This window comes from Hemitrygon akajei, chromosome 29 (genome assembly GCF_048418815.1).
Source record: "Hemitrygon akajei chromosome 29, sHemAka1.3, whole genome shotgun sequence".
In the NCBI taxonomy this organism is placed as follows: domain Eukaryota; kingdom Metazoa; phylum Chordata; class Chondrichthyes; order Myliobatiformes; family Dasyatidae; genus Hemitrygon; species Hemitrygon akajei.
The window spans coordinates 9,814,894-9,959,072 of record NC_133152.1 but is presented as its reverse complement, the minus strand read 5'-3'; positions in this window follow the sequence as shown (position 1 = coordinate 9,959,072).

The window sequence follows — 144,179 nt, the reverse complement described above, 5'->3', positions numbered from 1 at the left end:
GAGTGCGGGTCAGTGGGACTAGGTGAGAGTAAGCGTTCGGCACGGACTAGAAGAGCCGAGATGGCCTGTTTCCGTGCTGTAATTGTTATACAGTTATATGGTTATCTGAAAACATTTTGTCAAGCTTGGCAATCAACCAAACCTCCATATATTTAGAATATTATTGAAATATTAGATACAGCAGAGTGTGCTTAGCTTCTGGGATATTGTGTATTTTAGTTAATTATACAAGTACATTTATTTGTTTAATCCATATAAAATCAATTATATAATTATATAAAATGTACTCTCATTGAGGCAGATCCAATGGGGATGCTCAAATTGGAGTTGAATACATTTCTGAAATGTGAGAACGTACAAGACTAGGAAAGAAAGCATTGGAGTCCGTATAAGCTGATGGCCCAAATGACCTTTTTCCATTACCCAGTGCTGTGATTCTTTTATTCTGTTCATTCACTTTCAGCAACAATTCTTGGATATTTTGGTTTCAGATCCCATATTTTCTGAATGCAATTTAATTTCAGTAATATTATGCACTTCTATAGGCCCCTTTGATATGTGACGGAGCTGTCTATGACAGAGTGATATTGCTCTTATGAAAGTGCAAAGAATGAAAGATGACATTTCAAGAGAAGCTTTTAATGTTGGCTGTTATCATAGAATGTGAAATGTTGATAATGAATTCAATTTCATTGCCTGAGTGCACAGTATAGATCCCTATTGAATTTTTAAACTTGACAACTAGCATTTTGAGAGTTGCAGAGGTGATTTTTTTGTATACTCATATATTCAAGATCAGCAGTGAATTGAATTCAGAATGGAAATGATCAGACAATTGTAACTATCCTTTTTTTACCTTTATCGGTGTGTCTTCTCCACCGAAGAAGCTGACAACTGCATCAGTCATTATTTCACATTATGTACTAGGAGAGTGAGCATCAGCATGTAGAGCAACACTTCAAAAGTACTTTGTTATCTGTAAAGTGCTTGGGGATGAGCAGTGGTCATGAAAGAACGACTAACATTTATGTAGCAATTTTAGAGGCCTCAGACCATCCCAAAGCTCGTGATATATATGAAGTGCTTCTGAGCTATACTCTTTGTTACAGTGCCAGGAAACGCAGCAACCAATTTGAACAAAACGAGAGTCCCAGAAAGGGCAAAGGCTTATCACTTATTTTAATATTGACACGAGGACATGGTGACGATCTCCTTAACTTTCCTTTGAAATTGTACTGTAACATCTTTTGCATTTACTCAAGTAAGAAAGCTAGATGGCTAAAGCTTATTGTACAAAAGTTGGCTTCTCAATCCATTTGAGATTCCCATTAGAGCTGCTCCGAATGTCAGTCTTGCTCTCCCATCTAACTCAGATGCAAGGGTGCTTAAAGGTTTTGTACAAATAAAAGTCTTCTAACCTTGGCTGATTTAAGTCTTATTCCCCCACCTACTAAAGGAAGCTTAGACCAAAGCTTGAAGAGGGCTTGGCTGACTGAAGAAAATCAGAGATTTTTTGTGGTTGTCATATGGAATGTGTAGAGAAAGAAGCACCCATTGTGCTGCTCCTGGGTTGAAAGTTGTTTCAAGCACCCAAGTTTGGTGAGTCGTTTGCAATTTTACAAAACGAGTGTGTTATCTATCTGTCAGCTTCTCAGTAGATAAGGTTTATGTTGTATTCTCCCATGAATAGACCTCAGAATCCCTCTGATAGGAGTTTCTTATCTTTTGTCTAGCTTTTGGCTCAGATACAAAATAGGTGTGAAGTTGGGTGATGCAGTATTAGATTTCTCTATCAACAATGCCATTGTTATCTAATCCTGGATGTGAAACACATCCATTTTAGTATTGTCACATGAATAGTAGCAAATACTATTTTTTTATGCCATCCATACAGATCATTTCATTGCAACAGTACATCAAGTTAGTACATGGGAAAGCGATAACTAAATGCAGGATAAAGAGTTACAGTCATAGAGAGATTGTGAGGTCAAAAGTCTACCGTACAATTATCTCAACAGTGGGATAGAAGCTGTCCTGGTGATATGTGATCTCAGGCTTTTGTGTCTTCTGTCTGATGGGAGGAGGTAGATGAAAGAATGTCTGGGGTGGGTGGGATTATGTTAACTGTTTTAAAAAGGCAGTGAGAAGTCTAGGCAGAATCTATGGTGACAGAGTCCAAAATGTGCTGAGATGTGTCCACAGCTCTCTGTAGTTTCTTGACATCGTAGTCTTTAGGAAGGTGGAGTGGGGTGAGTGAGCTTTGCAAATTGTATACCACCATAGTACATGCATCTCTCATACCAGTCAGAAGTTAGAAGCTTGGAATTGGTGCAGGCGACCTGGAAGGCTTTGCTTCCTTGGAGGTGACGCCTGAGAGAAGTTCCTGCGACAGACACTATCTGATATATTACATTGCTGCACTCCAAATCTTTCTGCATAGCTGGAGAAACAGCAGCATAACTCTTAAACAGCCCGACTGCTGCACAGAGTGGCAGAGTGAATTCATGAGGTCCCAGAGTATATCGTATGAACCACTTCTGTCTGTAGAAAATGCTGTGATGTAGGCTCAATCACAGCTGCCTTTCTTCCATCTCTCCTCTCGATTCAATTGAGCCAGATTCAGGCTCAGTCTTCAGTACCTGAACATTTTGACAGCAGCACGTCCCGTAGTGATGGACTGTGTCGATCTGTGACTCAGACAGAAACCTGAGGTCGATGCCTCATGACAAGACCTGAACTACTCTTGAGATGCAAGGGGGAGCAGATGCTGGAATCTGGAACAATAAATGAACAGATGTAGCTTGACCTGCTGAGTTCCTCCAGCAGATTGTTTATTGCTCCTGGTCTATTCCTCTTGGGTTGCCTCTTTACTGTCACCTTCACCATCTGTGATGATCCCTTCTCCGTTCAAGGCTGTATTAAGCAGATGAGATGCAATGTTTGAACTAATTTTGTTCAGAAAGTGTTCATATCATTGAAAGTTGCAGCCCATTACCCAGTACAATCTCCCTGGGTAGACCAAGCTCACTTACTCAAGAAGGAAGGCTGGACCATGGAAACTTTCTGCCCAAAGCTGGCACCTTTATCTACACCGAGTTCTCTCAGAAATGTGGCAAATGTCAGTCTTGATTGGCTTCTGATTCAGATGTGAGAGTCAGAAGAGTGTGCTCAGGAGAGGAATATAACATGAAAAGCTTCTCCTCAATTACTTTGTGTAGCTGACTAATAACACCTGGTAGATGTCCACATCTTCCTCGCAATCCTCACGGGCACCAGCTACACTTGTAGTGATGCTCTCAGTGAGTTGTGGTTATGGCAGAATGTGCACTTGACTCCTCAGTCTCTCAGATCCCAGTAGACACAGCAGCAAACTATTGCCGCTATATTAATGATGCTTAGGCTGATGTTCCTCCACTATTCTGCTTTATCGTCCTTTGGGGGTGTGGTGAACTACATATACCTGTCTGGACACGCCCCCTGCTGACTGCTCCTGTGGCTCCTCCCACAGAGGCCTGAGCCTGAGCCGGCCCTCAGTCTCCAGGATGTAGTATGGTGGTCAACTACTGCTTGTTCTTTCTTCCAGTCAATAAAAGCCGATATCTCGACTCCAAGTCTCAGAGAGAGTTCCTTGACTTCTCTAGTGCTTTTAACACCATCCAGCCCAAGATCTTAAGGCACAAACTAACGGAGATGGGAGTAGACTCTCACATGGTGGATTGGATAGTGGACTACTTGACAGATAGACCTCAGTATGTGCGGTTGGGAGACTGTAGGTCTGACACGGTGGTAAGCAAGTTCGCTGATGACACGGCCATAGTGGGGTGTGTCAGGAATGGACAGGAGGAGGAGTATAGGAAACTGATACAGGACTTTGTGATATGGTGCAACTCAAACTACCTGCTTCTCAATATCACCAAGACCAAGGACATGGTGGTGGACTTTAGGAGATCTAGGCCTCATATGGAGCCAGTGATCATTAATGGAGAATGTGTGGAGCAGGTTAAGACCTACAAGTATCTGGGAGTACAGTTAGATGAGAAGCTAGACTGGACTGCCAACACAGATGCCTTGTGCAGGAAGGCACAGAGTCGACTGTACTTCCTAAGAAGTTTGGCGTCATTCAATGTCTGTAGTGAGATGCTGAAGATGTTCTATAGGTCAGTTGTGGAGAGCGCCCTCTTCTTTGTGGTGGCGTGTTGGGGAGGAAGCATTAAGAAGAGGGACGCCTCACATCTTAATAAGCTGGTAAGGAAGGCGGGCTCTGTCGTGGGCAAAGTACTGGAGAGTTTAACATCGGTAGCTGAGCGAAGGGCGCTGAGTAGGCTACGGTCAATTATGGATAACTCTGAACATCCTCTACATAGCACCATCCAGAGACAGAGAAGCAGTTTCAGCGACAGGTTACTATCGATGCAATGCTCCTCAGACAGGATGAAGAGGTCAATACTCCCCAATGCCATTAGGCTTTACAATACCACCATAGTACATGCATCTCTCATACCAGTCAGAAGTTAGAAGCTTGGAATTGGTGCAGGCGACCTGGAAGGCTTTGCTTCCTTGGAGGTGACGCCTGAGAGAAGTCCCTGCGATAGACACTATCTGATATATTACATTGCTGCACTCCAAATCTTTCTGCATAGCTGGAGAAACAGCAGCGTGGATACCTTCCCTGTAAAACTGACGATAGTGAGAATGATGAAAATGAATCCACTATGAAGGGAAGTAGATAAATACACACTGTGGGACTGGACTAATTTGGATGAGCCTTCTCATCAGGCATTACAAAGATTAGGGTGCATCAAATGGGCCACCAAATAGCTGCACCCCCTGATGCACCATCAATAGATAGATAGATAGATAGATAGATAGATAGATAGATAGATAGATAGATAGATAGATAGATAGATAGATAGATACTTTATTCATCCCCATGGGGAAATTCAACTTTTTTCCAATGTCCCATACACTTGTTGTAGCAAAACTAATTACATACAATACTTAACTCAGTAAAAAATATGATATGCATCTAAATCACTATCTCAAAAAGCATTAATAATAGCTTTTAAAAAGTTCTTAAGTCCTGGCGGTTGAATTGTAAAGCCTAATGGCATTGGGGAGTATTGACCTCTTCATCCTGTCTGAGGAGCATTGCATCGACAGTAACCTGTCGCTGAAACTGCTTCTCTGTCTCTGGATGGTGCTATGTAGAGGATGTTCAGAGTTTTCCATAATTGACCGTAGCCTACTCAGCACCCTTCGCTCAGCTACCGATGTTAAACTCTCCAGTACTTTGCCCACGACAGAGCCCGCCTTCCTTACCAGCTTATTAAGACGTGAGGCGTCCCTCTTCTTAATGCTTCCTCCCCAACACGCCACCACAAAGAAGAGGGCGCTCTCCACAACTGACCTATAGAACATCTTCAGCATCTCACTACAGACATTGAATGACGCCAACCTTCTAAGGAAGCAAGGTACATATGCTATTAGTATATACACTTGTATCGTTACCTTCCTACTCTGTCATCATTATGTAGTTTGTGTGGTGTTTTTTGATGTCCATATACCCAGTCCAACTGTCTATTGGAACACGATCCTTGCTGTCTACCAGAATGTACACTCAGTCCTGACAGTTTATTAGAAGGCACAAGAGGTTCTGCAGATTATGCAGAGCAACACACCCAAAATGCAGGAGAAACTCAGAAGGTCAGACAGTATCTTTAAAGATTAATAAATAGTCAAGGTTTTGGGCTGAGACCCGAAAGTCCTGATGAAGGATTAGTGAAAATAGGCGGTTGACAATCAGAGTGAAGGGTCTTTTTCTGTGCTGCATAACTATGCGATAATAAGGCAGGAGAGTGATCCTTGTGAATGCCATAGAGGGTGCTGGAGGCTTGGATACAGGAAGGGCCAACAACGTTTTGTGGTTAGTGACCAACATGAATAGTTTGCCCTGTGATCCTGAATATGATAAGCAGTGCTACCTTTTGTACCTAAGTGTAGTTCCTTAGGCTATTTGTTACTTTCTTGAGCAAAGGTTTTATAGAAGGTAGTTTAAATTGAGATTAATGGAGCCAGCCCTTTGAGTGTGACCGGTTCCAGAGCGCAATGCGATTATCTTCTTATAGCCAACCTTTTCCTTATACCATCAGTCTGTTTATGTGGCCAGTACCTCACCAAGATATATATTTGAATTCATTAAGATTTCTTTGTTATATAAAAATCACCATTATATCAGAGGCAACAAATAATCTGCTAGAGGAATTCAATGAATCTAGCAGCATCTGTGAGAGTAAAGGAACTGTTTATGTTTTGGGTCGAAACTGCAGCAGGATAGAACATTACAGTTTTTGCTTTATCAGTGGCAGGACAAATATTGAGCAATCAGAATGCATTGCTATTTATCTCTTCTGTATTTCAAACTGGAATAAATTCTGATCTCTACTTCAGACCAGTTGTCAATCTTCAGGCACAGCATCGGCCAGCAGTATTTGGTGGTTCGAAATATTCAACAGCTTTGTACAGCATTTTGTTCCTATGATAAGTGAAGTGGTTTTCTTGTTCACTGGCACTCTTATGACCTCTCCTCTGGTTCAGCGTGGTCCATAGATAGTCACCTGGGACTTGAAATCAACTATATAGGATCAAGTTGAGATATCAATAGAGTAAATGCACTCTGCCCAGTGGTCTTAGCATTTTGCAGAAAACAATTTTAATGCAACATTAAAAGTCTCCTTGAAATGACAGCCTGCAAGCGCAGGAATGACAACGTCCACGCGTACAGCAGATGTTCACATCAATCCTACTTCAGTTGTCCCGGCAAAATATTCATGGACTCTACTGGTGAAGGCACTTTATCATGGGGAACTGTCACTCTTATCACTCCGTCTTTACCATCAGCTTCAGACGAGTGTGCAGATGGTCAGCACTGTCCCCCCACACACATTCTGTTGTTGATAAAACTGATGCTGTGGCCCCCGGTTTGCCTATGTTGACTGTTATCTGTCAGTGTGCTGTTTTCACCTGGCCAGCCCTATCCTGAAGGCCTGTTTGTCAATCCGTGTGCACGAATAGGACTAAGCATGCCACTCTTAATGGATCACTGCAAATCTGCATTTAATTTGCAAATGGCTGCAATAACCTTCTGTAATATTAAAGCTATTTATCAGATTCTGAACACAAGGTTTATTACGCTGCCACTGCAGTCAAATTACCACCTCATCAACTGATTCTCACTCATCAGCAAAGTGAGTGTTGTCAACTGTGCTATCAAGTGACACTCACTGCTAGAACAAATGGGATTTCGGTTATAGTGTCTGATGGTATTACAGCACAGCAACAGGCTGCTCAGCCACTATCCATCAAGCTTCCATTTACACTAAACCATTTTAAAACTTCGCTGCACAATCCTAACCAATTTAAAGTGCACAGGTTTGAAGTGAGAGGGGAGAAATTTAAAGGAGATCTGAGGGCTATGTTTTTCACATGAAGGGAGGGGACTGTCTGGAACAAGATGCCAGAGGAGGTGGGGAAGGCAGACACAATTACGCACAAAATGTTGTGAGAACTCAGCAGGTCAGGCAGCATCTATGGAGAGGAATAAACAGCTGACGTTTCAGGCCTTGACCCTTTATCAGAGTACCTGCATCGACAGTATCCCTTGTGTTGTAGACACATTTACAATACTTAAAACATGTTTGGACAGGTACTTATATAGAGTGCTAACAATACTCAAGAAACTCATCAGGATCTAAAACAAAGCACTATGCTTGATTGGCATCCCATCTGCCACCTTATGCATCCACACTCTCATTGGAATAGCACAGATGTAGAATGTACCATCGGTAAGATTCACTGGAGATACCAGCAAAGCTTTATTTAATATCATTTCCCAAACCAGCCATCTCTGCAAACTATGAGGATAAAGGCTTTAGGCACATGGGAGCATAACTATCTTTTGACCTGGAAATATACACTTAATTTTTTTTTTATATTGTCTGAGTCCTGGAATTTCTTACCAAACTGTGTAATGCCACTGTCTTCACAAGAAGAAATGGAATGGTTTAGGAGGTTGGCAAATCTTGACCAAGGATTGGCAATAAGTGCTGAAAAGTTTGACAATGATAAGATTGACAATGCTCCTGTGAATAGCGTTTAATAGAAATGCACGTGGAATTGTGCACATATTGTTTAAAATCAATTTAAATGATGCTTCATTGAAACTTACAGCAGATTAGAAAATCTAATTGTAACAGTGATGGCTCTTTGAAAGAGCAGGCTTGTTAGAACCATAGAACACTACAGCACAGAAAACAGGCCATTCGGCCTTTCTAGTCTGTGCTGAAACTTTATTCCTCTAGTCCCATTGGTCTCCACCCAGTCCATAACCTTCCAGACCTCTCCCATCCACGTATCTATCCAATTTATTCTTAAAACTTAAGAGTGAGCCCGCATTTACCACGTCAGATGGCAGCTCGTTCCACACTCCCACCACTCTCTGAGTGAAGAAGTTCCCCCAATGTTTCCCCTAAACCTTTCCCCTTTCACCGTAAAGCCATGTCCTCTCATATTTATCTCTCCTAATCTAAGTGGAAAGAGCCTACTTGCATTTACAATACTCGCCTTGCTGGGTCAATAACTAGCTGTAACTTGTATTTTGTCTGTATTTCAACAAGCTCCTCACCTTCAATCTAATTAATTCTCTTTTAAAAGTGCTTAATGAATCTGCTTTCACCACCCTTTCAAATAGAAAATAGTCCAAATTTGAATAGCTTATTCCTTTGTATCATTTAGAGACATCTATCTACTCTATTAAAATATTTTATCATTTTGAAATACTTTTCTTGATTACCCATTAATCTTCCTTGCATCAGGAAGAACAATACTCTTCTTCCAACCTCATCATCATTTATGTTCCTTGTTCTTGATGATACACATGAACTCATGGAGAGATAAAGCACAGAAGTAGGTTTGTCAACCCTCTAAGTCCACGTGCACTACCAACCAGCCATTTCAGCTAATCTGATATTAATCTTACATTTTTATTCTTTCCACATTCTCATCAATTTCTGAAGATTTTGCCACTCACCTACACACTGCTACAATCTACTGCAGCCAATTAACCTGCCAAGGTCTACTCTACTCTACCAGCCTTCTGTTTATGACTGTAAGGCAAAGCACAGCTCCAATGCCATATTTAACTTTGTTGATGACACCACTGTTGGCTGAATCGAAGGCGGTGATGAATTGTTATATAGGAAGAAGATTGAAAATTGGGTTGAATGATGCCACAGAGAGCTTATTATTGACTAGAGGAGGTGGAAGCCAGAGGTCCATGAGCCAGTCCTCATTAGGATATCAGAAGTAGAGAGGGACAGTAGGTATAAATTACTTGGCACTATCATTTCAGAGGATCTGTCTTGGGAAGAGTATGTGCAGTAACTGTCATTACAAAGAAGGCATGATAGTGCCTTCACTTCCTTAGAAGTTTTTGCAGTTTCGGCAGGTCATCTCCAACTCTGACAAACTTCTACAGGTGCACAGTGGAGAGTATCCTGACTGGTTGCATCACGGCCTAGTATGGAAAACTGACTGATTGTGTCACAGCTTTAGTGCGCCTAAGAAAGAAAAAGTCTACAAAAAGCAATAGATGCAACCCAGATCTTCACAGGAAACGTCCTCTCCACCAGTGGTCACATCTACAAGGAATGCTGCCCCAAGAGAGCAGCATCCATCATCAAGGACCCCACCATGCAGGCCATGCTCTCTTCTCGCAGATGTCATCGAGAAAGAGATCGCGAAGCCATCAGTCCTACACCACCAGGTTCAGGAACAGTTATAACCCTTCAATCATCAGGCTTCTGTCCTAGCCTTGATAACTTCACTCACCTCAACACTGACATTTTGAAGCAACGTTTTTGCTGACATCAAAACTGAGATAATCTTCCTCAGCAGCCAGCAATGGTTCACTTTGCTCTAGTGAAGGAATATCAGTGTATGTAGGAACTTCCACAATAATTGATTACTGCACTCTTAAGGAAGTGTAGGTGTAGTTGCTATTACTAAGGAGAAGGTTCCTGACAAGCTGAAAGATCTGAAGGTAGATATGTCACCTGGACCAAACTGGACTACGCCCCAGGATTCTGAAGAAGGTAGTGAATAGATAGTGAACGCAGTTGTAGTGATCTTTCAAGAATCACTATTTTCTGGAATGGTTGCGGATGACTGGAAAATCACAAATGTCACTTCACTCGTTAAGAAGAGAAGGAGGCAAAAGTTCAGTTAGCCTGACTTCAGTGTATGGGAAGATATTGGAGTCCAATATTAAAGATGAGGTATTGAGATGCTTGGAGGCACACAATAAAACTGGCCTGAAATCTGCCTGACAAATCTGTTGGAATTCTTTAAGGAAATGACAGGCAGGATAGACAAAAGAGAGTCAATGGCTGTTGTTTGCTTGGATTTTAGAAGGTCTTGAACAAAGTTCTACTTAAGAGACTGCTAAGTAAGATAAGAGTCAATGGTATTACAGGAAAGATACTAACGTGAGCAGAAGTTTCGCAGACTTGCAGCGTCAAAGAGAAGGTATACTGTAAAGTGGGCCTATTCCAGTTGGCTGCCAGTGACTAGTGGCTTTCCACAGGGGTCAGAGTTGGGTCTGCTGCTCTTCATGTAACTTGTTAATGACCTGGATGACAGAATTGATGTCTTTGTTGCCAGGTTTGTAGACAATAGAAAGATAGGTGGAAGAACATGTCATGTTGAGGAAGTAGGAAGTCTGCAGAAGGACTTAGGTAGAGAAAGTGTATGGGCAGAAAGGATGCAATGTAGTGTAGGGAAGTGTAGTGTCATGCACTTTTACAGAAAGAATAGAGGCATAGACTATCTTTTAAAGAGTGAACAAACTCAGGAACCAGGATTCCCTAAATGTTAGCTTGCAGTTTAAGTCAGTAGTAAGGAAGGCAATGTTAGCATTCATTTCAAGAGAGGAAGAGGGAAGATATAACCATATAACAATTACAGCACGGAAACAGGCCATCTCGGCCCTTCTAGTCCATGCCGAACGCTTACTCTCACCTAGTCTCACTGACCCACACTCAGCCCATAACCCCCCATTCCTTTCCTGTCCATATACCTATCCAAATTTTTTTTAAATGACAAAATTGAACCTGCCTCTACCACTTCTACTGAAAGTTCATTCCACACTGCTACCACTCTCTGAGTAAAGAAGTTCCCCTTCATGTTACCCCTAAACTTTTGCCCCTTAACTCTCAACTCATGTCCTGTTGTTTGAATCTCCCCTACTCTCAATAGAAAAAGCCTATCCACGTCAACTCTATCTATCCCCCTCATAATTTTAAATACCTCTATCAAGTCCCCCCTCAACCTTCTACACACCAAAGAATAAAGACCTAACTTGTTCAACCTTTCTCTGTTACTTAGGTTCTGAAACCCAGGTAACATTCTAGTAAATCTTCTCTGTACTCTCTTTATTTTGTTGACATCTTTCCTATAATTCGGTGACCAGAACTGCATACAATACTCCAAATTTGGCCTCACCAATGCCTTGTACAATTTTAACATTACATCACAACTCCTATACTCAATGCTCTGATTTATAAAGGCCAGCATACCAAAAGCTTTCTTCACCACCCTATCCACATGAGGTTCCACCTTCAGGGAACTATGCACCATTATTCCTAGATCACTCTGTTCTACTGCATTCTTCAATGCCCTACCATTTACCATGTATGTCCTATTTTGATTAGTCCTACCAAAATGTAGCACCTCACACTTACCAGCATTAAACTCCATCTGCCATCTTTCAGCCCACTTTCTAACTGGCCTAAATCTCTCTGCAAGCTTTGAAATCCTACTACATTATCCACAACGCCACCTATCTTAGTATCATCTGCATACTTACTAATCCAATTTACCACCCCATCATCCAGATCATTAATAAATATGACAAACAACATTGGACCCAGTACCAATCCCTGAAGCACACCACCAGTCACTGGCCTCCAACCTGACAAACAGTTATCCACCACTACTCTCTGGTATCTCCCATCCAGCCCCTGTTGAATCCATTTTACTACTTCAATATTAATGCCTAACGATTGAACCTTCCTAACTAACCTTCCATGTGGAACCTTGTCAAAGGCCTTACTGAAGTCCATATAGACAACATCCACTTCTTTACCCTTGTCAACTTTCCTAGTACCATCTTCAAAAAATTCAATAAGATTTGTCAAACATGACCTTCCACGCACAAGACATCCCCTACCCCCCAATTCAGTGAGTTGTCAGTGGATTCCAGGATCAGAATACCATTCGGGCAGGAGCATTGAGGGCTGAGGACCCCCTAATTATGTGAATTGGTGAGACTGGATTTTGAGGCTTAAAGTTCAGGGTCCTCAATTGTCATCAGCAACAATACCAAAAATCAAAACCTGAAGGTCGATCGGAAGTCCAGAAACCAAGACCCAATGGCCTGACCCCTGAATCTGCGAGCACAGTGGGGAAGTGGATGTTCAATGTCTGTGAATTTCTGAGTCCACTAGAGGCTGGAGATGGCCGATCCTAGTGTTTGCAGACTGTGTATGTGCCTGAGTGGCTGGATGCAAGGATGGAGCAGGGCTTTACTTGATGTTGTCGTTTTGTTGCTTGTTGTGTTTTGCCAAACATTGTGGACATGCTATGGTGCCACTGGAATCTGTGGTGAAAGATGTGGGCTGTCCCTAGTACATCCTCAGGTTGAGTTGGTTGTTAGTGCAAATGACACATCGCACCATGGTAGTGTAGCGGTTAGCATGTCGCTGTTACAGCTCAGGGCGTTTCGGAGTTTGGACTTCAATTCTGGCATCATTCTGTAAGGACTATCTGTGCAAATTTCCCATGAAATGTGTGTGTTTTTCCTGGGTGCTCCAGTTTGCTCCGTCAGTCCAAAGACATACCAGGCAGATGAATTGGTTATTGTAAATTGTCCCGTAATTAGGCTAGTGTTAATTGGGGTTGTATTGTTGCTGGGATGGCATGGCTTAAAAGGCTGGGAAAGTGTTCTTTGCACTGAATCACTAAATAAATAAACATCTCACCGTATGTTTCAATGTTGATGCAATACATATAAATGAATCTGAATCGTGAAAGAATATAAAAGCAAAAATGTAATGCTAAGGCTTTATAAGGCATTGCTCAGACCACATTTGGAGTATTATCAGTAGTTTTGGGCCCCATGTCTAAGAAAGGTTATGCCAGCTTTGGAGAGGGACCAGAGGAGGTCTATGCATATTATCCCATGAATGAAAGGGTTAGTGTATGAAAGTATTTAATGGCTCTGGGCTTTTACTTGCTGGAGTTTGGAAGAATGAGGGGTATCTCATTGAAGCCTACTGAATATTTTCAAAATGGAGGTTGATAGGGTACTTAGTTTTGGTTAGAAGGCTGGAGAATGGAGTCGAGAGGGAAATAAATCAGCAATGATCAAATGGCAGATTAGTCTTGATGGGCCTAACAGCCAAATGCTGTTCCTTGGTCTTATAGACTTACGGCCTTTTATCTTCTACCAGAAATGAACTTCCAAATGACTTGCAATTTACTCAGAGTGCCAAGGAGAGCATTGTCTGTGCAGCATGCTTAAGGGCGTACTTTTCAGTGATTGTGCCTGGGATGCAGTAGATTACTAAGGACAGCAACTGCAAGGAAATTAGGTTGGGGAAAATGTGCTTCAGTGATGGACCCTGCTTAGTGCTGTATCCATTAATTGTGGATAGAAAATCAGGAACTTTTCCTTATTATCCTCATCTTATTTTCTCTTCACATAACCAATTCAACAGGATAAGATTCTGTAGTACGAGAGTCTGCCCCTAGGACACGTAAGGCAATTCACATAACCATGGAGACACACATTTCACAGTCTAAAATGGGTTTCTTAATTCTTGCTGTGTGCACACTCTCCTAATTGACAGGTGTGATATCCACTCATTTCAAGATTGCTTCTTTCCCTTGCTGCTCATTCACATAGCCATCAGTGGCCAATTCTGTTGGTTGCCCCATGCTATACACAATTTTCTCATCCTATTTTAAAGATATAAAAGTTCAAGGTGGTCAGTTTGTCAGCTGTGGATTCTTATCACCTCCCTTTTTGGGAAGTGTGCATTATGCATGGTGCATAATTAAAAGCTCATTAAAGCCTTCATTTTTGTAGATCTCATCAGGGATGACATCTTCATTGTATTTTTCCTCGGCACTCAAGCAGCTACAGCGCCCAGTGCTCAGAGACTTTGTGGCCCGTTTGGACAATTCGGGCAGATAGTTTCCATGGATCCCTTAAATTATGCCTCAACATTCTGTCTATTAAATCTCAAAGGCTCAGGTAACAAAAACTCCATGGATGTATTGAGGAGAGCATTCTGACTGGTTGCATCTCTGCCTGGTATGCCCCCAGTGCTCGGATTATAGGAGGTTTCAGGGGGTGGCAGACTCAGTCAGCTCCATCAAGGCATGAACATCCTCATCTTCCAAAGGTGGTGTCTCCAGAAGGTGCCAGCTTTCATTGAGGACACCCACCGTCCAGGACATGTAACCTTCTCACTTTTACTATCAGAAAGGAGGTACAGGAGCTGAAGTTACAGCTTCTCTTCATTCACCATCAGAATCATGAATAGTCAATGAACCCACGAACAATACCTCACTATTCCTCCTTTGCACCATTTACTTATATTTTATATTGTAACTTATAGTAATTTGTTATGCCTGCACTGTATTGCTGCCACAAAACAACAAATATCATGAATTACATCAGTGACAATAAACCTGGTTCGGATTTTGATTCAACCATTTTGTTGACAAAACTCCTGTTAGTCTCCAGATCTGCAATAGAGGCCACTGAATTGTGCAGACTGTCACAATGTTTGACTCACACATCAAGTATGTAATAACTGGAATTACAGGCAGTGAAATCTTGTTGGATCACTCAGTGTGTTATAGTGAAATTGTACTCAGTTTGATTGGAAAATCTTTAACATTTTGTGTATCAGTTTTATGACTGAATAAAGATATAAGCCAAGGTAATTCAATATGCTACTGGAAAAATTGATATTTCTAGATGCACCTGTTAAATAAGACCAGAAGATGTAGGAACATAATTAAGCCATTTGACCCACTGAGTCATCTCCACCATCCAATCATGGCTGACTCATTTTCTCAATCCCATCCTCATGCCATTTTTCTGGGACATTTAACTCCCTTACCAGTCAAGAATATATCAATCTCTGTCTTAAATAAGCCCAATGACTTGGCCTCAACAGCCCTCCATGAGACTGAATTCACAGTATACCAGCCATTGGCTGAAGAAATTAATCTCCATCTCAGTTCTAAAGGAACATAAAATGCAAACATGAGGAAATCTGCAGATGCTGGAAATTCAAACAACACACACAAAATGCTGGTGGAACACAGCAGGCAAAGCAGCATCTATAGGAAGAAGTACAGTCAACGTATCAGGCCGAGACCCTTCTGACTGAGACTGTCCTGATGAAGGGTCTCAGCCCAAAACGTTGACTGTACTTCTTCCTATAGATGCTGCCTAGTTTGCTGTGTTCCACTAGCATTTTGTATGTGTTGTCTAAAGGAACATCCCTTAATTCTGAAGTTTTGTCCTCAGATCTTAGACTCAACTACAAATGGAAATTTCTGCTCCACATCCACTCCATCATGATATTTCAGTATTTGGTAGGTTTCAATGATATTCTCTTTCATTCTTCTCAACTACATGGAGTTCAGAACAATTAAATACTCTTCAGACATCAAGCCTTTCATTCCAGAGATCATTCTTGGGAACATCTCTAGACTTTCTCCAGCGCCAACACACCCTTCTTCAGATACGGAGCCCAAATGAGTCTGACTAATACTTTATGAAGCCTTGGCTTGTTTTTGTATTTTAGTCCTCTTGAAATGAGAGCTAACAATACATTTGGTTTCCTTACTATTGGCTCAATCTGCAAGCTAACGGAATCCTGATCTAGTACCTCCAAGTCTCTTTGCACCGCTGAGTTCAGAAGACTGAGCGAATAGCCAATGTTTTGTCTTTTTTTAAAAAGGGCAACAGTGACAATCAAAGAAATCATGGGACAGTGTGCCTTACATCAGTGGTAAGGAAATTACACTGGGCAGTGGTTTTTTTCGTGAAACCATTGCTTTCTCAGAATTTTTCTGTGGTTATAATAGACCTCTTGATGTTAAAATAAATATAATTTCAGACGACTCATACCAAATAGAAATTTGGAGGGTAGAGGTCTAATTGGGAATGTAGAAAATGAATCTTTAGTGACGTATTCATGGTTTTGAATGTTTGAATCATTTTGGCAACTAAGAGCATGTAGTTTGGTGCTCCGTGGTTGCCAAGAAAATTTTCAACAACGTCCTTAAGTGCCTTCAATGCAGTTTCCTCCACATCCACTAAAAGTTCCTGTTTGATGACCTGTTTGATTCATGGACCAACAAAAATGCCCCCTTAATCTTGACATCTGTTAATCTGGGAAACATCTGCCTTCCCCTTCCTTGTTCATCGCTTTCACAAAATTTTTCATAAGCCTCAGTTTTATATGAAAGGGAGGCAAAAATATCTTTGTTGGGTCTACAGGTGCTTTTCTGCCCTGGAACCAATTACCTATAGAGTGGCCAATCCTGGTGACAGCAGATTTCATCCTTGCAGTCTTGAACCCAGTAATTCCACTTCTTCTTTTGACAAACCAAGGTCTCTGACCAGGTCATTTAACACAGACTGAGTTATCAGATGTGGCTCACTTGACATGAAGGGTTCAAAATCTATATCAATATCAGTGTTGCTTTCCATTTGTGGCTCGTGCATCATGGCATCTCCGTCTGCCTCCTCTAGACTCTATGTCTCTGGTGGCTTTGGTACTAGAAGACTATCATCATGTGGCACAGGTCTCATGGCTGAAGGGGGCTCAATGGATTTCATGTTTTTAGCAAAAAAAAAGACACACTCGTCAGATAGGAGTAGTCTGTCACATGATCCTTCAGCCCTTGCCATATCATCTAGACAGTGAAAGTGTCATGGTCCGGTCCGTGAAATCCGCATTCCGGTTCACGGTCCGGTCCATGTTCCTTATTCCAGGTTTTCTGGTTTTCCCCAGTTTCTGTTGAGACAGCTGATTTTCATTTGGGCTGGCTTCATAATTAGCTTCAGGATTCAGCCTCTGGCTGCTGAATTGTTCCTGTCTAAACCCCCTGTCTGTATCCCTTCACTTTCCTCCTGGACCCTCGCCTTGCCTCGAGCCTCGCCTTGCCTGAAGCCTTGCCTTCACTGCAGTCTAGTTTAACCCACAGAGCAAGATAAGGAACTGTCTTTTGTTGTTCTGAACTGTCTCTGTGTCCTCGCCTTCGCTAGGTAGGTCTGGCCGTCTGACGCTACCTTGTGTTGGGAACCATCTCGGCATTTTCTGCATTCAGTGTAATGAGTCCCGGCCTTATGTCCTGTACCCAAGGATGGGTTCCAGCTCTGTGTTCTGTGTAATGAGTCCTGGCCTTACGTCCTGTACCCAGGGAGGGTTCCTGGCTCTGTGTTACATGTTTCTGTCTCTCCCTTAACCGAGGCTCTGTGTTTGTGTCTCTCCCTCGACTGAGGCTCTGCGTTCATATCTCTCCCTCAACCGAGGCTCTGCGTTCCTGTCTCATTCAGTCTTAGCCACATCCAAGAACCTTGTCCTGTCCAAGCCACGGTTTTGTGTTCTCGTCTTGTCCATGTGCCTCGCCCAGCCCAGGAGTACCTTAACCAGGCTGGTGCTGGGGTTCCCTTGTCCTGTCCAGAAGTCTCTCACGTCCAGTCTTGTTGCCCCTCCTCATCCTGTAGCCACGTCTTATCCTCGCTTAGTTCTGGAGTCTGAGCCCAAGTCAAGACCCAGGTTCTGGGCCCTTGCCCAGTCTCTGGCTTGGAGTCTAAGCCCAGGCTCCTAGTTTCCCGTTCCTTGTTTAGGTCCCACTATCCTAGTCAAGCCCTAGCCCAGGCCTGGTATTCTTGTCTCATCCGGGGTCTGTGCCATGTCCAGCGTCCTTTCTTCCCCACTTTCCTTGCTTCCTTCTCACACCTAGTCCTGTTTCTGGTAGTTCAGTGTCTGTGCCTTGCTTTTGGGTCCGCTCCCAATGCCCCCCTTATGACAGAAAGTCATTGACTTCCAAGTACTTCTGAGCCAAGCTCTAAGATCATTAGTGCATGTTGTGTAACAAATATGAGGAACTCATCTTTGGGCCTTGGTTGGTGATTTTATACCCAAAATAGAACTCATAGACTTTCTTAATGAGGTGTCCTGCTCCATCTTTGAGATTTAAGTGCAAACTTGCCACAAATATAACTGAAATTATCATGGCTGTTGCAACATTGGCAAGACATTTTGCTATGACAAACATTTCTTTCTTTCTTTTTACAATATTTTTATTCAGAAGAAAAAAAAACAAGATTTGCAGAGTGCAACACATAGATACATCTCAACATAACTTGTGTACATTCATATATTGTAATAAAATTGAGCAAAATGTTATAGCATAACACATAAAGGTATACCACTCTGTAATCAAAAATTTAAAGATAGGTCATACATCATAAAAGACATTTTTTATATAAATAAGTCAACCCCCTACCAACTACCTAAGAAAAAAGTTGATGGATGATAATGGATAATTAGGAAAAATAATCATATTCGCTTAAGAAGAGAAGATAAAAATATACCTAAAAGTCTGTGCACTGTTAAACTTTATAAATTGGAAAAATAATTTAGGAAAGGTCCCCAGATATCATAAAATGATTGTTTCGAATTTAAGACTGAGCAGCGGATCTTTCTAAATTTAAATAAGACATAATATCACGTAGCCATTGAAGATGTGTAGGAGGGGTAGACTCCTTCCATTTAAGCAAGATTGCTCTTCTTGCTAAAAGAGAGGTAAAAACTAAAACCTGTAGGTTAGGAGTATTTAAAGTTATATCTTCATTTGCAATAATACCAAACAAGGCAGTAAGGGGATTTGGGTCAAATTGGACCTTTTGTTAATGGTTCTATTACTGGTATCTATAAGGTTGATTGATTCTAGACAAGACTTTTTAGATAAAATAAAAAAAGCTTGGGAAGATGACCTAAATTGTCAGATTTCTGATTCTTAAACGGGTTAATAAATCATCTTTTTGTGCTTGTCATTCTCTTCTACAATTTAAAGTGGTTCATAGATCTTACATTTCTAAACAGAAGCTGTCCAGTTTTTATCCGAATGTTTCTCCACTTTGTAATAAATGCAACTCTGCTGATGCCTCTTTAATTCATATGTTTTGGTTTTGCCCTAAAATTGAAAGGTTTTGGCAGGAAGTATTCCATACCTTCTCACAACTTTTTAGGGTCCAATTTGACCCAATATGACAAACATTTCTAAAAGTACAATTACTTTATAATAATGATTACACACAATATGCTATGAGCATAGAGCATATGCATCAATGTGATTGCAAACCCAATGTACATGTAAATACAACGCATAGAACAGTATGTGTGCGATGCGATTTTCATGACCAGCAGCACAAAATCCATAGGATACACCCAAAAGTATTCAGGAAGCAAAATATTTGTTTTCCAGTGTTACTGGAGAAGTTTCTTAGTGACAGCATTTACTTCCATTTGGAAAAGCATAAACTTATTATTGAAAGTCAGCATGGCTTTGTGCAATGTCTTGTCACAAATTAGGTTAGGATTAATTGGGTTTGTCAGAGGTTGCTGGGGTGGTATGACTGAAAAGGCCTGAAGGGTCAACTCTGTATTTTATCACTAAATAAACAAACAAACAGATAGATAGATAGATAGATAGATAGATAGATAGGTAGATAGATAGATAGATAGATAGATAAATGTTTTCCTCTTTCAATATTTTTATTAGTATCAGCATAAAGGAATGCAGAATACAATAAGATATATATTATAAGTCAAAAGAAAAAAAAGTACCAAATACATTGTACTAAAAATACAGTTACAATCAGAAAACCCTGTATTCATAACAATTAAATTAAATTGTAATATTGAAATATAATAATTTTGTTATCCAGCAAAAAAATCTAAACCCACTACTGTTAAGAAAAGCAAGAAGAAAGGGGAAAAAACCCTTGTCATACAATAAAATACATTATTAGCCACCATCTGTACTTTTACAACAAATCAAAGGTTTTGAAAATGACTCAAAAATGGTCCCCACAGTGTCTAAAAGTCTTGGCTAGATTCAAAAACATCAGATTCATCAGATCTTCTCTAAATTTAAGCATGACATAAAATCCCATAACTATTGAGCATGAGGAGGCAGAACAGCATCCTTCCATTTAAGCAAAAGCACCCTCCTAGCTATAAGAGAAGTAAAAGCCAAAATATGCAAATCAGGTGTCTCCAAAATAAAGTCTTTTCCTCCAACAATACCAAATAATGCGGTCAAAGGGTTAGGCTTAAAATTTACCTTGAAAAGTACCGAGAAAGTTTGGAATACTTCCTTCCAGTATCTTTCAAGGCTTGGACATGTCCAAAAAATGTGAATTAATGAAGCTTCTGCATTATTACATCTTTCACAGAAAGGAGATATATCCTAATAAAAATGAGATAGCTTATCTTTAGACATGTAAGCCCTATGAACCACTTTAAATTGTAAAAGGGAATGATGGGCACATAATAATGAAGTGTTAACCAATTTAAAAATTTCATTCCAAGTTTCCTCAGAAATTGAAGCCTGTAACTCTTGTTCACAAAGATTTTTAATTTTGTCTATAGGAATGTTTCTCATTTCTAGCAGCATACCATAAATATTGGATATTGAACCATTATAAAAAAGTTTCAAATTAAAAATTACATCTAATAAGTCCTTATCAGAGCTTATAGGAAATGTATATAGTTGAGTATGCAGAAAGTCTATAATTTGTAAATAATGAAAAAAATTAGGTTTGGGTAAACTATATGTAGTTGACATTTGCTCAAGCAAAAGAATTTTTCTAAAGGTTTAAATAAAGAATTCCATTCAACACGACCAAAAGCCTTCTCAGCATCCAAAGAAATCACACATTCCGATATCTCCTTAGAAGGGGAATAAATAACATTTAATAAACAATGAATATTAAAGTGGGAATATCAATTTTTAATAAATCCTGTCTGATCTTCAGAAATGATAAATGATAAAATATTTTCAATTCTATGGGCCAGAGCTTTAGATAGGATTTTAGAATCAATATTAAGTAAAGAAATTGGTCTGTTTGAAGATCATTCAGTTGGGTCCTTACTCTTTTTAAGAATAAGCAAATTAGAAGCTTCATTAAAAGATTGTGGTAACCTACCCAACTTAAAGGAGTCTAAAAAAAACTGCACATAAATGAGGTGTAAGCAGTGAGGGAAAAGCCTTATAAAATCCTGCAGAAAATCTATCAAGACCCGGAGCCTCCCCTGAGTGCAAGGAACGTACAGCCTCAGCAATTTCCTCATACGAAATAGGTTGATCCCAGCTGTTTTTGGTTATCAACAAAAAGTGTGAGAATGTTTAATTGATCTAAAAAAATATTCATTACAGTGTTATCTTTGGGAGCATCAGACCTATGAAGTTTAGAATAAATTTCTTAAAAATATCGTTTATTTCTAAATGGTTAGTTGTCCTATCACCATTGGCTTTACAAATTTCTTTAATTTGCCATTCAGCTATAAAGGTTTTTAATTGGTTAGCCAATAATTTACCTGTTTTGTCTCCACGGATATAAAACTGACTTTTATCTTTTTCAATTGGAGTATGTTTGAAAAGTCGAGTTTCAATTGGATATGTTAAAAAAGGATCATGCTTAGTTTGAATTTCAACACACCTTTTATATAAAGCAGGATCTGGAACCAAGGCACATTTTTGATCTAATTGTTTTAACTGATTAGCTAACTTAGTTCTCTCTTTGTTAGGTTTTTTCTTGACACTTGCAGTATAGGAAATAATTTGACCTCTAATAAAAGCCTTAAAGGCATCCCATCTAATAAGACGAGAAGTCTCTTCCAAAGTATTCTCTTCAAAAAAAAGAATAATTTGTCTCTCCAGAAATTTTAAGAAACCTTTATCAGATAACAAAGTTAGATTAAAACACCAAGATCTGCTTATTTGAGGTAGACCAGGGGGATTTAAAGATAAAAGCACCAGAGCATGATCTGAAACAGCTATTACTTTGTATTCACAGGATCGAACTAAAGGAATCATTTAACTATCAATAAAAAAGTAATCAATTTTGGAATACATATGATGGACATGAGAAAAAAATGAATACTCCCTTTCTATGGATGTAAGAAATACTATATATCAACAATACCACACTTAATTAAAAAAGATTGAATAAACAAAGCTGATTTATTAAGTGTCACTGTTTTAAAGGATAACCTATCTAAAACTGGATCTAACCGACAATTAAAATATCCTCCCATCACTACTGAGTAAAGGCTCAAATCTGGCAGAAATGAAAAAAACGCTCAAAATCCCGGATCATCTGTATTCGGAACATACAGATTGGCAAATACCATTAATTTATTATCTAATTTTCCTGACACTATGACAAAATGACCATTAATATCAGACACTACTTTATGCTGGACAAAGGGAACTGTATTAAGAAGAGGGACGCCTCATGTCTTAATAAGCTGATAAGGAAGGCGGGCTCTGTCGTGGGCACAGAACTGGAGAGTATGACATCGGTAGCAGAGCGAAGGGCGCTGAGTAGGCTACGGTCAATCATGGAAAACCCTGAACATCCTCTACATAGCACCATCCAGAGACAGAGAAGTAGCTTCAGCGGCAGGTTGCTATCGATGCAATGCTCCTCAGACAGGATGAAGAGATCATTACTCCCCAATGCCATTCGGCTTTACAATTCAACCGCCAGGGGTAAGATATGTTAAAGTGCTGGGGTTAGGACTGAGCTTAAGTTACCATTCAATGTATTTTAGTAAACTATTTAGGAACTTTTTAAAAGCTATTTATTAATGCTTTTTGAGAGGGTGATTTTAGATGCATATCATATTTATACTGAGTTAAGTATTGTTTGTAATTAGTTTTGCTACAATAAGTGTATGGGACATTGGAAAAAATGTTGAATTTCCCCATGGGGATGAATAAAGTATCTATCTATCTATCTATTATCTTATTATTTTATAAAAATCGAAACTCCTCTAGACTTAGCCTGAAAAGAGGAGTAAAAATGTAGTCCTTTCCATCTACTGAAAAGCCGTAAGTTGTCGCAACTACGTACCTGTGTTAATTGTAAAAAAAATAATTGGGGCCTTAATTTTTAAAATATAGGCAAAAATCTTACTCCGCTTCACAGGGTGATTTAATCCTTTCATGTTAAGACTGAGTAAGTTAATAGTATGACCCATTATCAATACTATTTAATAGAGAAGTTAAAGAACTAACCAGTAAAATAAATATTAAAACCAAACAATAAGCCTTGAAATAGGGTAACCAAGCAACAGGATTGGCTAACATCCCAAAACAGCTCCCAGAAAAAGACACCCCCCCTCCCAAATTCAGAAGGCCAGCCAAAAGAAGGCTGGCAGCTACAACTAATGACATCACCCTCCCAAAACAACCTGCTGATTTGACTCCTAATTAATTCTAAGGTCAACTGTATTCCAGGCTGGACTAAATAACGGCCAAATAAAACCTAGCCCTCATAACAAGGACACAAATAGATTAATTATTACAGTTTCAAAACAATAGAACAAAAAATACACAAACTAAGCCATACTGATAAAAAACCTCAAGAAAAGTGTATGAAATAATAAAAAACATCAAAATCCATAACATATAATCACTCGGTATTAACTCATTTAAATCTTATTTTCTAAGTAAAGCATTTAAATCACAAGGAAATTTAGCTGCGAAGGTTCATCAAAAGTAAGAGAAGCAATTATTTATACAGCAACATATTAAACAGTCAATCCATTGTCTTTAAAAAATCCCGGGCTTCTCCACCCGAGCAAAACCATTCTTTCGAGCCATCTTGCAGAGTTATTCTAAGGCAAGAAGGATAACGAAGAGAGGGCTATAAATCTTTGCTAAAAAGTTCCGACATAACCTCTTTGAATTTAGCATGCTCATTCATGACCTAGGGTGAAAAATCCTCGACAATCCTGATCTTCTGTCCCTTGTAATCAATTATTCCTCTTCAATGAGATTCACAAATTAAAGGTTCCTTTGTTTGAAATTCGTGAAAACAAATTATAACTGATCTGTGCTTGGCTCCCAGAGGTGATCTAGGGACGGGCGATCTATGAGCTCGATCGATCATAGGTGCAGACGGTAAGACTTTAGGAAATAATTGTACCAAAAAGCTTGCAAAGAATTCAATAGGCTGATCACCTTCCGTTAACTCTGCAGGACCCAGAATTCGTAGGTTATTTCTTCTGCTTCTGTTTTCTAGATTGATAATCTTCTGTCTTAATTTCTCATTAGATTTAGATTGTTTTTCACAGAGCTTTTGCAGGTCATCCATTCTTGCATCCAAAATTGTCAGAGTTTCTTCATTCCCTTCTATTTGTTTACGATGCTCGGTTAAGGTTTTTTGAATAGAATCTAATTTTGTGACCATTAGTTTAAATCAGATCTAAGTTGTTGGAACTCATCAGAAAATTCTTTTCTGTATTTTCAAAGTAAATCCATTATAGAATCCAAAGATGCAGGAACATCTTTTTTAGAACTTTTGGTACTTGTACTCATAATAAAAAATATCATGTTTAAAAGTGAGGTTTCAAAACAGATTAGAAACAGTAAAGTAAGTGAGATAGGAGTGACTGCAAAAAACTGTTACTCCATTCACAACCGGTAGGAGAATCAATAAATACATGTTTTGATTGAGGTTTTCAAGAATGTGATGAAGATAGTTGAAGAGGCAGGGAAGTGGATGTTATATAAATGGACTTCTGTATTGCATTTGACAAATTCTTTCATGGTAGGAAGGTTGTTGCAGAAGATTAAATCACATGGGATCCACAGTGAGTTGGAAAGCTGGAACCAAAATTAGCTTGGTCATAGAAGACAGAGGGTTCTAGCAGAGGGATGCTTTCCTTACTTGAAGACTATGATCACAAATCTTCCACAAGGATCAGCACTGGGACCTCTATTATTCATATATATTGATGATTTTGATGGAAAAAAGTGGTCTGATTATTGCATTTGGTGATGTTATGGATAGTTAAGAAGATTGTGAAATGGTACGGCTATGTCGATCAGTTGGAAATTTGGATGGGAAAATGGCAAATGTATTTTAATCTGGACAAGTGTGAGGTGATGCATATTAGGAGGACAAATACAAGAATAAAGTATGCAGTAGATGGGAGAGCCCTTTGGGCATTGATATGCAAGAGATCTTGGTGTATAAGTAACTTTCATAACTTCAAAAATGGTTATATAAGTCGATAGGGTGGTAAAGAAAGCTTATGCTTACCTTCATTAGTCAGGGCAATAAGCACAGAAGCTAGGAATTCATGTTGCAGCCCTGTGAGACTTTGGGCAGACTACATAAAAAGTTCAAAGCTTCACTTATTGCCGAAGTATAGCTGTGCAGTATACAACTCTGAGATTCACCTTCTCTAGATAGCCAAGAAACAAGGAAAACCCTGGAAGTTGTTCAAAGAAAAACATCAACCCCCCCCTGCACAAAAAAATCTTGCAAATGGCAACCAACTCACTCCTCCCCACTCCACTTTTTAAAAAGAATCTCTCAAATGGCAACACGATCCAAGCAGCACACCTTTGGAGAATTATGTGCTGTTCACCACATTATAGAAAGAATGTGAGGCTTTGGAGAGGTTGAGAAGAGGTTATTTAGAGAGGTTGAGAAGAGGTTAATTCTGTTGCCTGGATTGGCAAAGTTGGACACACTCTCCTGGCCATAAGGAGAGTTTGGACACACTTGGATTGTTTTCCTGGAGGATTTGATACTGAGGGCAACCTGATAGAAGTAAATGAAATCATGGGACAGGTTCGACAGCCAGTGTCTTGTTGCCCAAGGTGAAAATGTCAAATACAAGAGGGCATGGGTTTAAGATGAGAGGGGAGAGGAAATTTATGAGACAAATCATAAGCACATAGGATTCTGCAGATGCTGGAAATCCAGAATTAAGGTAAGTTTTTTTTTAAGAGTGGTAGGTTGCCTGGAATACACTGCCAGGGGAGATGATCGAAGCAGATGCAATAGTGACGATTAAGAGGCATTCAGACAGACACCTGAACAGACAGGGAATGGAGAGAAGCATATCATGGTCAGGCAAATGGAATTAGTTAGACTGGTGTCATGATCCTTGGTGGCCCAAAGAGCCTGTCCCTACATTGTACTTTTTAATGTCCTTAATGCAAGCTGAGTGTAGTGTTTGTAGTATGTTTTACTTCTATTACAAAAAAGCTTCATTAGATGCTTTTGGGAGGGGTAGGTGGTCCTCAGGTCATGCAAATCATGTATCAATGAAGGCTTTCCTTGCTGGAGCTCAGCTCATAGTGTTTAACATAATGGTTAGCACAATGCTTTACAGTGCAGGCGATCTGGGTTCAATTCATGCCTCCGCCTGTAAGGAGTTTATATGCTGTCCCCGTAACTTCGTGGGTTCCCTCCCACAGTCCGATGACATACTGGTCGATAGTTAATTTGTCATTGTAAGTTGTCCCATGATTAGGCTAGGGTTAAATTGGGGGTTGCTAGGCGGCGGGGCTCAAAGGGCCGGAAAGGCCTATTCCACACTGTATCTCGATAAACAAATGAATACATTTCTACTATTGAGCTTGTAAAATTACATATAATGATTTCAGGTTCTACCTGTCTTCAGTGTTGTGAAAGAGGGGCCTGGCCTTGTTGCTGCTCAATGTTCCATCCCGTTGGACTTGATTGAAACTGTTCAGCCACTGCAGCAGAGAGATGGAAGTGTGACCTAAAAGTGCAGCAATTGCTGTAATGCTTGAAAGAAAAAAAAATTGAACAAGAATTTTGATAGCATGTCAGGTTGGATAAACTCCTTTAAGGGACCACGGCAGGAAAGATGAGAGTGCTCATGGTGGACAGTGATTTTACAGAAAGGGCAGCCCTGAATTGCCTGTTGACATATTCCTAGCTTAGCTGGTTGCACTGCATGCCATGTACACGATACAAAGGTTGTCTTTCAGGCTTGTACAATATGCTTCCTAGCTAGTATTTACCCCCAGCCAATAGGACAAATATATCATTATCAGACTGACGATGGGGTGGCCTAGCTGGGCAAAAACTGACAGCGGCATTTCCCAAGTTGTTACAGTGACCGCTTTTGAAATGTGCCTTGCTGTTACACTCCAGACTGTAGGAGTATGTGTTGAGGAATACAGTGAAGCTTGAAGCAGCCACCGAAAAGGCTCTGTCAGAGTGAACCACAGTCTAAAGTCCTACTTGATGCTGAGGAGCGGAGTCCTGTCTATCAGCCTCTCAAACACACCATGGGTATGTTGAAACAGCAGAGGTAAGCAGGACTGATGCTTTGCAAGAATATATATTGGTTTGATTACATAATGAAATGACATGAAAGAAAAAGATTTACTCATTGAGTCATGCAACATGCCAGCAGGCCACTTTGCCCATCAGGTGCACAGTAACCTGCGGACACACATTTGAACTAATTCCATCTTCCAGCACTTGGCCTTGGTGTGCTCATCTAGACACTTCTGAAAACCTGTCAGCAATTCTGTTTCCACCAGACCCTCCAGCATTATGTTTCAGCTGTTCACCCATCACTGGGTGAGAAAGATCTCTCTCAGATCCCCTCTGAATATTTTATCCCTTACTACAAATATATGCCCTCTATGGTTATTTATCCCTGATAAGGAAGATGTTGTCTGCAATTTATCCTGTCTGTACCTCTCATTATTTTCTCTATTTCAGTTATGACCCCTACTAACCTTCTCCATTCCAAGGAGAACAGACTTTGCCTCTAGTCTCTCTTCATAACTGAAAGATTCCATCCAAGGCAGCCTCCAGATAAATCTCCTCTGCTTCCTCTCCAGCGCAATCACATCATTCTTATACTGTTGTGACTAGAACCGTAAGCAGTAGTCCAGCTAAGGTATGAACAGTGTTTTGTTGCTTTCTTTTCTGGTTAACAACACTATCTGTACCTTACGACTTGGTTTGAGTGACGATATACAGAGTATTGATTGTTCAGAGGTTCTCTTTATCTGTAACAGCTATCTGTAACTGTATTTTCACTTTAAAAATGAGGGACTGGTTTCCAGTGATGTCATCGTCGAGAATGTCAGCTTATGTCACTAGCTCCTCCGGAAAAACGCGTATTAAGCCCCGTTAACCCATCAAATATAGTATTTTTCAAAAAATATTTGAACTGAAAAGAGGGGCAAGAATGGGGAAAAAGAATGGAAATAAAAAACGCGACATTGCGGAACCTGCAGACGAGAGGAGTGCAGCGAGCAGCTCTCCTACCCGACCGCGTGCTAGCGAGGCGGACGCTGGGCCTCGTTCAGGTGAAGCGGCGAATATGATTGAAATTCTGAAAGAGATAAGGGAGTTCCAGAAAGATATAAAGCAGCAGATATGTGATATTAAGTCAGAGCTCACCAACGTCAATCAAAAAATAGGGGTGGCAGAGACTCGAATTGAGAAGGTGGAAGATTGAGTTCAAAACGTGGAACGGATACTGAGTAAGACGATAAAAATATTAAATCACCAAGAAGGTAAACTGGTTGACCTGGAGGGAAGATCACATCAGAAAAATATCAGAATATACAACGTTCCCGAAGGAGTGGAGGGCTTGTCTATGATGGAGTTTGTCGGAAAGTTGCTGCGAGATGCACTGGAGCTTCTCTCGACTATGGAGCTGGAAATTGAGAGAGCGCATCGTGTGCTCGTCCTGAAGCCTACCCAAGATAAGCCACGCTCAATAATAATTAAATTCCTTTGGTACAGTACCAAGGCGGAGATTCTACGAAGGGCCTGGGGTAAGAAGAGCGTGTTTTTAGATGATAAATTAATATATTTCGATCAAGATTACCACCATGCAGTCCTGCAGAAACGTAAAGAATACTCTGAAGTAAAGCGAATACTAAAGCAAGAAAGGATTAGATTTCAAACTCCGTACCCTGCTAAACTTCAAGTGTTTTATGAAGACGGGATGCGGTTCTACCAGACAGTGGAAGAGGCGACTACAGACATGAAGGCCAGAGGGTTGCCCGTCAGCGTGATCAAACCGAGGGAAAGCCTGACAGAGGAATTATCCCGCTCCACTTTGGAAATAGTGTGAGAATCGAGAAGGCAGGAGACGGGAGGAGGCCGAGAGAAGTATATCAGGAAGAGACCGGGAGTTTTCCAAAGACAGTCCTCACCCTCTCCTGAAGAGCTATAAGGTTTGGCTAACTTTAAAAATGTTGAGAAGCTAAACGGAAGCAAAAGTAGATGGTGATATACTTATCTCGAGAAATACTTATTATAATGTGGAATTTATATTACGTAGTTGTCATTCTTTATTCGCTCACTTACTCCTTTGTCCACACCAAAATGAGAATATATATATGTGTGCATATATGGGTATGTATGTAATATATATGTGTGCGTGTATATATATATATATGTGTGTGTGTGTGTGTGTGTGTGTGTGTGTGTGTGGGGGGGGGGTGCATATATATACATAGGAGGAGTACACAAGGAAATCTTTTCTGTGTAATGGATTTGTTCACTGACTTTTATGAATACTGCAATGGGGGCCCTCAACTCACAAGTAGACAAGTAGGAGGGGTTATCCCCCACAGCTAGACGTTTCCTCTAGCTCAACGCAGGGTCATCTACTAGAGACCTCAGCCTTGGAATCACACGTTCGTTGCCGTTTTTGTTATTATTTGCGTTTCCTGGTTCTTATTTGTTCAGGGAGTAGGTCGATTAAGTTTTATTCTGCTAATTGCAATGATACATTGACAGATAAATACAAATGGCTAAGGACAAAGTAAAATCCATTTCTTTTTATGTCAACGGGCTATTAAATCCAATCAAACATAATAGAATTTTATCCAAAATGAAAAAAGAACAAGCCCATGTAGTATATTTACAGGAAACTCATTTAAGTGATAATGAGCATAGAAAACTAAAGAGAATGAGCTTCACTAATTTGTTTTTCTCTTCATATAAATCAGGACATAGGAGAGGAGTTGCTATTCTTAACTAAAGTAAGCTAAATTTTGAAAAAGTATTCGAAATGGGAGATAAAGAGGGTAGATATATTCTGGTAAGGGGGAATATAGATGGAAATTCAGTTACTCTATTGAATATATACGCACCCCCGGGAAGTGATATTGGTTTCTTTCAGAAAATTACTGATATTATGGTAGCAGAAACAGAAGGTCTTCTGATATGTGGGGGAGACTTAAATTTACAATTATAACCAAACTTAGACTCTTCCAATAGAAAAACCTATGAAACAAAATCCTTACATAAGAAAGTTAATAGCCTTCTGAGGAACAACACACACAAAATGCTGGTGGAACACAGCAGGCCAGGCAGCATCTATAAGGAGAAGCACTGTCGACATTTCAGGCCGAGACCCTTTGTCAGGACTAACTGAAAGGAAAGATACTAAGAAATTTGAAAGTAGTAGGGGAGGGGGAAATGCGAAATCATAGGAGAAGACCGGAGGGGGTGGGATGAAGCTAAGAGCTGGAAAGGTGATTGATGAAAGTGATACAGAGCTGGAGAAGGGAAAGGATCATGGAATGGGAGGCCTCAGGAGAAAGAAAGGGGGAAGGGGGAGGAAGCATCAGAGGGAGTTGGAGAACAGGCAGAGTGATGGGTAGAGAGAGAGAAAAAAAACCAGCAACTAAATATTGTCAGGGATGGGGTAAGAAGGGGAGGAGGGGCATTAACGGAAGTTAGAGAAGTCAATGTTCATGCCATCAGGTTGGAGGCTACCCAGCCGATATATAAGGTGGTGTTCCTCCAACCTGAATGTGGCTTCATCTTGACAGTAGAATATAATTCTCTGTAACTTCTACCACCTCCAACGAGATCCCACTACCAAGCACATCGTTCCCTCAGCCCCTCTTCCTGCTTTCCGCAGGAATCGCTTCCTACGTGAATCCCTTGCCCATTCGTCCCCCCCCCCCCCCCCAATCCCTTCCCACCGATCTCCCTCCTGGCACTTATCCTTTTAAGTGGAACAAGTGCTACACCTGCCCTTACACTTCCTCCCTCACCACCATTCAGGGCCCCAGACAGTCCTTCCAGGTGAGGCAACACTTCACCTGTGAGTCGGCTGGTGTGGTATACGGCATCTGGTGCTCCCGGTGTGGCCTTTTATATATTGGTGAGACCCAACGCAGACTGGGAGACCGTTTCGCTGAACACCTATGCTCTGTCCGCCAGAGAAAGCAGGATCTCCCAGTGGCCACACATTTTAATTCCACGTCCCATTCTCATTCTGATATGTCTATCTATGGCCTCCTCTACTGTCAAGATGAAGCCACACTCAGGTTGGAGGAACAACACCTTATATACCGGCTGGGTAGCCTCCAATCTGATGGCATGAACATTGACTTCTCTAACTTCCGTTAATGCCTCTCCTCCCCTTCTTACCCCAGCCCTGACATATTTAGTTGTTTGTTTTTTTCTCTCTCTCTCTGCCCATCACCCTGCCTGTTTTCCATCTCCCTCTGGTGCTCCCTCCTCCCCCTTTCTTTCTCCCGAGTCCTCCCGTCCCATGATCCTTTCCCTTCTCCAGCTCTGTATCTCTTTTACCAATCACTTTTCTGGCTCTCAGCTTCACCCTACACCCTCGGTTCTTCTCCTATCATTTCACATTTCCTCCTCCCCCTACTACTTTCAAATCTTTTACTATCTTTCCTTTCAGTTAGTTCTGACGAAGGCCCGAAACATCGACAGTGCTTCTCCTTATAGATGCTGCATGGCCTGCTGTGTTCCACCAGCATTTTGTGTGTGTTGTTTGAATTTCCAGCATTTGCAGATTTCCTCGTGTTTACCCTTTTGAGGATGTTGGTTTAATTGATATATGGAGGGACCTTTTCCCCGACAGAAGGGATTACATTCATTATTCTGCTCCCCATTCTGTATATACAAGAATAGACTATTTCATAACATTTGGAAAAGACAAAGACAAAATAAACACCTGTGGAATTGGGACAATAGATGTAAGTGACCATGCACCTATATATTTATCTGTTCATTTTGACCTACAACCAAAGAATACTATTTGGAAACTAAATTCAAGTCTACTCAATGATCCGTACTTTAAGGAACAAATTAAAAAAGAAATTGGTCTCTACTTAGAATTTAATGATAATGGAGAGGTTTCAACTCCCATTCTATGGGGTGCTCTGAAGGCTGTCTTAAGAGGGAAAGTTATAGCAATATCTTCATATAAGAAAAAAATAAGAAATAAAACATTAGAGGAATTACAAAATGGCTGAAGGAACTAGAGAAAAACACAAATTGAATTTGGCACAGGATACATTAGGGGAAATTAAAAGAATTAGGAATGAAATTAATAGTTTGGCTATGCAAGAAATCAGGAAAAAATTAATGTTTCTGAAACAGAGACATTATGAAAGTGGATCAAAATCTATGAAAATACTGGCGTGGAAACTGAAAAAAAAAGATTGCAGAAAATATAATTCATAGAATTAGGGACCCAAAAACGAAAATGATGAAAAATAAGCTAAGTGAAATTCAAGAAGCTTTTGAAGAGTTGTACAAAACTCAATATTCCGAAGTTCCAGGGGGAAGCATAACCCAAATTGACACCTTCTTGAATTCTCTAGAGTTACCCCCTTTATGCGAAGAACAAAATAGAATGATGACCGCTGACATAACTGAAATTGAATTAAAAGCTGCAATTAGTAGGCCTAAATTAAGCAAGTCACCAGGATCAGATGGGTATATGCTAGAGTGGTACAAAGAATTTAAAAATGAGTTAATTCCTGTTTTACTCCCCACACTGAACTGGGCTCTAAAAAAGGCACAAATGCCATCTAGTTGGAAGGAAGCGATAATCTCAGCTATACCGAAAGAAGGCAAGGATAAAATGGAATTTGGGTCATTTAGACCAATATCCGTTCTTAATGTATATTATAGATTATTTACCTCCACCATGGCCAAACGATTAGAGGAGTTTCTACCCATACAGATACGTAACGATCAGACAGGTTTTATACGACAACACCAAACACAAGACAATATACGAAGGACACTTTGCATTATGGATCATATACAAAAAAATAAAATCGAAGCAATAGTGATAAGCGTGGATGCTGAAAAGGCATTTGATTCGATTAATTGGAATTTTTTTTACAGAGTTTTACATAGATTTGGTTTCCAAGACACAATTATTAAAACTATACAGACACTATATGACAACCTTATTGCTAGGATTAAAATCAATGCATATTTATCAAATAGTCTTACTCTAGAAAGGGGCACGAGACAGGGTTGTGCATGGTCACTGCTACTCTTCGCATTATATCTGGAACCATTAGCTCAATACACCAGACAAAATGAAGATATCAGGGGAATTACTATTAAAGGGACAGAGCATAAATTGGTTTGTTACGCGGATGACATTTTGATCTATCTAGGGCAACCATCATATTCTTTACCTAAATTGATGCAATCCTTTGAATAATATGGTCAATTATCGGGATATAAGATCAACATTGATAAAACCCAATAACTTTCATATTACTACAGCCCACAAAGAGAAATTGAAAGTAGATATCCCTGGGCATGGCACACAAAGTCTTTCAAATATTTGGGCATCATTATGCCAAAAGATTTGGCAAAATTATCAGAATGTAATTATCAGCCTTATATAAAAAAAATTAAGGAAGATATGGCAAGATGGAACCTGATTCCTTTTTTCAGTCTCAGTTCAAGGATTGAGTCTATTAAAATGAATATACTGCCCAGACTGTTATATCTCTTTCAGACCCTACCAATAGAGATTAATCAAAATCAATTCAATGAATGGAACAAGATGCGATCAAGGTATATTTGGCAGGGTAAAAGGCCTAGAGTTCGTCTCAAAACTTTGCAATTAGCAAAGGAAAAAGGGGGATGGGACGTACCTTCTCTTAGAGATTATTATTTTGCTGCACAGTTGAGAGCTGTGATATGTTGGTGCAACCCATCATATGACGCTCAATGGAAAAACATTGAGGAGTGGGTACTTCCCATCCCCATACAAGCAATTTTGGCTGATAACAACCTGCAAAGGTACATAAATACTATTGATAACCCATGGGTGAAATTGACTCTTAAAATATAGAAAACCACTATAAAAGAATATAATCTAGAGGGAGATATTGCAATTCTTAAATGGTGTGCATATGACTCGGATTTTACACAAAATAAATTGGATGCTAGATTTAAGGACTGGACAGCTAAAGGAATAACAGTTCTTTGCAACATAATGAAAGAAGGAACACTGTTCAGTTTTGAAATGCTTAAAGAGAAACACTTATTAGAAAAACAAGATTTTTATCGATACTTACATATGCGACAATATATTAATAAGACGCTTAAAAATGTAACCAAGGCAAGTACATGCTTGATAGAGCTATTTAGAAAAACATATAATTCAGATAACGGTAGTAGAATAATTTCAAGCATGTATAAGAGGTTGTCAAATCTTAAAACACATTCGACTTCATACATTAAAACAAAATGGGAGAAGGAAGGAGGGATAATTATATCTGAGGAAGAATGGACAATAATATGGAGATATCAATGAAAGTGTACTAGTTCACAGAAATGGAGGGAGTTTGGATGGAAAAACTTGATAAGATATTTTATTACACCCTCTCAGAAATCTCATTATGATAGTAACCCCCCTGTTTGCTGGAGAAATTGTGGAAATCAAAATGCAAATCATTATCATATTTTTTGGGACTGCCCTGTTATCAAAAACTGTTGGAGAGGGATACACAATGCCCTATAAGACATCTTTAAATGTGAAATACCCTTAGAGAGTAAGACCATATATTTTGGATATATAGCTCAAGAATGGTTGAAAAGAGAGAAATATTTAATGAATATACTGTTGGTGGCTGGTAAAAAGACTCTTCCTAGGAAATGGTTATCACAGGAGAGCCCAACTTTAAATGCATGGATGGAAATTACAATGGACATTTACAAAATGGAGAAGATAACAGCATCTGTTAATCATAAGCTGAAACAATTTGATTCATACTGGGAAAAATGGTTTAACTACATAATGCCTCATAGGCCTGATTTTATTCTCACAAATCAATGAATCTGTTGTAAAACAAAGATCACTCCCTACTTGTAGACAGTTTTTTCCTTTTGCTTGTTTTTTCTTTCTGCTCTTTTCTATAGGTGTATACCTCAGATAAATACTTTGTGGAGATTTGTGATATATATGATTATATGATATATATGTACAATGTCTGAAATATATCTTATGGAAATGTTTGTTTGATGATGATCTTCAATAAAAAAATAAATTACAAAAAAAAATGAGGGATTAATACTGTGTTTAGAAATTTTAGGGAAAAGTGAACAACAACCTATGTGGATAACTCAGGCTTAAGCTCCTGAAGGGTCTTGATTGGGTGATCATGGAGAGGATGTTTCCTCTTGTGTGAGATTTTAGAATTTTGGTCGCTGGTTAAAAATAAAGGATCAGGCTTTTAGGAAGTTTAGTTGGTCACCAAACTTAGCACACTGTTTGCAGATATATCAGCCCCAATCGAGAAGCCATGATCAGTGCGCAGTTGAAGGTGTTGTCTCCTCAGAATGCCTGCTTATGTACTTGTCCAGCGGTCCAAATGGACTTCATGATATTCGGAGGTGGATTTTTATTTTATCTCTCAGAGGGCCTTTGGAACTTACGTTCTCAAATGGTACTGGAAGTGGAGTCTTTGAAAAATGTTCAGGCAGAACTAAATGAATCCTTGATAAACAAGGGGATGGAAGATTGTAGAGTGAAGGTTACAGTCAGATCAGCCACAATAGTATTAAATGGTGGAACAGGTTTGAGGGGTTTATTCCTGCTCCTAATACACACTGGTGCCCACCATTTAGTTCTTTGCTGAAGCTCCTTCTCCTTGACCTCTCATAGCCTCCGTGCTGACAATGTGGACCAATGAGATGGTGGGTGCTGAAGGGTGAGATAGTCCCAATGTCAGCTCAGCTTCCTTCCAGGTGTAGCTTCATAGTTTAACACTCCAACTATCATGACTTTAGTAACCTGTACACCACAGAAGCTCAGTACATCCAGCAATTATCTAAACCTGCCAATGGTACGCTGTAATTTCTGTTGAATGGCACTGATTGGAAGCATGTTGATCCTCCTACACTTGTATTGCTTAATGATCCAGTGATTCTGTGATGCCTTTGTTTTCCGAAGAAAATTCACTGTTTTGCAGAAAAAACGTGACATTGGAAGATCCCAAAAAATTGCGAAGGAGATGACTGGCATCTATCTATAGAATTACTGCCTGAAACACTGAGAGAGATTCTCATCCACTTAGACAAACCAACACGATAATATTAACATTTTAGCATAGATCAGTGCATATTATTACAAATGTTATTGCAAGGATACAGTATCTGTCCAATTAGAACGGGCTAGCAGATGTAGTTTATGAGTCATTAGATTTCCCCAGTAGACAAGCGCTCTTCCTTACTTATCTGTTTACTGATAAGATTCTAATTTACAAATGTACTTGGATATGATACAAATCAGCTGCTTTTCTCCCCCATGTGAATTTATAGTGCCCAAGTTCATTAAGGATTTTATGAATTGTAAAATTCACTGAAAACTTTATGAAGCAATTGAAATAGCTTAGACCCTGGAGTGCTTGCTCTTTTTCTCAGAGACAAAAAAAGAAATTCTGATGGTTTTTGTCCCCGTTGCACTTTGCAGCTTCTGCGTGGGATATGAAAGGAACACGGCTTTTGCTGCCAAATGGAAGTGCTGAGTATTGCCTGAGACAATGAGAGAGCTTCTCTTTTCATCCACCTGGGCAAACGGACACATAGTGATATTAACAATATCACAAGCATCATTGCAAGAGTATCAGTGTAACTGAAATTAATTCTGAGAAGGGAAAGAAGGACAAGACTACTTGTGAGAAGTCTTTACACTCCTTTTTATTTAGTGACTTGCAGAGGCAGCCACCTGTTTTATAACATTTACTATCAGACAACAACTATGATGAAGAAAATCAGTATTGTAGATGCCCAAATAAACTAATGGAAGTGTTTGTGGTAGAGTTTGAAGCACTACCAAAAATGCTAATTCAATTTCAACTGCTCAGAGGGTTAAGAAATTATGTTATATTTCCCTGCTAGCAGTGAAGGAAAATGTTGCTGTGGTCCATGTTCTTACTAGGGAGTTGGATTTCAGATGACGCCTTACCTACTTAAGCTCGTCTTCCCTATTGGGACATAAGCCACCAACTGTATCTCACTGGAGTCCTCTGACCTGGGCCAATCTTTCAAGTTATCCCAGGTGTAGCAGACCTCCTTCCTCTCTCAGGGATGAGGTCTTTGGAGTTTCTGTTCGCATCTCCGTAGCATTGGGCTTTAACAGGATGGGGTTGCTAGTGCCATGCCCAACTTCCTCCATTTGCATCTGAGCTTGGGACTGTCCATGGTGGAGTTCAGATGAGAACTTGACACACCAAACAGTGTCTTGCTTAAAAATGTTAGAAATATTTCTTGATCTCCTAAAACAAACATTGTCCTTGTTGGTCAGGACAACTAGAGGTAATTGGTTAAGGACGGAAGGTGAAAAGTTTAACGGAATATGAGAGGAAACTTCTTCACTCAGAGGCTCATGAGAGTGTTGAATGAGCTGCCAGCACAAGTGGAGCATGCAAGCTCAATTCCAACATTTGAGATAAGTTTGGATAGGTACATGGATGGTAAGGGCATGGTCCCAACAGGTTAATGGGAGTAGGAAGCTTAAATGGAAAAAATGGGCTGTAGGATCTGTTTCAGTGTTGTACTTTTCTAAAATTCTATGACTCTATGCACTTCTCCATTTCACCCCTCATCTTCCTCTCACACATCTTAGGCAAAGTTCCTCTGCAACATCTTGAGGAGACAGATATCAGAGTGACAAAGGTAGCTGATTAACTCTTAACCTTATGAAATGTGCCAGGAAAGTACTGTAGCCGGGCTGCGAGCAGTAGAACATAACTGAGGCCCCTTGGTTGTTGGCAGCAGATGGAGTCTGACTCCACCACGGGGTCAGGCCGTGGGCAGCGGACGGAGTCTGACTCCACCACGGGCTCAGGCCGTGGGCAGTGGACGGAGTCTGACTCCACCACGGGCTCAGGCTGTGGGCAGCAGATGGAGTCTGACTCCACCCGTGGGCAGCAGATGGAGTCTGACTCCACCACGGGGTCAGGCCGTGGGCAGCAGATGGAGTCTGACTCCACCACTGGCTCAGGCCGTGGGCAGCGGACGGAGTCTGACTCCACCACGGGCTCAGGCCGTGGGCAGCAGACGGAGTCTGACTCCACCACGGACTCAGGCCGTGGGCAGCGGATGGGGTGACTCCACCCGTGGGCAGCAGATGGAGTCTGACTCCACCACGGGCTCAGGCCGTGGGCAGCGGACGGAGTCTGACTCCACCATGGGCTCAGGCCGTGGGCAGCAGACGGAGTCTGACTCCACCACGGGCTCAGGCCGTGGGCAGCGGATGGAGTCTGACTCCACCACGGACTCAGGCCGTGGGCAGCGGATGGGGTGACTCCACCCGTGGGCAGCAGATGGAGTCTGACTCCACCACGGGCTCAGGCCGTGGGCAGCGGACGGAGTCTGACTCCACCACGGGCTCAGGCTGTGGGCAGCGGACGGAGTCTGACTCCACCACGGGCTCAGGCCGTGGGCAGCGGATGGAGTCTGACTCCACCACGGGCTCAGGCCGTGGGCAGCGGACGGAGTCTGACTCCACCATGGGCTCAGGCCGTGGGCAGCGGATGGTGTGACTCCACCCATGGGCAGCGGATGGAGCCTGACTCCACCACGGGCTCAGGCCGTGGGCAGCGGACGGAGTCTGACTCCACCACGGGCTCAGGCCGTGGGCAGCGGACGGAGTCTGACTCCACCCATGGGCAGCGGATGGAGTCTGACTCCACCACGGGCTCAGGCCGTGGGCAGCAGTGAGAAATTTTGTGGAAATAAGGTCTGTGATTTTATGGGAGGATAAGGGATGAGGATTCAGCTTGTGTTCTGTGGCAGCTAGGGAGAGAAACTGGGGCTATAAGGTTGTAAATCTAATAGGTGAATGTTGTACAATTGCTTCAATGGTTATTTATATTTCAGTAAAAGCTCAGTTCCTCAAAACATGTTTTAAAATAATTAAGAACAATAACAGGGAATCAACATCAAAAGACAAAAGAGAAACCTGAAGCATTAATATTAGCAAGTAACAAGTTCAGAAGAAACTGACAAGACCTGCAGCTGACAAAGCCCTGCACCAGACAAGAACATAAGAACATTAGTAAATAGAGTGGGAGTAGGCCACTCCGCCCCTCTAGCCTGCATCACCATTCAATATGATCTTGGCTCACCTGCCCCAGGCCTCCGCTTCTCTTCTGTGCCATTTTGCTGACCTTTCAAGCATTTATTCACCTCTTCATTAATTACCCAAGTAGTCCAGCCTTCTTGACCCTCTGCAGTAGAGAACCTTAAAGGTTCACCCACCCACTGCAAGGAAAAGTTCAGACATTTCTCAACTTATAGTGCCTACCCCCTAACTGTGAAACTATGAGCCTCCATTGAGGTTTGCACAGTAGTGGAAGCAACTCAACATCTACCCCAAACCCCTAAAGACGATATCTTTCAATAAGATTACCATTCTTTCTCCTAAACTATAGAAAAATATAGTGAGCTGTAAGAAATGCCAGTTGACCTTTTTCTGAACAGAGTAACAAAAGCTGTACAGGTGTTGACTTCCTTATTTCAAGGGCACTCTCCCATTTACCTTCCTACCTTCTTGCTGCATCGTGACTGCTAAATTGCTGAGATTTATGAATGGGAACTTGTGGCTTCCCTACTTTGCCAATCTGAAATCTTTGCCCATTTATATAATAATCTGCCTTTAAATCTCTGTTGCTATAGTGCGTGAGTTCACACTTTCCCTCATATATGATTTTCACCCACTTATTTAAGCCCCTTATGTCCTGTTGTAGGGCCATAATATCCTCAACACAATCTTCTTCTGTCCAATGTTTATGCAGTCTGTAAACTTAGATACCATGCACTCTGCCCTCTCTTCTGGGGCATTACTGTAAATAACTATATGCCACGAGCTATTCCTTGGTGCTGTTCATGTGTAACAGCTTTTCAGCCTGAAAAGGGCCCATGTATTCTGATTATGCCACCCATGCTAACTCACTTCACCTCAAATCATGAGCCTTTGCCTTGCGCATGTGTCTTGTCAAATGCTTTCAGAAAATCTAAATGCACCACATCCCTAGTTTGCGGCCTATCCACTCTTTCTTTTACATCTTAAAGGAATGCCAACTAACTTTTCAAGCAAGATTTATATTTTATAAAAGTATGTTGACCCAGTTTGATTATATTATGGTTCTTTAAATATCTAAGTATTTCTTCCTTGATCATGGATTCCAACATATTAACAGCTGATGTTAACCTAGCAGGTACATAACTTCCACAGTGTGTTTTCCTCCATTCTTGAGCATTTACAGTTTTCCAGTCCGGAGGACTGGAACTCAGTGAGTTTTGAAAAAAAAAATCTAACACAATGTTGCTGGTGAAACACAGTGACAACTTGCTGGCAGCAAACAAAACTCCTAACTACTCGATGAATTAAAGTTTTACTGGAAAAAGATCACTGCAATCAACAGCCTGTAACTTCCCTTTCGGAGCTGAGATTTTGAACCACCTGTATGACCTGGCATTTGTGCTATGTGACGTGTACGGGCTGAATCAAGGTGGCAGGGGCCAGGGCCTGAGAGCCACTGTTGGAGTGAACTTGGAACCGATTCAGAGCAGACAAACTGAGTTGAGGCAGAGTTAAGGCAGCAGGGCCCAGACCCAAGAACGAGCAGCAAGCTGATGTCTAACTGTTTTAAATGCTGGGCCACACTGGAACGGTCCGATATTGGTCGAATCAAAGGGGCAGGGCCCAGGCTTAAGAGCCTGTCATCCAGATTGATGCTCAGTGGTGAACTGAGGCTCTAGCCTGCAACAAAGCTCCTGGACCAGTTCCTGATGAAGGGTCTCAGCCAGAAACATTGACTGCTCATTTCAACGGATGCTGCCCGACCTGCTGAGTTCATCCAGCTTGTTTGTACCAGTTGCATTGTTGGCTTACTTGGTGGCTGTGAACTCACTTTCATTAACATTGGTTCTGAATGCTAATTTGCCTACTTAGTTTTTTAAAAAATTGGTTATTTTGTTTGCATTGGGTGTTTCATGATCTACCTTTTTAATGGATCCTGTTGGGTTTCTTTGTTTTGTGGCTGCCTGTAAGGAGTCAAAGCTCAAGGTTGTATATAGTACACGTACTGTGATAATATGCTTTGAATTTTGAAGAGCAGGCTGCAGAGTGAACCTCCCATAAACTTCTCGGTTCTGGGTGGCACAGCAGGGCAGCATTTAGTGCCACTGCCTCACATCTCCAGTCACTCGGGTTCAACTCTAACCTCGGGTGCTGTCTGTGTAGCGATCCCTTGTTCTTTCACTATGATCACATGGGTTTTCTTCTCATCCTGAAGACTTCCCAAATTGGCTACTGTAAATTGCCCCTATTGTGTGGGTGAATGTTAGATTCTGGGGGGAGCTGATGGAAACCGGGGAAGAACAAAGTGGAGATCAGAGTAAATAGTCAGCATGGACTTGGTGGTTCAAAGGGCCAGATTTCATATTGTTTGATTAAAAGATGGCTCTTTTTACGAAATGAGAAAATGGGAATGTAAGATGCTGCCTATCAGTTAATCTGACATCAACTGTTGGAAAATCTATGATTACATATCAGGTCACTGGTTAGGTGGAAAAACAAGCCAACAATGAGCTCAGTTAGAGGTTTTATGGAAAGCTTGACTTATTTGTCAAAGTTAAGAGGATTTTTAAGGATATTAAAGGTAAAAAAAGACAAAAAGTGGGAGTAATTGGACATCTGTCGGATTGATATACATTTTGTAGAAACATCAGAGAAACGCCAGGGAGTTTGAAACTGAACAGTACTTAAAAAAGATGTACTAAAATTTCTAGCAGGAGAATCTTTTGTGTGTAATACCACAGGTGTTATTACTTCATAGGGTGCAGGGGGTTATGGGCTCAGAGGATGTGCTTGCAAGAATGTGTCTGGTGTGGGAGGGGGCATGAAGTATGTGAGGTGAGCAGGAGAATGGTGGGAACTGAGGAGATCTGGTCGAGGAGATACGATGTGGAGATATGGTTCTGTTAGACAGGTGTGGTTTCTGCTTCTGCTCAACAATAGGTGAGGCAATGAGTTAACGTTGAAGGTTGGGGTATTAGCTGGACAAACAATCCAGCCGATTGCAATTGATTGGTCAATCAAGAGGCTGAGATTGGTCAGGCAGCCAATGGTGGTTGGAGATCAGGATTGCGTAACACCTGTGTAGCACCAGTCTCATTGTGTGTGACTAGTCGCTGCACTCTTTAGAGAAAATCAAATTCCACTAGGTACTAATAGGTCATCAGAAGAATCCAGGTATCAGAAGGAGGCAGTGAATAGAAACCACACACTTCTGGAAATAAGGTTTTGCAATATTTGCAATGTAAACAATATTTACATGAGCAAGAACAATTCAAAGTTCAAACATTCTGTTTAGGTTTCAAATCTTAGATATCAACAAAAGCCAAATTCCTGTTTAGTTAGAATCAATGATATTCACTACAATTACCTTTGTTTCTCCAGTTTCTCTAACTAATTAGATCTAATGTTATTCCCCGTTTAAAAATTTACAGACTAAACTTCCCTTTTTACTTATCCCTGGTTATTAAGAAAACCAAATACAATTCCTATTCTCAGGTATTATAGATAACTTCAGGTTCTGTTCCAGGCAGTCTATCTACAAGTTTAAATTCAAATTCAAAAATTATATATACACAGTTTATCTCCTTTCATGATAATTTTCCAACATCATGACTCTTAAACAAAGTAAATCTCATTCAGTAACTTATCAAAGCCTTTCAAAAATAACCAGTTCTTGCAGAAAATCAAACTCGGATTCCTCAAATGAAAATAAACATACATCGAACCATATTAGATCCTCTGCGTCGTTACACATTTCATTCCCGCGCTGGTTCAACATCTTGGGTGGCTCACTATCATGTTTCCTGGTTCTATGGAATGAAATAGTTGATCATCCATGAAAAGTCAATTCACAAATTTGTACAAAACTTGACTAAATGCCTTGGTATGGTTTTGCAGATCTAATTCCCGACTACAAAGTAGGGATTTTGGACACTGGTCTCTGCCGATATTGGCTCATTAAAGCTATTGCATGTTATAGCGTAGCTTCAATAAATCTTTTATCACTATTGTCTCTCCTCCAGGGGTTTCACCCTGAGGGTTTCAAGTTAAAGGATAAAGATACTCATGACTAACTCCACTCTTAACAGTTCATGACTTCAGCTTCTAATCGTAGCTGCAATTCTCTCTTTGTCTGTCCTGTGTCCAGCCCGCTCCTCCCTCACATAGCGTATGTTTCAATTTTTTTTAAATTGGTGAACGTAGTTTTAATCCTTCCATGGGTAGAACTTTCTAACATTCCAATTTTGGGTTTAATTAACCAGGGTTACAATTGGATGTAGTCGACAGAGGTCAGAGGTGCAAGAGTTAGTGATTAGCACCCCTGGGCATCCCACCGATAAAATACTGTGGATGGGGGTTGCAGAGTGAACAAAGAACTATCTTGAAAATGAGGACAGCCTCAGACTCACAGAGGCAGAATGGTAAAATAAGGGTAAACAGATGACAAAGGAGACCTCAACCCTGATGTCATTGAGTATATTCAAAGCATGCTTCAGTTTTTCTAAGCAAGTGCTTGTAAACACTGGATATTTTTGCATAAAATGTGTTAAATCATGCTTCTGAGCATACAACCAGATTTAGTTCACCATATGCACAAATGCGCAAATTTCCAGAGCAACTACATTGACCAAATACTATCGAGTGTATTGGTATTGGTTTATTATTGTCACATGCACCGTACACATGCTCCAAGATACAGTGAATAGCTTGCTTTGCATGCTATTTATACAGATCAAATCATTAACAGTGCATAAGGTAAAACAATAACAATGAATAATGAAGAGTAAAGGCTGGTGAAAAAGTGCAGTGTAGGTAATCTATAAAGTACAAGATCATAATGAGGTAGATTGTAAGGACAGGAGCCCATGCTATACAAGAGGTTGGTTGCTGAGTCTGATAACGGTGGAACAGAAGCCGTGCCTGAGCCTGGTGGTACATACTATCAGGCTATTGTATCTTCTGCCTGATGAGAGAGGGGAGAAAGGAGAATGTCCAGGGTAGATGAGGTCATTGCTTATGCTGGCTGCTTTACTGATGTAGTGAGAAGTATAGACTGAGTCATCAGAGGGGACACCGGTTTGCATGATGTGCCAAGCTGTGTTCAGAATTCCACAGTTTCTTGTGATCATGGGCAGAGCAGTTACCGTACCAAGCCACTATGCATCCAGACAGAATGCTTTCCATTTACATCCATGAAAATTGGTGGGACATGTCAAATTTCTTTTGCCTTCTGAGGAAGTAGAGGCATTAGTGAGCTTCCTGGGCCACAATATCAATGTAACACACACAAAATGCTGGAGGAACTCAGCAGGCCAGGCAACATCTATAGAAAAGAGTACAGTCGACATTTTGAGCCGAGACACCAACAGGACTGGAGAAACCCTACCAGGGATAGTGTTCTTCTTGTCCCCACCAGTTTCCAGGTCCAGCACATAATTCTCTGCAATTTCTGCCATCTCCAATGGGATCACACCACCAAGCACATCATTCCCTCCTCCCACTTTCTGCTTTCTACAGGGATCGCTCCCTACATGGCTCACTTGTCCATTTGTCACTCCCCACTGATCTCCCTCCTGGCACTTATCCTTGTAAGTGGAACAAGTGCTACGCTTGCCCCTACACCTCCTATCTCACTACCACTCAGGGCCCCCAAACAGTCCTTCCAGGTGAGGTGACACTTCATCCATGAGTCTGCTGGGGTCATATACTGTGTCTGGTGCTCCCAATATGGCCTCCTGTAGATCGGTGAGACCCAGCATAGATTGGCAGACTGCTTCACCGAGCACCTACACTCCACCCACCAGAAAAAGCAGGATCTCCCAGTGACCACCCATTTTAACTCCATTTCCCATTCCCATTCCGATATGTCCCTCCAAAGTCTCCTCCATTGTTGTGATGAGGTCACATTCCAGTTGGAGGAACAACACCGTATATTCCTTCAGGCAACCTAATGACATGAACAATCGATTTCTCGAACTTCCGGTCATGCCACCACCCCCCCTCCCCCACCTCAACATTCCCCATCCCCATTTCCCTTTCTCACCTTATTTCCTTGCCTGCCCATCACCACCCTCTCGTTCTCCTCTCCCCTTTACTTTCTTCCATGGCCTTCTGTCCTCCCCGATTAGATCCCCCCTTCTTCAGCCCTGTATCTCTTTCACCAGTCAACTTCACGGTTTTTTACTCCCCCACCACCCAATTTACCTTGTGTTTCTCCCTCCCTACCCTCAGCTTTTAACTCTACTCCTCATCTTTTTTTCTCCAGTCCCACTAAAGGGTCTCGGCCCGAAACATCGACTGTACTCTTTTCCGTAGATGGCCTGCTGAGCTCCTCCAGTATTTTGTGAATGTTGCTTGGATTTCCATCATCTACAGATTTTCTCTTGTTCACGATATCAATGCGGTTGGACAAGGAGAGGTTCTTTATGATGTTCTCACCTAGAAACTTGAAGTTCTCAACACTTGCAACCTCAGCACTGTTGATGTGGACAAGAGCATGTGGCCCACTATGATGGTATCATTGCAGATGGATTTGGAGCAGAACATGACCACGTAGTCATGAGTGTGGGACGGGACTGAGGACGAAACTGCATGGAGCACCAGTGTTTAGAATAATTGTGGCAGTGATGTTGCTGCCTATACTTCCTGTTTGTAGTCTGTATAGAAAGTCAAGGACTGAGTTGCAGAGAGAGGCATTAACCCCCAGGTTCAGAGTTGCATAATGTTTCTTTGGAATAATGGTATTGAAGGAAGGAACTGCAGTCAGTAAACAGTAGGCTACTGTAGGCGCCTTTACTGTCCAGGTGCTCCAGAAGCCACAGAGATGGTGTCTGCCAGAGACCTCTTTTAGTGATAGGAAAATTGTAGTGGGATATGGCTGACTGGAAAGCTGGAGTTGATAAATGCATTGACTAGCTTCTTGAAGCATTTAATGATCGTAGATGCTAGAACCATTGAGAAGTAGTCATTACTGCCAATTATCTTTCTGTTCTTGAGTACAGGAATGATAGTGGTCTTTGTTAGGTTTTGTAACTCTAGAAATGAATTAAAACTGAAATACAGGAGCCAAGCTAAGTGTGTACACTTAGTTTCTCGTTTAGTGAGGTGCTCACATATGAAGTACTGACCATAATTACGTATGCCATTCACGTACTTCTTACATATAACTTAGAATGAATTATGTAAACAAATAATGTTTAATTAAACAAAATATTTATAATATTTATGAAATATTAAATACATTAATATCTTCTTAAAACTGGAGGGAACTATGGCATGAAGCAGGGAAAGGTTAAATGTCAGAAGCCAAATCAAAGGTAGTGATGAATCAACACACAGGAGAATGATAATCTGGCTGTGTGGTGTCATAACAACAACCTCTTACTCAAGCAACACTCACAAAATACTGGTGGAACACAACAGGCCAGGCAACATCTATAGGGAGAAGCACTGTCGACGTTTTGGGCCGAGACCCTTTGTCAGGACTAACTGAAGGGAAAGATATTAAGAGATGTAAGGTGTGGTATACTGCGTCTGGTGCTCCCAGTGTGGCCTTTTATATATTGGTGAGACCCGACGCAGACTGGGAGACCGTTTCGCTGAACACCTACGCTCTGTCCGCCAGTGAAAGCAGGATCTCCCACTGGCCACACATTTTAATTCTACGTCCCATTCTCATTCTGATATGTCTATCCATGGCCTCCTCTACTGTCAAGATGAAGCCACACTCAGGTTGGAGGAACACCACCTTATATACCGGCTGGGTAGCCTCCAAACTGATAGCATGAACATTGACTTCTCTAACTTCTGTTAATGCCCCTCCTCCCCTTCTTACTCCATCCCTGATATATATAGTTTTTTTTTTGTTTTTTCTCCCCCTCCCTTTTTTTCCTTTCTCTCTCTGCCCATCACTCTGCCTCTTCTCCATCTCCCTCTGGTGCTTCCCTCCCCCTTTCTTTCTCCTGAGGCCTCCCATCCCATAATCCTTTCCCTTCTCCAGCTCTGTATCCCTTTTGCCAATCACCTTTCTGGCTCTCAGCTTCACCCCACCCCCTCCGGTCTTCTCCTATAATTTCGCATTTTCCCCTCCCCCTCCTACTTTCAAATCTCTTACTATCTTTCCTTTCAGTTAGTCCTGACGAAGGGTCTTGGCCCGAAACGTCGACAGCGCTTCTCCCTATAGATGCTGCCTGGCCTGCTGCGTTCCACCAGCATTTTGTGTGTGTTGTTTGAATTTCCAGCATCTGCAGATTTCCTCGTGTAACCTCTTACTCAATGTCAACAAGATTAAGGAACTGCTATATACTTCAGGAGAAGGAAACCAAAGGTCCATGAGTCAGTCATTGTCGGAGGGTCAGAGGTGGAGAGGGTTAGCAAATTTAAATTCCTAGGTGTTATTATTTTGGAGGACCTGTCCTAGTCCCAGCATATAAGTGCAATATGAAGAAAGCATGGTAATGCCTCTACTTCTTTAGGAGTTTGTGGAGTTTCGGCATGACATCTAAAACTTTGATAAAATTTCTATAGATGTGTAGTGGAGGGTATATTGACTGGCTACGTCATAGCCTGGTATGGAAATACCAATGCCCTTGAAAGGAAAATCCTACAGAATGTAATGGATACAGTCTAGTCCATCATGAGTAAAGCTCTCCCAATCAATGAGCACATCCTCAAGAAATGCTGTCGCAGGAAAGCAACATCTATCATCAGGGACCCCCACCACCCAGTTCATGCTCTCTTCTCACTGCTGTAATCAGGAAGAAGGTACAGGCACCTCAGAACTCATGCCACCAGGTTCAAAAACAGCTATTCCCCCTCAAGCAACAGGCTCTTAAACCAAAGGGGATAACTTCACTCAAGTACACTTGTCCCATAACCAATGGACTTCATCTCATGTTCTCAATATTTATTGATTATTTATTTATTATTATTTCTTCTGATTGTATTTGCAGAGTTTGGTGTTTTTTGCACTCTGGTTGAATGCCTTAGATGGGGTGTCTTTTATTGATTCTGTTATTGTTATTATTCTATAGATCTATTGAGTGAGGTGAGGTGATGGCCTCTGTCGGTCAGAGTTAACTGTGGATATTGCGTTCTAGTTGTCTAGATACTGCAAGCTTGGGCAGTATGATATGGAGAGCAAGCTACTGCCCACATAGCAAGCTCCCCTTTTCCACACATCCAATCAACCCAAAGGGATGACAGAGGTCGATACAGTCTTGCACCAGCAGTGTTGCAAGCGTTGCCAGTTAGCATTGAACTCAATGTAGGGCTGCCTTAGGGACTCCAGCTCTGGATTTTTCTCTCAGGGTTTATTCCTGAGGTTTTCCCCATGAGTGGGTATAGCCGCAAGTGGGCAGAAGTTTGAGATCAGAGCTTTACTTTTTCTACATGAGCTGCCAAACATAGCTGACAAGCCCCATCTTCCTGAAGTGACTGGTTCTAAGGTATCAGTAACCCACTTTTGCCCCTTCTCTTGTCAGTAGAAACGGTTCCGCCAGGCTTAATAGCTGAGCCATATGTGGAGGCCAGGAGCTGGACTTTGTTGTCAGAGTCTAAACTTGAGTATGCCTGCAATAAAATGAATCTCAAGGCTGTATATAGTGACATATATGTACACTTTATAAATGGTTTGGTGTACAAGAAAAAGGAGCAGTGCACACAAAATTGTGGAGGAACTCATCAGGTCAGGCTGCATCTATGGATAAACAGTTGAGCTTTCAGGTCAAGTCCCTTCATCAGGACTGAGACCACGGCAGCACACTCAGAAAGCCAAGTGCAGTTTGGTCTGCAGAACTAAGGAAATGTACAATGTCCTTGGTGGATGTGTAAGATCTGTTTGCTGGTTAGTATTGGCCTTTAGTTGCTGGAGTTTAGAAGAATGAGTGTGACCTGATGGCTGAGAGACTATAAGGAGACTGTCATAAAGGCCTGAATTTTGTGGAGTTTTCAATCCCAGAATCTGAGTCTAGTCAAGACTTGATCAAATGCTATTTGCACACAATAAAGTTATGATTGAGAAAATGAACTTAAGGTACAGGATCAGATCCATTTTCTTATCCTTTTGTGCACGGTCTAAGCAGCTTCAGTCACTCAATAAAAAGCAAAATAAAAAAATGAAACTGAATGCTGAGAGTAAACCCCAAACAGAATATAACACCCAACAGGTTAGGCGGTGTCTGTGGAGAGAGAAACAGTTAATTTTTCAGTCCAGTGGATTATCATTGTTCTAGAAAGCAAAGTCTGTCACCAGACGCTGGGATATTCATTGCACCAGTTAATATACTCAGCACTAGCTCATTGCTCACAGATTTCATCAAACATAACAACATACACAGACCAGTAATTCTGCTAATCATATTTGTGATGCATATTAAATAAAATTTAACATTTACCCATCACCACACTTAATTAGAATGTTAATGTATGTAGCAAGAAATTGTCTGGCCACATTCATTGTAAGATTTAGATTTCTTTCAATGCTTTTGCATAAACATCTTATAACTTTTAAAAATATTTCAGGTCTCCTAAATGAAGTACTTTGATACATGACAATTATACATATGTCGCTAATTACATACTAGATTAAAATGTACAGTTCTTAAATGGAAGCTGGAGGCTTTGTGCAGCCTGGTAATTTTTGCAGTGTAGATGGAAGCCTATTCGTCAATACAACAAATAGATTCCATGCCTTTCGTATTGAGGGTGACAAAAGGGTGAAAACAAAAAAAAAATCAGGAGGGGAAAAATAACTATAGAGCAGATTATTGACAGATGATTATACAAGGGCAGAGAGAGAAAATTTATTTTTTCCTTAGTCACTGGTACCCAAGGGGATCGCAGGGGTTCCCAAGCTCTTTGATGCTATGGGTCAATACCTTTCAACAAGGGGTCCATGGACCCCAGGTTGGGAACCCCTCAACTAATATGCTGAATGCTTAGCTCATCAGTCGTGAGTTATGAAGCAATCAGAAAATTAACAGTTTGGTATATTTCAAATACTATTCTGCAGCATTTGCTCCTTCTGTGTGATTGGTTTTGATTTATATTGGCCTTATATTGATAATCAGAGGGGCAGGGGTGCAAAACCTATTTAAAAGGGAATGTAAGGGTTTCTACAGCTCCAAAATAGAAACATAGATCTGGAAACACAACCATCTTTTCTTCAGCATTCAGAAAGAGACTAACACTGATACATCTCCTTGGAGACAAATTTCCAAGATGCATGTGGAACCACTGGCAAATGCACTAGAATGTGCCCAGTGAGGGAGATGTTAAAATGAGGAACCAAAAGCCTGGTCCAACTCAATACACAGTATGATGGATCTTTATAAGAGTGAGGGAGGTGGTAAGAATTAAGGAAAGTATATATTATTGTTTATTCAGCCTTGCTGATATATTTTGTCCATTCTTCTGTTCATGGAGTAATTAACAATGCAACTTTTCTTTCAGCACCTTAATCCCAAGAAAAATGGAATTCTTGAATGAAAAGGTGAAAATTCATTCCCACATCAATCACCGACCACAGTCATTATCAGAGAGACATTCACCTTGCCTCTATGAAAGTGTCAGTGAAACATAAGTAGACAAATTATAACATGTATTTCTGGGGGGCTTATTCACAAGCTTACAGCACAATATTTAGCAAGATCATGTATTATCAGCAAGGTGTATGATTTTATGCTATCAATAAGGCCAATTTGTTCCATTTTTGCATTCTAATATTAGCAAGCTCCCGGGGGGAAAGCTAACATAATTAGCTCTTGTTTGATTCCAAAATTCATATTACATATGTTTTACATGAAGATAAAAAGCTTTAAGGATTAAATGGACAATGATAATACCTACAAATGTATTACAGTGATTTTCTAATTACTATATTGTGTTACTTATTCAAATTCATCCACTTTGCAGATGGGATGAATAAATTTTCATATTCAGCCCATAAAATCTCTTAAGAATATACAAGATCAATTCATAGCATCGATCTCATAAACATTTATACCTCTGCTGAAGCAAATTATCTGCTTATTAGGATATTTTGGAGACCTTATTATGCACAAATTGGCTTCCATATTTTCAATATCAAAACTGTTAAACCATTTCCTGCGTTGCAAATTACTTTGGAATATCCTGAGGTTATTTATGAGACACTGAATTCAGGAAAATGCATTTCTTTATCAATATATGCCTGGCACAATAGGGTTGTGATGTGACAGGTACATGGTTAGCAATATGGTACATCTAGCAAGGCTAGTGACCTGGGTTCAGTCTCGACCTCCATTGCTGTCTGTGTGCACATTCTCCATGTGACCACATGGGTTTCCATAACCTAAAGATGTGCAGGCTGGTAGGTTTATTGGACACTGTAAACGGTCCCTAATGTAGCCTCTGGTGCTCTTTGTGACAGCATGGGTTTCTCTGGTTTCCTCCCAAACAATGGTTTCTAGGTTAATTACCTACTGTCAATTGTCCTAGTGCATAGATGAAGAGGTAGAAGCTGGAAGGAAGTGAGCCAGTAATTAGTAAATGGAATAAAATGGCTTTCTTCCATGTTAAAAGAAACATGATATGAAATAAACATTTGATTCAAAACCCATAAACACAATTTCAAGCTGCTGTAACCAAAATAGTACTAAATCAACCAGTAATTTTCTAGGAGTAGGAATAGCTTCCTCCCCTCTCCAATCGCATTTCTGGATGGTCCATGAATCCTTGAACACCACTATTCACGATTATCATTCAATATTGCTCTTTGTGACTATTTATTTTTGCAACTAATAGTAATTTTGCACTGCTGCCACAAAACAACAAATTTTACTGCATGTGTTGGTAATAATAAATTTGATTCTGATTCTGAGTCTGAAGCATAGCTTACAGTATGCGTCTAAATCAGAGGAAAGTCTGCAGAGGACGTATTTGTCTACATCTTGCTTTGGGCCATGCCTAGACATCCAAAAAGCAGGTTTCAAAGACCATGCTCAAAATAAAGACAAAGAACAGTTTGATCAGCAGATAAGCTTGCTCAACCTGGGAAGTCAGTGCCCAGAGATAAGAAAGTCAGGACATATGCCTTGCAACAGAGGTTCTTTTCACAGCTTGTCTTGTCTCCCATATGACTGATAAATGATCTGCTGAATGAGATTTACTTTTGCAGTTGTTCCCATCATTGTTCTTTCCAACAAATGCTCATAAGATTGTGAGTATAAAAAAAAACAGATGGATTAGAAGGGGAGTCCACTTGTCCCTTTGAGTCTATCCTGCCAGCGAATTAGATTTTCTCTGTCATAGAATTATAAGTATACAGCATAAAACCATCCATTTGGTCCAACAATTCCATGTCAATCCATTACTCTGCCAATTACACAACCCTACATTAATTTCCACTATTTAAATCTCATTATTTCCCCCAGTTGTATAACTCTGCTACAAGCTAGGGAAAATTTACAGTGACCAATTAATCTGTAATCCCACATGCCATTGTGATCAGTGATTCTGGGAAACCGCACATCTCATGGAATCACTTCACTTCTTGTATACATTTCCTGAAAAATGGAAATTTTCATATTTTTCCACAATATTCTTCAGATCTTCGTCCATGCACTCAACCTATCCACATCCTTTTTTCCTCTTCAAACGTTCCAGACAAGATTATTGCATGTTTCCCTCACTGACTTTGGTTAAGCTAACTTTACAGGTGATAATATTGTGGCCATTGGGTTCCTGGGAGATCACAGCTCCTGATATGAAGTAAGTGAAGGTGTCCTTAATTCATCATCTCACTGACATCATCTCCATGTAGTTGCAAACCTTGCTTCTACACTAAGAGATATACATATACGGGCACAGATGAACCATTTGGGGTCATATGTAACCAAGTAAGTGTCACCACTTTGCCTCTGGAGAGGTCCCCTTGTATAGACAGTGGTAGAATTATCTGGCATGGAGAGTTGCGCAATTTTTTTCCAATAGAAAAACTTAAAGAAGGGATAGATAAATGTTTAAAAGGTCAGGGAAGTGAAGACTTGTCACAGACTGTAGTTGAAGCCTGGGGCCAGCCAAGATTATTTGAATGGAATCATAGGCTTGAAGGACAAAATGGTCACTAACTGGTAGGAAGGATGCCATTAAGCTGGGAAGGGTCCAGGGGAAGAACATCACAAGGATATTGCTGGGGTTGGAGGTTATAAAGAGAGTTTGGATTGGATGGGTCTTTTTACCTTGGAGACTTGGAGGTTGAGGGGTGATCTTAGATAGGTTTAAAAAATAATAAGGGCATGAAATAATATAAATGGCCGCAGTATTTTCCCCGAGATAGGGGACTGGGGAGTGTAAAGCTAGAGAGCATAGATTTAAAGTGAGAGGCAAAAGATTCGAATGGGATGCAAGGGACAAGGTTTTCTGACAGAGTCTGTGGAACAAGCTGCCAAAGAAAGTGGCAGAGGTAGGAAGAATAGAAATATTTAGAAATCACTTCAGCAGTACATGCATCAGAAAGGTTTACAGGTATAAAGGCGAAACACAGGCAAATGGGCTAGTCAGTTAGTTAACCTGGACGACATGGATGAGATGGGCTGAGGAGTTTTACGCCTCTATGACTCAATTCTCTTGTGCTTTCACTTAATGTTTGCTCTGAACCTTTCTGCAGACAATGAAGGACAGTATTGCATGGATGGCCTAAATCTCAGCCTATCATCTCGTGTGGACAAGGCACCTCCTCAATCATTATTGCAAAACATTTAGTCTGCTCATTTATCTTTTGTTTCTAGGAACCTGCTGTGCAAATTGGATTCAGGGCTTTCTGCATTGCACATCGAATTGGTTTCATTGACCATAAAGTGACTCGAAAGGCTATAAAGAAACACCAGTCATCCTTGCTGGCTTCTGCTTTTCCTCTTTTCAAGCTGTTCAATGCAAGATGGTGTTGCTATCACTAAGGCTAAAAGTAATACTTTAGGTGGCTTCTGTGGCCCTGCTTGTATTTACATGTAATGACAACTGATCAAGTTAAGCTGGGGGATGTACATTTCCCAAAAGCTGTCACACAAGGGAAGGTTAAAACTGGCACTTCACACGTTTTCTCATCTCCTACTGCCTTTAGATCCCAGAGGAGATGAAGCCAGCTGGAAAGAATGTAACATTAAAGGGTAGCAAAAAGAAAGGAAATACAAGCATGAAATCTGAATTAATTCAGACATTTCGACGGCTGCATTTCCAGCAGGGTCTGAAGAGAGATGTTATTTAGGCCTGAGATGGCAGTTCAGGTAGGAAACCAATTTGTCATATGCTCACGGAGGGTAAATCATGACCTGTGCCATTGACCTCCTTTGAGGTTGTCTAGTGAGTACTCAGAATATGAACCAGGATGTAGATACTCTATCAGCCTCCAGCAGAAATATCTAAGGTTTCTCTTTAACCTTTCCATTGGCTGACCTACTAAGCTCTGTCAAAGTAGAAGCATGCAGGCTTCAGATCCCACCTGGCCATGACACCATGTAGGATGTGAAATTGTTCTCCTTGTAGCAGGGGTGTGGGGTTATTGGTAGATTTAAGCAATGTGTTCAAAATGCATACATGTCTTTGACAAAGTAAATGGTGATGAACTTTTTCCACCGACAGAAAGGCATGCAGCCAGTGGGAATAGATGGTGTACAAAAGCACCAAAAAGAAAGTGAGAAGGTTTATGAATCACGCATATACTGTTGTCAAAAATGGAACCCTTTGAATGGACAGTGAAAGTGAATTCAGTACCATCTTTTGAAAGAGGTTGATATTGAAAGGTCAGAGATGCAAAACATTGACAATTTCCCTATCCATAGATACTTCCTGTTCTCAGTTGAGAAGGGAGGGAGGGGCAAGAGTGCAAGAGGAGATGGAAGCAGTCAAATCTATGGGCAGCTCTTCCAAAAATACAATGTAAGATGTATAACTCTATAACTCACCCATAGTAAACCTGAAAATAAGTTAAAATAGACTTACAAGTAAAATACTTTTCTCATGTTTCTTTCCATGGAGTAACTCACATTCTCTAAATATTGAAATCAAATAGCAAGCCAGGTGTCAAGGCCTCAAGGAGATGGCAACCACAGTTACTTGTTATCAACTTTACACAAATCACTGGAAAGAAATAATAAACAGAAGAGATCCTGCAGATGTTGGAAATCCAAAGCAACATATATAAAATGCTGGAGGAACTCAGCAGATCAGGAAGCATCTAGTGAGAATGGACTCTCAATGTTTCAGGCCGTCGTTTCACTGTCCAGTCTTTCAGTGGAAAGGAGGACTGAAAGTCAGCCAAATGTTTCCTAAGACAGCTGGATAACTGAACTACAGCCCTTCTACACCCATCATATAACAAAACACCATAAATATCAATTATCCTTGTGAAATTTAGATAATGGACAGAATAGTGATTGGAAAGCAGCAATGACCACAGTTGGCACTGCAAGAGAAAGAAAAGATGAGACAGGAAATTCTGTGGCTGATAGTGAGACTTCCAGATGGCACACTTATTACATACACAATAGTTATTATTATATATTATGACTATCATATACATAACTATTAAATATATAACTATGAAATATAATAGTTAAATAAGAAGTACAAAATAAAAGTAAAGAAGTAGTGACGTAGTGCTCATGGGTTCAATGTCTATTCAGGACATCTGACTGCAGAGAGAAAGAAGCTGTTCCTGAATTATTGAGTGAGTGGCTTCAGGCTTCTTATCTCCTTCCTGATGGTAGCAATAAGAACAAGGCATAACCTGGGTGATGGGGGTCCTTAAAGATGAACTCCACCTCTTTGAGGTATCGCTCCTTGAAGATACTATGGACACTAGTGCCCATGATGGAGCTGACCATGTTTACAACCCTCTGCACCTCATTTCGATCCTGTCACCCTATACCAGATGGGGGTGCAGTCAGCTAAATGCTCCCTATAGCACAACTGTAGAAATTGGGGCATGTTTTTGGTGACATCCCAATTCTCCTCAAACTCCCAATGAAATATAGCCACTTTTTTATAATGAAGTTATAATGAAATATAAAGTCGTCAGTTCTAGTTCACTACCTGTGACACACGATAGCACGTGTAGAAATAGGAGGCTAGGTCGGATGGATGTATGGCTAAAGGGGAAGTGTGGGAAGAAGGTTTCTAGATCCTTGGATCAATAGGACCAATTTTGGAGCAGCTGAGACCTGAACAAGCAGTACAGGTTGCACATGAATGGTAGGGGGACCAGTATCCTTTTAGGGAGATTTGCTCTGTTGTTTTGAAGAGTTTAATCTAACTTAGGAAGCAAATGAGACACAGATAAATATTAAGCAGCAGGGGAAATGGAGTTAAATGTAAAGGATAAATCAAGCAAGTCCAGTAAGCAGACATGGTCACATTAAGGTACAGGGAAGGACTGGTAGACCAAAATTCATTCATTTTAATACAAGGAACCTGACAAGTAAGATTGATGAACACAGAGCATTGATCAGCCCATGGAAAGATGCTTTCAATCACAGAAACATGTTTAAAATGTGATAGTACAATGGAATTCTCTCCATCCAAATGACAAAGCAGAGAGGCCTCAGATTAACTTTTCATCTGAATCTTAACAGCTCCAGTTATGTATGAGGCTTCTGTACCATAACAGAGTGTTAGATTATTTTTCTCCTAAAAAGAGGACTTCGGCAAGAAGCCTGCTTTTCATTTATTCTGACTAATCTGGGATCAGGTAATGGGGGAGACGGTTAGAGCAGTGGTGTGCTCCGTATGCAGTATGTGGGAGGTCAGGGTCAACACAGTTGTCCCTAATGACTACACCTGCAAAAGGTGCATCCAGCTGCAGCTCCTATCAGACCGAGTTAGGGAATTGGAACAGGAGCTGGATGAACTACGGATCATTCGGGAGGCAGAGGCAGAGATAGATAAGAGTTATCGGGAGGCAGGCACACTGAAAAGACAGGAGGTAGGCAAATGGGTGACAGTCAAGAGAGGCAGGGGGAGCAGACAGAGAGAGAAGAGCACCCCTGTGGCCGTTCCCATCAAAAATAAGTATACCGTTTTGGATACTGTTGGTGGGGATGACGTACCAGAAACAAGCTGCAGTGGTCCTGTCTCTGGCACTGAGGTTGGACCCGCGACTAGGAAGGGGAGGAGGGAAGAGAAGAGAGCGGTATTGATAGGGGATTCTATAGTCAGGGGGGCGGATAGGAGATTTTGTGGGGAAGATCGGGAGTCTCGGATGGTATGTTGCTTCCCTGGTGCCGGGGTCCGAGACATCTCAGATTGGGTGCAGGTTATTCTCGAGAGGGAGGGCAAGAATCCAGATGTTGTGGTCCATGTAGGGACCAATGACGTGGGTAGGATGAGTGAGGGGGTCCTGCGTAGGGAGTTCAGGGAGTTAGGTGCGAAGCTGAAAAGCAGGACCTCCAGGGTAACAATCTCAGGATTGCTACCTGTGCCACGTGCGAGTGAGGCAAGGAACAGAAAGATTATAAAGATTAATACGTGGCTGAGAGGATGGTGCAGGAGGGGGGGCTTCAGGTTTGTAGATAATTGGGTTTTGTTCCAGGGAAGGTGGGATCTGTTCCGAAGGGACGGTTTATACCTGAACTGGAGCGGTACTAACATTCTTGCAGGGAAGCTTGCTAGTGCTTCTTGGGGGGGGTTTAAACTAAATTTGCAGGGGGCAGGGATCCAGAATGTGAGAGAGGATAGCGAGAGGAAGAATAAAGGACAGGTGGGGACTACACGGTTCCGGAATATTAAGTGTGTAGTAGAGAAAGGTGAGGCGGAACAAGTGATAAGGAGGACACATGTACAGAGGGATGGTCTGACGGAACATGGAGTTAAATGTGCAGAAAGAATAAGTAAATGTAGGAGGGACAACAAAATTCTAGGGGCGTATAGCCCGATGGGAGTTTGGGGAGCTGGGTTAAGCACAATAGGCAGCGATTCAAACAGAGAGAGGAGAAATGGGTTAAAAATTCTATATCTGAATGCACAAAGTGTCAGGAATATGGCGGATGAGCTTGAAGCTCAGGTGCGAATGGGTAACTATGATGTTGTTGGGATAACGGAGACATGGCTGCACGGAGATCAGACCTGGGAAATGAATGTACAAGGGTATACGTGCTATCGTAGGGACAGAAATGTGGGCAGAGGGGGTGGGGTGGCCCTGTTAGTGAGGAATGAGATTCAGTCCTTTGCAAGGGGGGACATAGGGTCAGGAGAAGTAGAGTCTGTGTGGATAGAACTGAGGAACAGTAAGGGCAAAAGGACCCAAATGGGTGTTGTCTACAGGCCACCAAACAGTAGCATGGATATTGGGTGCAAGTTGAATAGGGAGTTAACATTGGCATGTGGCAAAGTTAATGTCGCAGTAGTTATGGGGGATTTCAACATGCAGGTGAACTGGGAGAATCAGGTTGGTGCTGGACCACAGGATAGGGACTTTGTAGAGTGCCTACGGGATGCATTCTTGGAACAGCTTGTACGAGAGCTGACCAGGGACAAGACTATTCTGGATTTAGTGTTATGTAATGAACAGGATTTGATAAGCGATCTTGCAGTAAAGGAGCCATTAGGAGGTAGTGATCACAATATGATAAGCTTTTATCTGCAATTTGAGAAGGATAAGGGCAGCTCGGAGGTGTCAGTGTTGCAGATGAACAGGGGAAACTATGGAGTCATGAGGAAGGAGCTAGCCAAAGTTGACTAGACGGATAGCCTAGCAGAAAAGACAGCGGAACAGCAATGGCAGGTATTCTTGGGAATAATGCACAAGGTGCAAAATCAGTTCATCCCCCAGAGAAGGAAGGATTCAAAGGGGGGAAAGGGGCCTCAGTGGTTGACAAAGGAAGTCAGAGACTGCATAGCATTAAAAAAAAGGAAATATGACAGAGCTAAGGTGAGTGGGAGGACAGATGATTGGGAAGTTGTTAAGGAACAACAGAACTTAACTAAAAAGACAATACGGGGAGAAAAAAATGAGGTACGAACTCAAGCTAGCCAGGAATATAAAGGAAGATAGCAAAAGCTTTTTTAGGTATGTGAAGAGAAAGAAGATAGTTAAGAACAATGTTGGGCCCTTGAAGAATGAATTGGGTGAAATTGTTAAGGGAAACAGAGATGGCAGAAGAATTTAATGAGTACTTTAGATCTGTTTTCACTAAGGAGACACAAGCAATCTCCCAGATGTATGGATGGGCCAAGGACATAGGGTAACAGAGGAAATGAAACAAATTGACATTCAGAAGGAAACGGTGATGAGAAGACTGATGGGACTGAAGGCTGACAAATCCCCAGGTCCAAATGGTCTGCACCCTAGGGTACTAAAGGAGGTGGCCCTGGAAATTGCGGATGCATTGGTAATCATTTTCCAATGTTCCTTAGATTCAGGATCAGTTCCTGAGGATTGGAGAATGGCTAATGTTATCCCACTTTTTAAGAAAGGAGGGAGGGAGAAAGCAGAGAACTATCGACCTGTCAGCCTGACATCGGTGGTGGGAAAGATGCTAGAGTCCATTATTAAGGATGAAATAGTGGCATATCTAGATAGCAGTGATAGGATTGGGCCGAGCCAGCATGGATTTACCAAGGGTAAATCATGCTTGACTAATCTGTTGGAGTTTTTCGAGGCTGTAACCAGGAAGTTAGACGGGGAGATCCAGTGGATGTAGTGTACCTCGATTTTCAGAATGCATTTGATAAGGTCCCACATAGGAGATTGGTGGGTAAAATCAAAGCTCAGGGCATCGGGGGGAAGGCATTGACATGGATTGAAAACTGGTTGGCAGATAGAAAGCAAAGGGTAACGGTGAATGGGTGTTTCTCGGAATGGCAGGTGGTGACTAGTGGGGTGCCACAGGGCTTGGTATTGGGACCACAGCTGTTTACCATTTACGTTAACGATTTGGATGAAGGCATAGAAAATAACATCAGCAAATTTGCTGATGATACTAAGCTGGGTGGCAGTGTGACGTGATGAGGATGTTAGGAGAATTCAGGGTGACTTGGATAGGCTGGGTGAGTGGGCAGATACTTGGCAGATGGCGTTTAATGTGAATAGGTGTGAGGTTATCCACTTTGGGAGTAAGAACAAGAAGGCAGATTATTATCTGAACGGTATAGAGTTGGGTAAGAGAGTAATACAAAGAGATCTCGGAGTCCTTGTTCATCAGTCACTGAAGGTGAATGAGCAAGTGCAGCAGGCCGTGAAGAAGGCTAATGGAATGTTGGCATTTATTACAAAGGGAATTGAGTACAAGAGCAAGGAAATCCTCTTGCATTTGTACAGAGCCCTGGTGAGACCACACCTGGAGTATTGTGTACAGTTTTGGTCTCCAGGGTTAAGGAAGGACATCCTGGCTGTAGAGGAAGTGCAGCGTAGATTCACGAGGTTAATTCCTGGGATGTCTGGACTGTCTTACGCAGAGAGGTTAGAGAGACTGGGCTTGTACACGCTGGAATTAAGGAGATTGAGAGGGGATCTGATTGAAACATATAAGATTATTAAGGGATTGGACAAGATAGAGGCAGGAAATATGTTCCAGATGCTGGGAGAGTCCAGTACCAGAGGGCATGGTTTGAGAATAAGGGGTAGGTCATTTAGGACAGAGTTAAGGAAAAACTTCTTCTCCCAGAGAGTTGTGAGGGTCTGGAATGCACTGCCTCGGAAGGTAGTGGAGGCCAATTCTCTGGATGCTTTCAAGAAGGAGCTAGATAGGTATCTTATGGATAGGGGAATCAAGGGATATGGGGACAAGGCAGGAACCGGGTATTGATAGGAATTGATCAGCCATGATCTCAAAATGGCGGTACAGGCTCGAAGAGCCGAATGGTCTACTTCTGCACCTATTGTCTATTGTAAAATGAGGTTTGATTTCAGAGAAAGAGATATGAGCTATTTCGGCTTAACTTGAAACATTGTTGATAAAAGCTATAGGAAGGTCACTGCAGCCTGTAATTTAATAAGGCCAAGGAAATCCGAAAAGATGAATCAGTCAGAACTCCAAAGTGGGAAAGAAAGGAACAGAATGAAATGAAAGTATCCAACAGAGCAAATCAGAGCCCAGCTGGGGAATGAAGTTTCTCAAGTCAATGATCACCCCAGGAAAGCTTTGTAAACACTTGTGAAGGCCAGCAGATACCACTCTCATTCAAAGCTGAACACTGAAGTAAATCGAATCTACTTCAGTGCTGGCAGGATGTGGAAAAATTGCACATTTCATAAATATTTTAATGAAGTGATTCTGTTTAAGGCTTATAGAGTGTAATAATTTTTTTCAATTATGTTTCTCCTTCACTATTGTTGGAGAATGAATTATGTATATTTGCATGGGGATAGGAATGGGCATCTTGGTATTCAGCTCATATACTATTTAAATGATTGAAAACAGAAGCTTGATTCACAGCCTGCGTTATTTGACTGAGAATTAAATTATAAAATGTAATAATGCCATCATAATATACATTCATACAAATGGGAGCTGACAAGGTGCAGCATGGCCTTTTGTGAAATAATGCTTTCATTTGACATGCATCACAATTTGCATCTGGGCAGATAGATGATATGAAGACAATGTTCCTTTTCCTACTGTTTGCCCCTCAAAGTAGTTTGATGTCTTAAGTTATTTCAAACATTGAAAGATTCCAGGAAATTTTCTTTAGGCAAGGAGAAAAAATCTGAAAGAGGAGATGGATACAGGGAATAAACTTTTGTTAAAGATGTTCTCCATCATCTCTACAAATACAAATGGATTCCTGTTAACTGTGTCACATCAAGTCCAGTACATTTTATCCCAATTAAGCAGCTGCCTTAATTAGCCAAAGCTTCTTAGAGTTAGTTAAAAAGATACAAAAAGACAAACTACTATTTGACTGAGTAACAATTTATGTATTTAAATGAAATACAAAACAAATTTGAATGTTATCAATACTACTACACTACTATAAAATTGGATTTGTTCTTATTTGTTAACAATTGAGGAATTCATTCAGTGTACCTGTATGTTAACATGTTCTTTTGATTGACTGTAAATGAACAAAATCAATGCAGAAACCTATTGTAGATAATGAACTGCCTTCATATAATACTATCGATGACTGTATCCTCCAAGTCTTCATTTTCACTGTAACATTCAAGGTGACTATTGATACATTCAAATTCCTCAAGGTTCCTAACTTGTTGAAATTGTGAAGTTGTTTCATTTTCACTCCCGTCCATTTGTAACATCTCCAAACCTGAATGCTTGAAACCATTGTGAGCTAAACAGTTCTGAATTGTCTTACTCCTTATTTCTTGCCACTATCAGTAACAAAAATACAAGCACACACAAGTGACACTATTTTAAAATGGTTTGCTCTAAGCATAGCGTAGTGTCCTAACGGCCACACAAGTGCATGCAATTGATGCTGTTTTAGAAAATATTTAGCAACAGTTTCCTTCCCCAATTAAGGGAATCCTGGCTATTTTCTTGATTAGTTTTTGTTCTTTAAGAGCTGTCTCAAATAAGCAGTTGCCCCGATTAACCAGAACCCATGATATGTAGTATTAAACCTCTTGATCATCCCTACCATTAAAAAGGCATATAATATTTACCTTCATCACCAGGAACATAGAATATAAGAGTCAGAATGTCATATTGCAGTAGTATAAAACTTTCTGTACTTAAAGAGTATCATGTGCAAATCTAGTCACTCCATTACACACTGTCCTTTGTCATTTTTATCAATGGCTTGGATGAGGAAGTGGAAGGGTGGTTCAGCAGTTTTGCAGATGACATGAAGCACGGTGGTGTTGTAGATTGTTTAGAAAATCATCATAGGTTACAAGGGGCTATTAAAGGGATGCAGAGTTGAGCTGACAAGTGGCAGATGGGGTTCAATCGAGAAAAGTGTGAAGTGATATACTTTGGAAGGTCAACCTCAAAGGCAGAGGATAGGGTTAATGGCAGGATTCTTAGTGCGGAGGACTGAGGGATCTTGGGGTCTGTCTCCATAGACCCCTTAACACTATTGCAAAAGTTGATAGGGTGATTAAATACAGAGTTATTGGCAAGATTCTTAGAGTTGCAGGAACAATCGGAACCTGGGGTCCACATCCATAGGTCCCTCAAAGTTGCCACACAAGTTAATAGGATAGTTAAGAGGGTGTATAGCGTTCATGCTTCCTATAGGACCTCAACCTTGTTATGGTTTGGGGGCTTGCATGCCTCAATGATCCAAAGAACTATGTCAGGGCTTTATGCTTTGACTCTTGGTAGGGTCACCCTTGACAAACAGGTCAAAGGGCGGAGGTCAGATTAAGAGTGGTCCACCGGTCCTCCAGGTTCAGGGATTCAGCTCTGGGCTAACAACCCTGACTGGTAAAATGTAACTGTTACGGAAACAGCAATGAATATTTTTTTCTACACCTGAGTGGTAAAGGACAGACTGAGATAGAGACTTTCTTTGCTGCCCTAAATGTCGGCAGTGTAATGGGCAGTAAATAAGAATGGTGTTGACCACCTTCATTAGTTAGGGGATTGAGTTCAAGAGCTGCAAACTAATGTTGCAGCTCTGTAAAACCCTGGGTAGACCACACTTAGAGTATTGCATTCAGCTCTGGTCATCTCTTTAGAGGAAGGATGTGGAAGCTTTAGAGACGAGGCAGAGGTGATTTATCCAGATGTTGCTTGGATTAGAAAGCGTGTCTTATGAAGAAAGGTTGAGCAAACTCGGGCTTTCCTTTTGGGAGCAAAGGAGAATGAGAAGTGACTTAACCCTTACATACTGTTTGGGTCAAATTTGACCCGTTTTGACATTTGACAGCAGTAAAAACACCCTAAATGCCATTTATTTTTTGCCAAAATTTGATGACTTTTACTAAAATGACCTGAAATGCACAAAAATGAAAATATTTTAAAAATTTATACTTTTGTACAGGTGCTACAAATTTTTGTACATTGAAGCTGTTCCGGGTCAAATTTGACCCGTATCTATTGAAATGGATTTTAGATTTCTGAAACACTAATTAAGGATTAATAACCCATTTATTCATGTCAGATAAACTATTTATACTTTCTAAATAGATCCGTGACCCAGACCATACTGTGAAGGTATAGAATATGAACAAGTTGTCTGGGTTAATAGAGGAATAGTTAGAGAGGACAGCCAGTGCATTTTTCCCAAGGCAGAAATGACAGAAATTGTGATTCCTCATGCAGAATTCCCTAAACATTAAATTGAAGTCTGAGTTGGTGTCAATGAAAACAAATGCAGTGTAGCATTTGTTTTCAGAGGACTAGAATAAAAAGCAAAAATTTTATAAGGAGGCTTTATAAGGTACTGCTCAGGCCACACACGGAATAACACAAGTAGTTTTGGGCCCCTTATCTAAGAAAGGATGTTCTAGCATTGGAGAGGGTCCAGAATGGGTTTGCGAGAATGATCCCTGGAATGAAAGGGTTAACATATGAGTAGCATTTGATGACTCACGGCCTATACTCACTGGAGTTTAGAAGAATGAAGGGGGATCACATTGAAAACTATGGAATATTGAAAGGTCTAGCTAGAGTGGAGAGGATATTTCCTATAGGGGTGGAGTCTGGGACCAGAGGTCACATAGCCTCAAAGTAGAAGGATATACCTTCAGAGCAGACATGAGGAGGAAACTCTTTAAGTAGAGTGTGGTGCGTCAGTGCAATTCATGAGGCCAAGTCATTGGGTGCATTTATAGCAGAGTTTGATAGGTTCTTGATTAGTAAGGGTGACAACGGTTATGGGGAGAAGGTTCAAAGGTTCAATTTAATGTCAGAGAAATGTATACAATATACATCCTGAAATGCTTTTCCTTCACAAAACATCCACGAAAACAGAAAAGTGCCCCAAAGAATGAACGACAATTAAACTTGAGAACCCCAAAGTTCCCCCCAGCTCCCCCCCCCCCTGTGTGTATGCGGTAGTAAGCAACAATACCCCCTCTCCCCGGCAGAACAAAAAGTGTACCTGTTACCGAGCAGAAGCATGAGCTAAGCGATAGCAAAGACACAGACCTTGCATTTACCCCAAAGACTATTGCAATTCATCCGGCATTTGGTAACCCACAGGTTCTCTCACTCCCTAATAAGGAGAGAAGGAGATGTCCCCCATTTTCAGAGTGAGCGGGAGATATAACAACAACCCACTGGTTTACAATGTTAAAAAGCCCATTTCGTCATTTTTTATGAGCTCTGTGCCCAAAGGTCGCAAAGATCTTGGGCCTTTGGGCCCACAGTGAAAGATTTTCCGGCCTCCCTGACGACACGTGAGTTTCCTGCCGTGACACCGACCCTCGATCCACCCATCTCCAGAGCCTCGAGATCTTATGCCTCTGAACAATAGGCCGCTTCTTAGGCTGACCCTTTGGCGTGCTGAACAACAGCCGGTCCTGAAATTCCAAGAACAGGTCCCATTCCCACAAAGAACCGAAGTCAACGTGTAACTCCAGGTCAGGGTCTTCAAAAGAACACTGAAAGGGAAAAATAAAGATATTAAAGATGAAAATAGAGCTATTTCTGAAGATGCAAGCAAAGAAACCGCTGTTTAGCAGGATAATGGAGTTTAGAGGCATAATAAATCAACTATAGTGGACTGGTGCAGCAGGCTCAGAGGGCTCAATAGTCTAATTTTGCTCCCCTTGTCTTTTGGTTTATGGTCTAATATGAAAGGGTAATTGGAGGAAAATATAAGGGGAATTATCAGAAAAACGCTATGTGGGAGGGAAGCATGAGATTGCTCTTGGCACAGGTTAAATAGACAGCACAACATCATGGGCTGAAGGGTCTAAATTATGCTGTACTTTCATATGATCAATGTTCTATGTAGATGATGATTTGGTGGACTGACTGTTTAATTCAGTATAATGCTTCATGTAGATATCATGTGCTGTATGGCTTGATGCTCTAATACTCCTGGTAACGTGGTGTCCCTGGTGGCAGGTAAACGTCTGATGTATTCAGCACCTATCTTCATTATTGCACTGTGAGATTTGGAAGTCAATGGTGAGTTGTCTGTCTGCCTGCTGGAAAACATAGAGCTCCCAAATAAAAACTCAACGTGTTGGAAATGCTAAGCGCTCAGCTTATCGTGTGCTTTCCTGAAAGGATACATTCTACTGCAAAACATCATCTTGCAGCTTAGTGACTGTCTTAGGATAGTTATCCTCTTTGCCTACAGCCTTCTGCAAAATTCAATTAAATCATGACTGATCTGTGATTCATCTTCATGCTGTGTCACTATGTACGTTAACATGCCTGCCATTTCTTGCACTGCTAAATGCAAGCAGTAAAAAATCAAATGGTTATCTTGCTTGTTGTTGTTGATAAATCATTGAACCCGGCTACCCTCCATTTCACCTTCAATATTATGGTGGGTGGGGAGATTCTGCTCTAACTCCATTTTATAGGTTTGCGGTAGACACCACAATAGTGAACCAAATCTCACTGAATATAGGAAGGAGACAGAGAGCATATTGACATGGTGTCAAGACCACAACTTTACCCTGATGCTGGAAAACAAACTAACTGTTCACAAAGTAGGGTGCTGCAAATACACCTATTTACATCAATGGTGCTGAGTTAGAGATTGCTGAAAACTTCAATCACCTTTACTCTTGTATATATATTGATTGATTAAGTATTCTTATTCATTTAAATAATTCATTATGAGTTATATGTAAAAGTATGTACATTTTGGACTACTGTGTCTTCCTTGTAATTAGTTTAATGTTTTGAAGTTACAAAGTGTAACATTGATGACAAACCCAAGATGGTTATCGATCTGTTGAAGCGCAGTGACATGTTCAAATTATTTTTTAAATGTAACCCAGCTTGTGCAGAGGCGGTTGAGTTAAAAATAAAAGCAGCCCAGCATGTGTTCTTCAGAAGGGAAGACAAAATCGAGTTTAAAAATAAAGTCAGAAAACAGAAGTATTCGTGGAATCATGAAGAGTAATTACTGGCTGATAACTATCATCAAACAAGAGCAGAAATAGCTGGCTACATCATAAAAATTGGTATGTTTGATTCCACAAGGGATAACTAGCTCATGCATAATGAGCAAATTGAACAATATTTTGAAGCAAATGAAATAGCCAATGAGAAACAAGTACCAATTTTGCTGGGTGCATTAAGTTTAAAGGCATAGAGTTTGTTTCAAAGGTTGACTCTTCCAATCAAACCACAGAAATCAGCTTTGCTGATATTGTCAAACTAATGCAAGAACATTTAGAACTGATGCCATTGTTGATTGCAGGCGGCTTTAGGCTTCATATGCAGTTTCTATTTCAGCAAATGTGGCTGAATTGAAGAGATTGTCTGAGCATTGACAGTTCTGTAAAGGGCTTAGTGATGCTCTGAGAGATTGTTTAGTTTCCAGAATCTTGCAAGAATCTTCCATAACAGTAGATAAGCAATATGGCTTACACCAGAATTGAATAGCAAATTGGACACTAGCTTGGCTGTTTCAGTCATTCCACAAGATGAGTTTAAATGGCATTTCAAAGGCACTGAACTGAAGCCTGCAGATACCCAACTAAGAACTTGTACTGGAGAAAAGATAACTCCTGTGGGAATGACATTCATACCAGTAAATACAACAATCAGCAACATTGGGATTGTATGTAGTAAAAACAGGAGGGCCAGCATTGCGGGGACATGATTGGCTGAGACAATTCCAACCTGGTTGGAGATCCATCCTCAATTTTTATGCCACATCCTCTGCAATGGAGCCAAATGGAAGTGAATTAAAGAAGGTACTGTATGATATCACAACTGTCTCCATACTGTTCACCATCAACCATTGCCCAGCAGAGGACAAACAGGTACCAACCTCTGTCCCTCTGGATGGAAAGCATATTGGACCAATGAAGGACCATGCTACACAGAGGAGGCATGAAAGTACGAAAGCAGTGGTCTGACTACAACAGTTTTTGTATGCGACGTATCTGAGAAAACTTCTGATATACTAATCAGGCAGTTACTGGCTTGGGTTTAATTGGAAGCGAGTTCAAGGAGCTACAGTAAAGTTGCAAGTATTCTGCTTTTGTGAGAGACAAAAAGCTGCTTGTAAGAGTAGATGCAAAGACCAAAGATGAATGAAAGGTAAAAAAGAGCCAATGGAGATACAAAAACAGAGGATTCTTCAGATGATGTTGTGGATGTGAAAACCAAGCGGTGAGATTAGATCATAAAGGAAGCAACAAATGAACTAATAAGAAAATACTCCAATGAACCAAATGAACTGATCAAGATGCACAAACTAGAAAAAGAGAAAGGAAGGTGAAGAATAGTGTCCAGAGCTGTCAAAATCACTTCCTGCAGTCTCGTAGTCAAATCCTACAACCATCATGGAGGAGGCCTCAGAACCTGAGATTATTTCACAGCACAAATCTCACCAAGGGGAGTGACTCTAATATTCAAATTGAATTGACTACATTAATTACATCTTTCAAATATATGAGGAGTAAAAATCTTTACGTTACGTCTCTGTCTAAGCATGCAATGTGCAATTTATAGTAATTTATAATGAATAGTGTGTACAACAGGACAGTCAATATAACATAGAAATACAATTGTATCAGCATGAATTAATCAGTCTGATGGCCTGGTGGGAGAAGCTGTCCCAGAGCCTGTTGGTCCTGGCTTTTTAATGCTGTGGTACTCTTTCCTGGATGGTAGCAGCTGGAATAGATAGAGGTTGGAGTGACTTGAAATGATCCTTTGGGTTCTTTTTACTCACCTGTCTTTGTAAGTGTCATGAATATGGGAATTTCACATCAACAGATGCACTGGGCTGTCCGCATCACTCTCTGCAGAGTTCCACAATTGAGGGAAGTACAGTTCCCATACCAGGCAGCAATGCATCCTGTCAGGATGCTCTCAATTGTGTCCCTGTAGAAAGTTCTTGGGATTTGGGGATTGATTGTCCCATCACTGCACAAGAATGTCATTGGATTATGGGGATTGACTTTTTGAGAGGTGTAATTCCCACCATTAGATGAAATAAAAATGTGCATGTAAGATGCCCTATATCTCTCAAGCATTGTAATGAATGAGAACCATTCCTGGTTATGTGAGGGAATATGACAGCCATTCTAGTCATGAGCCAATGACTGTGTATACTCCTCAACAAACTTGAACGATTGCAATACAACCAACACTTAACATGCTCAAGACCTGGGAGAGGTGATGCAGCCATTTTAAGGAAGGAAGGGTAGAAATAAGAACTAAGGGATTAACTTCTGCACTAAGAAAGTGTTTTGTATTTGGATCCATGACCCCATGTTGAATGCACTTGTGAATGCACTGTAATGCGTCAGATTGAAGGAAAAGCAGACACCTTTGAAATAAGCATGGCACGAAGTCTTTGCTCAAACAAGTTGGGTTTCAATGTCAACAGCTCTGCTCCACAATGTGCTAAATGACAGTTCACAGAATGAATGGCTAACATTCCTACATCATTCTGCTGCTCACACAGGGACACCACAGCATCAGTGGGGGTCAGATCACTTGGGGTGTGGAGATAGAACACAAGTTTTATCGATTGGACTGCTGCCTGTTGCCTTTGGAATTCAGTTTTAATGAGCATTGTATAACTCGCAGCCTGTGTCTTGACTTGCAAGAGGCTTTGGACCCACCATAGTTACACAGTACATGGACTGTGCCAATATAAGGTGACTACCATGCTTGTCTCTGTGGTAATATGTTCTTTCAAAAGCCTGCTAATGGCAGGACAGAGGAAGAGCTGTACTGTCAGATGTGGCATTTTTCATGAGAGATGTTACATGTCCTGCCTTTCAAAAGTTGGACATGAACAGTCCCTGATATGTGGATAAAAAATATGTGGGTCAGTAAGTTCTTTCATTGTACCTGTACTTGTGCATATGATAATAAGCTTGACTTGTGTCTTAAGATAAAACAATAGCATTTTAAGAAATAGATCAGGGAAATCATATTTTCACATAGACATCTGTGAGACTGTGAACTACAAGGGATTGAAATAAATGTCATTATCAATTTAAAAGACTACATTAAACAATATTGAAATATAAAAGCTCAGAAGTATGTGGGACTAAGATCACTAATCATATGGAGAATAAATATCAAAGATTTTAAATGCCTGTTTCTGTGTTGAACTTTCTACATTAATCTGGGAGGAAGAGGCATTGTGCAGAAACCTCGTAGCAAGAAGGCTGCAAGGACACCATTTTGCCAATTAAAGCTTCCATTGTTCACTGATTAGAGTGACGAGGGAGAGTGAAACACTGACTGCCTGCCTTTTTTTCACTGGAGAATCGCTCTGCTGCTGGAGAGGGGAGACTGCCCTTTTATCGCTGGTGAGATTGCTCTGCTATGGAGAGGGAGAGTGTTACCCAGGTTTACTGAATTTTGGATATGGACTTGGACTGTAGACTTTTTTCAGTCCTATGACTTTTTTGTAGTCTGTGTTTTTCACCCGACCTTCCTCATTTTTTTTTGTGTGAAGGTGAGGGGATTTGAGGGTCAATGTGGCTGTTCTATTTTTGTTCGTTTTTTCGTGTGAGGAGGAGGGATTTAGTGTTTGATAATCGTGCTGCCGATCTTTTCTTTCTTGGTTTCATGGCTATCTGAGAAGATTTTTAGAGTTGTATACTTTGAAAATACATGAACCTTTGAAGCTTTGAACATAGTCCATTTCATTGAAGAAATAGCCAAGAGAGATACCAATAGATGATGCCAGACAATGTCAACTATCATTGCTAGATTTACTACTGAGGCATTCAGCCTAGTGAAGAAGAAAGTCAGCTCCCTACACAATGAACCACAGGGCATCCAGATACACCAGCTACATCAAATGCTCTGATCTCTGACTAAACAGTACAGGGGGAGGGGGGTGGGGGATATGTGAAGAAGAAAAACCACTACTTACTAAGCTCTGTAACATCCTCAGAAGTAAACTCACAACACTGTGCAGGGCAGAATAGTACAGAAGATGGGGAAGAGAGGGAGTCATGACATGAGCATTATTGTGAACCCCTAAGGATTCACCAAGCAGCTGCTAGGACAGGAGAGGGATCTACACTTTCAGAACTCCCTCAGTGACTTAGACAGAGAGCGGGAGCTAGGATACCATAGCACCCTGGTAAATCCTCCTCCTTCTGCAGCTGAGTTCAAAATCAAGGAGCCCAGCTGGAAGGAGATCCAGGAAGTACTCAGAACCACCAGAGCTATTTAGCTCTGCCCCTGGTCTCAGTGGAGTAACCTACAAAGTGTATAGGCATTGTCCTAAGTTCCTTAAACTACTTTGGATATTCCTTAGGGTTATCTGGTGTAGGGGAAAGGACACAGACCAATGGAAGTGTGCAGACTGAGTCTGGATCCCCAAAGAGGAGAACTAAAAAGACATTGAGCAGGTTAGTTTCAGCTTGCTGTTCAATGCAGAAGGCAAGATATTTTTCAACATCATTTCCCATTGCCTGACTGCGATTTTCCTCAAAAATGGCTACATTGATAGACCTGTACAAAAAGGAGGGATTCCCAGAATACCAATAATACTTGGGTGTGGTTTCCCAGCTCATCAGGAAGCATGAGAAGGAAAGGGGAACCTAGTTGTTTTATGGCTAGACCTTACCAGTACATACCAATGGTAGAAATTGCGCTGAACTGATATCATGTTCCAAGGAAGATAAAGGACCTCATCCTGGACTACTACGGGAACATCAGATTGAGAGTCTCTGTAAGACTGAACACATCAGGCTGGCACTGGCTTGACAAGGGTATTATAACCAGATGCACAATCTCAGTGATCCTCTTCTACCTGACCATGAACATGGTGGTTAAAGCTGATGAAGTGGAGCGTAGAGGCCCTCTGACTAAGAGAAGTGTGCAGCAGCCCGCAATCAGAGCCTCCATGAATGACAACTCCATAAGTTCCAGGCAGTGGATGGATCTTCCAGGGGTTGGGGAGGATCATTGAATGGACAAGAATGAGCTTTAACCAAGAACAATACAGGTCCCTGGTGATAAAGAATGGAAGACTCACGGACAAGTTCCACTTCTCCTTGGATAGTATTGCTATTCCATTCACCTCTGAGAAACCACTCAAGAGTCCTGGCGGAGGTCTTTGACTACAGCCTAAGAGATATGGCTGCCATCCAGAACACCACCAAGGAGTTAGAAGTCTGGCTCACCAGTGTGGACAGGCCTGGATCTAACAGCATGGCATCCTCCATCAAATCCTTTGTCCAATGCTGGTATATGAGTTACTCATGTCAACAGACTGTCAGGAAAGGCAGGCAGGTGATAGGACATAGTTGCAGCTAACGGACTGCGTATCAAAGCATTAGGGATGCAGAAACAGAAAGGATAGCAAATACGGTGCTCAAGGGGTTGTATCTAAATGTGCATAGTATAAGAAATAAGGTGGATGATCCGTTCTTGCGCTATTACAGATTGCCAGGTATTATGTTGTGGATATCACTGAATCGTGGCTGATGGATGGTTGTAGTTGGGAACTGAAAGTCCAAGGTTACATATTATATTGGAGAGATAGGTAGGTAGGCTGAGGGCGTGGTTTGGCTCTACTGGTAAAGAATGTCATCAAATCAGTAGAGTGATGTGGCATAGAATCAGAAGATGTTGAAACCTTCTGGGTTGAGGTAAGCAACTGCAAGGATAAATGGACATTAATAGCAGTTACATACAGGCCTCCCAACAGTGACTGGGAAATGGACAACAGAGTACAATGGGAAATAGAAAAGGTGAGACAAAGGGAAATGTTATGGTAGTCACGGGAGATTTTAACATGCGGGTCGATTGAGAAAATTAGCTTGGTAATGGATCTCAAGAGAGTGAGTTTGTTGAATGCCTGAGAGATGGCTTTTTAGAGCAGTTTGTCATTGAGTCTACTAGGGGATCAGCTATACTGGATTGGATGTTATGTAATGAACCAAAGGTAATTAGGGAGATTAAGGTAAAAGAACCCTTCGGAACCAGTGATCACAATATGATTGAGTTAAACGAAATTTGATAGGGAGAAAGTAAGGTCTAAAGTAGCAGTAGTTCAGTGGAGTTAGGGGAATTGCAGTGGTATGAGAGAGGAGTTGGCCAAAGAAAATTGGAAGAAGCTTCTGGCGGGGCAGAGCAGCAGAGGCATGAGTTTCTGGGGAAAATGAGGAATGTGCAGGACATACGTATTCCAAAAATGAAGAAATACTCAAATGGTAAAATATTACAACCATGGCTGACAAGGGAAGTCAAAACTTGCAAAAGCAAAAGTAAGGGCATACAACAAAGCAAAAATTAGTGGGAAGATAGAGGAATGGGAAATTTTTAAAAACTTACAGAGTGCAACTACAGAAATCATTAGAAGGGAAAAGATGAAATCAAGCTAGCAAATAATATCAAAGTGGATAGTAAAAGTCTTTTCAAGTATGTTAAAAATAAAAAAGAAATAAGAGTGCACTATAAAATGAGGCAGGAGAAACAATAATGGGGGACAAGGAGATGGCAGATGAACTAAATATGTATTTTGCATCAGTCTTCACTGTGGAAGACACTAGCAGTATGCCTGATGCTGTAGTGTGTGAAGGAAGAGAAGTGGGTGCAGTTACTGTTACAAGGGAGAAGGTGCTCAAAAAGCTAAAAGGCCTAAAGATGCATAAGTCACCTGGACCAGATGAACTGCACCGTAAGGTTCTAAGAGAGGCTGTGTTAGAGATATTGGTGGCATTAGAAATGATCTGTCAAAAAGCATTGGACTCTGGCATAGTGCCAGAGCAGTGGAAAATTGCAAATGTCACTCCACTCTTTAAGAAAGGAGGAGGGCAGCAAAAAGGAAATTATAAACCAGTTAGCCTGACCTCACTGGTTGGTAAGATGTTGGAGTCAGTTGTTAAGGATGAGGTGATGGAGTACTTGGTGACACAGGACAAGACAGTACAAAGTCAGCATGGTTTCCTTCAGGGATATTCTGTCTGACGAACCTGTTGGAATTCTGTGAAGAGATTACAAGTAGGATAGATAAAGGGGATGTTTTGTATGTTGAATATTTGGACTTTCAGAAGGCCTTTGACAAGGTGCCACACATGAGGCTGCTTACCAAGTCATGAGCCCATGGTATTACAGGAATGTTACTAACATAGTTAGAGCATTGACTGATTGGTAGGAGGCAGTGAGTTGGAATAAAAGGATCCTTTTCTGGTTGGTTGCCAGTGACTAGTGGTGTTCCGCAGAAGTCGGTGTTGGGACCACTTCTTTTTATGCTGTACATAAATGATTTAGATGATGGAATAGATGGCTTTGTTGCCAAGTTTGCAGATGATACAAAGATTAGTGGAGGGGCAGGTAGTGTTGAGGAAATGGAAAGAATGTAGAAAGATTTAGACAGATTAGGAGAATGGGCAAGAAAGTGGCAAATGAAATATAATGTTGGAAAATGCATGGTCATGCACTTTGGTAGTAGAAATAAATGTACAGACTATTTTCTAAACAGGAGAAAATTCAAAATTCTGAGATGCAAAGGGACTTGGAAGCCCTTGTGCAGAATACCCTAAAAGTTAACTTGCATGCCAAGTCAGTGGTGAGGAAGGCAAATGCCATGTTAGCATTCATTTGAAGAGGTCTAGAATACAAGAGCAAGAATGTGATGCTGAGGCTTTATATAGCACGGGTGATGTCTCAATTTGAGAGTGTTGTGAGCAGTTTTGGGCACCTCATCTTAGAAAAGATGTGCTGGCGTTGGAGAGGGTCCAGAGGAGGTTCACAAGGATGATTCTAGGAATGAAAGGGTTATCATATGAGAAATCTTTGATGGCTCTGGGTCTGTCCTTGCTGCAATTCAGAAAGATGAGGGTTGATCTTATTTAAACATTTTGGATGTTGAAAGGCCTAGACAGAGTAGAGGTGGAAAAGATGTTTCCCAGGGTGGGGGAGTCTAGGACAAGGGGGCACAGCCTCAGGGCAGAGGGGTGCCATTTCATAACAGAGATGCAGAAAAATTTCTTTAGTCAAGGGTTGGTGAATTTGTGGAATTTGTTGCCACAGGCAGCTGTGGAGGCCAGGTCATTGGGTGTATTTAAAGCAAAGATTGATAGGTTCTTGATTGCATGTGGCATCAAAGGTTATGGGAGAAGACCAGGAACTGGGGTTGAGGAGGAGAAAAAAATGGATCAGCCATGATTGAATGGCGGAGCAGACTTGATGGGCCAGATGGCCTAATTCTGCTGCTATGTCCTATGGTCTAACAGTTGGATGTTAGTGAAGAATATTATCTATCTATTCCCTCAGTGTTCATGACTTTCCTTTTGCATGGCTGCATTCCAACTTGTTTGCAAGATGCTTAGGCTGGGAAACAATGACCATTCATCAAGAAATATGCCAGAACATTAACTGTTCCTCTTTCTGCAGTCATGCTGAATGTCAACAAATTTTCAATTATTTCAGAATGATCTAAACCTTCCCTTCAAGTGCTGCTAAACATGAATCAGAACTGACCGAAGCAGTGGAAAATGAATAAGGCTTGCTGTCTTAGAGGCATACAGAACAGAAACAGATCTTCTTGCCTCTCCCATAACCATGAATTACTCATCTACTCTATTACCATTTACCAGAACTTGGTCAGTAAACTTCTCTGAATTGGAAATTAAAGTTTGTTTCGTTACTTCTTAAATGTTGTGAAGATGCCTACAATCCACCACCCCCCTCAGGAAGAGGATTCCAAATTCCAACCACCTTAAGGGTGAAAATCCTTTCCATAGAAGGCCTCTATGCCTCTTTCCTCTTGAGTCCTGATCAAGAGTCTCAGCCCTAAGTGTCGACTGCTTACTCTTTTCCAAAGATGCTATTAAACCTGCTGAGTTCCTCCAGCATTTTGTGTATGTTGCTTTGCATTTCTAGGATCTGAAACCTATGTCCACTGGTTTTTGACACCTCTGTTTTGGAGTAGTTTCATATTATGTAACTTTTCTATTACTTTCATAAATTCATAAATGTCAGTTAGCACCCTCGGCAGCTTCCTATGCTCCAGAACTAACACAGCCTATGCAGTAGTCATAAGGCTATAAAGCCATAAAAAACATCTGGTATCCTCATTCATATGAGCCTAGCTTACTTTCGTATTCCATCTTTACCTACTTAATGACTTTGTTAGTTGCCTTCTTTTGGCATTTGAATGCTTCCCAATCCTTTGACTTCTCACTAATTTTTTGCTCTATTATATGCCCTCTCTTTGGTCTTTATGTTGGCTTTGACTTTTCTTATTAGCCATGGTCATGCCATCTTGCCTTTAGAATATTTCTTCCTCTTTGGGATGTACATAACCTGTGTCTTTCAAATTGCTTCCAGAAATTGCAGCCATTGCTGCTCTGCTGTCATCTCTGTTAGGTCAACTCCCCCCAGCAATATCCGAAGTGATACCTGTTGTTGAGTGGGATGGACACAGGAGTACTCTGCACTGGCTCCTTAACCCCTTTCCCCTTCCTGACTGTCACCCAAGCTCTGGTGCTCTGCAGCTTGGGTGTAACTACCTCTCTATATGTCCTATCTATCACTCCCTCAGTCTCCTGAATGATCCAGAGTTCATCCAGTTCCAGCTCCAGCTCCAACTCCTTAATGTGGATTGTTTGAAGCTGCAGCTGGATGCATTTCTTGCAGTTGTAGTCATCGGGGACACCAGAAGTCTCCCTGCCTTCCCACATTCTGCATGTGGAGCATTTGATTATTTTTCCTGGAATCTCTATTGTCCTAGCTGAGCAGATATAAAGAAGGGAAGGAAAAACAACTTAACCTTGAACTTTTCTTTTGCTTTCTCTGACTGAAACTCCCTTTGTGAAAGCCTCGAAGAGTTAAAGCCTCAAACTCACCACCCTGATTCTGCCACTCAGACGAATGCTTCTGCAATGATGGCCATTGTACTTGCCCCTGTCTTCCTTTAATTTACTGTTGCTAATTAATCCCAAATGCCAGTTGGTCACTGGTCAAAGCTCTGTTCCACTGTAGCGATCTGCAGCTGGCTTTTCTACTCAGGCAGTGGACCTGAGAGAAGTACTCTCCTCAGAAAACCTCCAATGTCTGGATTGGTCGCTGGTCAAAGTTCTTTATGGTATCATGTCTCATATCTGAAATGTTGCATCCCAGGCAAAATCCCAATGAATCTCCTCTGCATCCCGTCCAGCACAATCACCTGTTTCCTGTTTTACAGTACAGTACTGAGAAATGCAGACAATACACAAATTATGGTCTAACCTGTTTTATATAACCATCCTGCTGTTATATTCTGTGCCACAGTTAATTCATTCCATATAACTTTCTTTTTTACTTCCTTATCTACCTGCACTGCTTTTTTTCACTTGAATACCCCAGTCCCTCTGTTCCTCAGTACTCCCTACAGCTTACTGTTGTCGGTAGGAGCTGGATTAGAATGGGAGAAGTTTACAATTACTTACAGTGTGCTTACAATCAACAGGAGGAAGTCTGGTTTTCTTTTCCAATGCTAAAGCAAGCATTGGTAATTTTGGAACTCTGTTGAAGGAATTGCAAGCAACCAAGGATCTTCAATTGTAAGAACATGGACAGGGAGATGAAGCATGAGTGTCAAAGGAGAAAGGTGACCTTGTGAAAGCACAGGTACACGTACGACTTGAGCCATGGCCAATCTGGGTGACTCTAACTCATCACCATGACTTGAATTATTAATGCTGAACTATCAAAATTCACTTAAAGTATGACTATAATTATCATGATTTAAAATCCAATTACTTTGCTGCAATCATCCATGCTAGTCTTGTAAGGTCTTGATTATGTTTATTAAATAAAATAGAGTCATTCAACACACTCCTGCATCTGACTTTATGATGTCTCTAACCACAGTTTGTTCCATCGCACTTCTGAAGCTGCACTGGGACTTGGTAACTTTGATTGGGGCCAGACTGATTTCTCAAAAATAAAGTATTTTTGGCTAAGTTATGAACCTTTGACATCAATGGTAGATCCTAGCCTTTCACTCTGTATATTACCAGAAGGAGTGAAGGTGTGGAGGAGATTAGAGGTGTGAGATGAAATTAGGCTGCTGTTGATTAGTGTGGTGAGGGTAATGGCTTACTGGATTTTCTTTGATATAGATACATTACATATTATATATCATGAGTCCCGAAGGAGGGTCTCGGCCTGAAAAGTCGACTATATGTTCATTTCCATGGATGCTACCTGACCTGTTAAGTTCCTCCAGCATTTATGTGTGTTAACTTATACATATTTATTCTGTGTCATGTTCAGATTGAGAAGGCTGGATCCATATTCATATGCTCAGTTCAGTGGTGTAGAGAGTGGTGAATATAGCCCAGTCCATCAAAGCCATCTCTTCTTCCCATCCAATCCAGCTTTATGGTGCATTGCTTCAGAAAGGCTCGCAATATCGTCGAGGACACCTGCCACACTGGCCATTCCCTTTTCCCTCTTCTGTCTTTCAGGAGAAGGTTAAGGCCTTGAAAGCCAGGTGTTGAGATCAACTTCTTCGTCACTTCTCTCAATTTCTGAACCAATCATTTCTTTCACATTCCCTTCACAGTGGCGCTGCAGCATTCACGGACTCTGAATTCTCCCTCTCTTGGTCGCTCCTTTACTGGCACTTCAGCATTTCCTTTTGTCAGATTGCACTACAATCTTTGCACTATTCTGCTGCTTTCTGTTTGTCACTGTATTTATTGTGTATTTTTTGATACCATGTATATTGTTTACTCCGTGAACTTCAAGCAAATAAAAAATTTCATTGCACCGTGCTGTATATGACAATAAACAAATCTAAATCAGTACCAAATACCAGCCATCAATTTAGTTTAAAGAGAAAGCAGATTCAGAATAAAGGAAATATTTGCTTTCTTGACTTGACTTCCCACCCTGCTCTACTGTCTCGTACCTTGGCCTAGTATCATGCTCCAGAAAACTCCAGTTTCATTCCACCACTCCCATCATTGTTTGTTCTAACCCTATTTACATCTTAAGGTGACTGGAAGGAAATATGAGTGATCCTCTTGCTAATAAATTGCCAACTAAACCTAATGTTTCTACATCAGCACGGAACACAATGGCTCATAAAAATCAATGCTGAAGAAAATTCCACTGCCCAGGGTCAGCATTCACAGTGCCTCAGGATCTGCCCCCAATCACTCAGACTGACAGCTTTCTGCCTGGAAAATATTTCTGTTTATTTCTTAAGTGCATTTGATAAAATAATCCAAAAGCCAATTTTAACCAACACATATTCAGGATGAATCAAAACTTGCTTTAATAATGAGAAAGATTAATTCATACCCGATGCCCTTCTGGTTGTACATGTTGTAGAACCAACTGGAAAGTAGGCTGATTTTGATCTTATTTTGTACAATAAGGAACGGTTGGTTAATGACCTTGTTGTCGAAGGGCAGCTGAGGAAGAATGACCATAATTTTATTTTGAGTTTAAAAGTGATGTATCTCATTGTGAAGCTAGAGTCTTAAATAAAAAGTAGGCTGTTTAGGGTTAAGGAAAAAATTACTTGCTTTTTGGGTGATAACCTTTGCATTTCTCTAGCCCAGAAAGGAATGGATGCTCTGTAATTGAATCCATTATAGAAATTGATCAGCTTCATGGCATCAACGATATGCTGATTATGCTGAATGGTGAATGGTGGAAGAGATTCAAAGGGCCAAGTAGCTTGCTCCTGTTTCACATGTTACTCTGTTACAGAGTCATGTAGTCTGACATATAATGCGACCAGGTGTTAAGCCACTGAGCCAGAGTCATGTAATATGGAACCAAGTTGTACAGCCAGTGAGTCTGTGCTGATTGTTGAGGACCTTCTTAAACTGATCCTACACTTCTCCTGCTTTAGTCCTTCCATTTATCTTCCTCTGCATTCACCACTGCCCACACACTGGGCATAACTAGTAGTGACTAATCAACCTACCAGCCACTTTGTATAGGAAAAGACTGGAGCACGCAAATAAAGCTATGTAGACAAGGAGGGAATGTAAAAGCAACTCTACAAAGCTTGTACTAGAACCAAAATAAAATTTAAAATACTTGAAGGAAGTAAAAATAAAGAAGTATCTGTTCTTAAAACATTATTAAATAATCCCAGCATTGAAATAAATTAAAATTTGGAAGCACTTAACTTTTCTCACAGTTTTGACGATGCCATACAAAAGATTGGGGGCGGGTCACTACTCACATTTCACACCTCCCTGCTGTGAATGCAAAGTGTTCAGCACATCCAACCACAGTGCAGATCAGTTGTAACAGCTCCTGGCCTCCGTTCGAATTGATCCTGCCATTCACTAGGACTTCTTAGACATGCTGAGGCACAAACAGCCGATCGGTGAGAGTCCCTTCTGAAGTATTGCATGCCAGTCATCTATTCTGTGTGTGAACATGATGCACCATCAATAACTCACGCTGAGACGTAGGAAGTGAGATATCAGCTTTTATTGACTGAAGAACAACACTACATCCTGGGAAAATGAGGGAGAGCAGCAGGCCACAGTCGCCTTTATACAGGGGTCTGTGGGAGGAGCCACAGGGGCAGTCAGCAGGGTCTGTGGGAGGAGCCACAGGAGCAGTCAGACAGGTATATCTAGTTCACCACATTCACCCCCCCTTTGTTTAAAAAAAAATCCCCAAGCATATTTACAGGTTAAGTCTATCAGGTGGTCGAATCGTTCGTTGCGATCTACGTAGCTCCGGCTGCAATTGCACAGGAGCCGGAGGTGATGACGGCACAGGTGCCGGAGGTGGTGATTGCTCCGGAGGCGGAGAGTGGGTTGGTTCTGTCCCAACAGGAGGTGTCAGGGATCCCTCGCGTGTGAGCGAGGTCCCTGGAATAGACGCGTACGGGATGCCCGGTACATGAGCGTCGTGAGGAGTCTGTGTGGGGCACGGTGCGTGCGGAGTCACCTCGGGTACAGGGTGCATAGTTACCGTGGAATGCTCGGGGTAGTGGTCTGCTGCTCCGGCGGGCGCCAGGTCGCGGACAGAGACCGTGTCCTCCCGCCCATCAGGCAAGACCACGTAGGCATACTGGGGATTAGCATGCAGGAGGTGAACCTTCTCGACCAGCAGTGAGTACTTATTACTCCTCGCATGTTTACATAGCAGCACTGGCCCCGGGGACGTCAGCCAAACTGGCAGGGTGGTCCCAGTGACAGACTTCCTGGGAAAAGAGAATAAGCGTTCGTGAGGGGTGGCATTAGTGGACGTACACAACAGGGAGCGGATAGAGTGGAGTGCCTCAGGGAGGACCTCCTGCCATCGGGAGACCGGCAACCCTTTTGACTTAAGGGCTAAAAGTATGGCCTTCCACACTGTGGCATTCTCCCTCTCCACCTGGCCATTCCCCCGGGGATTATAACTCGTGGTGCGACTAGTAGCAATGCCCCTAGCAAGCAGGAACCGGCGCAACTCGTCACTCATAAAGGAGGACCCTCTGTCATTGTGGACATAGCAGGGATATCCGAACAGAGTGAAGAGCTGCCGCAGGACTTTTATGACCGACGTGGTAGTAGTGTTGGGGCAGGGAACGGCAAAGGGGAATCGCGAGTACTCGTCAATAATACTGAGAAAGTAGACATTGCGGTCGGTGGAGGGAAGGGGGCCCTTAAAGTCAATACTCAGTCGCTCAAAAGGGCGGGTGGCCTTGACAAGCTGCGCAGTGTCAGGACGGTAGAAGTGCGGTTTGCACTCAGCGCAGATCTGGCAGTCCCTGGTCATCGTCCTGATGTCCTCCAGGGAGTACGGCAGGTTCCGGGCTTTAATGAAATGATAAAACCGGGTGACCCCCGGGTGGCAAAGTTGGGCATGAAGGGCATACAGCTGGTCGAGCTGGGCACTAGCACACGGTCCCCGGGATAGGGCATCAGAGGGTTCATTGAGCCTGCCAGGCCGGTACAGGATATCGTAATTGTAGGTGGAGAGTTCTATTCTCCATCGCAAAATTTTATCATTTTTGATTTTGCCCCGCTGTTGGTTGCTGAACATGAACGCAACCGAGCGCTGGTCGGTCAGCAAGGTGAACCTTCTGCCGGCGAGATAGTGCCTCCAGTGCCTAATAGCTTCCACTATGGACTGGGCTTCTTTCTCCACCGCGGAGTGCCGAAGTTCAGAGCCTTGAAGGGTACGAGAAAAAAACGCCACTGGCCTGCCTTCCTGATTGAGGGTAGCAGCCAGCGCGACGTCAGAGGCATCACTCTCTACTTGGAAGGGAATGGTCTCGTCTACCGCATGCATCGTTGCTTTGGCAATGTCCCCTTTAATGCAGCTGAAGGCCGCGCGGGCCTCGGCAGAGAGGGGAAAGGTGGTAGACTTGACCAGGGGGCGAGCCTTGTCTGCGTAATGGGGAACCCATTGGGCGTAATAGGAAAAAAAACCCAGGCACCGCCGGAGGGCCTTGAGAGTAGTGGGAAGAGGGAGTTCTAACAGGGGGCGCATACGGTCGGGGTCAGGGCCAATGACCCCGTTCTCCACGACATACCCAAGGATAGCGAGTCGTGTGGTTCTGAACACACACTTGTCCTTGTTATAAGTGAGGTTCAAAGCATCGGCCACTTGGAAAAAGCGTTGGAGGTTGGCGTCATGATCCGACCAGTCGCGACCACAGATGGTGATGTTATCTAGATAGGGAAATGTGGCCGTCAGTTTGTACTGGTCCACCATCCGGTCCATCTCCCTCTGGAAGACTGAGACCCCATTTGTGACACCAAATGGGACGCGCAGAAAGTGATAGAGCCTGCCACCCGCCTCGAAGGCGGTGTAGGGGCGGTCCTCTGGGCGGATGGGGAGCTGGTGATAAGCGGATTTCAGATCAATTGTCGAGTACACCTTGTACTGAGCTATCTGGTTGACCATATCCGCGATGCGGGGTAGGGGGTACGCGTCAAGCTGCGTGAATCTATTGATGGTCTGGCTGTAGTCCACAACCATCCTATTTTTCTGCCCAGTCCGAACAACGACCACCTGGGACCGCCATGGGCTTGTGCTCGGCTCAATGATCCCCTCCCTGAGCAGCCGCTGCACCTCTGAATGAATAAAGGCCCTGTCCCCCGCACTGTACCTCCTACTTTTAGCTGCCACAGGTTTACAGTCGGGGGTCAGGTTGGTAAACAGCGATGGGGGAGGGATCTTGAGGGTGGAGAGGTTGCAAATAGTGTCAGCAGCACAGCTATCGGCACGGTGCTGGGCGGGATGTGTGGTTCGGTGTGTATGTGCGTGTGGTAACGGAGTATATGGCGAAGTCCCACCAAACTGAGGATTCCTGACAGTGAGTGGTGGGAGGGGCCCGTCATATGCCATAGTCACACTTTCGAGATGGCTCTGGAAGTCCAGCCCCAATAGCACAGGTGCGCACAGTCAAGGCATGACCAGTAGCGCAAAGTTCCGATATTCTGTGCCCTGCACCACCAATGTCGCTACACAACCCACCCGGATGTCCGTGGAATGCGACCCAGAAGCCAAGGTGATCTTCTGACGTACCGGCCGTGTCACGAGTCCACAGCGTTTCACTGTGGCCGGGTCAATAAAACTCTCAGTGCTGCCCGTGTCAAACAGGCAGCTAGTCCTGTGCCCCTCCACCAGGATGTCCATCATCGACCTTGCGAGCTGGTGTGGGGCGCTTTGGTCGAGGGTCACGGAAGCCAGCGTTGAACGGGGCGTGTCGGGGGCGGGGCCTGGCGACGCCGGCAAAGATGGCCGCTCACATCCGGGCATGCAAGATGGCGAGTCGGGGGCGGGGCCTGGTGACGCCGGCAAAGATGGTTGTCCACATCCGGTCATGCAAAATGGCGGCCCCCAGGTCTCAGACGCAGCGCTGCTCGACCCCGGGCGCGGTTTAGACTTACATACCTTGGCGAAATGGCCCTTCTTCCCACAGTTGGAACAAGTCGCTTCGCGTGCCGGGCAGCTGTTTCTGGGATGTTTCGGAAGCCCACAAAAGTAACAGAGTTTTATACCTGGCGAATTCGAGGGGTTCGAGATACCGCGACTGGCAGCGGCGTTGGCGAATTCGCTCGGAACCGGGGTATCGCGCGGCTGGACCTCTTCGGCGTACAGCTGCGCAGCCTCTATCGTATCGGCCGTCTCTATCGCGGAGCGTAAGGTAAGATCAGCTTTTTCCAGCAGTCGCTGGCGTATACACACTGACCGGACCCCAGTCACAAAAGCGTCTCGGACCAAGAGTTCCGTATGCTGTTCCGCTGTGAGCGCTTGGCAGTCACAAGTCCGCGCGAGTGCCTGTAGATCTCGGAGAAATTCAGCAGTCGACTCCGTAGGCCGCTGTTTTTGTGTTGCCAAGCGGTGCCGTGCATAAACTGGATTTACTGGCCGCAGGTACTGTCTTTTGAGGGCGGCAAGCGCCTCCTCGTAGGTGGATATGTCCCTGATGAACGAATAAACTTTTGGGGCGACCCTCGAGAGGAGAAGTCTGAGCCGAACAGCCGAGTCGGTGGCACGAATCTCCTCTAAGTACAATTGGAAGCACACCAGCCAGTGTTCAAAGGCAAGAGCTGCTCCAGGGTCTTGGGGGTCCAAGTCCAGGCGTTCTGGGCGTAAAACGGTTTCCATGTTGTAACTTTCAGTCAATAAAATTGATGCACCATCAATAACTCACGCTGAGACGTAGGAAGTGAGATATCGGCTTTTATTGACTGAAGAACAACACTACATCCTGGGAAAATGAGGGAGAGCAGCAGGCCACAGTCGCCTTTATACAGGGGTCTGTGGGAGGAGCCACAGGGGCAGTCAGCAGGGTCTGTGGGAGGAGCCACAGGAGCAGTCAGACAGGTATATCTAGTTCACCACACAACAGTAGGTCGGAGTACAGAGTGTCTCCTCCATGTCACAATGTACAATGTGTGTTCTGTGGGCCAGAACCTCACAGGTACCTCACATCGAGGTGCAAGATCATGAATACCTGAGTACACTGAAGGCGGGGAGTCAGCATAGAAGTTCAACATGGAAGAAAGAAAGTGGAACAGCAGGCAGGGAAATAATCTCTAGTTTACTTACCTTTTTAGTTTAATAGTTTACCTGGCAATTATAAGTGTCCAACTGAAGAGCAATTAATGCACCTAAATCAAATTCCCATATCTGCCGTTGTAATTTGATCTCTCACACAGATTTGTATCTCCATTTAAATTATGGGCAGCATCAGCTGACATGAACTCATTAACGTTTAACCAGTGATATCACGATGCGATTTTCAGACTTCAATAGCAGACAATGTGTGATTTCTTGCAGTATCTCAGTAGGTCTGAACACGACCTGCTGAAGAGCCTTGCGACACTATTTTGTTGCCAAAGGAGAGAACCTTTTGATTAGCAATCTCAAAACATTAACATACAGCAAACATTTACCAAATATGACATCTACCTCTTATCCCAGTCTGTTCACTGCAACGGCCATTTGTAGTTCCCCTTTGCAAAAGCTCTGGAATTGTACATTGATACATGCAGGCCACCTCTCTGAGGGACACACTATAGGTCTGCTGCACTGGAGATTCAATTGCCAAATCTGGGCCAGGCTGGGGTGTCAGATGATTTTTTATTGTTCTACTTGAAGTGCACAGCTAACAAAAACAACAGAGATGATTTATAGCAGTGGGATTGTGAAATGCTGATGGTCAGCTCCATCTCCTTGCAATATTCTTCGCTCTGGTTCTTCTGGTGAATTTCAAGCTCTAAACTGATCAGCCTTGAAATTTTGCTGGGGTTGCTGACTTGTTCCGCTTGCTGGAATATGCAGCAGAACTATTCCTCTGCCCCCTTCCACAACAACCTCCTCCTGAATCACAAACTTGCTCTGAAGTCAGTGCGAGGAAAGGAATTACCTCCAAGTGAACTCAGAACCCTATTTTCACTTTGTAAAGTAGGTTTACCTTAATATTAAGAACGGCAACGATGCAGAAAGCTGCAGTTGCTGGAGCCCTTGGCTGCATTTTGCAGTTTATTTGGGAGTGCCCAGAAGAGGCATGTCACATTTCTTAAACTTGATTATTTCTCAGACTTGCTCCCATCCTGATACTACGACTGAGCCCCAGGACCCGGCTCAGCTCTGAGTTCTTCAGCAACAGACTAGCTATGTAGGAACCTCGCAGGTCAAACAGCAGCTATTGTGGGTAAGGAATCATTAGTGTTTCAGCTCAGTACTGTAACTGCATCACGAGTGATGTAAAGTCTGACCCAAAACATTGACAATTTCTTTCTCCACACAGGTACAGCTTGACCTATTTAGTTCCTTCAGCAATTCACTTTTAGCTTTAGATTCCAGCAAATGCAGTTTCCTGCATCTCTGAGGGAATTCATGCTCTTTGCTTTTTTTGATCATCTTTGACCATTTAGGTCAGTTACTCACTTCTAGTTCAACTTTGTTTTTTGGCATCCACTGCTTCAAATGCTCTCATATTTCTTGAGCTCATCCAGAAATCCTCAGTGAATCACCGTCATGGAAAGATACAGCAGGGAAACAGGCACTAATCCTATTTAATTCTCCCCACATCCTCATCAATTCCCCCCAGAAATTCTACTTCTCATCTACGTTCTAGGAGCTGTTTAACCACTGGCCCACAGGTCTTTAAGCTGTGGAAGGAAACCAGAGGACCTGGGAGAAACCTATTTCGGTGAGCATTCGGTCCATGACGACGGACGAGAAGAGCTCGTTTCTCTCAACTGCCAGCTTCACTGTAACAAGCACAATAAAAGATCGTCACTTGGTGAGATCCAACTCAGTCACATACAGATGGGGGAGGTGATTATTACACTCCCCGGTTAGTTCGGGGTGACCCACAAGCACACAAGCAAATTAATTGTATAACAAGGTAAAATGTAACGATAGATAAACTTCAACATCCCACCATAATTCCATGAATTCATTTTAAAATAAGGATAATATGTAGCACTAGCCACCCACCCCCAGAGCGCCACACTGCCCCCACCTGTGGGGTTGGCCACCCTCGGCAACCCTCGAGTCCACAACAAAGTCCGAGAGTCCCGGTGGTGGTCATCGCTGCTGCCCGGGGCACCGGCAGAAGTCTGGAACCTGCCCCACCTCCCAGGGGAGGCAGTGTTTGGTGAGGGAAGAGGCAAGGCACCCAGAGAGTCACTTCTTGCCTTCAGCCTTGCTGGTTGATGCGGTGCCAGCCGATCTTGCTGCAATGTGACCCCCCCCCCCCCCATCACTCTGGCAACGGCACCTGATGATACCACGTTGGAGATGCAGTCGAGCACTTCTCCCGATGCCTTCCAGTGCCATCCCGCCTTGGGGGGTAGCCCCTTTCTCTGGGACGGGCAGTAGACCCATACTTGGTTTCCCACACTCCCAGTGAAGTCCAGTCTCCGGCTGTGGGCATCACAAACCCACTTCTGGTGGCTGCTAGTTGAGTTTGGATCTGCCGAGCCACATCATGAACAGTTCACAGGTGCCCCTGGGGTGCTGCAAGTACTCCAACCAGGCCTCCCCAGGGACAAACACCAGATCGATCAGTGTGCTCAGCTCTCACCCGAACATTAGCACGGTCGTTGTACACCTGAACAGCTGCCCGCTATGCCCACTATGCCCGGGGTAGGTGGCATCCCAATCGCTCTGTGCTGGCTAACGAGGATGGCAAGCTGTGTGGACAGGGTGCGGTTAAAGCTCTTCACCAGCCTGTTACTTTGCCGGTGAAGTGGGGGGGCGGGAGGGTGTCGTCCGCATTCTGGTGGTACTTTCTTCCTGAGGACTTCCCCAAACACCTTTCCCACAAAGTTGTACCCCTGGTCACTGCGGAGCTTCTCAGGATGACAGAACTCCTCCACGAGTCTGTCAGCAGCGGTGGTGGTGCTCTGGTCTGAGATCGCGTATCACTTCATGAAGTAATCCATGGCCACGAGAACATTATAGTGCGGGGGATGGGGACCAGGATGTCCACCCTACGTGCTCCACTGGGGCTGCACTGGCACCATAGACTGGCAGCCCAGCCCCTTCTGGGACGTGCGAGCGTCTCAGCAGTGTACGGACAGCTCCACATCCTGCCTGCAGCCTGCCCGACATCACTGCAACCCCCAAAAAATGGCCAGCCCATGCACCGACTGCCACACCGTGGCACAGAGCATCCCGAGGACCACCAGCTGCGGGAGATGTTTGCCGTTGTCGGGAAACTGCCACACTAGAACAGCAAACACCTCCAGCGTGCGCCACTGAAAATATAAGGCTTTGGTCTCTGGATCCAGGGACAGATCTCCCCACAACCCAGACGCCATACCACGCCGGATGATGTCATTGTCCAGCCAGGCAGGGATGGCTGGTCCGTGTTGAGGAGGACACCAGGCCGAATGAAGGTGATGGTTGACCCTGTGTCCACCAACGCATGGCATCTGATGTCCTCCACCATGCAGTCCTCATATAAGCCTTGTTCTTCACCCAAACGACCCACCCAGGGAGGCAACAATGCTGCTGAAGGTCTCAGGCGGGGCTGCCCTCTCTGCATTGCCCAATGGCTGCGCTGGGTTGCGGCGTGGTGCTGGTGCGGGCAGTCCCGAGCCGCACGGACTGCCTCACCACACCAGTAGCAGAGATCATTTCCTGGCCCGTGGCAAGGCCGCTGAGGCACTGAGTGGACCCGTCTCACGGGCTGCTCCTCATCAGTTTCCTTCTCCGCATCATTGACACAATCCTGGTCTTGCTAAAACACATGGGGAGGGGCTAAACTTGCTTCAGCCCTCTCCACCTCTGCCAGCACCGCAGCCAGAGATGAAGGCGATGTCAGGCGACTGTGATCTGGCATCAGCACCTTCACAAAGGCAAGCTCCTCCTGGACTGCAGGAAGGAACTGGGAGTTAGCCATGGCGAGCACAGTGGTGGAGGTCTGGCAGGCTTTCTCCCACACCGTGCCACCTGATACCCAGTTCTTTCTTCATGGTTTCCTCCAGTGGCCTCTGCCTGAAACGCTGTTGTAAGGGCTTTGCAATCATGGTGCTCAGCTGGTGTTGGGTCAAGCAGGACCCACAGGGCATCTCCCTCTAGCACCAGGACAAGTTTCACCACCATCCCTATGGGGCTCCATCCATTGTGCCATGCAGCAAGTTTGACTTGTGCCAGGTGAGGCTCCAGGTGGCCGGTACCATCATATCTGGGGAGCTTCAGGGTGGACCTTGCATTGTTAGTTGCTGAGGTCTGTTGGTCCACCTCTTTTTCCGGCAGAATTAGAGGTGTCTGGCGTGATGCTTGTCCTCCCGTGGCTGCGGTGTCTTGTGTTCCCCAGTGCAGGCCGCAAGGAAGGTGGGCGATGAGGCCTGCTATGTACCCCGGGTTGGGCAGCCTGGGTGCGAGGTTCCATGGGAAGGCACGATGCTCGGTTCCTAGGTTGTCCTTCTGGGGGACAGCATCCCATCTTTGAGAGCTCCATTTGGGGATGCAAGGGAGGCATACCCCTGGGTCCTTTCACTTATTTCCCGGGTCTCAAGGCGCTCCATTCAACATTGTAACTTTTCATTCTCGCTGTCAATTTCTGTTCCCACACCCGACACCAATGTGGCAAGCATTCAGTCCACGATGACATACGAGAAGAGTTCGATGATCTCAACTGCCAGTTTTATTGCAACAATAACAGGCAGAGCAGCATTGCTCAGTGAGAAGCTCCTCAGTCACAGGGAGAGGTGATTATTACACACCCCGGTTACAGTCAGGGCGACCACAAACACACATGCAAATAACTGTATAACCCAAGCTAAAATGTAGCAATAAATGGAACTGGAACATCCCGCCATAATCCCACAAGCACATGTTAAAACAAGAACAGTAAGTAAGGCTGGCTGCCAGGAACGCTGGGGCGAGCTGTCGGCCATTCACCACTCCCTGCCTCCCCCTCGGTGTGCCACACAATGCCATCATGGGCATAATATGCAGGCTCCACACAAACTTCATCAGATGTCAGATGTCTCTAGTGTCATGAGCAGCTGGTTCTTTATTTTATTTATTTTATCAAGATTCAGCATAGAGAATAGTCCCTTCCGACTTTTCAAGCTGTGCCCCCAGCAAACCCAATTAACCCTATCCTAAAATCATGGAACAATTTACAGCGTCCAACTAACCTGCTAACTGATACATCTTTTGACTGTGGGAGGAAACCAGAAGACCTGGAAAACCCACACACTCCACGGGGAGTTGTACAGAGTGCTTACCGATGATGTCAGAACTGAACCCTGGACTCCGACAACCCAAGCTGTAATGGTGTTGCACTAACCCCTGTGCTACTTTAGCACCCTTTGTGTGAAACATTGCCCAGGTTTCCCGTTAAACCTTTCCCTTCTCACCTTAAAGTTATGCCCTCTACTTCTTGAATCCCCACCATGGGGAAAAAGATTGTGCATTCACCCTGTCTTTAAAAACAAAGGCTGGGGTGGTGTGGATAGTGTGGAGGGCTGTCAGAGGTTACAGTGGGACATCGATAGGATGCAAAACTGGGCTGAGAAGTGGCAGATGGAGTTCAACCCAGATAAGTGTGAGGTGGTTCATTTTGGTAGGTCAAATATGACAGCAAAATATAGTATTAATAGAAAGACTCTTGGCAGTTTGGAAGATCGGAGGGATCTTGGGTCCGAGTCCATAGGACGCTCAGAGCAGCTGTGCAGGTTGACTCTGTGTTTAAGAAGGCGTACGGTGCATTGGCCTTCATCAGTTGTGGGATTGAGTTTAGGAGCTGAGCGGTATTATTGCAGCTATATAGGACTCTGATCAGACCCCACTTGGGGTACTGTGCTCAGTTCTGGTCGCCTCACTACAGGAAGGATGTGGAAACTATAGAAAGGGTGCAGAGGAGATTTACAAGGATGTTGCCTGGATTGGGGAGCATGCCTTATGAGAATAGGTTGAGTGAACTCGGCCTTTTCTCCTTGGAGCAACAGAGGATCAGAGGTGATCTGATAGAGGTGTATAAGATGATGAGAGGCATTAATCTTGTGGATAGTCAGAGGCTTTTTCCCAGGGCTGAAATGGCTAGCATGAGAGGGCACAGTTTTAAGGTGCTTGGAAGTAGGTATAAGGAAATGTCAGGGGTAAATTTTTTACACAGAGAGTGGTGAGTGCGTGGAATGGGCTGCCGGCAATGGTTGTGGAGGCGGATACAATAGGGTCTTTTAAGAGACTCCTGGATAGGTACATGGAGCTTAGAATAATAGAGGGTTATGGGTAACCCTAAGTAATTTCTAAGGTAAGGACATATTCGGCACAGCTTTGTGGGCCGAAGGGCCTATATTGTGCTGTAGGTTTTCCTATGTTTCTATAACCCTCATGATTTTATATTCCTCTGTAAAGTCACCGCTCAGTTTGCTACTCTCCAGCAAATGAAGTCCTAGTCTGTACACTCTTTCACTCTGACCCTGTTCGTTGAGTCTTGCTAGTATCATTCTAAATTTTTTCTGCACTGTACCCAGTATAATAGTATATTTCCTATAGCAGGGCAACCAGTAGAGAACAGAATACTTCATGTATGGCCTCACCAATGTCTTGTACAGCTGCAACATAACTTCCCAACTTCAAAACTCAGTTCCCTGGATGATGAAGGTCAACGTGCCAAAATTCCTTTGCACCACCCCATGATACACTTTCAAAGAACTAAATGCTTGTACTCTTAGTAACTCTCTTCTACAGCATTCCTCAAGGACCAAACTTTCAATATGAGAGTCCTACCCTGGTTTGACTTCTCAAAATGCAGTAACTCACATTTACCTGAATTAACCTCTATTTATCATTGCCCAGCCAGCTTACCTAGTTAATCAAGATCCCAGTATTATTCCTGGTAGCCATCTGCACTGCCTAAAACACCACTTCATCCAGAATTATTTGCAAATTTATATAATTTGTAAAATTATTGCACATTCTTACTGAATGTCAGCAAAACTGTTGATTATTGATGAGAGAAAGAGGGAACTGGAGGTCCACAAGCCAGCTCTCATTAGGGGATCGGAGGTGGGAGACTCAGTAACTCTAAATTCCTTGGCATTATAATTTCAGTGGATCCATCCTGGGACCAGCAGCGAAGTTCTATTACAAAGAGGCGCTACTTTCTCAGAAGTTTGTGAAAGATGCCATCTAAAACTTTGGCAATTTTCTATAGGTGTGCATTGGAGAGTATTGTGGCGACCCACACCGCTACAGTATCCTGATTAGTTGTGTCATGGCCTGATATGGAAACACCAATGCCCAAGAAAGGAAAAGTTTACAACAAGTAAAGGATACAGCTCAGTCCATCACAGAAAATCACTTCCCACCACTGAGCACATCTCCAAGCACAGCTGCCCCATGAAGGCAGCATCTATCGTCAAGGATCTCCCTCATCCAAGGCACGCTTTCTTTACACTCCTGCTTAAGGGAAAGAGCTACAGGAGCCTTAGGCCCCACACAACCAGGTTCAGGATTACCCTTCAACCATCAGGCTGCTGAACCAGTGTAGATAACTTCACTCACATTGACGCTGAAATAATTCCTTAATCTTTGGATTCACTTGCAAGAAGTTGGTGACTTGTGCTCTAAGTATTATTATTTATTTATTATTATTATTATCATTTTTGTTGTTTCGGATTTGTACAGTTTGTCTTCTTTTTGCACATTGACTATTTGCTAGACTTTCTTTGTCTGTGGTTGTTCCATTTGATTCTTTTGTATTTCTTTGCTCTGCTGTGAACACCTGCAAGAAATGAATCTCAGAGTAGTATATGGTGAGACATATGTACTTTGAGAATAAATTTACTTCACGTTGAAATTTGAAATTTAAATACTGTTATCGTTGACAGAGAACAATGGGTCTGACACTGACTCCTGAGGCAGTCATGAGTCTCCAGTTTGATAAATGACCTTCTACCATCACACTCTGATTCCTGCTGTCAAGTTATTTGTTTGTACAGTTAGTCAGCTCTCCTTGGATACCGTGCAATCGAATCTTCCAGAGCAGACTACAATATGGAACTTTACCTTATTGTGTTTTTATCCTCTGCTAAGCAGCTTGACGCAATTCCATCGCAAACTTCGATAGAGTGAATGCATATAATGTTTTTCCCAGGGTTGTGGAATAACTGGAGGACAATTTTAAGCTGAGAATGTAAAAATTTAATAGGAACATGAGGGGCAATGTTAAAACACCAAGGATGGTAAGTGCAAGGAACAAGCTGTCAGTCTACTTGGCTTCAGAATAGATGGGATGATCATGCACCTTTTTCAGATTCGCATTTGCCAATGAGGGATGCAATGGCCTTTATTGAGGTTCATTCAAAGCAGTTAGGTAACAAAAGCCCAGGGAAGCAAAATGAGTCAAACATAACTGTCACAGGAAGATTGTCTACATGGTGAAAAATGCCATTTGAGCCACCTGAAACTTACCAGAGTCCCGAATGATACAAACTTACACCTTCCAGGGTGCTGAGGTACACACTGAAATGTGGGGAGGCCAATGCAAAGGCTCTGTGGAGAAGGGCCACAGTATATAGTCCTCCTCCCACTGATTGCTGACGGCCTGGATATTGCAGTGTAAATCACTCAAAACGTTCACTATTGGAGTATGTGGCCATGAAACGGGAATGGTATATTGTGAGTGAATTTGATGATATGGTCGGTGCAATGAATGAAGACAACGCCACATCCCTTTTGTAAAGCCAGCCGGGCAGCAAGTGTCAGAGTTAGTATTTTGGGTCGGAGACCTCTCATCAGAGTGGAGTTTTTGCCAGGGATGTCAAATCCCTCTACATCTCAGCAGCTGCCTTTGCTACTTCCCTGAAGCCAAGCAGTGCTATTCTACCTTCTCTTTCCAGCACTCGAGTGAACCTGTCGCCTCCTTCAAGTGAAAGATGCGGCTATGGGAAGGCACATGGACCCAAGGTAGATATTTTTCCTATATGGAACAATTTGCCTCACCTCTGCTCAGGACCTCTTCATCCTTTGTTTTTCTAATACACTGATAGCTCGACTAACACCTTCTCCTATTCTCTGAGGAAAAGGTCATCATAGGATGTTGTGAAGATCATGTTGAACAAAAGCTTTCCATTGTCCATCATGGTTTTCTTTTATTTTTTTTCCCTCAAAATGGCCATTCTTTCTGAGACTTTCCAATAGTGTTTATGTTTTTCTGTTTATGATCTGCTTTGAAAACACTTATTTCTCTTCATTTATGCGGAAGTTGGTTTCCCTCCCACTATGGTAGATCTCTGAAAGTTAAAACTTACATATACTTCCACGGAGGTTGAGGTATTTATGATTATGAATCTATAATTTTACTTGACAGGCTTTCTTCCTGTGAAACTTGGTGATGTTGCTACTTAGTATCCATCTGCCTGCTTTTCCTGAGTTAGCTGAATGTTTTTATCAATGATATTTCCTCTACCATTCATTCTCACAATGAATCCCATAGTTATAGAGTTGCAAAGCACAGAACCAGGCCAACACACTCATTCCTCCCACTGTGCTTAAAGTTTCATTATGTTTGGTGCTTTCCACATACTTTTCTGTTGTAATTTTGTTTACTGTCCTATGCAATTATTGAAAGTAAGGTTATGAAATAGTTCTTTGCTAACTTAGCCAGATGATGTGAACAGTGACAATAAAGGGCTGCCTCATACTGGCAGAGGGTGAGTACTTGGCATTGGAAGAGTTCAGGAGGAGAGTGAGGCAGTGGAGAAGGGTTAATAAAAAATGATAGTGGGTATTGGAGGGCTGTGCAGGGGGTGACGAATGGGAAAAAAAAATGGGTGACTAAGGAAAGGAAAGGAATTGAAAAATGGGTTTGAAGATGGTGGCTGTCTTTGTGTCTGTGTTGGGTTGTACATAAGTGGATAGAGTGTGTCTGTGTGTGGCCATCTTTACCTCAGTCAGTCTGGTCGGCATGGTAACTGGTGTTCAGAAGGTACTGTATGTGAAAACAAATCACACAGAGACATCTTCCACTCTTCCCCGTTATGGAAGCAATTCATCGTAGACCCCAAAGGACCTCCTTATGAGTAAACGACAGAGAATTAAGCACTCCCAAGCATAATGTTAAATACCTAGCTTCCCTTATACAGATGTTTCCCCTATCACAGACTATTGTAGATAATTGAGATCAGCAACAATTATAACAATAATGTGGACCCATGCCTCTAGACTCACTCTTCATACTTATTTCAATCTACTGCTCGTTAAATCTGACTGTGAATATGATTGACCATAAGCTATTTCAAGCCCAATCTAGCAAAGGATTTAACAGCAATGGCTAGAAATCCAAAATTAAGAGCAACAAGAAAACAAAAACATTGGATATCTCAGCATGCAGCACCTCTGAAGGGAGGAATTGATACAGAATATTGTCTTTTTTTATCTGTGCAGTTCCTATTTGTGGGCAATTTGGAGTTGATTGGCAATTATAATTTCAGTGGCTCTGAGCAGATCACAAAGAGAGCTGATGCCTGGTTTTCTACAGTGGGACTTGTATATGCTACAAACATATTACAGTGGCATGTACAAGTTTGGGCACCCCTGGTCAAAATTTCTGTTACTGTGAATAGCTAAGTGAGTAAAAGATGAATCTTTTCAATGATTTTAAGTTCCCTGGCCCCCTCCGTCTTATTTCCACCTTGGACATCCAGTCCCTATATACCTCCATCCCCCACCGAGATGGTCTCGAAGCTCTTCATTTTTTTTTGGATTCCAGACCTAACCAATTCCCCTCCACCACCACTCTCCTCCATCTAGCGGAATTAGTTCTTACTCTCAATAATTTCTCCTTTGGCTCCTCCCACTTCCTCCAAACCAAAGGTGTAGCCATGGGCACCCGTATGGGTCCCAGTTATGCCTGCCTTTTTGTTGGCTTTGTGGAACAGTCCATGTTCCAAGGCTATACCGGTATCCATCCCACTCTTTTCCTTCGCTACATCGACAATTGCATTGGCGCTGCCTCTTGCACACGTGCTGAGCTCATCAACTTCATTAACTTTGCCTCCAACTTTCAGCCTGCCCTCAAATTTACCTGGTCCATTTCCGACACCTCCCCCCCCTTTCTTGATCTTTCTGTCTCCATCTCTGGAGACAGCCTATCTACTGATATCTACTATAAACCTACAGACTCTCACAGCTACCTGGACTATTCCTCTTCCCACCCTGTCGCTTGCAAAAAGGCTATCCCCTTCTCACAATTCCTCCGTCTCCGCCGCATCTGCTCTCAGGATGAGGCTTTTCTTTCCAGGACGAAGGAGATGTCTTCCTTTTTTAAGCAAAGGGGCTTTCCTTCGTCCACCATCAACTCTGCTCTCAAACGCATCTCTCCCATTTCCCTCAGATCTGCCCTCACCCCATCCACCCGCCACCCCACTCGGGATAGGGTTCCCCTTGTCCTCACCTACCAGCCCACCAGCCTCCAGGTCCAACATATAATTCTCCGTAACTTCCGCCACCTCCAACGGGATCCCACTACCAAACACATTTTTCCCTCCCCCCCTTTCTGCTTTTCGCAGGGATCGCTCCCTACGCGACTCCCTTGTCCACTCGTTCCCCCCCATCCCTTCCCACCGATCTCCCTCCTGGCACTTATCCTTGCAAACGGAACAAGTGCTACACCTGCCCTTACACTTCCTCCCTCACCAGCATTCAGGGCCCCAGACAGTCCTTCCAGGTGAGGCAACACTTCACCTGTGAGTCGGCTGGTGTGGTATACTGCGTCCGGTGCTCCCGATGTGGCCTTTTATATATTGGCGAGACCCGACGCAGACTGGGAGACCGTTTCATGGAACACCTACGCTCGGTCCGCCAGAAAAAGCAGGATCTCCCAGTGGCCACACATTTTAATTCCACGTCCCATTCCCATTCTGATATGTCTATCCATGGCCTCCTCTATTGTCAAAATGAATCCAAACTCAGGTTGGAGGAACAACACCTTATATACCGGCTGGGTAGCCTCCAACCTGATGGCATGAACATTGACTTCTCTAACTTCCGTTAATGCCCCTCCTCCCCTTCTTACCCCATCCCTGACATATTTAGTTGTTTGCCTGTTCTCCATCTCCCTCTGGTGCTCCCCCCCCCTTTCTTTCTCCCTAGGCCTCCCGTCCCATGATCCTTTCCCTTCTCCAGCTCTGTATCACTTTCGCCATTCACCTTTCCAGCTCTTAGCTTCATCCCACCCCCTCCGGTCTACTCCTATCATTTCGCATTTTCCCCTCCCCCCTCTACTTTCAAATCTCTCACTATCTTTCCTTTCGGTTAGTCCTGACGAAGAGTCTTGGCCCGAAACGTCGACAGCGCTTCTCCCTATAGATGCTGCCTGGCCTGCTGTGTTCTACCTGCATTTTGTGTGTGTTGTTGTTTGAATTTCCAACATCTGCAGATTTCCTCGTGTTTGCTGAGTAAAAGATGACCTGATTTCCAAAAGACATAAAGTTAAAGATGACACATTTCTTTAATATTTTAAGCAAGATTACTTTTTTATTTCCATCTTTTACAGTTTCAAAATATCAAAAAAGGAAAAGGGCCCGAAGCAAAAGTTTGGGCACCCTGCATGATCAGTAGTTTGTAATACCCCCTTTGGCAAGTATCACAACTTCTAAATGCTTTTAGTAGCCAGCAAAGAGTCTTTCAATTCTTGTCTAGGGGATTTTCACCCATTCTTCCTTGCAAAAGGCTTCTAGTTCTGTGAGATTCTTGGGCTGTCTTGCATGAACTGCTCTTTTGAGGTCTATGTGGTGATATGACATGTAAGAATGTGATTGGAGAGAGTTCTGAGCATGTGCAGGCATGATAGAAAGATCGAGAAACATGGTATTGTAAAAACGTTGTGGTTGTTTTCAGATAAAAGTTCTATTTCTTCCAGAAGATGGTTCTTTATTAGTAACCCACGGTACGTTTGAATATAAAGAACACAACATGGTTGTCAGAAAACATGAGGAAATCTGCAGATGCTGGAAATTCAAGCAACACTCACAAAATGCTGGTGGAATGCAGCAGGCCAGGCAGCATCTAAAGGAAGAAGTACAGTTGATGTTTCGGGCCGAGACCCTTTGTCTGGCATCAGAAGTAGTTTTGGAAGAATAATACATTTCCTAACATGGTAGAATCGAAGATAATTTTCTGAAAAAAGAGTTCGAACTGTTTTGGTGCTTGCTAACTGTTTTACAGATGGATGGTTTGCAGCCCCCACCAACTCTTCAATTGTCTGGGAACATAGCTGAGAACTGGAGAAAATTTAAGCAACATTTCGAATTGTATTTATCGTCAATCAATGCGGAACGAAAACGGGAAAAAACGAAAGCTGTGCTTCTACTCCACGTAATAGGTGACGATGCATTGAGGTATATAATCATTTTATTTTTGAAAATGGAGATAATTTAAATCTAAAATCGATAGTGGACAAATTTGAAGCATTTTGTATACTGAAGTGCAATGTGATGTACGAACGGCATAGATTTTTTACATGTACACAGAAAGCTGGTGAAACTATTGATCAATATGTTACTGAGTTGAGACACCAGAGTAAAACATGTGAGTTTGGAGAACTGACAGACTCTCTCATTAAAGACAGAATTGTTTATGGAATTCTGGATAATGGCCTGAGAGAAGGACTATTAAGAGAACAAGACTTAGACTTGGAAAAAGCTTTGATGCTCTGCAAAGCTTTGGAAACCGTGGCATCACAGGCTGAAGAACTTTTCATTGAGAGCCTCAATGTAGACATTGTGAAGAAGCGCAAACATATTAGAAAAAATAATAAAATGACAACAAAACTGTAAGAGAGCACAGACAAAACTCTGAGAGAAAAAAGCTATGTGATCGCTGTGGGCAGTAGCATCGGCAAAACAGTGTCCAGCTTATGGGAAAATGTGCAACGACTGTGGTAAGAATAATTATTTTTCATGCTGTTGCAGAAGTAGAAAGAAAATAAAACAAGTAAATGCAGTGCTTGAAAACAAACTTGAAAAGTTTTATATTGATGTGCTTTGTGAAAACAAACAAAGTAAGAATGACTGGACTATTCCATTGCAAGTGAACCAAAACATTATTCTGTTTAAACTGGATACTGGAGCACAAGTAAATGTTCTTGCAGAATCTGAGTTTAATGCATTAAAGCCAAGACCAAAGTTACATAAGACAAATATTAAAATGACTGGGTATTCAGGTGCAGATATTCCAGTTAAAGGAACATATGTGACAAAAGTATCACACAAAAATATTGTGCACACGCTTTCATTTGTGGTGGTGCCAAAGAATGTATAATAAATATTGGGTTTATCAGCCTGTGAGAGACTGAATTTGGTGAAAATAGTCTTAGTCCTGGACAGCGACAGAGTCAGAATACAGTAACTTGATGAAAGCATGCCGAGGTTAACCCTTTCTTCACTGAACCAAGTCCATCTGACCAAAAAGGACTACATTCCTTTTCAACTAAGTCAGACCCCTCAGACTTTCCCTGAGTTTCAACACTAGGTTCAGTACCCTGTGACTCCACATCCTTCACATTCTGAACACAAGCAAATGGGACATCCACCTCTTCTAGGCTTTCAATACCAGTCCCCCCTTCAAATTCCAAGTTCCCCTCATCCTTCCAGTTACTCTCTGGGCAACTCCCCTCCGGAGTAAACTCAACCTTGTGGGTTAAAACCCAGCAGACTCCCTCAAGGTAGCGGCATCCTTTTCATCTAGGACTGCCCTCATATCATCGGGAACACACTTAAATTCTTCAACTGAAAACAGTTCTGTCAAACCAGATAGATCATCCGTGTCCAACCCTGGACCTTCTAACTGCCACATCTGTTTCTCATTTTGGCTCTGTGCCTCCCTAACCTCCTTCCTCACTCCAAAATGTCCACCTAGGGGTATCTTATGGGCAAGGTTCAAAATTCCGTTCCTTGACAACACTAAATCTGCTTCGTCTCCCTTACTTTCCTTAGCTCCACTATTCTCCGCTCTACCATCCTCTAACCTCTCCTGGTACAAGGTCAGTAAAAACATCTCTGCTAAATCAACACTGGACTCATTTAAACTGGTTAATGTCTCAGCCGCTTTTTTTGACATGCTGAGAGTTATTGCACAGGCGGGATAAATCTTGGAATCTATGGGCAGGTCCTCAGCACTTACAGGCTTGCTTGGCAGCTTCACTGCTGAATACACATCCCTAGTATCTCTCCAGATCCGCACTGGAACTGGGGTTTCTCCTTCTTTCACAGATACCATCCCTTCCAAAATAAACCTCTCACACCCCTCTTGCGCTCTGTCTAACTTTGCCTTCCTCATCGATCTGTTGACCGGCTCAATGCAACCAGTCAGAGTTGCCGTCTTTCCCTTTTCTGTCTCCTTCTTCAGAGCAAAGCACTTAGATGCTATGTGGCCAGCTTTCCCACAATTATAACACGTAAAGTTGTGAACCTTCCTGCCAGCCTGCTTTTCCTCCTCCTTACCTTTTCCGCTAGTTCCCTGCTTATTCTCTGCCTTAGCTGGTGGGCTTTCTCTATCGTCCCTGCTGCCTCTCTAGTAGCTCTTATTTGGGGGAAAATTTGTCTTGTGGGTTAAGGCATACTCGTCTGCTAACTTGGCAGTCGCAGACAGAGTCTCTGTGTCCTTCTCATCCAAGTACGTCTTCATACCTTCAGGGATACAAACTTTGAACTGCTCAATCAATTAACTGTAGCAGTTTGTCATAATCTCCAATGACCCCTTTTGAAGGTGCACCAACACTCACAATACATTTACATCTCATGGGCAAACTCTAAATACGTGCGGTCCCATGGCTTCCTCAAATTCTGGAACTTCTGCCGGTATGCCTCTGGAACCAATTTGTAACTCCTTAGTATAGCCCTTGTTACTTCATCATAATTCTTAGACTCATCCATAGACAATGCCGAATACGCTTGCTGAACCTTCCCCCTAAGTACACTCTGTAACAGAACAGCCCATTTCTCCTTAGGCCAGTTCTGATTCAAAGCCACTTTCTCAAAATGGAGGAAGTACCTATCGACATCCATCTCCTCGAATGGGGGTACCAACTTAATGTCCTAACCAATCTTGAACCCCTTGTTTGGGTCGGCTGCCCAGTCCCTTCCCTGTGATGCCTTTAACTTCTCCATTTCCAGCTCAAACTGCCTCTCTTTCTCCCTTTCCTCCCTCTGCTTATCAGCTTCTTCCTTCTTCCTTTCAGCCTCCTCTCTCCACCTTGCAGCCACCTCCCTCCCTCTCTCTGCCTCCAGCTGCCTTGTCTGGAGTTCATGCTCCCTCTTCTTTTCCTCCTCAGCCAACCTTAATTTTTCCAACTGTAACTGAAGCTCAATCTCGGTTGGTTTCCTCTCAGGGAACAGTTCCAATGCCCCCAACGGGAACACACCTTGGGATACATAATACACAGTTATCGCCCTCTGTATCTCCAACTTTCTCATCGCTGGTTTCACCGCCGAGAGATTCAATTGTCTCGCACACTCAGCAATTCTACCTTTCTGGCATCCTCTAATGCCCCCGTAGTTGGTTCTTTTAAAAATTTGTCAATCTACATCTCTCCTGGTTTCCTGTCTGGTTATCCACACAACCAGATCAGATAAGGGACTTCTATCCCGATTTACCGGCCCCCCCCCAATTTTGTAATAAAATCCCGGACGAGCCCCCAATTTGTTATATACCCCGTAACTGGATTAACAGACCAGCAGAAATAGAATGATACGTTGGAGTCTGGTGGTACTGTAACTAAAGGAACTAAAGGTGTTTATTAGTAAACTAAACAATACAGTATCAAAAATGCCAATATACATATAAAACAGGTTAGCAATAATAAAAACAGAAGTGTAGGAGTAATAATCGACAGTGAAAAAACAAGCTCTATCAAAGTATAGGGGTAAATGAATTGTCATAAGAGAATATAGAGTTCAGTTCAGTTCATGTGTGCTGAGGTAGTTGCGGTTGTTGTATTGTAAGTTGTTGGAGAGTGAGAGAGAGAGAGAGCGAGTGGGAGATTGAGCAGCTGCAGCCAGCAAACCTTCTGGTGTATTCTGATTCCATCATACCATTGTGGTCATTCGGTTATGACCCCTCCGTCCTCAGCCAGACCGTTCTTCTGTGGTGGACTCGTCACTCTGGCATGAGTGGACACACACACAAGTCCCCACCGGCCCTGCCATCACACTGTGAGCTTTATTGACTGATCTCCTGATTTGGTCCTCGAAGCCCCCACCTTCCTGTGGGTGCACAACACTCAGTCAGTGTTCACTGGTGTGTCTCAGGGGTGTCTCCCCACACCTGTCTTTTATCCCCACTGACGGGGTATCAGCCATCCATCAAATCAGGCCACTCCTGCTGTCTCCTTAGGAATGTTAACAGGCAAAGTAACGTCCTTGCAGCGAAAGGTAAACAATCCAGGAAGCCATAATACATAAATCAACTGTCTCTCTCTCTCTCTCTCTCTCTCTCTCTTATCTGTAGCAGATGTCCCTGCCTCTGTGCTTCATCTCTCTCTCTCAGTAGCAGCATAGTTCATAGTTCTCAAGTGGGCGGGGGGGGATGGTTAACTCTTCACCCCATTTCCATCAGGTCTGTTCAGCACTCATAACAGTATGAGGACTTGTTCAAAGGGCTTGGTTGTCTACCAGGAGAGCACAAGATTAAAATTGACAGCACAGTACCACCCATAGTACATCCATGTAGAAAAGTGCCTTTTGCATTACGTCATCAAATGAAAACAGAGCTTGACAAAATGGAATGGCCAAGAGTCATTAAAAAAATTGATGAACGGATTGAATGGGTCAATTCACTTGTTATTGTTGATAAGAAAAATGGAAAACTAAGGATTTTCTTAGATCCAGGAGACTTGAATTGAGCCATTAAAAGAGAGCATTTCAAATTGCCTACTTGTGAAGAAATTATGTGACAGTTTGCTATTGCAAGGTATTTTAGTAAATTAGGTGCATCCTCTGGATTCTGGCAACTTAAACAAGATGAACCAAGTTCAAAGTTGTGTACCTTTAACACTTCTTTAGCCAGATACTGTTTTCTTCAGCTTCTGTTTGTAATTGCATCAGCTCCTGAAGTGTACCATAAAACAATTCACATGCTACATGTGCACGTTGAGGGTGTGGATACATCCATGGATGATATTATTGTTTGGGGATTATCTAAACAAGAGTATGATGCCAGACTCAGACAAGTCTTTGAGGCAACACGCAAGGCAAACCTGAAGTTGAATAAAGACAAATATCAGCTAGGAGTGACTGAACTTACCTTTGTGGGTGATATCATCAGCAAAGAGGCTGTGCGTCCTGATCCATTGAAGGTTTCTGCTATTGAGAACATACCAAGACCGTAATGTAAAAAAAAGTTCAAAGGTTCATGGGAATGGTCAATTACATGGAAAAATTCATACCCAATCTTTTGGAACAGCTTGCTCCAGTGAGGCAGCTGACAGAAAAGAAAAACGAATGGAGCTGGAATCATGAACAGGAGAAGGCATGGCAAAATCTCAAGAAAGTGCTCACTAAAGAACCTGTGTTGAAATTTTATGATGCTGAGAGACCCATCAAAATCTCATGTGATGCGCCTCTAGCAGGCTTAGGGGCAGTATTACTCCAGAAACATGGTAAGGAATGGCTACCAGTGGCATATGCATCTCATTCATTATCTGATCCAGAAACAAGGTATGCCCAAATTGAAAAAGAGTTGCTCAGCATTATGTTTGCTTGCCAGAGATTTCATCAGTTTGTTTTCAGGGCAATCTATTGATGTTGAAACTGATCATTAGTCTCTGATTGCATTGTTTCACAAACCTTTAAGTGACTGTCCTTAAAGGTTGCGAATTCAGTGAATCATGATCAAATTGCAAAGATATGCGTTAAATATGTCATACACACCTGGAAAATTCATGTACATGGCTGACACACTTTCCAGAGCTGTGGATCTAACAACAAAAGACAGGCATAGGGACGCTGTTGATGTTCAGGTATTTGTTCATATGATCATAGAGACTGTACCTGTTGCTCCCGAAAAGTTGGAACGGCTGTGTCTTGAGACAGAGAAGAACAAAATTCTCAGTCAGGTAATGCAAGTGGTGATGGATGGATGGCCAGATAATAAGCATGGCTGTACCTTAGAATTACAAGAATATTGGAACCACAGATTAGAACTTTCTGGTGTGGATGGGAACACAAAATACTCTGCAGATGCTGTGGTCAAAGCAACACGTACAACAAGCTGGAGGAACTCAGCAGGTCGGGCAGCATCTGTGGAAATGAACAGTCAATGTTTCGGGCTGAGACCCTTCGCCAGAATTGAAGAGGGCCCTGTAAGAAAGGTGGGAGCAGGGTGGGAAGGAGAAAGCTGGTAGGTGCCAGGTGAAAAATCAGTAAGGGGAAAGATCAAGGTGTGGGGGAGGGGATAGGCAGGAGAGGTGAAGAAGGAATGTAAGGGGATTACACGGTGGGTAATAGAAGAAGGTGGAACCATGAGGGAGGTGATAGGCAGCTGGAGGAGGAGACAGAGTGAAACTGGGATAGGGGAAGTGAGGGGGAGGGAATTACCGAAAGTTGGAGAATTCAATGTTCATACCGAGGGGCTGGAGGCTACCCAGATGGTATATGAGGTGTTGCTCCTCCAACGTGAGTTTGATCTCATCATGGCAGTAGAGGAGGCCATGTATGGACATATCCGAATAGGAATGTGAAGCAGAGTTGAAGTGGGTGGCAACCGGGAGATCCTGTCTGTTGTTGCAGACGGAGCAGAGGTGCTCGACGATGTGGTCCCCCACCCTTTCACCATTCCTCATCCCCTTTTTCCTCTCTCACCTTTTCTCCTTACCTGCTCATCACTCACTCTGGTGTTCCTCCCCCCTTTTCTTTCTTCCATGGCCTCCTGTCTCTCCTATTAGATTCCCCCTTCTCTAACCCTGTATTTTTTTCACCAATCATTCCTTGCTCTGTACTTCATCCCCTCCCCCTCCCGGGTTCACCTACCACCTTCTGTTTCTCTACTCCTCATCTTTTCCACCAGTCCTGCTGAAGGGTCTTGGCCTGAAATATCAACTGTACTCCTTTCTATAGATGCGACCTGGCCTGCTGAGCTCCTTCAGCATTTTGTGTGTGTTACCATATTCTGTTTTATTCTCTCACCACTTCAGCGTAATTCTGTATGCCATGATCTGTCAAGATGCCATGCAGATAAAACATTTTCTCTGCAATTTTGTAGATGTGATAATAATAAATTGATTGTAACAGCAATATCAATTCCTGGAGGCAGAAGAATAGTCATTACTTCAGCTGGAGTCCTTATACCAGAACTGAGTGTGGAGCCAATATAAAGAAGGAGCAGCATTGAATCCACTGATTGACCTGGATCCAAAACAATAATCAACAGGAACATCAATGCTGAAGCTTTTCATGACCATACCACGCTTGATGGTTGTAGACAACCTCTGAACTTTCAGGAGCTACAGAGCATCCGCTATACATGGGCTCTTCTGTGATCCACCATATCTGTGAAAAAGAAACACTCATGGGCTCTCATTCCAGAAGATATGAGGTCAGTTTTCAAGAGAAAATCCAGGGGACTCCGGAGCTAATGCAAGGTGTCCCGAATTGGAAGTTCAACATGCCCCAAAGGAAAAGACACACTGTTACAGGCACTTGAGTACTGAGGTACAGCAGATAATCAATGACAAATGGGTGGAAAGAGCACAGGAGGTCCACATCTCACTGATAACCAAGTCTAGAAAGTTTCTTCTACACTGTCAAAACATGTCCTTATCCACTGGAACCAAGAATGGCAAGGTTATCAAAGTCAACTCATCTTAATGGAATTAATTTTAAAAATCTCAGTCACTGCTCTTCTCTTAATGAGCCTGTACTTGACTCTATCCCACAGCAGGCAATTCATTCCATTGTCAGCCCTATCGCTGATCGACAAGCAGTCAAAAAAGACTGTGTACCAGCTGAACAACAATGAGACACCAGGAAGTTCCAAAGCATACGGATTGGAACATTTCAGTCACAAATCCACAAGCCACCAGCTACATCACACCCCACCCGCTCTATTTGTGGAAACAATTACAGCTCCCACATTAACTTCATCTGTCACTTTGGGATCTACAAAACTGGTAGGGAGTAATCCTCGATCCCAAGGGATTACGTAAGAAAAAGATTGCAGTTTCTAGATAACTGAACTCAATCAAGTGTGGAGGAAAGCAGCAAGTGAGACGAGACATGAATTTTTATCAGCTCATTTAATTTAGTCATCCTTCATTTTATCTGAGTGGCAATTCTCAGGAGGTCTTTGCTACAAGATAATTTTCATGTTAATTATTATAAGACAATTGTTAACTATAACTTTCCCTTCAGCCTGTACGGATTTAGAAGCACTTTAAAACTTCTCAGTAAAAGAAGAGAACATGCAAGGTTCACGAGGGAATTCTTCCATAGTCTGAAAATATTCAGCACCAGAATGGAATTGTAATTGTAATTATTTTTTATTGCCACATTTACAACTATTGAGCTACGCAAAACATTTATTTTGCATACTGTTCATACTTATCAGATCATCACACAGTGCATTGAGGTAGAACACAGTAAAATAGAATAAAATATAAAAGCAACAGGTTGAAGGTGAACTGGTTGATCCTGCCCTTTTATCACCTCTCAATGTACACATTCTGAATTGAAAGCAAGCTTTTATAACAGAACGAATAACAAAAACTAGCAACTGCAGTAAGTGATCAATAAAGGCCAGGTCTTTAATAAGATCCATCCTGTTAAAATACAGTCAGTCCCAACTTACTGAGCACGGCAGAAAATTGCACAAAACCGAACATCTCACACTTCTCTTACTACCCAACCACCTACAGAGCTGGCACTGAGAATACCGCATGTTTGTGTCATTAATTAAGTCCGACTTACATAAAGTCTCCCTACAGCTGAGCCCCAAGGCATGGTGAAGAACTGAGCTGTGCTGCAGAATGGTGCTAGTTTCACCCTTGAACTGTGCTGAATTAAATGAACTTCATTAATAGCTTTTGAGACACTTGGACATGTACATGAGAAAGAAACATATAGACTCATGGGCCAAACACAGACAAATGTGATTAGCTTTGATTCCTGTCTTGGTCAGCATGGAATAGTTAAGCCAAAGGCCTTCATCCAATGACTCTATAATTCTTTAATAACTCATCTGCAGTGAGAACAGGACCTTCACATATTAAAATTTTAAATTAGATTGGTATTATGTGTGATAGGGATGGCACCAACTGGTTCTCAGAACAGCCTATTTAAAAGCAGGCCATATAACATATCATATAAACATGTTCAACATTCATTCACGGATAGACCCAAAATAGATTTCAACCTTTCCTACAATGCCTTATCCTGAGAATACTTAGCATTTAATTAATAGTCAAGCTTATTGCTTCTGGTCACCCTTTCCCCCATGTATTCCACTCTAAGCTACACTATTTCAACCCATCTACCACAGTTGACACACCCCAATTCATCTCACCACCATCCTTTCAGTGACTAACAGCCCAATCCCAACCCATTCCATCTAGTAAAGCCTACCCTGTTTCCAACCCTCTCCATTCCCACACCAACTTCATCAAGACCAGTGTGGATGAGCACTTGTCTTCAAGAACATACCAAGTTTTTCAAAACCAGAAGCCCTGAATGAACCAGAAGATTCACGGTCAGCTGAGATCTTGATCTGTAGTGTTGAAGAATAGCAATTCAGAACTCTGTAAGATGTCTGTATACTGTACAAGCTATGGACGGCTATGGTGAGAAGGAAAGGAAATTCCATGTGAAGTTAAAGACACAACTGGATATATGGCAGCTGTGGTATAATCTACATGCCATTTCTTCCAATAAGGCACAACTTATCAGCAAAATTGTTAGTGATGCTTCAGTCCTGATGATCTTAATGCCTTTTATGCATGCTTTGAAAGGGAACAAATCCCCACAGCATCTGGCAACACTATGATCCCTGTCTCAGAGGCCAACATCAGAGCATCCTTCAAGAGAATGAATGCGTATCAGGCGCCAATGCTGTACTCCTCAGCTAACCCAATCCTTGCAGCCTAGCACTACCCAACACATTCCTCACACCTTCCATCGCAACACATCTGACCAACACCATCACAAGCATCCACCCTACTCCAATCTAATCATTCCTCCATTCAACATCAGCCACATCCCACCCCAACCTTACAACACCAGCCTCAGGACTCTGAACATCAGACTCTGAATGGTTCTCTTGTACAGTAAAATGGACTCTCGAGTTCATAATCTACCTTGTTTTAATCTTGCACTTTATTATTTACCAGCACTGCACTTCATCTGTAGTTTACACATTTAATTCTGCACTGCTATTGTTTTCAGCTTGTACTACCTCAGTGCACTGTGTAATGATTTGATCTGTATGAACAGTATGCAAGACAACCCTTTCACTGTATCTTTGTAATTGTAACAATAATAAATCTGTACCAATACCAATAATAAACCAATATAATTGCACCCCACTTTGTTATTCCATACTAATTTATTTTATTAACCATCCATCCCAATCCCACTCATCTCCTGTCCCTTTCACCTACTCCATATCATCACATACTGTTTAGCCCTATTCCAATCCCATGCCCACCTTTCCTAATCCCAGCCAAATTTACCCCACCAGCCCCATTCTTTTCTATTTACCCTTCCCCAATTACAACCCATCTTTTCATTCAGTATCATCCAGCTAACTGAACCCAATTCCAATCAGTGAGCGGAACCACAAGAAGGAACTGCATTTTCACTTAAGTTTGCAGCTTTAGATGGGAAAGCAGTACTTTTTGTGGCAATTTTTGGAATTCAGCTGTAAACAGGATTCATTAGAAAGGGAGACTAAAAATAAAGCAGGGGCATGCAGAGTGGCTATTGTTAGAGTGGGTTTGGCTCATTAGGCTTTGCCAGGATCAGGCTTGGGGGAGGTAAGTATGTGGTAAATTTCCTCTTTATTCTTCATTCCTCATCTGTAAACACGGCGAGAATGGCTCCAAGGGCTGTGTTTTGTTCTAGGTGTAAGATGTGGGAATTCTGGGAGAACTCCGACCTCTTGGATACACATGTCTGCACCAGGTGCACCAAGCTGCAGTTCCTCAGAGAACATGTTCAGGAACTCGAGCTGCAGCTCAGTGGCTTTTGGCTCATACGGGAGACTGAGGAAGTGATAGATAGGAGCTACAGGGAGACTGCAGGAAGCAGGTAACTGGGTGACTGTCAGAAAAAGGAAATGGGCAGCTAGTGCAGAGTATCCCTGTAGCGGATCCCCTCAATAATAAGCATACCACTTTAGTTACTGTTGTTGTGGGTGACCTGCCAACGGGAAGTCACAGTGACTGGGTCTCTGGCACTAAGCCTGGTTCTGTGGCTCAGAAGAGAACAGAGTTGAAGAGGACTGCAGTGGTGGTAGGAGATTCCATAGTCAGAGGAATAGAGATGAAATTCTGTCTGCGCTATAGAGATATGTGGATGGTATGTTGAATTAAAAGTGCCAGGGTTAAGAATGTTTCACATCAGGGTAGGTTGAGCAGCCAGAAGTCTTGCTACATATTGGTACATGTAGGTAGGAAAGGTGAAGAGGTCCTGAAGAGAGATTTTATAGTGCTAGGTAGAAAGCTGCAAAGCAGGGCCTCCAGGGTAGTAATCTCTGGGATGCTGTCTGTGCCACGTGCCAGTGAGGGTAAGAGTAGGATGGTTAGGCAGAGGGATATGTGGTTGTGAAACTGGTGCAGGGACCAGGGGTTCAGATTTGTGTATCATTGGGATCTTTTCTGGGGAAGGTTCGACCTGTACAAAAGGGATGGGTTACGCCTGGACAGAAGAGGGACAAATATCCTTCTGGGCATGTTTGCCATAGCTGTTCAGGAGGCAGGAGGATGGTAACCAGGGTGTTATGGATGAAGATGTGGCAGTTAGTTTACAAACAGAGGCAGAGTGTAGTGAAATCACTATCAAGGAGAGGCTGACGATAGGGCAAAATTGCAGTCAATGTGATGAGTTGTAATGTAAAAGGGGGACAGAACTGAAAAAAATGATGAATACAGGACTGAAGATGTTATATTTGAATACATACAGTATACAGACTAAGGTAGAAGAACTTGCAGCACATTTTCAGATTGACATGTCTCTCTCTCTGGCTATCCATCCCATAGGATGATGATGGTTCCTTTCAGTCTCCTCAGAAAGAGAATGGATTTAGGTGAGTAGGGGATTTGCACAGGTCCAGACCCACCCTCTCAACATCCCCTCCTGGATCCAGCAGCATGGTGGGATTCAAGACAGCTGGGGGAAGTTCTGTTGCAGTGAATGGCCAGACCAAGCTTCAATGCAAGGGATGCCATTTCCGCGCTTCAGGGTACGTGTTTGCTAGATGGCCATTGACCCTACAAGAGGGTTTATCCGCCTCTTGATAGGTCTTGTTTTTTGTCCTGCAGGGTGTCTAGCCACCCTCCTCAGCAGGCAAGTCTGGTATGGAACTGGTTTAGACACTGACCACCCGACCATGCAACAGGTAGTACGGGGTTACATGGTACTAGTAGCACTCAGACGAGAGACCTGACAGACAGATTGACATGTATGACATTGTGGGCGTCATCGAATCAGAAATAAGATTATAACTGGGAGCATAACATCCACGGGTACACATTGTATTGAAATGACAGGGAGGTAATCAGAGGTGGCTTTGTTGGTAAAGAATAAAATCAAATCATTAGAAAGAAGTGACATAGGATCGGAAGGTGTAGAATCATTGTGGATTCAGCTGAGAACTACGAAGGTAAAAAGAACCTAATGGGAGTTATATACAGACCTCCAAACAGTGGCAAAGATGTTGTTTACAAATTACAAAGGGAGATAGAAAATATGTGTCGAAAGGGCAATGTTGTGGTAGTCATGGGAATTTCAAAATGCAGATAGATTGAGAAAAATATGTTGGTGCTGGATCCCAAGAAAGGGTATTTTTTAAATGTTTAGATGGCTTTTTAGAGTAGCATGCATTTGAGCCCACTAGGCGGTCAGCTATTCTGGACTGGGTGTTGTGCAGGTAATCAGAATTAATCAGGGAGCTTAAGGTAAAGGAACACTTGGGGAGGTGATCATATTATCAGAGAATTCCGCCACCTCCTATGGGATCCCACCACCAAGCACATCTTTCCCTCCCCCTGACTTTCTGCTTTTCGTGAGTCTATTGAGGTTATCTACTGGATCTGATGCTCCAGGTGTGGCCTCCTGTGTATCAGTGAGACCCAACATATATTGGGAGAACGTTTCACCAAGCGGAAAAAGAGTCCACCGGAAAAATTGGCATCTCCCGGTAGCCACACATTTTAATTCTTCTTCCCATTCCCATGGATTATGAGCCAAACTCAGGAAGAAGGAACATCTCATGTTCTGTCTGAGTAGCCTCCAAGCATATAGCCTGAACATCAATTTCTCGCACTTTCTGTAATGGCCCCCTCCTTCGTCTTCACCATTTCCTATTCATGTTACTCTCTCTCACCTTATCTCCTCACCTGCCCATCACGTCCTCTGACACTCCTCCTCCTTCCCTTTCTTCCATGGCCTTCTACACTTTCCTATCAGATTCCCGATCCTCCAGCCCTTTATCTCTTTCACCGATCAACTTCCTAGCTCTTTACCACCTTCTCTCCTCCTCTCCCAGTTTCATCTATCACCTACCACCTCGCACTTCTAACTCCCTCCTCCCACCTTCTCAACTCATCTTCTTTTCCAGTCCTGTTGAGGGGTCCCGATCTTTTCCAGAGATGCTGCCTGGCCTGAGGACTTCCTCCAGCATTTTGTGTGTGTTGCTTTGGATGTCCAGCATCTGCAGAATTTTTCATGTTGTAAAGACCAAGAACCTGATTACTGACTTCAGGAGGAGGAAATCGGATGGCCCTGAGCCAGTTGCACATCGGTGGTGGAGAGAGTCATCAACTTTAAATTCCCAGAGTTATAATTTCCGAGAAACTATTCTGGACCCATCACGTAAGTGCAATTATGAAGAAAGCAGAACAAAGCCTTTACTTTCTTAGAAGTCTGTGAGATTTGGCATGACATCTAAAACTTTGATATACTTCTATGGATGTGTGGTGGAGAGTAAACTGCTCCTTTGCCTTTGAGTTACAGCCATCCAAGTTCATGTCAGCGCACAGTAAGGTAGCCTATATCATCTCAGTCCTTATAGACTCAGGTAATGGTCCTCCCAGATGTGTCTTTGTACCTGAACCTGTCCGTGTGGGTTTGCTGAGCTGGGAACATGCCTCAAACCCTACTGGGCATCCGGGGTGGCTCACAACCTAAAGTTTGTTAAGAACTGTTCCTGGTGGACAGGCATGACTAAAGGTGTCTGGGAATATGTCTGAGTGTGTGATGTCTGCACACGAAATAAAGATCCCTGAGCACAGCTTCAAGGCCCACTTCAGCCTTTCCCCATTTTTACTCACTTTTGGTCCCACATTTCTGTGGATTTTGTCACTGGTCTTCCTGCATCTTGCAATCAAACTCAATAAATCCAATGCCCATAATAGAGTCAATAAAAGACTGCGTCCAACAGGGCAGACAACCGGTGTGTGTAACGAGAGAGCTAAGGATGGTGGGGAACCCAAGTTCAGAGTAAGGTCTAAAACAAACTCAGACTCAGACTCAAAATAAACAAGACAGAACAAATGTGTGATTCCTCCGGGTGCTCTGGTTTCCTTCCCTATCCCAAAGTCATGCAGGGTAGAAGGTTTGTCAATCACTGTAATTTGTCCCTAGAGTGTATTTGAATGGTAAAATCTAGAGGGAGAGTTGTTGGGAATCTGGGAGGTTAAAATGGGCTGAATTTGTGTAAAAGCAGGTGGTTGCTGTGCAGCTGGTGACTGAAAGGCCTGTTTCTGTTCTCTGTCTCTCTGACTTGATCCTTGTGATCTACCCGTACGTACATAAAATGAACACACCCCCCAGGCCTTACATTCATTGAGCCATAGAAAAGTACAACACAGAAACAGGTCCTTTGGCCCATCTGGTCTGTGCTGAACCATTTAAGCTGGCTACTCTCAACGATCTGCACCAGGACCATAACCCTCCATACCCCTACCATCCATTTACCAATCCAAACTTTTCTTAAGTGTTGAAATGGAGCTCACATGCACCACTAGCCCTGGCAGCACATTCCACATTCTCACAACCCTCTGAGTGAAGAAGTTACCCCTCATATTCCCCTTAAACATTTCACATTTTACCCTTAATCTATGATCTCTAATTGTAGCCCCACCCAACCTCAGTGAAAAATGCCTGTTTGCATTTACTCTGTCTGTACCCCTCATAATCTTGCATGCCTATATCAAATCTCCTCTCAATTTTCTACATTCTGAGGAATCAAGTCCTAACTTATTTAATCTTTCCTTATAGCTCAGGTCCTCCAGACCCGGCAACACCCAGGGTTCATGTTACAAATCTTGCACACATTGAGCTTTTCATCCAAGGCATAACATCACCTAGTGCATTGCAAGGAATTCGTTTCCATGCTTCCACCTGTTGGAGCGATAACATGCTACATCACAAAAACAATATAGGTGGTACCATAGCATAGTGGTTAGCACACCGCTTTACACTATCAATGACCCAGATTCAATTCCCACCACTGCCTGTAAGGGAGTTTGATGGTTCTCCCCATGACCGGGTGTATTTCCTCCGGGTGCTCAGGTTTCCTCCCACAGTCCAAAGACGTACCGGTTGGTAGGTTAATTAATCATTGTAAATTGCCCCATGATTAGGCTGGTATGGATCACTGGGTGTTTGGCTCAAAGGGCCAGAAGGGCTGTGCTGTATCTCAATCAAGCTTATATATTCAGGCTTATATATGGTGGCATATATGCTCTTCGATAGAAAATTTTCTTTGAAGTTTTGACCTTTGAACTTCAAACCAGCTGAGGGTAACTAAAGTATAAAGGTAATCAAGAGAGGGACTTATTAATAATTGTGCAGTATAGAACTGAAACTCAGAATAATCTGGAATTCAGCATAACAGAACCAGGTAATGATAAATAGAATTGATTGGGAGCAGCAGTAATCTTCTGATAAACATGAAACTATAATATTTTCAATAGATCCTTTCTGTGATAAGAAGCAGAAAACTAATATAAATGTAGGTCTCTACAAACCAAAACTGGAAAAATAACACAACAGAAGGATTATTTGACAGGGAAATTTAATATCTCTTTAATGTTAGTCTCCATGAAAGTAGGTACAAAGGAAACACTGAGAAATAGTGTGTGTTTGTTGGCAGGGAAATTACAAGAATGAGAAGCAGAATGTTATTAGCATTTATTAAAAAAATGCATTGGAGAAATGACTGAAAAGTGATACATCTCCGGGACCTCATGGCTTTGAAGAAGGTGGTTATGGAGATAATGGTTGCACTGATTGTAAAGCTTCAAAATGCCATTGATTTTACAGTGGCTCCCATAGATTAGAAGCTAGGAAATGAAATTTGATGATTAAAATAAAGAGGGAGGGAAAAAACAATAAATTACAAACCAGTTAACCTGACATTGTAACAGAGAAAAGTCAGAAATGAAGAGAGTGGGTAACAGGGAATTTAAAGATAGTAATAGATTTGGGCAGAATAACATGGATTTATAAATAGGAAATCTTGTTTAACTATTCTGCTGCAGTCTTCAAGATTGTAAGTACCAGAATAGATATGAAGGAACTCAGAGTGTGTTACGTTTTGGATTTTTCAAGAGTCCTTCAGTAAAATGTCACATGAACAATTATTAAGTGACATGAAAGCACAAAGAAATTAGGGTAATATTCAGCTGTGGACTGAGAATTGGACAAAAAAGACAGCAGAGTAACAATAAAAGGGTCTTTTTCAGTTTGGGAAGTTGCATCTTACTGGAGCAATGGGGAGGATCTGTATACTGAGGCTACAACTGTTTGGTCTGACTAAGGAATCAATTTTGACATCTGCTGATGCCACATTTCATTTCTGTGGGCAGCAAGGATGATGCAGGAAGGTTTCAGGAGCATCTGGACAATTTATGTGAATAGGCAAGGACACAGCTGACGGAAAATATGTGACAAAATGTAAGGTCATTCAATGGATTATGTAAAAACTGAAACACAGAACAGGTTCTGAAACTGTGGAACACTGAAAGGTATTGGTGTTGAGAGGTCAAGTGCCCTTGTACATATTTCAAAATTCATATGGTGTTTCTGCAGACAATCAAAAAATCAATTGATTTCAAGAGGATTTGAGGGCAAGGGCAAAGAGTTATTTTTATAGCAAGATAACTGGCTCTTCTAGTTCAATGAGCCTGTAATGCTCAGTTACACCCATGTGACCAGTTTAACCTAGCAACCTGTACGTCCTTAGAATGTGGGAAGAAACTGGAGCACCCAGAGGAGACCTATACAATCATAAAGAGAACATACACACTCCTTGCAAGATAGCAATTACAATTACATAGGATCTGATGAAACTGTTCCTGGATTAGTTTCTGGACTCATTACGTGTTCCAGGATATACTTGTGATAGATTGAGAGCAGCAAAGGTTCATCAGATTGCACCAGCTATCAGGGGAATTGTACTGTGGAGAACATATTAGATTCCCACTGATTCTTGGGAATCTCCGATCAAAGTTGAGCAAGAATATTTGGGATGATATTAAGAGCCACGAGGTCATGCACACAGAAGCTTGTGTAAGTGGGGGAAGAACTACGTCTCCCCACAATACATCCAGCCCACCTATATACCCATCCCATCACCTCCCAGCCTCCTGCCCCATCTGTGAAAGTGTCTGTAATTCCCTCTTTGGACTCAACAAACACGTTAGTACCACAAAGCTGGAGCAGACACAAGTCGTCCTTGATCCCAAGGGACTGCCCACAAAGGCTCTTACCTTCAAACAAAGACAGGAAATGTGGGAAATACTTATCTTACAGGCCACAGACAATGTTTCAGAGATCCTTTGTCAGTCTGAAGAAAACCTGTTAACCCTGTTTCTCTTTCTACAGATACCACCTGGCCTACTGAGTCTCTCCAACATTTTCTGTGTTTGTTATAGTTTTGTCGAGTCTACAGATTTTTTTATCCTTAAGGCTTATCTTTCTTTCTTTTCTTCATGTGCCTTGCACATTACATGCTTGGGCGATCATGGCTCTCTACATTGAATGATCCCTCACAGCGTCAATGACATCTCGCACACTTTAGATCTGTTAGTTCTTTCACAGCGTCTATATGTTTCCTTCCTCTTCCACATTTCCCAGGCATATGGCCTTGTAATGTAAGGCATTCTATTTCTCCCTTTCTGATGACATGGTCCAGGAATTTAAGTTTCCTCTCATTTAATGTTCTCATTAAAGATCTTTTTGTATGGGCACGTTGGAGTACTGTCTCATTAGTTACCCTATCTCTATATGATATTTTCAGCATTCTTCTAAGAAACCACATTTCTGTTGCTTCTAAGTTTCTGTGGAGTTCTTGTGTTATAGTCCATGTTTTGGAAGCATACAGCAAGATTGACCAGATGTAACATTTTAGTAGCCTAAGTCTTGATGTCATAGAAATATGTCTGTTGGTAAAAATGGGTTTCATTTTTTGGAAGCTGGTTTTGGCAATGGCAGTTCCTCTTTTTATTTCTACTTTACTTCTAGCATCTTGTGACATAAAGCTACCGAGGTAATTAAAACTGATCTTCTGTTCAATCTCTTGGTTACTGATGTACAATTGGCAGATGGGAGTATGCTGCTGTTTTGGTATTACCATACATTTGTTTTTTTTACAATTGATGGTTAGACCAAAACCTGCACTTGCTTGTACTACTTTGTCTAGGATTATTTGTAGGTCTTGTGCAGCACTTGCTATTAGGATGGTATCGTCTGCATATCTTATATTGTTGATGTTATCTAGGTCTTCTATTTCTCTGAGAATCATTTCACTATAGATACGAAATAACTCTGGTGAGGCAACACATCCCTGTCTAACTCCTCTTTCAATTTTAGTCCAACTGCTTATACTATTATCAATTTTTACCACCGCCGTTTGATTCCAATATAAATTTTGAAGTAGTTGTTGGTCCCTTCTGTCAATGTTTAGTTTAGCAAGAATTTGAAATAATTTTTCATGTTGCACTTTGTCGAATGCTTTAGTGAAATCAATAAAACATAAAAAGACATCATTTTGATATTCAATTGCCCTTTCTGAAAGCATTCGTAGTATGAAAATTGCGTTCCTAGTTCCCCCATCCTCAATAAAACCATATTGCAGTTTAGAAGTTTCTGGCCTTAACTTGTTTTTAATTCAACTCAGAACAATTCTCAACAAAATCTTTATTATGCGACTCATAAGACTGATTGTTCTATAATTTTCGCAGTCAATAGTTCCAGGAATTTTTGGCAGAGTTATAAATACTGATTTCAAGAGATCGTCAGGCAATACATCAGACTCATATAAGCCATTAAACAGATCAAAAAGAATATCTATGCCCAGATCTTCAAGGGCTTGTATCATTTCCACTGAAATTTCATTAGGTCCAGTGGCTTTACCATGTTACGTGCTTTTCATTGCTTTAGTTATTTCTTCTTTGATAATAGGTGGGCAAGAATTAGGGTGTTTAATATCTGGGGGTTCCCCTCTGTTATCTTCAAAAAGCTGCTCTATATACTGAACCCACCTCTCACATACTTTATCTGGATCTGTTAGTATGGATCCGTCTGCTGATCTTATGCATCCTGTAGGCTTATACTTTAGAAAATTAAGAGGTAATCTTATTTGAACATTTTCTGTGTGGATGAGGTAATGCTCTTTCCCCAATAGAGAGTCCAGAATAAATTCCAAAATAAAAGGCTGGCAATTCAGGACTGAGATAAAAAGAAATTACTTTATCCAGTGGGCAGCTATAGAGGGTTAGTCACTGAACATATTCAAGGCAGGCATTGATGTATTTTGACCATTGATAATAGGCAAAGTAGTTGGTTCATTGTTGTAAGTGCTAAAATACAGTGAAAAACTTTTGCTTTTATCCTATCCAGACAGACCAATTCTGTCCGTAAGTATACTGATGTAGTAGAAAAGGAAAATAAAACAAAATGCAGAATATAGTGTTATATTTACAGCGAAAGAGCAATAAGGCACAAGGACCATGACAAGGTAGCAAGAGAAATCAGGAGTTTATCACATAAGAAGTCTATTCAAGAATCTTACAACAAAAGGATATGAGTAATACCTGAGCTTGGTGGTCCATGCTCTCAAGCTCGATTGAAGGAAGAGAAGAGAAAATGACCAGGGTGGATGGGCTCTTTTGCTGCCTACTTTCCCATGGAAGTGGCAAGTCTAGACACAGTTCATGGAGGGGAGGCTGGTTTTAGCAATAATCTTGGCTACATTCACAACTCTCAGCAATTTCTTGTGCTCTTCATGAATCAACTATTAACTCTGTTTTCATTCTCAAAGATGTTGCTGAGGCTTTACTGTTTTTGTTTCAAGCAACAGAAGAACATGGGGTTGCTTCAAGAAAATGACATTGATGTGGCAGGTCAACCAAGATCTCACTAAATGATGGAGCAGGTCCTCTTCCTGCTGTTGTTTCTTTTGCTGTAGCTGGTTCCAAGGTTGTCAAACCGAGGAGTGGTAGTGGGGACAAGCTCCCACTACCTAAAAGTGCTCCTCAAGGCATGCACCTCAAATAGCCTCTGACAACCAAGTCCAACTCCTGGCCTTCTCATGTGGCTTAGCCTCTAAGCCCGGCGGAACTGTTTCTACTGACAGAAAAAGGGGCAAAGGTGGGTCCTGGCACCTTAAAACCAGTGCTTCAGTTAGATGCAGCTCGTCAGCCTGGGAAGGCAGTCCATCTAAGAGAGGGAAAACTCTGATTCCGCACCTCCGCTGCCTTGCGGCCATACCCACTCATGGGAAAGACTTCGGGAGTAAACCCTGAGGACAAATCCGGAGCTGGAGTCTCTAAGGCAGTCTGATGTTGTCTTTAACCTCGTTCTGGCAAACCCTGCGACCACACTGGTGCCAAACTGTATCGGCCCTTGCCCTTCCCTTGGACAACATCGGTGTCGTGAAGAGGGGAGGCTCGCTGCATGGGCAACTGAAGGTCTCCCATACAACCTTGCTGGGGCCTGCGCCCTGGAGAGGACACCCGCAAGACTTTCCAGGCGCAGATCCATGGTCTTGCGAGACTAACGGATGCCACCAGCTGGGGAAGAGCATCAGATTGATCAGCAATCTCAACATCCCATGAATAAATATACATTTTTTAAATAAGTATGGGCATAGAAGCAGAAAGATGAGCGGGTTCTACAGACGCCAAACACTGTAACAGTTCAGATTGAATATTGTTTTCTTCAAATGACACTATCAAGCAAATACAATTACAGGTAGCTGTAGCCATATAGATTGGCAGTGTCATGCTCCATAAGTTATCAATATCTAATGAAATTGTCCTCAGGCTGAATTGCTTCAACAGTACCTTGGCTGAGTTTCCTGCTGCCTCAGGGTATTACTTTTATTCTTTTTACATGGAGATGTGGTGCTCCGACTAAGCAATAAGCTCAATAAGATTAATTTTAGTGTATTCTTTATGTTGTGAAGGCAGGACTCCTGAGGGATAACGTAGAAATGGCCTTGAACAGCAAGTGATGAGGTCTATCTAATTTTAAAAAAGGAGAAAATCTCATTTATTGAGCAATGTGATGGGCATATAATGTGACAATCTCACTCAGAAATCTCATTGGAGCATTAACATTAGCATTAGCATCTGCACACTTTTTGTTTTGATTTTTCACCTCAAACTCCATCAGGATTGTAGCTTCTCTCTCAACTGCTGCTTCAGTTTCTGTTGCCATGTTTCTAATGGAGTTAGAGGTGAAAATCTAAAAAAAAGTCCAGATGCTGGAAATCTAAAATAAAATCAGAAGACTTTAGAAATACACAGCAGGTCTGGCTGCATCTGTGGGAAGAGAAACAAAGTTAACATTTCAAGTCAAAGGTATTATAGGTGTTATAATACTTTTCAGGTATTATAGATATCTGGCAAGGAAATAGGCATTCACCCACCTTGTCCATATTGACTATTAATCACCCATTAATCCCCCTTTCTTAAAAAATTATCTCCATGATCCCACCAATTCTTCCCAGATTTTACCATTCATCTATACACAGGGGCCAATTTGCAGAGGTCTCTTTCCAACCTGCATAGTTGTGCGACTTGGGAGAAAACCTGAGCATCTAGTGGAAACAGGCAAGGTCACAGGGAAATCAAAATCAGAATCAGACCTATAGTCACTGACATACAGTTAGTCATGAAATTGTTTTTTTTTTGTGGCAGCAGTACAGTGCAGGCATAGTACATTACTATAAGTTACAATTTTAAAAATAAACACCATAAAATAGAGGTAATGTTCATGAATTTGTGGGCCAATCAGACATCTGACAGCAGAGGGGAAGGAGCTCTTACTGAAATGTTGAGTGTGGGTCTTCAGAATTCTGTACCACTGGTAGTTATGAGAAAAGAGTACGTCCTGGATGGTGAGTGTTGTGTATTTAATATTTCAGTAATATTTGAGTATCATTGTAAATATATTGTTTGATTAATCAACCTTTATTTGTTTAAATAATTCATCATGGTTATATGCACAAAGTACGTGACGGCATACATCATCACGCCACCACGTGATACGTGCGCGCTCTGCTAGAATGAAAACCAAGAACGAGTTATTTCTGGCTCCAAGGTTTCCTTTCAATTTGTTTTTGTTGCAAACCATAACAGGGAGGGTTTTTCATGATGGATGTAGCCTTCTTGAAACACAGCCTGTTGAAAATAATCTTGATGGTGGGGGGCTTGTGTCTGTGATGGAGCTGGCTGAGCTTACAACCTGCTGGAGCCTCTCACGATCTCCTGCATTGGTGCCTACATGCCAGCTAATGCAACCAATCAGAATGCCGTCCACAGTACATTTGTAGAAATTTGTTAGGCTCTTTGATAATGTACCAAATCTTCTTGAACTTCTAATGATTCCTAGCTACTGCTGTGCCTTCATCATGCTTGCATCGATAAGGTGGGCCCCCTATGCAGATTGTACACAGACATCACCCATCATTGGGATTGAACCCAGGATTCTGGTATTATGAGGCAGCAGCTCTATTAGCTCTGCCACTGTGCCAGTTTTAACTATTTTTAGGTGGAAGTGGCAGTCAGGACCTTCCAGGGATTTGGTTGTGCGTTTGCTTTGTTGCTTAGAAAGCAGTCTCTTCCACACTATGGAAACCAGACACGGAGTATGCATTACTTTTCTGCAGGAATATGCCCCGGAATATGGAAAAGGGAGCACTCAGAGCCTGTAAATGCCACCTCACAAACCACACACCCACTGTCCGTGTCCAATTTGAGTAACCGGTGGTCATGGTCTTCTGTGGATGGATCTGCAGGTCCTACATTGGCCTCATGGATCACCTCGGGGGAACTGACAAAAGCCCAGGGAATTCCTGAAGAAACATTAAATACCAGGCCAGCATTTTACTCATTATCCGTATCAGTCTCTAATTGTGGTCATGTTCTGAACTAATGTCTTGTTTTTTGTTCTATTCACTGCCCGGTGGAACTAACATCTAATCTATGTTCTATATTTTGTTTGAACCTACGTCACTGTGACACTGCTGCCTGCAAATTTTTCACTGCAGCTGTACTTCACTGTACCTGTGCACATGATATTGGCAAAACTTGCCTTGAGTATCAATGATAATAAAAGACTGAAGTCACAGAACAGAACAGAGAACAGTACAGCACAGGAACAGGCCCTTCAGCCCATCATGTCTGCACCAACCTTGATACAAATCTAAACTAATCCAATCTCCCTGCACATGGACCATATCCCTCTGTTCCTTGCCTGATCATGAGTCTGTACTGATGTTTCTTAAGTGCCTTGTTAATGAAAGAAATTCAGATGTTGGGAATCTGGAAAAAAAAAGATACTAGAAACAGCTGGAAGAAAAAGGATTTTACATTTCAGGTGAGACTTTTTATCAGAGTGCAGTTCCATGTTCTGTAAGTGCTGCTTGATCTGCTAAGTGCTTCCAGTATTTTCTGGTTTAGTTGTGAAAGAGAGAAGTGCAAAATTACTTCTCCAGACTCAGGTAAGGCTGGTTTCAACATTTCAGTGGCTTTTTCTCAGGGCTGAAATGGCTAGCATGAGAGGGCACAGTTTTAAAGTGCTTGAAAGTAGGTACAGTGGAGACGTCTGGGGTAAGTTTTTTACGCGGAGAGTGGTGAGTGTGTGGAATGGGCTGCCAACGACAGTGGTGGTGGCGGATACAATAGGGTTGTTTAAGAGTCTCATGGACAGGTACATGGAGCCTAGGAAAGTAGTGGGCAATTTCTAAGGTAAGGACATGTTGGGCACAGCTTTGTGGCCCGAAGGACCTGTATTGTGCTGTAGGTTTTCTATGTTTCTATGTCAAGGCAGAAACTGTCCACAGAAAGCTGAAAGACAAAAACTGGCAATGAGATTTTTTTAGTAAAAAATGCAAAGCAGGGTTAAATTTACTTGGTATTATATGCAATGTCCACCCCTTTTGTTCTTTCAGGGTGTTGTTGGCTTAGTTATGGAAAGCGTTTGACCAGTTTGGGATACTTTTCATTACAGGGTAGGAAAATGAAGGGTCATCTTACAGAGACATATAAAAGCATGAGAGGTATAGACCAAGTCACAGTGCTCAGGCTTTGTTCCAGGGTTGGGGTGTCAAGACTCGTGGTCACAGGCTTAAAGCAAGAAGGGAGAGATTTAATAGTAACCCGAGTGTCAATTTTACACCCAGAGGGTGATCAGTATATGGAATTAGCTGTCAGAAGAACTAGTTGAGAATACCACTTGTTATTTTAAATGTTGTACATCAGCAATATTTAAAGTACACTTGGATAGGTCATGGATAAGATAGGTTTAAAGGGATATGGGACAAACGTGGACAATTGGAATAGGGTTAGATGGCAATCTTCATCGGTGAAGGCCAATTAGGCTGAGGGGCCCTTTCCCACGTTTTATGTCTCAGTGACTCTATGACTCTAAAGGAGTGGTCTGCTTTGAGTCAGGGCTTTCATAGTACCTCAAACACATCACTAAAGGCAGGTTGCAGCTTATTGCTGGTAACCCACACTTACCGATTCTCCTTCTGGTTTTCTTCACTGAACTGACTCACAACATCCAGCATGTACTTCCACAACCCATGAAGATTGCAGTGCCCTTATCCCATCCCATCCCCATCTGAGACCTAACACCCCCATCCACCCACCTCACCACACCCCACTGGTGATCGCACACTGCCATTCCAGCACCACAAATACCCCTCAACCCCTGTCCCTCCCTTAACCCCTGGAACACTGCTACTCACTACACGTCAGTCCGACAACAGCTCATAAATTCTGGGTGGGGGGGGGGTGTTCGGGGACAGTGACTGGGAGAGTAGAACTGCCAAATGCCAGGGTTCAATCATAACCAGTCCTAGCTGTGCCTCTAAATCCCTCTCTCAATTCAGGAGCAGTCCAGGTGATGTTTGCATGATCTCCTTGAGGTCACAAAGGTTTTCCCAGGTGCTCCAATTCTTCCTATATCCCAAAGAGGTGCAGGTTGGTAGACAAACTGATCACTAGTAAGTTGCTGCCAGAGTGTGAATGGCTGGTAGAACATGAGGAAGGGAGAAATTTGATACAAATGTGGATAGAATAAAAAGTGGGAACAATTTAGAATAAGAACAAAATAGCTGGATGATGGTTACATGGACTTGCCACAATACTATGCTCCTGTCACTCACATAATGTCACATCTACCAATCACCCACACACTAGAAGCAACTCCTCACTGCCTTGGTAAAACAGTCGGCATGAAAGACCCTCCCACCCTGGACGTTCTCTCCTCTCCCCTCTCTAAGTCTGAAAACACGCATGAACAGGCTCAAGGACATCTTCTACCTCATTGTTATGAAACTCTCAAATGGACCTCTTGCATGATAAGATGCAATCTTGTCCTCACAATCTACCTCATTATGATTTTGCACTTTATTGTTTACCTACACCACTTTTACAGTTTATTCAGCATTGCTATTTTATCTCAATGAACTGTGTAATGATTTGATCTGTATGAGCAGTATGCAAGATGAGCTTTTCACTCTATCTCAGTACCTGTGACAATAATAAACCAATTCCAATATCATTACTTGTTAGACCAACAAGCCCATTTCAGTGCTGAATCTCTCTACGACTCAATGAATTATTTGATTTCTTTTCCATACACTACACATACCCTACCTGACTCCGGGGCCAGGAAGCTATCCCAACAAGGAGGCCAATGCCACTGACAATAGCTATATGATCTGTTCTGTTGTTATGAGAAAATTAATCACGTCAAGGTTGGCCCAAAATCTATTTTTCGTTGTTCTCACTGATGGATACTGAAGCAAAGTATTCATTAAGGACCTCCCCTACCTCCTTCAAACCCAAGCACGCTTCCTCTTTTATGTCTGATGGGTCCTACCCTCACTGTGGTCATCCCCTTGTTCTTGGTGTACATGTAGAATACCTTGGGGTTTTCTAACCTTTGGTTAGTTTGTTAGATTAGTTTTTCTTAGGGCAATAATATTTTTTTTCTTTTTCTCTTTTCTGTTTTTTTTTCAACATGATATACCTAGTTTTTTTTTTGGTTCGTTTATATGATATTTGTATCATTCATGATTTGGGAAGACTTAACTATATTGTACTTATTGCTTGTGTATCCTTTTATGTTCATTTTAATTTTGTAAGTTTGTAATCCCATTATCTATGTACTAATCTTATCATGTTGATATTAATAAAAAGATTGAAAAAGAAAGAGTTTTTGTTATTCCTTCTCTCAAAGCCTTCTCATACCCATTTCCAGCTCTCCAAAGTACATTCTTAAGCTCCTTCCTCACTAACTTGTAATTCTCAGTGATTAATCCTTGCTTTCTAAACCTTAAATATGCTTCTTTCCTTTTTCTTGACTAGATGTTCCATGTCTTTTGTCAACCATGCTTCTTTCACCCTACTATCTTTTCCGTGTTTCAATAGGATATACTTCTCCAGAAACCCTGAAAATGTTCCCTAAACAACCTCCATATTTCCATTTTGCATTTCTATGAGCACATCTGTTCCTTTTTAATAGTATCATAATTCTTCTTCCCACAATTAAATACTTGTCCATGCCTTCTGCTCTGTTTCTGTCTGAGGCAATGATATAGGTCAGGACTTGTTACTGCAGTCTCAGAAATGCTCACCCCCCCAATAGATCTGTCACCTGACCAAGCTTATTGCTTGGTACCAGATTCAGTATAGCCTCTGCCCTAGTCAACTTGTCTACCCATTGTGTCAGAAATCCTTCCAGAATACACCGAACAAATTCTTCCCCATCTAAACCTTTTAGAGTAAGGAGGTGCAAATCAATATTAGGGAAGTTAAAGTCACCCATGGAAAAATCCCTGTTATTTTTACCCTTCCAAAACCTGCCTCCCAATCTGTTCTCCAGTGTCCCTGTTGCTTTGGCGGGGATCTATAGAATCAGAATCAGAATCAGGTTGAATATCAATAGTTAAATAAACAGTGCAAAAACAGATATAAAACTAAAGTAGAGAGGCACTGTTCATGGTTTCACTGTCCATTCAGAAATTGGATGGCAGAGGAGAAGAAGCTGTTCTTGAGCTGCTGAGTGTGGGCTTTCAGGTTTCTGTACCTCCTTCCTGATGGTAACAATGAGAAGAGGGCATGTCCTGTGTGGTAGAGGTCCTTAATGATCGATGCTGCCTTTTTGAGGCATCACTCCTTGAAAATGTCTTGGGTGCCTATGGGCACCTATGATAGAGCTGAGTGATTTGCAGCTTACTTCACTTCTGTACAGTAGCTGTTTCCCCCATACCAGGCGGTGATGCCGCCAGTCAGAATACTCTGCATGGTACATCTGCAGAAATTTTCGAGTGTTTTAGGTGACAAACCAGATCTTCTTCAAACTCCTGATGAAATATAACCGCCCCCAATAATCCCAATAGAATGATTTCCCTGCCCTTTTTCTGACTTATACCCACACTGACTCAGCAGACAATCCCTCCATGATGTCCTCCCTTTCTACAGCTGTGATATTATCCCTGATCTGCAATGCTACTTCCCCATCTCTTTTACCTCCCTCTCTGTCCCTTTTGAAACATCTAAACCCTGGAACATCCAGCAGCCATTCCTGCCCTTTTGACAGTCATGTTTCTGTAATGACCACAATGTTGTAGTTCCACGTACTGTGCCATGATTTAAGTCATCACCCTTGTTTCTGATACTTCTTACATTAAAATAGACACATGGTAATGCATCAAACTGACAACAATTATGTCTTGTTCATTGCCTTTTGTTCTTCACAATCTCTCTACATGTGGTATCAATCTTTACATCAACCTCTGACCTATCACTTTGGTTCCCATCCTCCTGCCACACGAAGTTAAAACATTCCTCAAGGATATTGGTCCTCAAGGTAAGGTATAACCCTTCCCTTTTTACAGATCATACCTTCCCCAGAAGAGATTCCAATAATCCAGGAATCTGAAACTCTGCCTCCTCCACCAATTCTTCAGCCACAAGTTCATCTGCTCCATCATCTTATCCTTATCCTCACTGGCACTTTTCACAGGCAGCAATCAAAACATTACAGCCCTTGAGGTCCTGATTTTCAGTTTCTTACCTAGCTCCCTATACTTGTTCTTCAAGACCTCATCACTTTTCCTACCTACATCATTGGACCCAATATTGTCCACGACCTCTGGCTGCTCACCCTCCCCCTTAAGAATGCTGTGGATTGAATCTGAGATGGCCCTGACCCTGGCACCTGGGTGGCAACATACCATTGGGGGTGTCTTTCAGGTCCACAAAATCTCCTGCCTGTTCCCCTAATTATTGAATCCCCTATCAACAATGCTCTCCTCTTCTGCAGCCTTGCCTTCTGAGCCACAGAGCCAGACTCAGTGCCAGGGACCTGGTCACTACAGCTTTCTACCCTAACATTATCCAAAATGGTATACTTATTATTAAGGAGAACTTCCACAAGGTCATTCTGCTCTTCCCCTTTCCCTCTCATGACCGTCATTCAGCTACCTGCTTCCTGTAACTTAGGTATAGGTCCAGCCTCACCATAGTTCTTATCTATTACCTCCTGATTCTTCTGACTGGATTCAGCTCAGGCTCCAGTTCCCCAACTTTGTTTCTAAGGAGCTGCACTTCTCTTAGACATTATAATCAAGGAGACTGGAAGTGTCCCAAATCTCCCCATCTTGCATTAGGAGCACACCACTGAGGTGGCACCTAATCCGACTACTTTGGCTAGGCACTAATAAAGAAAGAAAGAGAACCCTGCCAAACTAGCTGTCACCTTTTCTTGTTGAAGCCTCCTGAACTGATGACTCAGTTCCCCACTCTAACTCTGTGCCACTCACAATATGGATTCTCCCACAATGATCACTCTGCTGAAACCTTAACTTCTTTCTGCTACCCTGTACCAAGTAACCACAAGCTCCACAGAAAGTCCCAGTAGGGCATGCTCATTTTTAAATATGTAATCTATGTAAGTGAATGAAGGTTGCATGGAGCCAAATATCCTCTCTGAGGGTAACAATGTTTGTTCCTCTAGCACGGACACCCCAATGAGCTGCTCCAATGCTCATTGACCAGACATTGTCCTCATTTCACACACCACTCACAGTCCAAGGCCAACCACCCCAACTCCAAGCTGCTTGTGACTAGCTGTCACCGTCATCTGGACATCCAGAAAAAGTAAAGGGGTAAGAAAAAGCACAAGGAATGTGTCCACCAAGGGATGGTTCAAGGGTGATTAGTTAGCTTTGAGTCTTTGTGCTCCTGTTTATTTAATAGTGGTTTGCTTAGGTTCTGGTTGCACGTTCAAGCAGATTTTGAGATGATAGGATGTTGCCAGCTTGGAAACATGGGAACTCTTTGATAGTGATGTTTGCAGTTTAATTTCATACATACTTGTGTGCAGGAAAACAGCTCAGTTCCATGTTAATGAATAATCCCATTCAGTAGGGAAGACCCAGCTTCTTCAATCACCGCAGTGTCTTTGCAGAAGGAAGGCCCGTAAAGCTTCAGACTTGTGAGTGAAGAGTTGATGAAGAATGGCAGCATAATATACTAGGCTAGTATTGTGTTAAGTCCCAAGGAACTACTTTTCCAGTTCTTCTTGGTTTTAAACTTAGAGGCTTTTCCATGTGATCCTAAAAATATTCTTATGCTAGAGGGTAGTAAATAGCTGGTGCAGTAAACCAAGACTAAACTGCATATATATATTTAAAAATATTTATAATAGTTTTGAGTGAAGAACAGAAATCTCTGCAATGTTGCAGAAATGTACAGCCAGCTAAATAGAATGGCCTCTCCATGAAGGCAATACCTGACAAACCTGAAGTATTAATCCCGTTAAGGAGTAACAATTCAGTGTTGGTTCCTGCTCTTGAGACCCGATCAGTGTGTGGTCTATTGTGTATATTAGATATATGCACTTGGCCCAAAGTAGGAGACAGGCATCAAACGTGCATTGCTCATGGATTGATGTCACCATTGTGGGCACTCTGTACTTCTGCACAAGTCTACTCAATGCTACAAGTTGCAAAAATGTTAAGATCATGAACTGTTATCAAAATTGCATACAACCTAAACATAACACTATCTCATTCTATATATTTAAATGTGTATACCTTGTTTTTACATGAAGAGATACATTTCACTCTGATTAGTATTAAACTTTCACATTAGGACACCAAGAAAAGTTACAAGTTGTAACTCGGTCCACAAAGTGAAGGGGTGGTATAGATGGACTTGTTTTCCTTGGCGCAAAGGAAGGTGAGGGGTAACCCAACTGAGATATTTAAAATTATGGGATACATCAATTGGTAGATGGTAAAAATCTATTTCCCACAATAGGTGTATCAAAACAAAAGGGAGCAGGTTTGATGTGAAAGGAAAGAGCTTTATAGGGGCTCTGGGTGGTAGGATTATAATTTAATTTTACTTTGGAGATACAACATGGAACAGGCCCTTCCAGCTCAATGAGCCGCATCACCCAACAACCAAGCTAATCACAGGATAATTTACAATGATCTAGTAACCAACTTCTTTGGAAAATGGGAGGAAACTGGAGCACCTGGAGGAAACACATGCACCTCACAGGAAGGGCCGTGCCACCTTCTTACAGACAGTGTCGGAATTGAACTTTGAACTCCGATGTCCCATGCTGCCAATGCAAATTTTACACAGACAATGGAATCACACTACTCCAACCTCAGCTAAAATCACAAGTACCTTGGACTCTAGTTTGTCTTCCTTCTCAAAATTGTTTCATGTGTGAGGATGATTAGTTGTCTTTTAATAATCGTTTAACAAGGACGAGATATCTGGATTACCCTTGACTGTATATTGAAGCTGGAACATTTTATAATCCGCATTTATTTTCTATAGGATGACATTTTTACCATTAAACTTACATTTTAAACACCCAATGTGATGAAGCAGGAGAATATACAGAGGTGAATAGAAATAGCAATAGGTTGTGTCTAAACAATCTGTTAGAGATTTTTGAAGAAGTTACCAGGAAAGTTGATGAAGGAAAGGCAGCAGACATTGTCTACATGGACTTTAGCAAGACTTTTGACAAAGATCTGCATGAGATGCTGGTCCAGAAGGTTTAGTCATTTGGCATTCAGGATGAACTTGTAAATTCAATTCAACTTTGGCTCAGTAGGAGAGACCAGAGAGTGGCAGTAGATGGTGCTTCTCTGATTGGAGACCTGTGACAAGAGCTATGCTGCAGTGATTGGTGCTGGGTCTGTTGTTGTTTGCCATCTATATCAATAATCTGGATGATAGTGATAACTAGATCAGCAAATTTGCAGATGACACCAAGATTGGAGTCGTAGAGGAAAATGAGGATGATAATCAAACCTTGCAGCAGGACCTGGACCAGGCAAAAAAATGAGCTCTCACAACTCCTGGACTATACCTCCTCCCACCCTATTACTTGTAATAACGCTATTCTATTCTCTCAATTCCTCCATTTCCACTTTATCTGCTCTCAGGCCTAAAGCAGATTTCCTCCTTCTTCAATGAAAGGGGTTTCCCTTCCTCCACCATCATTGCTGCCCTCAACCATATCTCTCTCATTGCACACATGTCTGCTCTCACCCCATCCTCCTGCCACCTTACCAGGGATAGGGTTCCCTTTGTCCTCACCTACCATCCCACTAGCCTCTGTATCTAGCAGATAATTTTCCACAACTTCTGCCATCTCCAACGGGATCACATCACCAAACAAATCTTTCTCTCACCTGAATTAACTGAGCTAGCACTTCGTGTTTCAGTCTCCCTCTCCCCACCTTTTAAATCTACTCCTCACCTTTATTTCTCCAGTCCTGCCGAAGAGTCTGGGCCTGAAAGGCTGACTGTGCTTTTTTCCATAGACGTTGCCTGGCCTGCCGAGTTCCTCCGGTGTGTATTGCAGGCGTATAGATAGGGTAAACACAAACAGGCTTTTTACCATTGAGATTGGATGACACTAGGACTAGAGGTCATGGGTAAAATCGGAAATATTCAAGAGGAATCTGAGAGGGTTCTCCTTCACTCAAAAGCTGGGGTGAGTGTGAATAAGCTGCTCTTGGAAGTTGTGGTTGATTGCGATACTGAGGAGAAATTTTGATAAGTGCATGGATGGGAGGGATGGTCCAGCTGCAGGCATTAGGTAGAACAACAGTTTGGCTTGAACCAGATGGTTTGAAGAGTCTGTTTCTGTGCTGTAGTGCTCTATGACCTGATAAACAAGTGGCGATGTAATGTCACAGTGTTGGAAAAAGAGCACAGACTCAGCTTTTGCTAAGAATAGAAACTAGTAAAAGAAATTCCAACTGAAGTGAGATTTTGATAACAGATGTGATATGAAGATAAACTGATACTGCACTGACTATAAAAGGAAAAAAAGATAATTTCAAACTTTTTCTGATTATACTGTCAGTCCTATGCTAGCTATTTCTCACTAGCCATGTAGTTGAATGTTCCCGAGTTATAGATGAGAAATTACAGTTGTCACTGGTAACAATGGTAACATGAAGGTGCTCCAGTGCTGTTCCTCTTCCTGTTTTTCAACAGAGCTGGGGACCTGCTTAAAACAAGCAAGTTAATGCATCCAGTAAAAGATCAACAGAAAAATAATGATTAACAATATTAGATATTTGCCTGCTGGCATTTGTTTAGAAACATAAATGCTTACAGCACAGTGTCTCTGAGTCACTTGAGAAGCCCTAGATGAATTCCACATTCACACTTTCTTTCACGGTCTGATGTGGTTACCTGACCATTTATCTAAGTTTCCCCTAAAAGACAAATGGCTATTGTTTTGCCTTCTCTTGTAAAATGTTCCGTCTAGCAACTCTCTAAGTCGCTGAATTTCCTTGCTTAATATATCTACCCAGAGAAGATTTGATGTCACAATTCTTTGATAATTAATATCCCAAGAGGACTGTAGATAAAACGTACCTGGATTTCAAAAAAAATTTTAAAATTTTGAACACAAGACTGTGAGAGTAAGGGTAAATACTAGGTCTGGTTAAAACATGAAGGGCATTTTGTAAAAATTACTCATTGAAGGAGTTCTGTCAGTTCGACTTTCTTTGAGCACAATACTCAAAGGGTTAGTTTGATAATTGCTATTATTTCTCTTGTAAGTTAATGTTTTGGAATCAAATGCAATACAGAAGCAGAATCAGGTTTAATATCACTGTTGCTTCTGTAATATTGGAACCAGAAGAATAAAATTTACATAATGCCGGCACAAACAAAAAGCAATAAATGCATTTTCTGATTTAAGTGTTGTTTCAAAGCTACCTGTTTCTCTGAAAACCAGTGGAAGCTTTTCAACTCTTCTTTGACTAAGATCTGGGGATGTTATGATGGAAATAATGAAACCTATGCTTTTCTTTGCTTTTCCCTTTTCCAGCCCAACATGATTTGTCCATGTGTGACTTTATTTTCCAGAGAGGAGTGAACGCCCAGGATGGGTGGGGTCTTTGAATATACCGACTGTGTTACTGAGGCAGTAAGAAGTACAGACAGAGTCCATGGAGGGAAGCTGGTTTGCATGATGTACTGAACTGTATCAACAGCTCTCTGCAGTCACAGTTAGCACACCAAGCCATGATACATCTAGGCAGGTTGCTTTCTATGGTGCATCAATAAAAATATGTAGCTGTTAATGGCTGACTGTTCACTTTAACCTCTAAAGTTGTAGAGGTCACCCCATTGTTTAGAGGCATTCTTCCTCTCAGTTGTAAAGGCAGGGACTGATTAGAATTCAAAATAGAATTAGAATTTTACTTCTTACGTCCATTTACAAACATGAGGGAGTAAAAATCTTTACATTGCATCTCTGTCACTATTTACAAGCACTACGGAAGGGAAACGTAGGAAGATATTGCCAAACACTAAGATTGTATACATAATTGTGTTGTATATATGTATGTACAGTAAGATATGCAATCAGATCAATATGTATTGATCAGTCTAATGGCCTGGTGAAAGAAGCTATCCTGGAGCCTGCTGGTCCTGGCCTTGGCACTGATGCTGCCATAGATGGTGTCTGGGTGTGGCGGACTCTCGATTGTTGCTTCCAAGGGAAGGCCCTAGTGTTCGAGTGATCTCTCTCTCCTTTGATGCTGTCAGCAGATGGTGCCGGAACAAGGTTTAATTGACGTGGACTGTAGATTTGGACTCTAATTCAGGTTTATGATATGTTCTAGTTCTAGATCTAGTTCTGGTTGCTCTTTTTTATAACTACTTTTGGGCAATTTTTAAATCGGGGCGACCTGAAGATAATAAACACTGAGCTGAACTTAACTAAAATATCCCTTTTAATTTTGTGTTTTATAATCTGTGTTTTCACTTTTTTTGTTGCTGTTTACACAGCATTTTTGCATGTGGAGGAAGGGTGTTTGCTTCAAAGATTCAAAGGAAATTTATTATCAAAGAATGTGTAAATTATACACCTTGAAATTTGTGTGATTACAGGCAGCCACAAAGCAGAGAACCCAAATAACCCAATTAAAAACAGAAAGAGCAAAAACAATGATGCAGAGAAAGAGAGAAAAAAAAAGCACAAATCATGCAAACAATAGAAACAAGACAACAGCAATCTAAAGCAGACTGAGTCCCCAGATCCACTCTCGGAGCAGTCAGAGTAGGCCCAAGCCTCAGTCCCTGTGCATCACAGCAGCAGGACAAAAGCCAAAGCAGTTAACAGCCTTGGTGCAGCAGAGAGAGGAATTAACATTCGCATGAGAGTGTGAGAAATCAGCCTGACCTTCGCCTCATGTCCCAACACTCAGAATTCAAGACTATCTGTGTTGGCATTTAATTTGTTTAAGCACCGAGTAGTGTCTCCCTTTAGGACTCGGACCCCGGCGCCACGATACACTCGGCCTACCCAGCCTAAAGCTGTTCTCGACCTCACCAAATCGACATGGTACTCATACCGGGGCAATGTGGATGGAGTTTGAAACTCTTCCGCATTGACTCCTCTCCAAATCTCTCCCTCCATCTCTGGCGGTGATTCCAACTCTGTCTGCTACCCCGGCTTGAACCCATTGCACCTCATTATACCCCAGCATTCTCATCCCCTGAAAGAGCCTCACCTCCATCACTGCCTCCTCACTGACTGCAGCAATAGTTCACCTCAATTTGCTTCAGAAAAGATAATATATGTAATGTTCTTAGTCAAATCCCTTGCCATTCAGTCTACCGGTAAGCTGCTGAACACCGGTGGTGGCGCCATCTTTATAGGCACTATTTGATATTTTTCTTTAACGGGTTGTTTCCATGGTTCTTCTTTGTTTTGTGACTGCCTGCGGGGAAAACAAATTTCAGTGTTGTAGACTGCATACGTACAGTACTTTGATAATAAATGTACTTTGAATCTATGAATCTTAAAGGATTAAAAGGAGATCATAGAAAATAGATCAGTATAGCATAGAAAAAGGCACTCTGGCCCACAATGTCTGTGCCAAACACATATTCCTGTATCTGTCTACCAACCTCTTAATCGCCTCTATTATATCTACTATATCTGCTTTCACCACTGCCCCAGGCAGCAGTTCCTGGCCCTACCACTCTCCATGTAAAAAGCTTGCCCCACATATCTCCAATAAACTTCCTTCTCATACTTTAAATGCATGTCCACTCATACTTGACATTTCTACCCTGGGAAAAAGATTTTGATTGTCTACCTAACTAATATCTTTCAAAACATTTTGAGCTTCTAACAGGTCTTTTCTCAGCCTCTGCCGCTCCAGAGTAAGCAATCAAAATTGGTGGAACCTCTCCTCGAAGCTCATGCACCCTCCTTCAGGCACCATCTTGGTAAACTTCTCCTGCACCCTCTCCAAAGCTCCCACATTCTTTGTGTAATGGGGTGAGCAGAATTGTACACAATACTCCAGGTGTGGTATAAGCAATATTTTATACGGCCGCAGCATAACTTTCTGACTCTTAAACTCAGTACTCAGCCCAACTCAGGCAAGCATGCCATACACCTTCTTTACCAGCCTATCTACTTACTTCTTTGAGAAAGATCTCTGAAGACCACGAGAAGGCCAAGTACAAGGAATTGTCAGTATTTGTCTTTACTGAAGAGAGTTTCTTCACACCACTTCGGAAATGTTGCATAACGTACATTTCTCAGAATATGTCATTCCACCTGGCAGAAGTCGCAATGACACAGGATGTATAGCTATCAAGTCCACTTCACCTTCACAGCTGAGCTCTCCTCTGTCCCTCCCAACACTTGTCTGCATCAAATGTCTTCTCTCATTGCTCCACCTGTATTGGCCTTTCACCGTTCTCAAGTGGTCATGAGCGAATACATTTGGCAGGGACTGCTATACATTGAGAGTTATCACCCATTCCTCAGTTGGAACAGAAACTGATCTCTAGCAGCAGTCTGCACCAAAAAGGGGAATGATGATGGACCATCAGGAACCTCACAAGTACGATGCACATTACTCACTATAGTGGAGAGCTTGGAGGAGTTTGAGACAGTAGCTAGCGATCTCCATGGCAATGAAAGGTTTGCGACTGTCTACTGTGAAGAGAGGGAATGTCTCAGTGGAGTTAAAACTGTCAATTTCAATTGAGGTTATGCAGGCTTGGAACCAACCGTTTACTGATTTTCTAGGAATAAAAGAGTCAGGAATGTTGGGTTGCCAGAATAAATGCATTCTGACAGTTCCCAGGGAATATGGCAGAGACATACTGACTGCATATTGATGGGCAAATATCCTTATGGTTTATGAGCACTTAATTTCTATGGTAGTCACTGATTCTTTTAGCTGTCTTAGAATTAGGGAGTAATACGGAACCTTATGTCCACTGAGTCAACACTGACTATCATCAGCTATTCATACTGATCCTATATTAATCCCATTTTTGATCTTCCGCACTTTCTTAATAACTTCCACACTAGGGGCCATTTTTTTAATGGACAAACCTGTGTGCCTTTCGGATGTGGAAGGAAAACAGAGCACCTGGAGAAAGCCAAAGCAGTAACAAAGGGAATGCGAACTCCGCACAGACAGCACTCAAAACTTAGGGTTGAACCTGGGTCTCTGGCAGAGTGAAGTATCTGCTCTACCACCGCAATCACACCAACAACGGAGGCAATTCACCCAAAATCCGTATGATCATTCGCTTTTGTCAGAGTCACCACAGAAAAGTAAAACATCCTACTTAATCCTTCATATGCCAGGTGCCTCTCAATGTCCAACTTCATGCCCCCGTCATGAGGGTAAAGCTGGCCAACAGGGCTCTGATGAATCTGTGTAGGCCAAGTCCCTGGACAGTGGATGCAATGGATTGCAGAAGTTTTGATGAACTCCAACCATCCCATTGACTTCAGCAGACGATGGAGTCAGGAGGTCATCGATGACCTATGCTCCACTTAGGAGCTAAGGGGACAACTAAGTAAGTCATATGTCGGATATGTACAGGTAATAGATGCCAAGATCCTAAAAGAAACATTGATATTACTCAATAACAAATTAAAGAGAGCTAAATTTGTCCTGGACTATAACATGGAGGTGGCAGGCGAGGGATACAAGAGGGTACTGGGAAATTGGAGCTCAGAAGAAAGATTCCATGGAAAGGAATAGGGAATGGAGAATAGATAAAGAGGGCTTAGAGGTAATGAAGATATGCCCAACATCAGCCCATGGAAATATTGTAGACTGCGAGGACACAAAGGATCCAAACCCTCTGCTGCAAACACTATGAACATTGTGGCTATAACTACAGCCACCTTGTCTCTCTGTACTGAACACAGAAAATGATGGATACATTCAGCATTTCAGGCAGTTACTCTGGACAGAGGAACAGAGCTAACTTGTTAGGTTAATGTTTTATTTTATCAAAACAAGATTGCGTAAAGGGGCTTTAATATATTTACCCCTTTACTCTAAACACAAGTGATTCTGCAGATGTTGAAAATCCAGAGCAACACACACAAAATACTGCAGAACTCCGCAGGTCAGGCAGCATCTGTGGAAATGGATAAACAGCTGCTGTTTCAGGCTGAGACCTTCCATCAGGGCAGGGAAGGGTCTCAGCCCGAAACCTCAACTGTTTACTCATTTCCACAGAAGCTGCTTGACCTGCCAAGTTCCACCTGCATTTTGTGTGTGTTACCCATATACTCTTATGTCTTCACCCTCCACAACTCCCTCCTGTGTGGGTTTTGGTCTCATCACAGTATACCAGGGCAGATACAGAAGAAAGTTTTCTGTCTTTGATGCTCTACTGAGCACAATCTTCTTCCCGCCCAGTGGAATCCCATCGCAAAGTCCATCTTCAAATCTGAGCAAAGGCAATATTCACGCAAAGAGGTGTCCACCAAACATTTGCCAGATGGAAATGAGAGGCCATCTCTGCTATGCTTTTCCATTCGTCTGTGACAATCACAAGTCCCATCTGCCCTGGAAAACTCTGCTGAAAATGTTAAATTTAAAATAAGTAAGATTCAATTTAAAACACCTTGTGGTGACTGCCTTAGAGCAATAATTGCACCAGTAACTATCTGCTAGCCTGCACTAATTAACCTTCCAACTCTGGCAAGTACAATTTCTGCACACATCCAAATGTTCTTTTATTAAACATAGAAGTTCACACTTTGGAGTTCAGATGTCATTAATTTTGAAAAAATCAATGACCGTAACATTTCTTTGGGGGTTAAAGTGTCCTCTAGCGTTTCTGCAGTTGTGATTCACTAGCCACATTCTTTTCCAAACAACAGTATGAATTCGTATAATCTCCCAATGCATCTACAGTATATTTTATGCATTCATATACAATATAACGTCATCATTATATAGAAGTAGAACTGTGGAATTTTTCATTAAATTGGGGATATTCTGTGATTTAGCATTTAGAAACTGGCCTTTGAGAATGTTCAGTATCAGTGGAGAACGGAACAGGTTAGACAGATTCCGGTGCAACTTGGACCAACAAATACAAAGAAGACTGGAAGTGCAGGAGAAGGTATAAGCTTAGCGTAAGAAGAGTATGAAGGCTGTTTTTTTTTGTTTCAGGAATTAATTTATTTTCTTCAAACCTGAGGAGTGCACAGATTGGCAAACACAGCCCTGACAGAAAACGTTTAGCATCTATCTAGGATCCAAATGGTGACACAAGCTAAGTCCTCAAAAAAGCATCACGAACACCATTGGCTGGTAGGACAACAATTATCAATTATGTTTTTATTAACTATATATTATTAAGTAAATTATATTCATTTACCACATTTCTGAGACCTTTTTAGTAAATCCAAACTAGTTAAAGGTCATCATCTTCCACATGAGCAATCATATTCAGAAACTCCTATCTCCTTCTGCACTAACCTGCTGTGGCACTCCAGGGGGCATGGTCAACAGCTCACCTCAATATTCCCAGTGGCCAGTGTTACTTATTGTTCTTGTTTTAAAACGCGTTTGTGGAATTATGGTGAGATGTTCAAGTTCAATTACTGTTACATTTTAGCTGGGGTTATACAGTTGTTCACTTGTGTGTTTGTGGGTCACCTTGACTGTAACCGGGGAGTGTAATAATCACCTCCCCCCGTCTGTCTGTGACTGAGTGGCTTCTCACCGAGCGATGGCACTCCATCTGTTACTGTGCTTGTCATAATGAAACCAGATGTTGAGATTAATGAGCTCTTCTCATCTACTATCACGGACTGAAAGCTCACCACTTTGGTGTCAGAAGAGGGATTCGTGATTGACGGCAAAATTGAAATTGACGTCAGGTGAAATGTCAGGTGGAGCGACTTAAGACGGGGGAATAAGTCAAGAGTCCGAGCAGTATGCCTCGCCCGCACCCCAAAGACAGGACGCCGACCCAGAGGGAGGACCTGGGAGCCAAGCGTTGTTCCTTTCCGGGAACCCTGATGAGGTGACCATACCCAAGCTCCCCAACCCGGGATTCTTGGCAGAGTGCGTCACCTGCCTGCATCGTGGCCCAGACTGGAAACCCAAGGCACTGCAGTCATGGGAGGATGGGCTATGTGGCAGGCACCACCAAAGCTGCCAGAGAAAGAGGATGACAAATGGGACCCAGCAATTAATACCACAAGGTCCACCCTGAAATTCCCCACTAATAATGGTACCAACCACCTGGAGCCTTACCTGGCGCAAGTCAAACTTGCCACATGGTAGAATGGATGGAGCCCCAGCAAGATGGCAGTGAACCTTGCCCTGGTGCTTGAGGGCGATGCCCTGCAGGCCCTCCTTGACCTAAAGCCAGCTGAGCACCATGACTACAGGGTCCTCGCGGCAGCATTTTGAGCAGAGGCCATTGGATGAAGCAATGAGGGAAGTACTGAGCAGCAGGCAGTGCCATGCGGGAGTTCGCGGCAGATCTCCGCCACTGTATTCAGCATGGCTACCCCCCAGTTCCGTCCTGCGGCCCAGGAAGAGCTTGCCCACCCTGGCTCTGCAAAGGCGCTAACACCGGAGCACCTTCAGCAGCATGTTCGCCTGACATCGCCATCGTTGCCTCCTGAGCTGCTGCCAGAGGCAGAGAGGACAGAAGCAATTTTAGACCCCACTGTTGGCCCACACGCCACGAGCTGAGGCTTGTGTCACAGAGGCGGAGGTGGAAGCTGCTGAAGAGGAGCCTGTGAGACAGGCCTCGCTGCATTGCATGCCATGGAATGATCTCTGCCACTGGAGCAACAAGGCAGGTCTTTGGCCTGGAACTATCCTACACCAGCATCATGCCACAGCCCAGTGCAGCAATCGGCAGATGTTGAGTGGGCAGCACTGCCTGAGACCCTCAGCAGAACCCCTCCATCTTGCCTCACCGGGTGAGCTGTTTGGGTGAAAAGCAAGGTTTATACATGGACTCCATGGTGGAGGGCGTCAGATATCGTGCCTTGGTACACGCGGTGCCAACCATCACTATCATCCGGAATGTACTCCCAACATGGACTGGCCATGCCTTCCTGGGTGGACAACAACGGTAGTCAAGCTGGCTACGGTCACCGGTGACTGTGTGGCAATGAGATGGAGGAGTTGGCCACACCTCTTGCCTCACCAAACAATGCCTCCCATTAGGGCTCCCCTCAGCATCCGAGGCAGTGACGTAGACCACCACTAGGACCCTTGGACTTTGTTTTGGATTCTGGGTTGCCAGGGCAGCTGATCCCTCAGGAGGGGGTAGTGGGCACACCGGGGGGAGGGTGTGGTCAATAACTCGTTCCAGCATTCTTAGTGGCCAGTACTAATATTGTTCTTGTTTGAACATGCATTCGTGGGATAATGGTGGGATGTTCAAGTTAATTTATTGTTACATTTTAGCTTGGGTCATACGGTTGATCACTTGTGTGTTTGTGGGACACCCTTACCGTAACCAGGATGTCTGATAGTCACCTCGCCCATCTGTTTGAGACTGAGGAGGCTCTCACTGAATGATGGTGCTCTGTCTGTTATTGTGCTTGTTGCAATAATATGGCAGTTGAGAGAAACGAGCTCTTCTCCTCTGTCATCATGGACTGAAAGCTTGCCACGTTACTGTACCTTGGGGTAGCACTGGACTTTACACTTTACACTAAGAAGACAAGAAGCAAGGTCACTGTCGAAACATTATCCACAAGCCCACAAGTGCAAAGGGAAGGAGAGTGTGATCCCAGCCACGAATGAGTCTTCTTGATCGCTTTGCTTCACCACAAAGAATGTTTGTGTAGAAAAATTTGAAGAATAAAAGATTACTGAGCACATTATATTCAGCTCACAGTATAATTAAAACAGATAATATATTTAATATCAGACATTTATAATGGTGTAATTACTTGTTGTAATTGAAGTTAATGGAAAATAAATTGATGCCTTGTGATTATAGGTTTGGATTAGAAACATGAACAAAACATCAAAGGTTCAACATCCTACAGGGGTGCATCAAAAATAACATCTCCACCTCGCTGATGATCAACACTGGCACAGCTCAGGGATGTGTGCTTAGCCTGCTGCTCTACTCTGTCTACATCCATGATTGTGTGTCTAGGCACAGCTCAAACGCCATCTGTAAGTTTGCTGATGACATAACTATTGCTGGCAGAATTGCAGATGGCATCGAGAGAGCGTACAGGACCGAGGTATACCAGCTAGTTGAGTGGTGTTGAAGCAACAACCTTGCACTTAACATCAGTAAGACCAAAGAACTGATTGTGGACTTCTGAAAGGGTAAGATGAGGGAACACACATCAGTCCTCATAGAGGAATCCGAAGTGGAGAGAGTGAGCAATTTTAAGTTCCTGGGTTCAAAAACTCTAAGGATCTATCTTGTGCCTGACGTATCAATGCAGCTACAAAGAAAGCACGACAGCAGCTATGTTTCATTCGGAGCTTGAGGAGATGTGATATGTCACCTAAGACACTTGCAACATTTCTTCAGATCTACTGTGGAGAGCTTTCTAATGGGCTGGTGGATGGGTCTACTGCACACGATCAAAATAAGTTACAAACAGTCATTAACTTAATTAGCTCCATCATGGGCACGAGCCTCCGTAGTATCCAGGACATCTTCAAGGAGCGATGCCTCAAAAAGGTGGCACCCATCCTTAAGGACCTGTATCACCCAAGATATGCTTTCTTCTCATTGCTACATCAGGCAGGATGTAGAGAAGCCTAAAGACACACACTCAATGATTCAGGAACAGCTTTGTCCCCTCTGCCATCAGATTTCTGAATGGACATTGAAACCTTGAACACTTCCACACTACTTTTTTATTTTTTAAACTACTTATATAACTTAACTACTATATACATACTTACTGACAGCTTTTTCTATTGTTATGTATTGCATTGTTCTGATTGTTCTGCTGCCACAATGACAATGAATTTCAAGACATATGCTGGTGATAATAGACCTGATTCTAAGATGAATTTGTAAAAGTTCTTTCAGAGGGACAATTTTTGCTTATGAATGTTCAAGCGAATTTAAAATAAATAGATTCAAAAACATTACAAACTTTCAAGCAATATTGATGTAGAAGTTTATATTCTTTTTCCCTTTTGATTACTGTATCTTATAACTGAGTGCAGAATTTTCTAACACGAAGACATAAAGTTCAGCTTGAGAGATGTGTACAATCCAGATTGACAATGTAAGAAGTCTTACATTGTTTCTAATGCTTTGTTTCCAATAATTCTTCAAGAATACCTCTGTGCTTACACTTTAATATTAAGAAGCTATAGAATGGAAGTTCAGTGTGGAGCCTTAGCCAAGAGTGAACTTGTAATGAGCGAACAGAAGTCCCATAGATCTGCTTCCCATCTATTTTCTGTTAATGGAAGTTTATCATTTTTGTCAAAATAATACAATTTCATCATACTTATTTCCTACTCATCAGCAGTGACTGCTTTTCATTAAAAAAGAATCAAGAAAAAAAAGACACCAAGAAAAAATAATTGAAAAGATCGTGATTGTAAAAAATGTGACAGAAATACAGATTTTGTCTTCTGATGTCATTTCTGAAATTTTGTTTCAGGTAAGCTAATCCAAATCCTTTGCTACTCTTCAGAAAATATAGTTAATGTCATCTCGTGACTTTAATGAAGGATGAAAGCAATTATTATTTTGGAACGGTTTACTCATTTTGCGCAAGTGACTGAAGAATGTGTTCCTCTTTATAGAATGGTCACATTTCAAAGCTACCTCAGTGGAAACACTCTAGTCATTGGTCAATAACTCAATGGAATTAAGTTGAATTAATATACTTGCATGAAATTCCATTACTTTATGAATGTAGATATACATAATTCATTTGAAAAATTCCTCATTGAGTCTAATTTCAAGTCAAAAATCATTTTAAAGCCCGTTGGACCTGTCATGCTGCTGAACTCATAAGGAAAATAAAGAAAATATTGTTGGCTTCAGGATGTCATTGTAGCTGATACTTCAAACATTAACAGGATGATGACATTGATACTGGCATCAATCTGGCACTATAGTAGAAAGGGGGAAAAATAACATGTGCAAGCACAAATCCAAGATATCTGCTGAAGACCTTTCTCAATGACTGGAGAAAGTGCATATCAGGTAACAGTGTGAGATCCAACTTGCTTACCTTGTAGCCTGTGTGGCTAAGCCGTGTTAATACTTCAAACAAAATAGTTACTGTGCAGGCTCAGCATTCCCACAATGCTCTGCCCATGAACACTATCTTGCTACTTTGCTTTTTGAACTATTTTATTTTAATATTTCTTACTGTAACCTATAGTAAGTTTTCATGTTTAATATTGTACTGCTGTCTCAACATATGTCAGTGATAATAAAGCTGATTCTACCATAGCAACTCTTGTTCTATTCACTTAATCTTTCTCTCAGACTTGTGAATTTTTCTTTTTCCCTACCAAATATTTATCCATTTCCCTCTGCAAGCCCTCGATGGAAGTTGTGTCATTTCATTTGCAGGACCCGTCAGCTGCATGCTCCATAAAATAGTTTGCCCTCATGTCACTCATAATTCTCTTCTTATTTTAACCCAAGACCTCTCCTGCACAGGGAACAGTTTTCCACTATCTTATCAGTCCAGAACTCACACCACGTAGCACACTTGGTAACTGGTTATTGGTTTATTATGCCACAGGGACCAAGATACAGTCAAAAGCTCTGTTTTGCATACCATCCATACGGGTCATTCCATACTCAGTACCATGAGATAATACAAAAGAAATAGAAAATATAATGCTGAATGCAGTGTTACAATTACAGAGAAAGTGCAGTGCAGGAAGACAAATTAAATGCAAGCACCACAACGAGGTAGAATTAGAGATTAAGTATTCATCTTTATTAGGCAAGAGGTCTGTTCAGAAAATAATAATAGCAGGATAGAAACTGTCATTGAGTTTGGTGGTATGTGTTCTCGAGCTTTTGTATCTTCTAGGCGGTGGATGAGTGAGAAGAGAAATGTCCAGAATGGTAAGAGTTCTGAAGTTAGACATTAGACGATAGACAATAGACAATAGGTGCAGAAGTAGACCATTTGGCCCT